Raw genomic sequence first — 109,164 nt, 5'->3', positions numbered from 1 at the left:
TAACAACAAAATTAGTCAATAGACTCTTCTTAAAAAATGAATATAATTCCATTGGGGGCCTTTTGTATAATACAGGTCTATTTTATACAGTCGAAAAACTTTAACCATATCTGAATATAAGGCAAATCTGTGACATCACTAATCAACTTACATATAATAAAACTGTGGAACCTGTTGACACAGGAAGTCATGGATATAAAAGGAGTCAGAAAAGGATTACAACAAATCCCCATAATACACAAAGATCCAGATGCAATTTCCAGTTGAAGAAGTCTTTAAATCAATTGCCAGCCTCTGGTAGGATGAATCAAGGGAAAGTTCCCTTTATACTTGACTCGACTCTTGTACTGCTTCCATAAGCATCTGCTATCAGCTGGAGATAAGATATTAGATCAAACAGACATTTCGTCAGCATGAGCACGGCTGTTCTGCATGCAAACACTGAGCAACATCAACCAGATCAAGATAAGTGAATCACAGTGATAACAAGAGAGGGTCTTTTCTAGTGAACAGACTGGAAGCAAGTTGCTACTAAATGAGGGGACAAATGCTCTAAGACTGGATCCCAAGGCACGACCGCATTTGGGGTGCAGTGGGTCTTGTACTGTTAAATTAGATGAAGTATGGCTAAGTGTAACATAAATTGTTTCACCTTTCCCAGATAAGAATTATAATCTATGGACTTCAGACATATTGAAAACAGTGCAGTAGTTCAATCTGTTTTAGGTAGAAGGTTCAAATCTTTTTCTAACAAGATTAATTTTTAAAGTGTGCATGTTTTTAGCCCATGAACCTATAAGACTGTAAGTAGTCTCAGTGATTTCAAAGTAAAACATGGGCCCCAATGCTCTAAGACTTTGTCTCATCCTTGCTTTTAAGATAAACTTTTTCTTATGAGCTGTGATTTATCTGTCATTGATTTGTATAGAGATTTTAGCTCATCTTTTGTTATCTGGAAGAGAGATTTCAAAATGAGAAAACTTTAGATGACAATACACGGGATATTCCTTAGAAAAAGGAAGAAGCTAGTTTGCACTCAAGACTGCACATTGCATCCTGATATATAGAACAGGTGAATAAACTGATTTCAGAAATGCTTTACAGCTTGATGATCCTTCAAGAAGTGATCAAATAGAATGGCATTTTTCAAAGGTGTTGGAATAAATTGGAGTTGTAAACTGGTTTAGGTGCAGCCTGCTTCTCGGAAATGTAGAGGGGGGTTTATGCCATATACACTGATCTTAATAAAGATTCCTGTTTCTATTAGGAGTGGAAAATTTCTGTTGGTATTAAAGGCTTTTTCATTATTAGTGGGCTTCATATTCTGTTCTGCATGATTGTTTTACAGCAGTGAATGGAAGAGAGAGACAACAATAAAAACACCAGTTGAAATTATTCTGAAGAACTTTCTGCTAGATCTATATGTTGTATTGATTTTCAAGAATAAATGTGTTCTCAGAATGCATCTGTATATGCACTGATGAGCATGCAATAACTAACACGAATAACAGTAGGACTAGATGTTGTGCATGTCCTGTGATCAGCATCAAACTGCTGTAACTGAAAATGAAATATTTATTCATATTCCTTGGTGCTTTTAAGTAAAGATCTTTTGGCACTGTGTTTCATGAGCCTGTGCCTCCTTAGTTCTGTTTAATTGTCTGCCATCCTACTGATAAAATAACAGGAATTTATCAGAGAAGATCTAATACTATAATATTAAATGTTCTATACTAAATGCACCTTTAAGAAAACCTGCTTTTTTCTTGGCAAAACTGGTTTCGGGATTGTTACAATAATTTTGCATGATCAGATTTCAACTCACATTTCCTTTCTGTATAGCCTTTTCCCTTTCCTTCTATATTTTGACTCTCTCAGTTCAAATCTTTTCTCTCTGCTTTCTTTAAAAAAAGTACCTCACGCAACCTCAATCCCTGTACCTACCCATCTATGCCTTTATTTAAGTCCTGAACAGTGCTGAACAAGTAACAAACAATCTTGACAGCAGGAATAATGCTTACTGTGATTCAGATCACGCCAGATGATCTTGCTTATAGAGACAGAATATATTTTGTTCTCAGCAGTGACACATGTATCATTTTCTTTCTTCTATGCTGTTGCCTAAGACCTGCAAATGGCGCTGGGAATGTCTCAGAGCCCTACTATCAAATTACTTTCAGTGAAATATGGGCTCAGTGCACCTTCCCACGTCCCATGGCTTCCTCTGCACAATTTACATGCTGTCTTCACAATATTTGGCTGAGCGTTTCATGTAATTTTCTGCATAATAAAGTGCATTTCACTATATTCGTGTACTGCCACAAAGGGGCCTTCAAAATATTTTGAAGTTCCTGCCAAAAATTCAATTTCACACTGATCTGTGAAAATTATAATTACTGAAAAATTATAGTTATTGCACATATCTCCCTTCTCCTATTCATCTTTTTTTCTGACGCTGAATTAAATACTTTTACTCAATGACAAAATCATACCCTGGGACTCCGAAATGCTCTCAGAAGGAGTGGAAGAGCAAGGATGAAAATAAAGTCAGGCCTTGACCAAAGGCCCAGAAACTGGGAGACAGGTCTTTTTATAACATATCTTTTTCAACACTATCTCCAGTGGTAGCCAGCAGCTGAAAATAACATGCATTCTGCAAGGAAATCCATGGAAATTTAGAAGAGCTGTGAAGCTGAAAGAGATTTAAATCCAAGGAATTATTTAATTACCTTACACTGGTAAACAAATCATAAAATGCTCACTGGAAAACTAGATGCAGTTTTTATCTGTGCTGAGTCCTTTGCTTCAGTTCCTAGCTCTCTGTGAAAAAAACGGGCTGTTAAAATTGTGGCTGGAGATTAACTCCCAAAGCAGGTAGCATCTGCTCTATGTCTGTCCTTTACTGAAGAACGAGGCTATGTGAGTTCACTCTGAGTTTGAACTGTCCGTGCCACATAACCTGTCTGTATTAATTCCTTGTAATCACTGAACAGTCAAAAAAAGGCTTATAAAAATACGGCGACACAAACAGTATTCCCTTACCTCCTGCAGAGAAGTTCATTACCATCTCATGTGCATCCATACCCACTGGTTATAAAAAACTATGAAAGATAATATTTCCCTAAATTAAAGAATGACCTGGAGGCCAGCAAGTACTTTTGGATAAAAGGCTCTATATGCTCTATATGAAGGTTACAGACCCTATTGGCCTCTTGTGAGCAAAAATGCGCCTTAGGTTAGGACATGGTTGTGCTGTATTTTGGTCTCAAAGTTCACCATGGAGTATTTGCTTGTAGTTACATTACTGGAAGATTTTAGGTTCTTGTAAAGTGTGGCGGTCTGATTCACGGACTCCAATGTGCTGGATCCGAATCCACTTTATTCAAGCAAGCAAGCCCTATATATAAGCTCTAGCCCGGATCGGTACTTTCCCACAGTGATTTACGGTACTTTCTATTCTCCTTGCAAGCGCCACGTTATACCTTCCCGAAGGTCATGTTCCCATCATCACTCCCTCATTCCGTGCGGTTACTCCCTATGTTCCCATACTGCTATCTATTCAGCCCATGGCCTTCGGCTCCTTAACTCTATCTTGTCCGATCCCTTGCTGTCTGCCCCTACAGTAAAGGGCTGAAAGATGTTTAGCTATGAGAATAATAATTCAAGACAGGAATAAATATCAGCCCTCTGCCTGTCTGGGGAACAACAGCATGTACCGATCCACACATCAGGGGTGGGAATCTTTTAGCCTGCTTAGCATGAAAATCTAAAGAGCAGAGCTCATCTGCCACATCAAAATTTATTTTCTTTCTCTTGAGATATAACATCTCAGCTGCAGTGCATAGTCATAGAAAGCTGCGAACCACATCTGCTGAAGTGTTAGCAAAATACTTAAAAAAAAACAGTATTACACACTTTATCTGATTTTTTTTTTTGTTCTTGGCATTTGGAAAATGTTTTGTGTATTTCTATGTACTATTCCATGTGGTTAATATCACAGGTGCTTACATTTAAAAAAAACACTGCCTATTTAATTTTGAACCTACACAAGAAAGGAGTGTAGGTTTCAAAAGTTGTGGTTGAATTTCTGTCTTAAATCCACTCTTACCATGTGTGGACTGCTGTCATACAATAACTAATGGGTTTGCATTAAGCTGTGATTATCAATTACCTTTTTGCTTCTTTCTTGTGCCCTGGCCTGTGATACATGACTGTGGGGAGAGCTTTTAACATTTCAGACTTTTAAACCATTGTGAAGAACCTCCATAAAAGTAGAACCAGAACGTTCTCTTCTGTCTCTTGGAATTAAATAAACAAAAAACCCCCAAATCCAATATCCAAGAACAACATCCAATAGTCTGTAATCAGGAAACAAAATATTTATACTACCGATATTTAAATTGCGTAATTCTTAGAGCAGTTTGCAGACAATGCTATTCACTAAAACTGTTTATTTAACACTTTGAACTTTCTGACTACAAAGGTCTACCTGTGCTCATCACAAGTGATTGGCTCCAGAAACGAAAAGCCATTTTTGCCTTTTGCCATAAGAGAGTCAAATGAATAATGGACAAATAAAACCATTTCTTCGCACTCTGATAAGGGAAGTGTCTCTGTTTTTCAACTAGATTAAAAAAAAACTGGAAAAATGAAGGGAAAACAGAAAAAAAAAATATAACAGTTATAGGAAAAAAAGCTGGTACTTTTCAGAGCTTCTCAAAGTATGAAGGCCAGATCTTCAGCAAGACACCAAAACCCACCAGTAAGATATATCTGTCTTACATAAAGTAACACTTCAGTCCTTAGAGCGTGCAAGTATGAAGCGCGATTTCATCATAATCAATATGGGGCTCTTCTCTTACCAGCTGGAGTTAAATGTGGTATTTCAAAACCTTTATCTTTCCTTCTCTCTCTCTTTTTGTAGGAAGGATGAAGCCAATGTACTCTTGGTGTTGTACTTTAGTTTTGAAGAACATTCCTTTCTGCTTCTTTAAAATGCACTGTGATGCATGCAGCACAGGCAGAGCCTCAGCTCCAGGTACCTTCCATAACAGATAATTTTAGAAAGTCTGCATGCTACATTCATTCGCTTGAAGGAATTGTATTTAAAACATTCAGGATATTTTTCAAAACAGTTCGTAAGTCTTCTTATTGCTTGTAAACAACTAATGCAGAAAGCCTCTAAAAACCTGTTACCCCACACTAAAGGCATATTCTTGTCCCCAGTTTATAGCAATAGTGTGGCACCTTCGGAGTATCTCTGGTGGCCACAAATACTGGTGGACCTTGAATCAGTTCCGGCTGCAAACAGATTAAAAATATGTTTTTTTTTTTTTTTTAAACAAGCAGTTTCTCTTTGTTGAGATCAGCCTCGCTCCCAGGCAGCATGCAAGCGCAGACTGATAGCTCTGCCTGTGCCACTGCTGCTCCCGTGTACTGGATTAGCGTCACGCAGATGGGTAGTCTCAGATCATAAGCTGTGTTTTCACTGATTTTGTCTGCTGAGGCAGGCTTCTTGGCACTTGGCATTTGCTGTCCCCAAACAACCTTTGCTGCGCAAGGGAAAGCAAATCTCCTGTCCTTCCCCCATGCGCAGGAGAGCGGCATAACATGCTTTTGAAGGAAGATACTCTGGGGGCATGGTGACACATTGCTGCAAATAGCAGTTTTCAGAGGAGCTGAGTGCCCACTGGCTGCCTGAATAACAGGATGTTGCTTTCATTACCAGGCAAAACTAAGGATAAAAAAAAAAAAAGAAAAAGATAAAAAGCTTTCTAACAGCATAGAGGGTTTCATGACAGCGCAGAAAATGGGACATCAGTTATAGCAAGGAAAACAAAGCCCGTTATGGATTAATCTCTGTTCCCCCCCCCCCCCACTTCAGGGGTCTCTCCCAGGGGTTTTCTATACTGTCTACATTTGAGGTTTGCTCTAGTGACAGCTTCCATCCCCCCGGCCATCCCCTCCCCATCAGAGCGTGATGCCAGCCCAGGCCCGGGTGCTGGCATGGGGGATCCCGCTCTCCGGCTCATCGTGCCTGCCCTCCAAACCCTGCCTCAAATCATCGACAGAACCTCATCTGAGGATTTACCAAATGGAGCATCAAAATGTACTCTCTTAGGAAATCGCTGTCCTCTGCCCTATTCACAGATGGATAACTGAAAGTAAGTGAGATAGAGGGAAGCCAAAAGGAACTTTCTGTTGTTTATATCAGGATTGCCTTCTGCCAGATCCATTTGGTGAAAAGAGAAACGCATCAATGTCAGTGCAGAGCTGCCTCTAGGCCTTGTTCAGGCATCCTTCACACCCGGCCTTGAGTGCAAATCTGGTGAGAGGACTCTTCCCTTTCTCTCCAGACCCAGGCACAGAGGAGGACAGATTGATACTAGCGTGAACAGGGAAGGGAAGGCACCTTCGTGCTTCCCTTCAGCTCACCCTATACATCCATGGGCCCTCTGTGACCAAACCATTTCCCCAGTCGTCTCTTCCTCGTGTTTCGTGTGGTTCAGGAAATCTTCCCTCCGGCAGAGGCTGCCTACGTAGGTGACACAGGATGCTGCCTCCAAGTATGATGCCCAAAGGCAGGGGACATCTCTCTCTGCAGAGGTGGTCCTGAGCCACTTCCAGATCTGCTGCTCTGCAGATCATTCCCCAAAAAGCCACTGGTTATATGTAGGGTTGTTTAGGCAGTGGGGACCAACTTCTGCATTTACCTATGCAACTCAGGCTGGATAGATTTTCTTGTACAGATTATATGCTGTCTCCAACATGACTGCAGTGTTTTCTTCAGGGCACTCAGTATCTCTTTGATAGCCTCTCTATTTACCAGACCTTTAGCCTCTGTATTTATCAGAAGATGCCTTAAAGCTAAATGAAATTATATTGATACAATCCCTTTTGTACTTCTGTATTCCAAAGTGTTTTACTTAGGAGATAATTTATCTCAGTAGGTCATTGGCTTTAACTCAACAAAGACAAATGTATCACATTTTTCTTCTCAGTATCTGAACTTAACGAAACTGTACCTCTGAGCTGTACCTTGTCTTTTTTTAAGTCTTCAGCCCTCTCCTGGAAATCCTGCTCTTTGCTTTTCTTCCTTGCTACCTCAGGACTTGGCTGACAGCTTAGCTTCTACCCTATCTGCTCTATCACTACAGACTGTAGCCACATAGCTCATTATCTAGCATTTAAGCATAAACTTAAGAAATAGGCAGTTTCACTGACTGCAGAGGCATCTCTTAGAGTTGCAAACCCACTTTAATAATGGATGAAAAAGTTAACCCATTAAAAAAAATCTACATTTTTATAACTACTGTCTTTACCTGCCTGTCTGCTTCCTTTTCAGCTATTTTTCCTTGTCAGACTTTCTGATTGCTTTTTGGAGTAGTGCAGCCTTTTTATCTGTCTGTGCGGCTCCCACTGTGGAACTGGTCCAAATCTGATGGGGATCTTTGAGAGTTACTAGTAAAGTGAGCATCTAGGTGTGTGAGTACTTAGCCAATAGCTTCACTTTGGTAAGTGTCATCAGATATGAATTAATCTGTCTATTATTCCAGTGCGTAAGAAGAAATACTTTTAAAGCTTACAGTAAAGTCCTGTTTTTTTCCTTTTCTCTTGTCTCAGAGAGGAAAAAAATAAAAAAGAAGAAAGCATGTGCCTTGATCTTTTCTCCAGCAGAGGTCACAACAACATAACATATTGCTGTCTGCCCATGTGAGTAGTTGCATTAGGAAAGGGGGGAAAAAAACCCCAGTACCATTTGATCTTTAAAAGCTGACTGAACTAAGGATGCTTGTAGGGCTTCAGCTCAATGGGAATTAATGGGAATGCCAGAAATTTGCTGGAATTTTGGAATAATACTGATAGTGCAAGCTTTGCTGTACTGTGAGAGGATGGAAATAAAGAATTCGAAAGGTTATGTGAAATATCTCATGGGAAAATTTGATGAAAAAAAGTCTTTCCAACATTTGCGTGTATCTCAGATATAATAGCTGGAAGTACAATCACTTGGGAGTAAGTTTGCTGGTCTCTATTTTCAAAAACAACATTGCTGAATTGTATAGTCTGACCCACAGGTATAGTGCAGGCCAAAATATTCCATTTATTCTCTCATTTCAAACGTGACAATGTAATGTTCATTGGAAAATCTAGCTTGAAGCACTACTGAAAAAAAACACAGAGAAGTCAAGCAGCAAGCTCATCAAAGTGAGTTTTCATGTCAGGAACCCGACTCTGTCTGGGAAGGCAAAATAATACCATCTGACCAAAGTGTCTTGTCTAAAGTAACTGACCAATGCAGCAGGGTTTTACATTTTGCAGGCTCAATCCATAGATTTGTGGCAGTATTCAGACAACGAATCATGTCCAGAATAATTCAATAGACAGTTTTGTGAAGCACAGTTTTTTGGACAAACTGTAAACTACTACTCTCTCATTGAAGATTATGAGTGGAGTGCTGCAAAGAATTCAGCAGTTTTCCATCTCATGGAGCATCTGTAATAGCCCAAATACGACAGGAAAGGGAGATCACATGCAGAGATTTGACTGAAGAGAAAGCCACATGTTTAAAAGCTATGACCAAACAGGGCAAAGGCAAAAACTGCTCTTTTCTGCAAAAACTGCCCACAGAGTTAAGTACAACACATGTTCAAAGTCTGAGAAATCCATCGCAGGAGGCTGCAGGTACATGCCAGCATTTCTCTACGCCATGCAGTCATGGTGTAGACCATACCATCAGACCATACCTTTCCTTTCCCTAATACAAAAGAGAAGTATTAAGGTGTGAGAAGAATCTTATTTTCAATGCAACGTAAGGCAGAGGTGCAGCCAGGTTCCAAGGAGAGCAATGGGGCATATATAATCCCCACTTTGTATTTCAGTTAACTACAGCAAATACTTATGCAGCGACAAATAATACTCCCTCTAGACAACCTCTAGCTTATTTCAGAGAAGACAAATATTGCCTTAACTCTAGCTGCCACTGTGCAATGCAGAATAAATGCTTTCTGGTCTCCTAAAAGTCACAGACTAAACTAAAATGCTATAGGAATCTTGCAGCAAGTAAACGAAGGAAGTTAATTCCTGGGAAGGATGAAAAGAATATTATAAGGACAATTTTCTTTACTGCATTCTTTGCTAGCAATAGTTTATTACTTATTGAGGCTACAGCTCTGTGGTGTTTTATGACGTGCCGAAGATATATAGCAGAATTCCTCATTCTATGTGTCAAGTGACTGTACCATCTCTGCACGTGGTGAACTTTGCTTACACCCCTTGTAAGGCTGCAGGAAGTTCTTCTGCTCAAAACTGTCCTTGTAGTTCTGCTTCTTTTGCTAGGGTAAGTCTAAACAAATACAGGGCCATCTGAAGTGATTTGGTTGAGACCTTTCAGCAGGATGGCCAAAGAATTAGTGAATAAATTTCCTGTATCAGCTACACTAGTGTCTGAGAGGTACAAAGCAGAGGAGCAGTAGATGAACCTGAAAAAGAGCACAGGCATTTAACTTCCACTTTCATTGCATGTATTCAAAATTTTAGAATTAAAAAAATTCACTTTCTTGCTGCCCTGCCTGATATTATCAAAAGTTTCTAAGAATATATCTTTCTACCACCAGAGATACCCTGGCACCTAGACATCTACTAGGACATGTGCAGACCTGCTTAAGACTTGACTGTACCAAGCACAAGGTCACCCAAGCTCTACTGGGAGTAACTCAGATTCAGGCTTAAATCCCACCTGGTTTAAGCATGTAAGCTTTGAAATGACTGACACCATATAGAAGGTCAGGCTGGTACTTACCTTTTTCTGTCCTAGGGCCCTGATGGCAGATGGATTTTGTTGTGCATGGCACCAGTTGCAAATCTCCGGTGTCTGAGCAGGCTCTCCCCAGCTTGTTTCCTCTCTGCAGGAAATGTGGATGCAGCAGAGGCTCTGGAGATGGCATTTTCTGCATTTCTCCAGTTCCACTTGCAGTCAGTGAGTCTTTGGGCCAGAGGGTGAGCCCAGTTGACTCTGGAGCCTGGTGATTATAGGGGCTATTCCCTGCGGATGGGGGAAACTGGCCTCTCATCTGTGCTGCATTTAGCTGCCACAACTCTCAACTATTTTGTAGTTGTTAGCAGTGAGGCTTGGTGCTCAGTATACAAGTTTTTGTGGATTTCTTTCCAAAGCACTTGATCATGCCTGCTCTACTATTGAGAGCTCAGGGCGCCTTACTGGGAATACCTGCAGGGAGCAGAGTGCCTTCAGATTAGAGACTACAGCCTAAACCAGTAGGATAACTTCTAGGGCATTTTGTCAATCTCCTAGAAGTTGGCAAGTGTGTTTGCAGAGGGATTTAAACGAAGAGTAAATGAAAACTTTGTTCACTATTTTAACTCAAGCCTACTGTAGCTCTACACCTAATTTGTATGAGATTGTGTCATAAAAAGCATGATTTTCTCCCAGACCGATAATTAAATAAAGAATATTTCAATCCTGGGTTAAAAACTAGGAGCCTTCCTACTGGCGGGAGCTGTAGAGCTATTTTCTGTTTGTGTGTTTCTCATTTCACTGACAGATAAGGTGAGTTTTAAGTAATATTGTGTTGTCACCTCTTAGAGGCTAGGAGGATCTCTTTTATATAAATCCTTCTGCAGATATTCTTTTGACAGATGGTATTTCTTCATGTATTGATATATTTTTGTTGAACAAGTGCTTGCATTGCATTATGGCAGAGGAAAAAAATGTATTTACTGGGGAAAACAAGGCCAATCTGTCACAAGTGTCACAGCTGTAGAATCATATTTCACAGATAAGCCGTTGTTCACTGCCTTCTTGAAATTCTCATTAATATCTACATCAATGATTGAGCTGAATGGCATACTGTCCACCAGCAGGTTAACTGTGGATGACTCCACTGTTACACAGCTATTTCGCAGGTACTAAGAAGGAGAAAAGAATGTAAAAAACTTAGATATGACTTAAAAATAAATAAATCAGTGACTCTAACCTAGCATCAGAGGGTCTAAAACAGCTTTTTCATAAGTTTTTGGTGACTACAGAGTATCACTGTAAAGATTACAGAAGTTTGTATGCCCCACTGTGGCTTTTATGCATTGTGTACTTGCATTTCTTTCAAGTCTAATCTTAACTGTGGAATCTCTGAATCTGTCCATACTGCTGAATTTGTTCCCTGTAATCTTTTTTCTTCATTCTAACTTATCAATATATATGTTGAACTATAGCCTCCCAGGATGGGTATTCTTTAAAGAAATATATAGGGATTTAGGGAAGACCTGTAAAGCTTAGGAACTGGACCTTCTAGAAGACAACTGACAAATTAGAAGAACAGGGTGGAATGTTTGACTTCGTGACGCTTTAAAATGATGCCATCAGAAATTCATTCTTACATATACAAAGCAATTATGAAATTGACTTATTTTCACATAATGAGTCATTTTCTTTGCTATTTCTGCTTCTGCAAAAGATTCTGTGTATTTTTCTGCATTGACTCCCTGTTGACTTTTACTTCTTTTCTGCTAGCATATATTTTCTCCCTTCCCAGTAAGGATTCATATTTACTTTATATCTTTGCTGCTTCTTATTTTTTCCAATTTTACTGTTAAAGCCCATAAATGTTTGGGGAGACAAAATGGGTAAATCTTGTTCATCTTGCTCAAGAAATCCCTCTTCCTTTATCTGATTATTATGAACAAGATTTGACCTTAGCACTATGTATTTTGCTAAGTGGTAGCGGTCCATGTGCACACACACACTGACATGCACACTCACAGATTTGTGCATCGATGAGCAGCAAGTTTTCTCACAGAGACCACAATGACTAAAAAGTAAACAGATATTTTGTGTTTAATCATGTAATGTCTTATTTATACAATGAGAATTTTAGTTTTAAATATTTAACTTGTTTCTGGATTCTCTCAACTGGTGCACTTTTTTTTCTGTCTTCACATTTGTTATACATTTCCCTGGTTGAATGCCATTATTAAAAGTCTCACCTTCAAAATAATTTATTCTATGGTATATTCGAGAGAAAGAGTAGTTTTAAAGATATCCATTTGGTTTGTTTAAAAATTAAAGAGCTAAAATGCACCTTTCAGATAAAACATGCTTTTGAAGGTAAAGCAGCAAAGTCACACAAGCAATTCTGGATAGTAAAGCACCAGAACATGGTGAATAACTGGTTCTTCTGTTGACAATGTAGCAAGGCTCACAGAAGATATATACCTGAATCACAAGGATATCTGGACCTGTCAAAATTAATGCTGGCAATAGATGACACAGATAGAAATCTTCAGTTTAAATAATCTCTATGTGGATAAAGCTGAAACTTTTGTAGAGTCTATAGAGCCTTCAGGCTGGTCTCTGTCATCCACAGGTCAGTGCCAGCATCGCCAGTGCAGGGTGCTTGATTTAACAGTCAAAAATGCTAGATGCTAGAAAACCCGTTTCTGCTCGATCTGGTGGTTATGGAACATTTCAGTCTGTCATGTGGGGATTGCTCTAAAGTAGAGGTGACTTCTCCCATGCAGCTCTTTATATGACATGAAGGAACTCTTTATGTCCTCTGTCCTCTCCAGCTGCAATACTTACATATCTCCCTCCTCAAAATGTCTGAGTCAAACTGGCTCACCCAGCTCCTCCTAGGCCACGGATTTCATGCCAGGGAAGCAGGCACAGAAGCACACAGTGAAGCTGTTGTGGCCTTGATTTGGACAGGCTTGGTGGTGTGGAGGAGAAGGCATGTATAAGACAGTTATTTTTCTTCCTAACTGTGCAGTATGCCAAGAGTTTTTAATTTTCATAATGCACTTCTATGAAATAAAATTCTGTCATCTTGTTCTGTTCTTGTAAATATACTCTATAATGCAATGGCTTATGTGTAAGCTCATGTTTGTATATCGCTTGCACAGGATTAGTATTTAAATGTAGTCTTTTGTAAGCAGAGTATTTATATGAAAAACAAGAATGAGACAAAGTAAAATAAGTGTTACTTATGCAACAAATACATCTCATAAAAATAAGTCACTTGGCTAAATGAGGTTAAAAAATTACCTCCAGCGTCCATAAAGCTACGTAGATCGGTAGGTCTATTCCTAGCAGTGAGTAAGGTGGTGGAGGTTAACAATTCAGACTATATTTACCAAAGCAAGGAAAAGTGACAGATAAAATATTAAAAGTTTTGCAAGGGCTCCCTTGCTTAGTGATGGCTGGTGTATGATATACAGAAAACAATTGCAGGCAGTTCCTGAGAAAACAACATATATAGTAAGACATGACTGGTCTTGTATCAGTGAATAGCCTAACGCATAGACATTTTTCCTTTGTTAAAGGTAATTAAGATGTTTCTGAAGAGGGGTACAGTGACACAACACAAGTTAAAGAAACATAGTGTGAATGAAACACACACCCTGAAGATAACTTGCTGTGTTGATTATAAGGTTTAGGTTCCTAAGATATTTCCTCATGGAGATTAATCTCTCCCTAGTGTTAATGGCTCCATTTGTTTGCTGAAGTCCAAAGAGAAATATAATGAAACCCAACCTCAGCAAAACACATGACACGAAACATACTGTTTATTAGATTCAATAGAGGTTTCTTTAAGCTCTGAAGAGAAGACTGCTTGTTTTACCCATTTTTATACTATTATGACTAGTTGTCCATGTAAATAACTTCATGCAGATATCTCCTCAATCATATCAAAATTATTTATGACGGAACTCAACATGGAAAGCTAATTTCATAGCAAGTCCTACGAAGGTGATAACAGAGAAGGAAGTATGCAGCACTGAGGAATATGTGTGTCAACGGAAGGAGGCTGAGGCAGCAGAAACCTTGACTGCTTTTCCCATTGCACAGTAGATGATACATAGGGAAGCTAATAAAGAAGCTTTTTTTTTTATGAGATGGAAATGGCTATATTTTGACTTTAATTGTTCACTCTCATTCATGACCACACTCTGACAACAGGCAGTCAGCAGGTGACATGAAGAAGGGATTTTGTGCCCAAAAGCTTCCAAAGCTGCCCAAAACAATTGTCCCTTTATTTCCATTGGTCAGATTTCATCTCATGGTGTTTTGTAAGTGTTCTTAGACCACTACAACTAGAACAGCATTGCAACTACAAAAGGTGAGTGCTTGTGTCTCCTTCCTTCAGGCTGAATCTCCCTCATGAGATATGGATACATGCAGGTGTAACTTCATATCCCTTTTGCTGCCTTTAGTTAGCCTATGCCCAAAGCCTCCCAGATTCAACTGAACCCTTTAATTTCCCAAGACTTTAAAAAATAAGTACTTACATTTAGTCTATTATATTCAAATATTCTTTTCTTTTTGAGAATTTTGACTCAGTACACATAGAAGATATAGATGCCCTATACTCCCCTGAAACTTCCTACTAGGAGAAAACACTAGGAGAGGAATATTGAGTAATAGTTAGTATATTAATACTGAGCAAATAATTTGCAAGAAATATTTACTATATGCATTCATCTCCCTCCTCTGTTGGAGAAATATCTGCAGACAGATTATGATTTTCTTGTGTCAATTCATCATCCAAATGTGTGCATTGGCGTTTTTTTCACTGTAGTTCGGCCATAACCAGTTTATAGTCTGAGGGCTGACACACAATGCTGAAAATACGTGCTCTGTGGATTAGTCATGAGGGTGTATATGAGATAACTTGAATGGAATCTCTTGCATGGACTCTCTTCCTTGAGGATTTCTGGAGCTGGAAAAGGCCATAGGATCTTAGGTCTCTTAGAGAATGTCATCAGCACAGTGGATAAGCAGAATCAAGGATCCTCTGCGCGACAGTCAGATTTCTAGTAGGTACCATGCTTAGAAAAATACTCTGTCTGTAATAAGCATTCTATGATATGTGTCTATGTGCCTATACTCTGGACACATTTATAGTCCAGAGGCAATGTTCACATGACACATTTCTTCCTTCACATTCACACAAAATTTTTCTCAGTTCTTCAATAGACTTAGTCATGGATGGTGTTGTCTGTTCTAACCGAGTTCACTTATTTGCTTGTCAGAGATTCCTCTTTTCCAAGGGCAATCAATCTCAAATCTTTCTCAAATCTTGTCAGTGTCATTCTTTCTGTTGCCACATAGTATGTTTCTTGGAGCTAAGCATGGTAAATACATATAATAAGAAGCTTTATTAGGTACAAATGCAGAATCCATGTCACTGGAGTCACTAGTCTCCTACCAGAAGCTAATAGGTAAGGCACTGACTGATGGTACCATTCTGCAAGGTATGATGATACAAAGGCAATATTCTGAGTCTGTCTGCCACAGCTGCATTTGTCCTGTATGTATAATGCTGTATTACATTATCAAAGTTTCTTAATTTTCCATGAAAGAGGTACCCATGGCTGACAGTGAAAGGATGGTGCCCAGTCTCAGCAGTTTGTTTAAAAACTCGTAATGCTTGTCAGCGGCTGTCAAATTGCTCTTCGAGCCTGGAGCCCTCTTAGATTGGGGTGTCTTGAGCATTCATAGCTATCAAGCAAACTTGCTATTATTTAGTCATAACCTTACACTTCATATTGAACAAAAAGCAATATGAGGAGTGAAAATTAAAATAATGAACAGCTCTCCTTGTGGCTTGCTTCTAAATTCCTCTCAGTACTAATGATTTTTCTCAGAAGAGTTTTCTTCTACTACTCTGTTCCTATCCATGACAACCTTCTTGAGTTTTGGTTTACACTTCTCCCCAGTCTTTGCGCAATGCCTGCTAGTAATGTTCAAAAACAGCTGTGGTCTCTTCTTGCTTGGCCAGTTTATTATATTCTGTGTGAATCACCTTCATCACTGCCCTTTTAGCACTGTTTCTCAAGTTGGCATTTCAACAGTCAACCCTCCCCATACTCAGTTCTGTTTCTTGAACCTTTATGCCTGTTCAATTTTTAATGCAACAAGTGATTTATGTCCTTCCTACAAGACTATGCAGCATTTTATCTGACTGAGTCAGTTTATGTTGTGCTCCCAGATCTTTAACTTTTGTTTCCAGAGCAGTATATTCATCAAGCCACTGTTTTTCTCTCTGCATAGCAAAGGTTATAATTCAGCCCTTGAGAAGAGTCTTTAGGGCCTCCCACTAAGTTCACAGGGAACTATTATTCCCAAATTTTTAGAGACTCTGCTTTTGCTTCTTTATTTTCAAGGGGGCTTTTTCTAATACGGAGCTATTTAAACATCAGTTTTCAGTAGATGGATAGATGGATGACAACCTTAACATCAAGAGAACTGAAGCATGACTTGAATGAGAAGAGGGTGAGGGAACCATTAGGCAGGACAAATACAACCTGACAGCGAACATGGGGGTGGGCGGGAGCGTCATCTATTAAATAATGTGAACTCAGAGATCTTATAGAGTGTCAAGGTGATCCTCAGCCTTGCTTTCATTCCTGGTCTCACTCCTTTCACTTCTGCTATTGCTCCCTTCCTTTCGCCCTCTTTCTCTTGCACTTGTCTTTTGTGTTATCTTTTGTGTCACAGATGGAATATCCCCCTCTCCTCCCCCTAACCCTTTCTGCCTGCCAAGATCTCACATCTTTCAAATTCCTCCCTAAAACCTACTTCATCAGGGAATTTTCACTCCTTATCCAAGCCAGATGCCTTTCTTGCTCTGAATATTTTTTCCATATCTTCTCTTGTCTGTCTTAAGACCTGGATATCTGGCAGCTTGGGATTATGAGTAATTTTCTTTCTTGAGAGAGAATGAGAATTCCTTACAGCTTCACTATTTTGCCGGAAATAGCCCGAGGGTTCCTCTTTCTTGCTATTGCCATTCAACAGCTTTCCCCTTCTTTTTATAAAGTAGTGTGCATGTGGGGGGGGGACACCTGGGTAATGGCAGGACATTGGTGTTAAGGGCTCCAAATTTCCAGGACTTGCTTTTCCACATGGTCTAAAATAGCCTTAAAAGAGAACTTTCCAAGAACTCTACAAAAACATCTCCTCAGCAATGCTTTTGTTCAAAATTGGAGGTATGCATTCAATAATATTAAAGAGGTAGAAAGGACATTGATAGATGCCTGGAGGAAAGGTCACATTCAATGCTGCTAGCATTTTATTATGTTGTAGATTGTTTATTAGGGCACATACTGCCTTGGAGAAGTATAGTTTAAAAAAAATCAGCATTTTAATCTAAACATAAAACATATATTCTGTAATTGCTGCTGACTATAGCAGTCAACTTTCAGGAGCTTTTAAAACAAGTGCAGCAAGTTCACTTTCCTTGTTGATTTTTATTCTCTGTGAAATGCTGAACACAACTTCACTAACGCTATGAGCAATGTTTACACAGAGCTCAAGTATTGCTCTTCTCATGTTTCATCCTAGTAAATAAATTTCAGTGGTGCTACTTTGGCATATAACAGGAGTAACATGACAGAGATTCAACCCCAGAAAGAAAGGGCCTCCTTAATTACCTCTGTAATATTTGCAGAGTGTAAGTCCTCATTTATACCTGCCCGGACTGAGTGATCACAAGCCACTGTACCCATCTGCAGATATAGCTGCAAAGATGTTACAAAGATGTTTCACCAGCAGATGAATGAAGTATTTAACAGTAACTTAAGAACACTCTTAATTGTGAAAGAACTCACTGGTAAAGCTCATTTCTGAGAATTTGCTTTATTCACAGAGAGATTGTATTAGTACCAACTCTGTGTGTACTGTGGAGAGAAATCCACCCTTGATGTTGACTCTGCCACACTGAGTTAGTAACCGAGCAGTTGAGGAAAAAATGGGGCTATATTCTGAAATTCTTCTGGGTTGGATGCTTTTGTCATACAGTGTGAACTGACTTGCTCTTGTTAGGTAAAATGTGCTGTTCAATTTATTGAGACTTTGGTGTGCCTCCTTCAAACTTATCTCAAATACTTTAGACAAACAGAGACATATTGAATTCTTTAAACCAAGCAGGAGCCAAAAGGTGTATCTCTTTACATTGGCATCTCTTGGGAACAACTTCAGTTTGTCATCAGTTTAACCCAAAGCTGTACTTGGCTCTGCTGAAATACCTGTGTGTTTCGCCTTGGCTGAATGGTAACCTTTGCCTTCTTTTGCTCTCTCTCTCTCTTGCTCATAGTACACACTGGCCACACTTCTCTGACTCAGAATTATTGCAAAGACGCGAACTTAAAGTCACTGATAGGTATTACCCTTTGATCAGATTGAAACATTTAAATTGACAAATCAAGAACATCACCAGGCTTCTTTTACAGTATAAAAATATTTTGGGCATTGCAAAGAAGAATACATACAAATACGCAAGGACAGAGTCAGTCCTTCCTGCATCCCCTTGCATTTACGCTTTTTTCGCCCTCTCATTCCTTGGGTTACATTTCAAAGACACTCTTTGCTTATGCTTATAGTAGCAGGTAGTGTCATCCAGCAGAGCTGGATTTGCAGTCCTATGCTGCAAAAGGACCCTGCTGGGTGGTGAGGACCCTCTGCCCGTGCTGTGCGCAGTCAGAGGGGTTTGCTTCAGGCTGGCCCTGGTCTGTCTCTGTGAGCCGAATGCTTGTGCCCCCCAGGATCACCCCCCAGGTGTGCACCAAAGTGTGGTAAGTGGGGGCCACGGGGAAAATCACTTCAAAGGTGCACTCCCAATCCAAACCACAATGCAAATGTAGACTTACCCTCATTTGACTTATTTCTCTTTTGACTCCAGCAAGAGCAGAATTTGGAGAAGAATGAGAGCTTTATGAAGCCCCATACCTGCTCTGCATACTGCCTTGCATTTCCTTTTAAATGTTTACTCTTTTATTGTATCCAGATTTCCTCTAATGCAGTCTCTTACTGCTTTTAAAGTCTTGCAAAGTGTTTTGTCTTTTTTTCCTTCTTTGCAGCTTATTTTTTTGGGAAGTTCTTTTTTTTATTTGTTTGGTATTTATTTTTATTTCTGTGCTTTCTTCTGCACACTTCCTTCCTTTGAATAAGCTCTGCTAAACATTACCACAGTGCACTTCTATTTTCCATTCAGTCTTCCTTCTTTTCTCTCTTTTATGACTTTATTGCATTTCTTGACATGGGACAAGGATTGGGTTTGTTTGCCAGCTATGGCTAGTGAAATTGTTTCGGAGGGCAAATGAGGGGGATTCGGAAGAGTCACCCTTCAAAGTCAGATGGTATGGATGCCTGTGAAGGCATGGACCTCTGCCCTAAGGCCTATGTCCAGCTCTTAATTTCCCCAAAGACAAAACTTGTTTGTATCCAGAGAAGAGGCACAGTGTGAAAACTTGATCAGGGTTTTGTTGTAACCCCCTTTTTAAAAAAAGTTCTGACAATTTACCCAAATGAACAAAATCTCCTTACTTTCAATACTATGCAACATTTGCTGCTTAAAAATTTACAGCGTGCCATACTTTTCCTAATGGGTAGAGTTTGTATATAAGGCTATATACATATATGTTTCCAAGAGATGAACTGTGGCTCTGGACTTTGGTGAGGTTTAGAGAAAATATGGCCCTGTCGGCAGTGGGTTACTTGGTGCCTGGAGACCACCACCCCAGAGTATCTGGTGGCTGCTGAAAACAAGCCACCTTTGGAGGGGAATAATGAAAACACCAAAGCTGCACAGATGGAGGGACCTTAAAGGGTTACCGTCATCTTGAGATGTGTATGTCTGGAGAGGGTCTTTGTGGGAGGAACTGTGCATAAAAGAGATGCCAAAGGAAGAGGCTGAAAGGAAACAGGTGGACTGGAAAGAGGAGGAGGGGGGGAAAGAGTGAGGAGTACATATGAGTGACATGCAGGCGTATGAGTATAGGGAAAATGGAGCCAATATAAATCAGAAAGGAGACTCCCTTCCACTTCCCTCCTTTTGCCGCCACACTTTTATTTCTCGTTTGTCATCTGTTTAAGACTTTATGATATACTTATCACTACAAAGCCCAGTGCTGGCTCTTGGCAAACTGGCTGGTGCTCTTTGTTTGGGTTCATATTTTTCCATTTATAATACTGTCAAAGAATTAGGGAGTTTAGTCTCCCTATAGCCAATATAATATACTTCTAATGACCTAAACACGCTACTGAGACAGTAGTGCCTCTTTAAGGGTATAAAATATGTGCTACACAGTGCCCAGCAGTAAACCAGTGCAATAGAAAAGACTAATAAAAGAAACAATATTAGTTTTTAAGTTAGATTTTAATATTGTTTAATATTATCCAGATTACATTGGTGTAGTACTTAATATGATGACTAAATTCAACATTCTAAGAAATACATCTAGAAGTCTATGATTTTCCAAAGAAAGACACAGAAAGGTATCTATCTGCTAGTTACTCATAAGTGCTTTTGTTAAGGCCACAAGAAAAGAAAATGCAAAGAGAAGCTTGCCATCTAACATTTAGAAGAGCACACAAATTCAAGCTGTACATGTATGGTGTACTGAAAAAGGAATATTTTTGTAGCACTACAGATAACTTCCAACGAAAATAAAAAAAAGTTCTTTCTTAATATGAATTTCAAAATGTTAGCTATGTTCCAGACATTGAAGTTTCCCTCTCTCAGTTAATCATATTTTAATTTTCTACAATATTGTTTATATTGTTAATGTAAGCAAGTATCTCTTATACAATCAGAAAGCAAAAGGGCTAATGTAATAATTTGGGATATAAAACTTCTCAGAATTCAAATGGCATTTGCAGAATCATTTAGCATTTGACGAAGCTAAATTCGACATCTCCAGCAGCATTATGAGTTTTTCTGTGGGATTTTGATTGTGACAGTCTTAACTTCTGTATATTCATGAAGGCCATATTCTCCCCTAGATAAAAGAGAAACAAAGGCAGTACTTAGACTAATGTTCTTTTATCTGAGTTATGTCCTGGATGGGATTTTCTGCGGTACTGTACAATTGGCCAGATGCATAGCAAGTACCCTAGGCATATTCTGAAGATGTCTCTGCAGCTAGATTGCTGCTGGATGCTTTTTGAAAAGGAACGGCAACGGTTTCCTGTGAAAAGTGGGAGAGGGAACAATTTCATTTCTGTGTAGAAGGATGCTGTTTAATCAGCTTAGTGCATTTCTAAATTGGGCTTCTGACCACCAGATCAGGGACCTCCTAAGTCTTCACAAGCACACTCAACAAGTCTTTTGCAAAAGTCTTCCTCAGCTGTCGGTTTTCTCCAGAGTCTGAGAACAGGTGCTTCGTCTCAGGTAAATGAGGGGACATAATTAATCCACTACAATATCTCTTAGACAGTGAAAAAGTCTTAACTCTTACTGACATGCAATTAGCATGATTCCACCTTTAAATTTTACATTATGAGATGAAATTGCTTGGGTGCCTAGATGTTTTGTATTTGAGGCAGTCACACAATTTAGATAAATGATTCTTTTATAGAACAAAAGTTGCTACAATATAATGCTATCCAGTTCCCACAGCCAGCTTACTAGGCACATAGGTATGCAAAACAGAAATCTATGCTCTGGACTGTGTGATGTGGGAAAATGTTAACTAATCTCCTTTTCATACTATTTTGAAGAGGCATCCTGTTAATATGTAACATTCAATAGTTTACTTCACAATGATATTATCATTCCAGGAATTATTTAGGGAGTTTTCTTCTGGGATTCAAGGAAGTTCTAGATATGCCTTGATACATTGACTTTCTGATTATTACAGTGTAATTGTTTCACACCCACTTCTTCCACTCCTAAAATTTTTTGTCACATGCTGTTTACAAAATTATTTGGCATTAAATTTCTTTTTTCCATGGCAACAATCTATCTAGTACTAATTCCTTCATTTCCCTATGGCAGAAGTACTTTTTTGTTGGTTCACTACTTGTGATTATGCACCAAACATCAGGAAAAAAATTCATATGCACAAAAGCTGAACTCCTTTAAAATGCATTGTTACAGACAATATTAATCCTTATGACATTATATTATTGTTTTCCTGTTATTTCCAGCAGATAAATCCCAAAAGTATTTCTGCAAAGGACAGTAATTCAGAATTGATGATCTCCCAATTTTTGGCATTCAGCAAATGCAAAACAGTCCTTGATAGTAATGGCCTAAATTATTATTATATATATATATTTTTCATTTTGACATTTTCTAAAGCTCTCAGCACTGGCATAACTCTGTTTCCTTTGAAGTCAGTGGGAACTTTGCCATCAGGAGCAGATTGAGTCCAGTGATGAGCAAGCATGAAAATCCTAGCCTTTCTCTCTCTTTAAAAAAAAAAGAAAGAATAAGAAGCTCTGATGCGTTACGCCTGCACACATATTATTGAATTACTTCCATAATTCAGGAAAGGTACTTTGCATTTGAACTAACAAAAGGGAAAACTTACATGTTTTGATATTTATTCTTTGCTGTAAAAATAATTTGGTTGGTATTCTCACTTATTTGGCATTCTTTAGCAAAAGGCTGCTTGTGATTTATGTTCCAAGAAAACCCAGAAGACATAATGCTATATAATATAACAAACAAATATGATCTCCAATGTTTCATGATATTGCACATTACATGATTTGTTTGCTAATATGAAGATCAGAATGAATGCAGATAAAACAAGACATGATTCAAATTGAAACTGGACTAAACCTTAGATGTTCAAAAGAATTTGGTTAGCTTTTCATTTGTGTATAATTCTGTGCTACTAACTTGGGAAAAGGCCAAAGGCTTAAGGACCTCAGAAGGCTATTTTTGTCATAACTTTTGACCAAGCTGGACACTACTGCAAAAACATTGTTGCCACAACACTGTCAACCTGAAAACTCTTTTCTAAATCAAAGATTTTGAAACTGGAGCAAGAAGGTATTATGATTTCAAAAACTGAGCACTTAAAGAGGATTTGACAAGCTATGCATGACTGTACATACACTTTCATGCAAATGACTATATATATGCAAAAACTGCACAGTGTAAACACAATGATCAGTTTTACATGTATATATGCAAGCTCCTACAAGCCATAATTTTGAAAAGACGTGTGTATGTAAATAATTTTCTTACTGCTTTTATAGAGGAAATCTTTGCTTGGCACTGTTCCTAATAGGGACAAAATCTCAAACTGGGCATCCTAGTCACGAATATTAATAGTGGGCTTCTGAATTTCATTTTGCAGTTCTTGTGAATCTACACTTAGAAAAGTATTTACTTACATTTCTCGTCCATTTCCTGACATCTTAAATCCTCCAAAAGGACACTGGGAAGACAGTGCACTATAGCAATTAACCCTGGAAGAACAGGCAAATGACTTTACACAGTGTGGTACAATTTTTCCACTTCTGAAAAATCAGCGTTGTTCCTTTGACTGTAATAAACCTATGGAGATATTCACAAACTACATATGACTATATATATTTCAAAAATCCATGTAGGTCAAGATTCAGAGAAACAAAATATCACCAGAAATTATACTACTAGATATGACCAGGTGTTACCATTGATCAAGGGTCTTCAAACAGAGTGACAGTCTAATCTTTCTGCTGGTAACTATGGTAAATCTTCTTCCTAGCTACTGCATGAGCTTTCAAACCAAAGAGTAGTCATGGTTAGTCTTCTGCAGGTATGCTTCCAATAGGTAAATTCAGGATCACTTCAGTCCCTATTTAGGGAATTTTATTTGATGCTGCTCAGTGGTTTGAATATTCTATATTGTTGTTGAGGTCAGGAATACATTAACAGGTAGGCTTGTCATTAAGAAAGGAATTTCACACTGGGAGTTTGTAGTATGAAGAGTTTTATTGGAACAAGCATTCTGCTCACTAGCTGAGAAGCTCTTTCTGTCTTGCAACATTGGCAAATAGAGATTCTCCATTTTCACATCTGACAACTTTTTCTACTCTCACTGCCAGCCTACTGGTTTCAGCAAAGAGGTTCTTCTTATAGCTGAAGATTTCTAGGCAGATCAGCTCTGACATAAGATTAAAAAATAAAGCTTTGATTTTCTTTTAAACCTTCTTCCTTTTAAAACAATGCCAACACATCAGTTAAAATATTAACTGAGTTTTAGAAAGTGTGTTTGCTTAGGTCACAGGACCTGGGCAGGAATTTGTGCTGGCTGCAAGTTCCTCGAGACCTAATATAAAAGGGAGACACGTTTTTGGGTTCAAGTAAAACCATCTGTTCTCTTTCTGATGCACTGTGATATCTGTAGGGAAATGCAGGTCTTCTTGCCAGTGATAGCCATGAGACTCAGTCTGCTCTTCCTCCAGGCTTTCACTCTTGCTTCTCCCAGCCTTTCTCTTCCCGGCTCCCTGCAGGAGAGGAGCCCCTGCTCCACCTCAGCTTGGCAGCTTCTTTGGCTCCTTCTCCTGCCTCATAGTACCTGCCCTGCATCTGCTCCAGCCTCCTTCTACCTGGTCTCCTCCCATTTCCAGTTCCACTCTTCTTGCAGCCATGTTTTATCAACCATTCTAATCGCAGGAGAACATTCTGCCCAGGCTAATGGCCCAGGGCCTTCAAATAATGGATTTCTTTATATGGGACAAAAAGTGATCCCTCCAAACTGAGTGTGTGTTGGGCTCTCTCAGCATCCTGAATGGGAAGGAAATTGGCATTCTCACTGGATTCCCTTTTCTCTCTTTTCCTTTTAAGCAAGTCTCTTTCATTTTTCGAAATGACTTTACAGGAGAATCATGTGACGACTTGCAAGAAATATTTATTTTATAGCACATTAAATGTGGAAAGGTGGATGGAAGAGAAGCAGAGGAGGATGGCATTAATCTACCTCTTTGAAGATGGCCAAGAATTGAAATACAGATGTCTACCCCCACCAATTATTGCCATTGGCACTTGCAGATCTGAAGGAGGAAGAATTAAATAAGTCATTACTTACCATACTGTTCCAGCCTGAAGAGCAGCTGTAAATGTCAGTGCTTTATCAACATCTTTGGTAAAAACTCCTGCTGCTAAGCCATAGGTAGTATTGTTTGCCCTCCTGATAACTTCATCTATAGTTTTAAACTGCAGGATTTGTTGAACAGGTCCAAATATCTGTTTCAGAAACACACACATACACATGAAGTCAATTAACATAGCTTTTGAATAGTTTATATTTTTAAAAGTTATTTCTTTCAGATGGGCCTTATTCCTACATTCATTTAGTCAAGATTATGCCTCTTAGAACAGAATAATAAGAAGTATTGTAATTTCATATAACCATAAGATTTGTATGCTATACCACATATCAAGATAGCCTATTGTAAAAGGATTAATAAAGCAATAAATAATAAATGAATTGAAAATAAATGATGAAAATAAATAACTTAAGAAGAAGAGACACCTAGCATAGAGGTACCTGGCATGAAATCACAAAACATTATAGATCTATACTGGATACCAGTAAACTCTTATTTTCTTCTCTAAACTCCAGTTAATTGAAAAAGACATTCAGCTTCTCCTTCTCCTGAACTTTTTATTAGAGTTTTCGTCACTGCAAGTAGCTGCACAACCAGACATATACATCAAGTAAAACAACTAATTACGGTCTCCTTCTGGGTGTTAAGTATTATACACAAGAATGCTTCTTCAGAGTCAGCTTTCCTGCTACCTCCTCACTCTGTGTTCTCAGCCAGAGATGTCAGTGCCACCACACGGTGCTAATGTCGGGCAGGGGAAGGGAGGCACTGACACATCAAACGAATTTTCTTCCCATGGAAATCCATGAGCTTTCCACGTGATTTTATGGGAAACAGGGTTTCGTGCTAAGTTTCTAACTATAGTTGCAGGATTTGATTTACATAAATCAGAAAGCTACTGAACATGGCTCCACAGTTCCACCTGTGATATTCAGAACCCGAATATTTTTAAATTGCCTTGGCTCACTGTGGCTTCATTATTCAATAGATTCGAAATAGCATGAGAAGAGCAGTTGTGATACTGCTGACCCACAGGAAACTAATAAATCCGTGAAGAAATATATCTCTGTGCAATTTCCCACCTGACTCCCAGACCAGCAAAAATAATCAAACTTACTTCTCAGACAGAGTTCTCCTATTTTTCTCCCATTTATAATGAACTCTAGATTCTCCATTAGCACTCCCGTGCTAATTTTAAGTCAGCCTGATGAATGCACTGGATACTTTTAGCAGAATGCAACTGCAGTATTGCTGGCTATGTAAAGTAATAACTAGGGTTGCACTGATTTCAAAGGAGCCATCTAGTATGCAGAAGCATAATGGGCACCAATTGCATGGCAACTGCAGATGTTAAAATCAAGGTGAATGTAAAAAAACAGAGAGAGAGGAAGCCAAGACTGTACTTTGAGGCTCTGTTTATGCAATTAATTTTCTCAAGCAAAGCAGCTCTGCACTCCTAACCCTCTCTCCTCCCTTCCAGCTGGCCACTGCTGCTTGGGCACTGTTTCCTTAGTGCAGGCTCCTTCAACACTGCGTGGGCACATCTCCAAACTGATCCAGGTTAAATAAACCCTGCAGAGGTACAACTGTGCTTTGTTGTCATTGCCACCAAGAAAAACACTTGTGGAGGCGCAGTTAAACTCTTTTCTCTTGTTGCAGAATAGCTCCTGGTTGCAGAGCTGTGTCAAAACCCCAAGTGGCTTGGATCCTCATGGGGGGCAACAAATTCGCAAGCTGTGCCTCCAAGGTTTGTTTCCCTGTTACAGGTTACCGTGACTCTGGTATGAGAGACACAGGAGCAATGTAATTAACAGTCCCAACCTTAACACTTCTTATGTCCTATCGGCTTAAGCCGGAGCCTTTGTTGGCAGGCCAGCCTCCTTCTCCTCTCCCTCACCTCCACGGAGTTGCTGAAACGGGTGCAAGAAACCAAGAAAAGGATTTTAAACTGCACCAGGCTAGAATGACATATTTACTAGGAACATTTTTATGTAGCCACTTGACCTTCTAAATGGATATTTTGTACAGACATTTAAACAGACAATCTCCAGCAAAAGTACAAACTGCCAGGAATTTATTTACCTCTTCTTTGGCGATGCGCATATCATCTGTAACATTAGAAAACACTGTGGGCTGGATGAAGTAACCTTTGTCTCCCCACGGACCTCCTCCACATTCCAGTTTGGCTCCTTCTTTTTTCCCACTCTCAATTAGCTCCAGGATTTTTTGATACTGCTCCTTATCAATCTAAAAGAAAAGATATTGCAGGGATGAAAACAGAGTACACTGATAACAATTCTTTTCTAACCCATTAGCTGCACTGTAACAATGTTCTAGCTTTGCTCAGTTGTACGGGCTGAAGTGAAACAGCTGGAGAGCCCTACAAGCATTCTGGTCATAACTTCTCAGAATTTCACAGGCTTTTCTCAAATGGATCAGTAATCAGAAATTTAGGCATAAGAGACTCAGCTCTATGGGGTCTGATATCCTGTTTTCCCAAAGGGAAGGGAAGGGAAGGGAAAAGAAAAATGCTCTATAAAATAAATGTGTTCTATACTTCTTTCAATACTCATGTCAACTACAAATTGCCTATTAAAATGAGAATTGCTGGGCTTGATTCTGCAGTCATAACAGAGAGCTTGGTGCAGCCAGTGGGATTCTTCCGCTCTTCACTAAGGCCAGCAGATTGGCCCTGCTGTTTTCCTAAACTATTTTAAAAAAAGTTAAAGAGCAGCAATGATACAATATAACTGAAATTTGTTTCTGTTTCCGGTTCATTCTGACATGTTAGTGGAATAAAGATTCGTACATTTGAGCCTGAGAAACACAGATGGCAGATTGCTTACTGGAGGAAGCCCACTCCTGTCCCTCGCACAAACCCACCAACAAGTACAACCTCTGCCATTTTCATTTTGGCTCTGTGGTATAGCAGAACATATGGTGTTTGCCTGGGAAAGGAGTTTACGATGGCAGTACAAAGAGGCTTGCCTTCCTCCAACCCCTTCCAGTTTTCAGTGGCAAAGAGGTAACTGGAAATAGGGCTATAGCCCCCCAGAAAGCTCTAAATGGAGTATAGAAATAGATCACTTACTTTTCCTCCCCTCTCCTCCCCTCTCCACATCAATGCTTCACTGCTTCATGCCCACAGGGAAATTTTGTACAAGGTAACATTTATTTCAAGAGAAAGTCAATGGTAAAGCTTGCTTGTTAGAGGCCATTTTCACAATTTCATTATTCTTTCCTTAATTTTTTCAAAGTTCAACCCTTCAAGCACTGGCTTATGGAGACACTGAGATTACTTCCAGAGGGACAGTTACCCTTGCACACAAGCTGCTTCTCTGTGGTCATACTACAACATTCAGCAACGGATCATGTGCATCTTACTCTCTTTTGCCATTTCAGCATAAGGAACAAGTATTACTGTGGTCATAAAATAAAACAATATTTTTAAAAGGTTTTGGTGAATCCTGGAGACATATTAGACTAAACAGTTACTCAACAAAAAATGTGATAGAAGCTTATTTTTATAAGAACATTTATTTATAAGGATATTTATAAGAATGTGATTTCTAGCTCCCTGCACTCCCTTTGTCATTATGCTTTCAAACAATTGCCTCATTGCACACTAAAGACATAAAATTTCTGCTACCCTGGTGACCTCTTGTGCATAAACATCATGAAGAGAAGAAAACATTCAGATGATACAGCTCATGTTGCTGTCAGTTGTCCCTTTGTCATTACTACCATCGTCATTATTTTTCTTAATAACACGTGAATTAGCATATATATGTTCCTGTGCATTCCAACATGGCCTTCGGCCCTTCTTTGGTGCCCACTGCACAAAGCGGTGCCAAGGCAGGTGCTGCCCTGCAGAGCCTGCACGCTGCAGGGGGGGCAAATACGGCTTTTGAGGGGGCTCTATGGCAAGAGGTCGTAGTGATATACCTGACTCAAGATACCCGAGAAGTAGGCAAAACACAGCACGGAAGTTAAAGACAGAGAGAGGCATTTAAAGGAATTACCACAGAAATGAATCTAAACTGCATGGTTACAATTTGCCATTAAAATTGGACTGGTAGAGTGGCACAGACAAAAGTAGACCACACAAGTTCTAGAAGGAGAAACTTTGCTAACCTGTGAAGAAGTTGTCTGCTAAAGCTTGCTAGGGAGAAAAAGTGGTCAAGAAAGGCAAATGCTGAGCCTGATGGAGAAAGAAGTTCTCACTTTCTTTCAAGTATTCTCAGCAACGCTATTTTCAAGTGTTTAACCTTTCATTTTGGTTAGTAAAATGTATTTTTCTCTATCATTTAAATTATTAATACAAAAATTGTTAGTACAGAAATAAAGAAACAATAAGGGTGGATTCCTCTTAGTTTGTTATTAACTATATACTAGGCTGAAAAGCAGATACTGAATTCCAAGAGTTTCCTTGTTACAGACTCCCTGATCTCTGGCATTTGAATTTATTCAGCTGAAGATATTATTTTATTAGCAAGACACACCTCAGGATATCAAAATAGCATCTTTAGTATTTTCAAATTCTCCAAAGCTTGTGTGGCTTGGAATGCAGTTTTCTAATTTGCTTGGTGTCTTTGATTACATAAAGTGACTACGCCAATAGAGAACATGTTATCATTATCAAACGTGTGGGAGTTTCTGTCACTCCAGCTTTTGCTTTCTCTCTGATACAGTTCCTTTATTCTGTAAGGATCAAATGAGTACATAACAACTCTGCCAAGAAAGTGTACATCTTGTAGTACAAACTGACATATGAATAAGACTCTAGATAAAAAAATAATTTAAAAATTCTCTGATGTAATCCACAGACCTGTGATAGCAATGCTTTCTAATGTTGCACATTAGCATTCATTTAATGAGGCAGCTGTTGGCATAATCTTTTAACACAAGCAGGAAAAAGTACAAAATGATGTGTTTAAATCGTGCAATACTCTAAAATTGACTCCCATAATGATATTAGCATCTTGGAAAAGGGGAAAAGACGCTATTTAATTTCCTCAAGTTGCTCACTTACAGTGGCACTATTTGAATACAGTGCTATTAGCAATCTTTGACATGGGTGACTGAACTTGCACTTTTTCACCTGCCACATCTGAGCTTTCTCGAGGTGTTTTAAGTTCTGTACACTTGTCCCCATTCCACAGTAAAGGGAGCTAGAAAAGAGGATCAAAGCTTACCTTTCAGCCTGTGGTGGTGGCAGTAATGACTAGAACTCAGGTTTCTTCTTCCTGGTCTTTCAGCCTAACCACTAGACAATTGTACTTAGCCATAACACTAATACAACAATAAATTTATAAGTATATTAAAATGTGATGTCCTATTCAAATTACATTAGAAACATGTAACATAACTTACTTGAGGGCCTTGCTGTACACCAGGCAACAGAGGATTCCCAAGGGTGTACTTCTTTGCTCGTTCAATGCTTCGGCGAACAAACTCATTATAAATAGGCTCTTCCACAAAAATCCTAGATGCTGCTATACAACACTGACCCTGGTGGTAGAACAGAGCAGTGTGTGCAAATTCCACAGCGGCGTCCACTGAAAAGAAATGCAGAGCTCATCAAACCATAAGCTTGAGTGTCACAGCACAAATTCTTTATTATCCTTTGTCATGCCACCTCATTTCCCTTTTTAGTATTTTCTATATTTTGGCCCTTTAAAACACAGATATTTATCTGTTTACTTATGTCTAAAGCTACTCTCATGAAGAATACCACAATATGCCTGGACAAACGCACATTTGACTATGCCATACGAAATGCTGATTTAACTTTATTTGCTCTATTAGCAGTACCAAGAGGAATATTCAGCTAGGAAGTTAGTATACCTATATAATATCCATCTAGTTGTTTTTTTTTTCCAGAATTCATGTTGAATTAGGATGATACTTAATTACAGTGAGGGTTGGGATGTTGTCAGAAGTTCCCATCCATCAATGGGCCATCAATTTCTGGTGGCAATCTAAATGAAAACTATGGCATGACTAGAAAAAATTGAAGAATTACCCCTCTTTTAGGGGGTAATTCCCCTCTTTACAAACCATTTTTCGACAAAGAAAAGAAAAAAAGTAGGACTTGCAAATGTATTAGGTTTATGTAATAAAAACATTACTAACGGTCTGCATCCGCAAATACAACGATAGGACTTTTCCCTCCAAGTTCCAACGTAACCCTCTTCAGATTACTCTTCCCTGCTGCCTCTTTGATCAGTTTGCCAACCTAAAAGGTAGGAAAAGAACAACTTCATCTCAACAAATTTATTATGACCTCAGTAACACTTTTCTGAGTTCCTCAAAAGTGAAAGTCACAGTTCACAGCTGTCCACTATCACAGTAACTGTAGAAACAAAACAAAACAAAACAAAACAGAACAAACAAACAAACAAATGAATAAAAGAGAGAGAAGACTTGGAAGGGAAGAGCCAGGATGCAGATGAATCACAAGCCAGGACTGCTTCCTAAAACAGCTTCTCCTTGGACTTTCTCATACTAAAAGTTATCTGGTGCTTGCTTGGTATTGCCACTCTACTTTCTCACATCTGCAATCTAAAGTAGACACTGATTTCTGCTCTGCCAATTCCTTCCATTAGGTTGAGATTTCTCTACTTTATACGTGGGAAAGCCCTTTGATGCACAAAGTATATGAGAGAAAATACAGATACCCATACTGGGTACATGGCCTACTCTTTCTCCCTCATCACTGAGAGAGAGGCCTGAGAGAACCAGAGGAAAGGGGCAGACCTGTGCAGCTCTCCTGTTTCTTTGCATTGATGGTATAATTAAAAGAACTTTTTCTATGAACTGTCCTGGAAAAAATACCATATGTACTTCCCTTGTGAGGGGAAAATATGCCTATAGCACTTGTGGCTGTGGCCAGTGTGCAAACTTCAAATAGTTTCTCACCTGTGCTTGCCTTCCGGCCTTTGGGAACACCTCGCCTTCCTTTCTTGCTGCTAAATTGCTCTGTCAGATGTCAACAGAGTCTGCAGATATTCCCTCTGCTCCACGTGCCCTTGGAGGGAATGAGGTTCCCTGGGAGCACTAGGGATTTTAGCTGTTGCTGTATGTAGGGAATGTCTATGGGATATTTCTCAGAGGTTGCACTTTTGGGTTGTTTTCTTTTCCCACTACTTTAGCACTGAGGGTTTCTGAGAATAAACATAACTCTTGCACTCTGTGTGTACTGACCCTTGACATGAGGCAATGGTATTTATCTTTGGAGTCTACATCCAAGAAGTTAAAAGACCAGTTGGCAGCTCTTCTACATAGCATGCATGCAGTATAGCATAATGCACTGTATTAAGTATATAGTTATATAATGTCTGCACTGAGAAATCTTTAATCCTATGAATCACTGTTCTTTAGAAAGAAGGCGAGGGAAAATTAACAGTGACCTTCTTTTCAATTATTATACTCATACATATTCAAATACACTTCCAAGGCCATGCAAATGATTGTCAGTATTATTCAGATATCAAAAGCCATAACCTAACCTAAGTCTTTTCAGGACCAGAAATGAGATTTCTGGAAGTACCTTCCTACCATCATGTTGTTATTAAAATTAAATAGAAGAAAGCACAGATTGTTTCACTTTTGCACTTGTAAAAATGACCATTCTTAAACAAGAAGAAAACTGAAAAAGTTATGAAAATATTTTCTTTTTTAAAGACAAGCCTTAAAATAGCATTGGTATACTAGAACCAATTGTATCTCATGGAGTGCCTTTGTTTGAAGGGCTTTCCTGCAATACAAATGTTGTTTAAATATGTTTGAAGTTAATAATAACCAACAAATCATTAAACAGACTTTGTTTAACAAACCAGCAGCCAAAAGAAAGAAAAAAGTTAAAATAGTTACACAGAACAAGTTAGACATTAAATCATTACTGGGAATCGGAGGGGCAGAGTTCCTGCTTACACTTTCTTGCATTCATTATAATACCTCAGTAGAGCCTGTGAAAGCCACTTTATCTACATCCATGTGGTGAGAAATTGCTGCTCCGGCAGTGGGTCCAAAGCCTGGCACAATGTTCACAACCCCAGGTGGAAATCCAGCCTGAATTGGAAGAGAGAAACCCATAAAGATGAGGAAGTGATAATGACTAGAAAAATATGTCTCATATTGTCTTATTTCCCTTTTCATTTCTCCAGCCACCTTGTCCCCAACATACAGATATTCTCAACTGTAGAGTCCGAAATGTGCATTATTTTTCACATTATTTTTTTCCCCACACTTATCTTTTAGGCCATTAAATTTGCTCTTTAAAAAGAAGAACTCTCTATTTTATTTTAGTTTTTTTTTCAGTGCCATTACCAACAAATACATTTAGTTTTTCTTTTCTTCCTCAGTCAGATGTGTAAAGAAAGACAGTTTCCTGTCTGCTTCATTAAAGCTGTTTGAATCATTCTGTTTGTCTGTTGACTTCTGCTCATTATTCCTCAAGTTAGATGATATTTAATTTGTTAGTAAGTGATTACTTAATTAATGATTATTAATTCTATTAATAATATGAATCTGAAATTCTATTATGAAAAATGATGGAAATAGTATTTCAAATTCAATGGCTTTGCTGCTTCTGGACATGGGTTGGAAACAGAGCAATGGACAACATGACAGTTTATGGTACAAAAGAAGGCAGATCTGGCTAACAGCTGGCTAACTGGCCTATCTGCAGTTCTAGTATCTTGCAAAGTTTCTTTTTAAAGATGCCCTTCCTATGGGCCAAATAAAACCCATTGTCTCCTACTAACTCTGTATTGGATATGCTCCATTCATAGACAAAATAAGTTATTTTTCTTCTAACAGCCCATCAGCCCAAATTCTCATGAATGTGTGAGGTGCAGCTGGATTTTCTTTCCACTTTTGAAGGAGCTATAGGATCTCCATGGCGCTTAGGAAGAGAGCAAGCATAGAGTTACAGGACCAAAAATACACATCTCCTTCACTTAAACCAGTCACTTTTAAGGGTTAAACCGGAATAACATGCCTAGATTCCATTTTCATTTATCTGCTGGTGAATTATAGCTCCTAGACCTCATATCCTGTATTATGAACACCAGACAAGTATTTCTGTTCTAGCAACTTCAGTTACTCATGGGATTACGCTCTGATTCACTCCATCAATCTTTTTATGCTCATTTAACAGTTCAGATCAATATTTACCCAGAACTGATGAGACAATGAGGTTCTTTGCATTTCCTTAGCAGTGTGCTTCAAAGCTAATCTGGACAAATAGTTTGTAGAGAAAAATAAGGAAGATATCCTTTACAGAGTGTGTGTGTGTGTATGGGGGGGGAGTAAATCATACCTTCTCACTTCAGGCATTTAATTTCTGTGTCTGTAGCAGAAGCTATTATCTATATCAGAGGAGCCTCACAAGGGCTATTAATAAGGATAGCAAGGATTACCAGCCATGACTATATTTCTTTTCTTATTCAGACACTTGAGAAATACAAAACTAAATTAGCTCACCAGTTAGTTTCGCCAGAACTCTAAAAACGCTACTGAAGTGATCACTGGGTTTTTGATCTCTAACAAGGATTTGGGCTCCCACTTTATTTGGGTAATTCAGATGTAAACAAAAACTCAGCTAGATTTTGGTGAATAAATCTTGAGTCATCTGATGAGATAAATATTTGCCTTTAATTAAAGTCCCACAGTGTCTGCCAGATAATCCACTAAAGACATTTAACACTGATGTATTTAAATTTCTCATTCAGCTGATCACTGAATAGGGAAAATGTGGATCATCTCTTGTCTTTTACTAAAAGTGCTGTAGGGTCATACCAGTCATTATCACTGTGTAAAAGTCCTGAGCTTGAATGCAATCACGACCACATTCCCAGTTATTAGCTCTCCTTTCAAGAAGTCGTATCAGAACAGATACTTTATTAGACTCAGGTCAGAACTGAGTTATTTTCCCTGTAAATTTGCTTTTCTACAGAAATAAACTTTTTGATACTTGTTAAAAAATAATAGAGAAGACACCTCTGAATAGGATTTGGCTTCTCCATGACACTCACTCATTGCACCCCCCTCGCCTGCCCCGCATATTGGGGTGCAGCCAGGCGGTGTGCCCTGCTGAATCACTGCTTCGGAGCATTTCGGCACGCTGAAATGTGCTAAGTCATTGCCATCAGCACTTTGGAAGGTCACCGGGCTGCCAGTTATTGACACCCGCGCCGACCCCTCAAACACGTGAGCTTACATTTGTTGACCTTGTTGGGAGGCAGGATAGCTAAACTGTTTCCCTGATATTCTCTGCGTGTTTGCTGGGCTGGGCACAATAATCAAGGTTGCTTTGGAGGCACTGGGGGAACTACCCTGCTCCCTGCACTCAGAAGCACAAGGTGTAGCCTTCTCCCAGTTTCTGTGTGAAGATTGCTCATGAGTTTGGCAGCAGCTAGGCAGTTAAGTTTTACAGCTCTCTGTTAATCATAAACCCATATGGATGAAATGTTTGTTCAGTTAATAATAAAAATAAGAATAATAATTAGCTGTACAAACAGCTCCCTTTCTGTGATAACTATGCTAATAAAGTCATTGCCACCCAGCTCTAAAAGCCCTGCTCCTGACTCCTTGTTTGCTTTTGACTTTGAAAGGTATGGTGCTTTTGTAATACACCTATGTGTGCCAAGGAATGGGGTTTAATATATTGCTATTGTGGGTTTTTTTGTGCCGGGACTAGGCGGAAAGATATTCATGCTTTTGCCCTGGTTTTGCTTCACTGCTTTACAGTAAGGCGAGTTCCATAGCACAAGGCTAGACATGCAATGAGGAGTACTTGCACAGGGCAGCCGGGCTTATATTACCTCCATGGCACTTCAGCTGAAGTATTCCCTTACATTTCCGAGAAGTGCAAAAACTCGGCTGTTACCGACTTACCTCTTTAATTAAGGATCCCATGTAAAGGGCACTCAGTGGAGTTTGTTCTGCTGGTTTGACAACCACCGTGTTTCCACAACAAAGGGCAGGGGCGATCTTCCAGACAAACATAATCAATGGGAAGTTCCACTGAAAGACAGATGAGAAGGTGTATCCTGTTTCTAATACACCACCAAATTGCCCTTGCTTTTTCTGCAATAATAACATGAATTGTCAACTGGGTGGCTGAACTCTTTGTTGAACTCTTTTCAGTGTGAAGATATTTTGAAAAAGCAACTAGCAAGTGCTGTTATACAAAGACCAGTGATTTTGGTATATGTGAGTCCAGGGAATCCAAAGGGTTAGTTAAAAGCTCGGGAGACAATAAAAGTATGCCTCTAACAAAGCTTGACAAAGAGTTCCTGGATTAGTGGTGAAGTTGGGAGTTTTGCTATCTTCTTTCTTAAACGACCACATCCGGCATCAGTTCAGCCTTCTAAGGGAGATAAGGTAATAATCTGCCACACTGCCCCTGCCCTCTTCCCTGGCTGTTTCACTGGCAGCTGTCTATCGCGGTGAGCCCAGCCAGGCTGCAGAACGGCTGACTGCTCGGCCCGCAGGCTCAGCCACGTGGGGCACAGTGTGGCTGGGGCACAAACGGGGCTGGTCATTTCTGCCCCTTTGAGAATCCTTCTAGTAGCTTTAGAAGTACGGAGCCCATGAGCCTCACCGCAGGAGACGGAGAGTGTCTTACATCTAAGAAAGGGGGGAAAAGGCTGTTAACCCTCACCTATTATGCCAGAAAAGCTTGGAGAAATGCCTATACAACTGCTCTCTCTCTCTCTTTCCTTAACTCATTCCAACCCTCCTCCCCCCCAATATAACAAAAGCACAAACTAGCACAAAGTAAGGGAGTACAGGGTTTCCTAGGTCGTCTTCAGTGAAGTAGAATTATGTGAGCAGAAGGGAAAAGCAGAGCTAGTTGAAGTGTTTTGCAACACTCACATAATCCTCCAAGATTTTGTTTATATAAAAATACTCCAATTTGATGGGTTCATGTTTCAATGAAGAGCAAAGAGAGATACGCTTAGAAGTCCTTGAATATTTTATAAGGGTGGCCAGTGTTTGCACTAACAGCCAACTGCCTATACTTGAAGGCTACAATTTTACTTAGAAGTCACCACATCTCATGTGTCTAGTTCATTAGCATGTCTTGGCTCAGAGCGCTTTACTTGAAATAGCTCGTGCCTGACTTACAAGGGGACCCAGAATAGCAGCTCTCCTGGAGGCTCCATCCAAATGTTTTATTGCAGTGATGACCTCAAAACCAATGCAGTGGTCTAAAGAGAGGCCAAACCTCCAAGCTCAACTGAAAGACCTTGGGAACATGCGTGGGACCCACAGGTCTGAGCAGATCTGGTGGACAAGCTGACTGTTTCAAAACCTGGTAGGCTGTCAAACAGGTTAGGTCAGGCTGCCCACACCCTACCATGTGCACAGAGGTGGGTGGATTGGGAGTGTGTAGTACAACTGCAACAAATAATAGCTATTCTCACAGCAACCCATCAAATCCGTCCAGACCTTACCAAAGAATCTCAGGGTCAAGTTGCTCAGGGTTTGGGGTGTTCAGACTGAGGCAGTCCTTTTGACTCCACTTAGTAACTTTAAAAAATGGAAATTTTGACACTCTGAACAGGAGCTTGGGAACATATGGCTCAGTATCACTGCGCTTATTGGACACATTCTTTGTGTTGCTATTTCTACCATCAACAGGGTGTATGTGTCTTAGTCATAAATAAAGATCCCAGTGGTCTAGGTCCTGTACAAAACAGAATTGGAGACATTCCATGTCCCCAAGAGCATATTGTTTATAGGCTGTAGATATTCACCTCTCCTACTAGTTTATTTTCACCTCTCCTACTAGTTTATTCCCAAGTTTTTCAGTTCCAACAGAACACATACCTGTCTTTCAAAGCAATCGATCAATCACTCTTTTGAGATTTGTTTATTCATTTTTTCCACACAGAGGGAAAAGAGAAGTGAGGGTGGACAGGTGAGCATTCTTCAAAATGCCACTTTACAGATTTTGAGGAATACTCAAGATGGATAGTCTCTACCTTATAGGACCAGAGAAGTTCTGACTGGTAATGTTTCACATATCCACTTGCACTGACAAAATTTCAAAAGCAAGTCCATCTACAGTAGGAACATTTGATTTGATAAATGGCTCCAACTTACAGGAATAATTTGGCCACACACACCAATGGGCTCGTGTCTTGTAAATGTAAAAAAGTTTCCATCTAGAGGAAGAAGAAATAAATCAGACATTCAGACAAAGCATTTGGAAGAAACAGTTAAATAAAAAAGAAGATAAACTTGGATACCAAACTTAGCTGCATACTATTTTACTTATAAGTGACATTTTCAAAATTTTAACTATGCAACAACAACCAAAAAGTACATCTGGATTCAATCTCATAGCTTCAAGGTTTGATTCTGCCAGTCTGACTGACTTGCTGCAATGGTAACCCTGCTTCTCAATATGGTATGCACAGAACACCAATGAGCATTCTTTGTTTCTTTTTTCTTCTATCACCTTTTTTTTTGAAAGTGCTTTTTTAAAAGCTACTTTCAATCTTACATACATATCAGACATTTTTTAATATTAGATCTTAGCTTAAATCAAATCCATTAAGTATAAAATTCTCTTTGTTTCAAATAAACATGTGTTCCATTAAGCCTAGTCTAGGGATCTGCGTGATGCAAAAAGTTGGAAGTATTTATCACTGCAGTTTTCCTTAATTCCTTCTTTATTACCATTCCTTTTTTTTTCCTCCTGAGAGAAGGCAGTTAGACAAAATGTTTTCACAGAGCTAGTTAATGGGAAGAGGGAACAGAACGGAATTTCAGCAAAATAAGGGAGTGTTTCCTCATTTCTATCTGTTGAACTCTTCCTAATACACTATCCAATAACTGAATCAAAGATTATTTGTGCTAATCTTAGCCTTAATGAGAAAATACCTGGCTTACATTATTATAGCATCATATAAGCTACAGTTTTCTATGTAAAAAGAACCTTTCAGAGTTTTTTGATGCACGTACAGGCTAACACCTTTCTAGTCAATAAGGAGTACCTATTAGTGGTGTATCTATCAAAGAAATAAATTTGAATAACTACATTAAATATGTAAAAAGAACACTATGATAAACCTCAATTAACCTATATTTAGATGTCAAAAATATTTTCCTTTTAAGATTTTTTTTGTATGGCACCACTTTTAGAAAGAGGTATTTTTTTCTTAAAAACAGATCATATGGATTCAGTCCCGTATTTTGGTTTTCTCAAAATTACTTACCCATTGGAATAGTACGACCATGGTTTTTATCGGCCCAGCCTGCACAGTACCGTAATGTTTTAACACAGGCACCTAAATCCATTAGGTAGGCATTGGAAAAGAGTTTCCCACCATCAATGGTTTCCATTGTCTGCAGACAACAACAGTTAAGAAGTTAATATCAAATATTGATAAGTATTCTTATATCAGTAATTTGTCACATAGCTTTCAGTTCAACTTTTCAGTTTTACTACAATCATCTAGAACATTAATTCTCCTGTGAGGGAGAGTTAACTTTTGAAAAAACCCAAGCGGGCAATTTACAAATAAGAAATTTTCATAAAGGTTTATTCTCAGCAATCTGTGCAGATAACTTGGTCATGGTACATTTGAAATGATAAGAGGTTGTGAAAACATTACATTTCTTCCAGCTGAATCAGGGAAACTTCTCTGATTTAATCTAAATATTCTACAAGTGTAGATGAAAAGATCTACAACTAGGAGTGTGTGGGTTAGCTGATGTAAATAAAATGATTGGTCACTGTCACTCTGTGTGCTTTTTGCACTGATATTCAAGGTAGGTAGTAGTTTCCTGGCAAAGACTGTCACACTTATTTAGGCTGCTGTGCTTTTTAATTACCAAGGGACATCTTTCTAGGTGCCTAATGGATGCATAAGTGGCAAATTACATGAGCAAGAAGACCCAAAGCATGCAATACTAGTCCCCAAATAAGCCTTGAGTTGCTGAATGAGCAAAGGAAAGACCTGAGCCCTCAAGAAACTTTAAGGGAGAGTAAGGTAGTACGAAAAATAAACATTTATACAGAAGAGACTCTTTTTATTGGCTAGCTAATAACTGAGTGAACTAACTAGTCAACATGAAGCCATCTTCCCATGCCTGGCAAATATATATCCAAAACCTTAACCTGTAGAATAATAATCAGCAAGTACTCATCTATAACTTTTCCATTGACTGATTCTGTTCCTCCCACAGTGCTCTAATGATCCCACAGAGATCCCAGCACTGAGTATGGTAGAATTCCAGCCAAATCTAATTTTTAATACCCCTAATTGTTGGGAAATTTAATTAAAGACCATATGCAATTCTTAAATAATGTCAACATCTTCTTGATACTCCTAGAAGTTTTGCCCCAAGTTTTCCAAGCACAGAGACACTAGGGACCTTCAGTTTTGTGGACAATCCTGTGAGGATTCTTGGCAGGAAAATCCCAACTTATATTTCCAAGGTCTAGTCAAATCTTGGAAATATTCTTTTCTTTTGAAATTTAGTATTTCATATAGCTAAAGTTTCTTTATGTTTCAGGATGAGTCTATAGTCTGATCTTGCAAAGATGTTGTTTCACCTAAATACTCCCTGTATGGTCCACAATTTTAGTTAAGTGAAAGGACTGCAGGAAGAGAACAGACCAAATGGAGAAGCCAGAAATGCTTGATGATTTTCAACAACAAGGAACTGATTAAATGAAATATACCCTTGCCACTCAAGGCAATAACCAGCCTTGTATTGTTTACATTCTCTTTGGCCATGGGAGAAAATTCTTCTCTGGCCCCAAATTTATGAACTCTGAACATCACAACAGACTGAAACTTTAGAAACAAAAATCTCTGTGGCTCTTTCAGTACTCTACTTAGACTTACTCTTCCAGTGGCCTACCTACAAGACTGTTCAGCCTCTGTGGCTTTTGGAGGAGGCATCTTATCATTATCTGAAATAACAAAATGCAGTAATTCTGATCCTGGCCAGATGCACAAACTTGAAATGTATTTACAATGAACTTGGGGGTCTAGTTTGGCCTCTAGTGGTTACAAGGCTGTTTTTTATTCTCTCTCTAGTGGCTCCGCAGCTCCTCAGATAAGCTGTGAGTGGAGAAAACCTCTTTGGCGAACTCACACTGTTCTGATGAAGTCTGGAAAGCACTTCATTCAAACACACCTTATCTAAAAGGGAAAAGCAGCCAATAATGTATTGAAGGTGTGGGAAATAAAAACAAAGTCAGTAAAACAGAAACAAGGGATAGGCCCCAGAGGGAAGGAGTACTTTGCTCCTATAAAAATGACAAATAAGAATGAAAACTGACTGCTCTGCTTCCTTGAGGAATTTTTAGGCTGTACGACAAAGAAGAAAATGCCACCTTATCCAATAGGATTAATTTAGAGAAAGAACTTAATTGAAGAAAAGTGTAAAGCTGACAGTTGCAAACTTTGAAGTTTTGAGGAAATAACCTCAGTTCCAGTGCAAGTATCTGCCTAGACCAGAGCCAGAAAGAAACCATGGACAACGGAATCCTTTTTGCAAATTTTATGTGTTTTGGAGATTAAAGTTTTACTAGTTTATTGTTGGTGCTGTTTGTAGCAAATGGCTAAATACTTTGAGTTGTGATTAAATCAGTCAAAGTGATGATCCTGAATGTTTGATGCTCCTTATGCTTTCTTAAATTTTTGACACTGTTCACAGAAAACAGAATTCCTCTTCAAGATAGTGCAGACAAGTATCCTGTCTAAAATTTAATTCCAGGAGGTGCTTGAAATAGTGAAGAGATCATCTTAATGACAGCATCAAAGTTGGGGCTTAAAATGTGTAGGGCAGAACAGTTTACCAAACAAGTAGTGCATTTCTACTTCAAACATTGTTTGTTGCATTTGTGCACAGATGGTAGGTGGTGGTGCTGCTGACAGGAGTAGTAAAATGGGTGTGCCAACAGACCGGAGCTGGCAAAGATAGGAAATCCTCCTCTCTCCGCCCCACTCCAATGTTCTTTCTACTAACAGATAATTAGTGTTGCCTTTGGTTCTGGTTAGTATTTTTCACTCATTGCCAGGTACAAGCTAGAATTAATGAAGGACCAGTGATTAAAAACAACAACAACAACAACAACAAATCGTACTCATGAATTCAAGGTTTCTCCTAGTTCTGACTTGTTTCTTCTGTAAGTATGGGAGCTTTGAGCCGAGCTGTGATTTAGGCCTTGAGTCAGGTCTTGATTTAGCCAAGCGTTAAGCACATGTTGGATGTTAGTGTGTCCTTAACAATCAACAATTAAAACTGCATTGACTGTAGCGGGCTTAAGCATTCTCTTAAAGCTGATCAAACATTTAAGTACTTTGTGGATCCAGGGCCTTAGGGGACCAGAGTGCAAGCGGGTTTAACGAGGTCCATTTGCAATACAGAGCAAAACCAAGTATTGAGATAGCCTGACTTTCCCAGGGGTTGTGCATGTTACCCTTGCTGATACCTCTTTCTTTAAAATTCAGGGCACAGACTTTTTTCTCCTTCTTTTTGTTCACATATTATACTTACTGCAAGAAGTACCCGGTCTCTTTCAACTAAATCAGCCAGTTTATACAAGAGCCTTCCTCGTTCTGAAGCATCCATCGTTCGCCAGGGTGAACCAAGCTCAAAAGCCTTTCTGGCTGCTTTAACAGCCTTGTCTACATCTGCCTGTAGGAAAAACAGGGAAACTTTTATCATCAATAATTGATTCTGTCACCCAGTTTTGTTGGTCGTTAAACATGCAAGGTGTTTTGCAGAATAACGAGACACTCATCCCATTAGAAAACTTAGAATTGAATCAAAATTAGTATAGTAACTTTGTAGTAGTAAACTAGATGCACGTTTTTCTTTTCCTTTCAAAGATTTTTGCTACCGTTTCAGCAATGTGAAGCCGTATGAGAAACAGATGGGTTCTCAAAGCTCCTAAAATAAAAACATATTAAGGAACTCTATTTTTAGGTTTATTTTTTCAAACCTGTCCACCTTTTAGCATCCATAATTGGGGATGTACCCATAAATTGTATTGCTCATGCAATTTAAACTCTTTCACATACAAAGAAATGCCCAAATCTGCAAGTTAAATTTTTAGGCATCCAACATAATCTAAAAATACCTGGTGGTGTGATGAAGACCAATTTAGAAAAATCTGTTCCTTAAAATGCTTTGTAAAATGAATACAAATGTATTATTGGGAGAAACAAATCATTGCATTTGTATTTGAAGATATTAAGGAACATAAGCATTTAAAATACTGTGAGTACTTGACTAGCTGACCAGGTTTAAAATGCTGAGCCTAAGCACTCTGAGCATTGTCTTTGCATTAAACGAGTTAACTTGTCAGACTGTGAATGTTTTTTATAGCATAATTTATTATTTATTATTTGGCTTTTGGTATAGCGAAGAAGCATACAATAAATTATATGAAACTCTTCTGTATGTGAGGGTGTGCCAGGATATAAAAAACTCAATTAAAAATCTCCTGAGAAATGGTTTTCAGTACTTGGAAATCTTCTGTATTTCATGAATCTTGTAAAAGTTTTCCTAGCAAAACAAAAAAAAGAGGTTTATTCTAGTCTTTTATTATAGATTAAAACAAATTTTTTTTAAAAAGGACAAATCTATCTCTGGCACATTTCCCTGAGAAATTTGCATGCATTCTTTAAAGGATTTCTTTTGAACTTTTTTTGTATTGCTGGTTGCTAGAGTTTCCTCTGGGTAAATCACTATCAAGGTGGACTAAGTCTGCAAAGTTGACTAAGTCAACACCAAAGTCAATTGTTTTTAAATGTGAACAAGCACTAGAACTTTTAACTGATGTTGATAACCAATAATTAATTCTCTTTAAGGGGAGAAAAAAGCCTCAAATCTTCCCTTGGAAAGCCCAGATATCCCCAAGCCAGCACAGATCTGCAAGGCAGGAGACCCTCCAGAACTTTTTCTACTTGTAAAGTCAGGAGATCTGAGAAAAGGATGGATCCGAAGGATCCATCACCTGATTCATCATTGTACAGTAGTTCTGACCAGTCACTTACATCAGGTAGATGAAAGCTACCAGGTTAAGAAGGATTGCTTCTCTTCTGAACTCTCATAATCTTATCAAATACCTCATCACTTATCTGTGGACCAGAAAACTACATTCAATGAATAATTAATTTATACTTTCATTTCTTTCTTATGTTTAACTATTGCAAACATTCTAAAGCTTTTCAATACAACAGCTTGGGATGTATGCCCTGGCCTGTAATATTTGGCATTTATAAGTACTGGAAAAGAAAGAACAAGATGAGAACTTCAGTCATACTTCCATGAATGATGTAAATTAAAACTAAATACAGTGTCACGTGTTCTTTCTACTGCAGGTAGAAATAAATAAAAAAATCAAGAAAAAATATTTAAAACTAATTAAATGCTGTGAATGTAAAGTAAGAAAAAAAAGATTTTCTTCAACTATATGAAATTAAATTTAGGCATATAAATCTACACTGAGAGAATCAAGATTGATAGTGCCGTGCAGAGCTAGTTGTTTTAATAGATTTTTATAGATTTTTTACTCTAGATGCCACTGACCATTTGTTAAGTAAATGTAGTCCTCCTTTATTATTAGCAGCGGCCTTTAGGATTAGTGAATGTAGCTTGAAAAAGCCATCAAACTGAAAGGAAAACAGTTCCCACCCACATATGTGTCTGTGCTTTGTAATCTCCACTTGTTTTTTTAAATACCACTGCAAGGCCGTGTACAGCCCTTTGTCAACTCTATTGTACACACAAATTAAATTCCTAAAATCTCTTGGCTCATTATCTAAAGACTAGGCTCTAGAATATTAGGTTCACAATGACTGTGCAATTTACTAGATTTGTACATTTCACTGGGCAATTCAGTTAATAGCAGTTGTCATTACACATTAGTTTGCAAAATTATTGGAGAGAAAGCAAACCTGTGTGTCGAACAGTATTATCTCTTCATTTAACGAGTTGTTAGGTTGCTTGTAAAGAATGAAAGCTACAAGAGTTCTGAATGCTAAGTGAACAGTTGCAGGTCATGAGTAATTTAATTTGAGGATGATCAAATATCAGGCCAACCTGATTTGCAATGTAATTTGATTTTCAAAGACTGAACAGAGAAGAGGTAGAAGGGGTAGCATTTTACATCAAAAGCACCTATGATGCTAGTGTGATGCAGTGCAGCATTTAACAGCATGCTCATGAAATTCTTTGGCTGAAGGCAGAAAGAGCCTGAAACAATCTCAGTGAGACTGAGCTCTAGACACAGATAACGAGAACTAAAGAAAGCAAGAATGAGACATTTCAAGACTCATGCTCAGATATTTGTGATTATGCAGACTTTTCTCAGCCATCTTTTGTATAACAAAAAATTAAAAAAAATGTCTTCACTATGACTTTCTTAATCCTGGCAGCATGCATGATCTCTGTTGACAGATAGCATCTGGGCCAAAGTTTATCAGGAGATCCGTGACAAAATTATAGAATCAAGTAATTGAGATTCAATGGGCACTGAAAGTTGAATTCCTCAAAAAGAGGATTTAATTTCAGGGAGAATCTCCATACAGTAAATTAAAATATTCTGAAAGAGACTGTTTGTTATATTGGCAATAAATTGCGTTGGTAAACCGGTAAGATAGATACAGTGCTTATAGGCTTCATAATAGTTCTCATGGATAAGAAGGGGTTTACCGTTAAACCATTTTGCTGCTAAATATAAAACAGATTCTTTAAACAAATCATTATAAGTATGCATACTTCTTGATCAAAAACGAGCCCAACTGAAAACAAATTGAATGTCAGATGTCATTTGTGAGAAATGTGAGCAAATTTTCTGGCATTTGGACATGAAAATTTGCCCTTGGTGGGAAAGTGTAGAAAAGCAAATAAATATTTGCATGAACCAAAGCATTAATTACAAAACCAGTGTTATTTTCAAGCCCAGCTAGCAGTTTTTTATAGCTGTCAACTAGAAAAAGAACATTCACTTCTCAGACTTACTTTCTCAGAGTTTATCCAAAAAATTTCTTTGGTCATCAGTTTTGAAACTGTTTAAGCTGCAGTGTCTGTTCTTTTTAAACAAGTAACCCCCTACTTGATAACATGCATTTAAACTATATAGTAACACTAAGCAAACTCTTTTCAAATGAAATTTACCTAAAATGATGAAAATATATAGCTGCTTATTTGAGTGCTTAGGTTTTCATTACAGCTTTGATTAAGCTGCATTTATCTGTAATTTTTCACTGAGAAATCTCATATATGCCAGAATGAACGTTTGTTTATAGCTGTTAACAATATTTTTAGACCTCTTCTTAAATTCATCAATTCAACATGCAAATCAGCTTTGGTGGCATTAGTATCTATTTGATAGGTAACCTACATCTTCAGAGTCTGTTTTAGTACTATGTTCCAATATGCTTTTTGGAAAACCACCTTGTTGGTGGGAGCAGTACTGAGAAGACAGAAATTCACAGCTGTAAATGTGGATAGCGATGACCCCATTAACATTTTCTCAGAGTTTGCCTATCATGGGAAAATACTAGTATTTGTCCACTTTTTTATGTTATTGGTAATGAAAAGCCTTATGTAGTATGTGCTATGAGCAGATTATATCACTGTGTAAGGATGACAGGTGAAAAAATAGCTAAAATGACAGTTAAATGACTAGATGCTACTAATCAAAAATAATAGATAAAAATTAGCAAAAAAATTTTCCTCATAATTTTCTTCAGATGAGTAAGGTCGTAAGTGTAAATCAGTTTTCCAGTGTCATTTTACACACAATAGTAAGTCTTAGTGAAAAAGCTAAGAATTATGTTTGCAGAATTTATATAGGAAGAAGTAGATGTATCTCCACCTGAGGTAGTATTTTACATGAACAAAGAAAAATGTTGCCTTCCTGCTTTTAAGGTACAGAATAATATTCAAAGCCAAGGTTAAAAACATGAAAGAAAACTCCACCTTGTCACCTTCTTCAATCTCACAGATTTTCTCTTCGGTTGCGGGGTTAAGGACCGCAAATTTTTTACCACTGACTGAGTCATGCCACTCATTGTTTATAAATATCTGCAAAAGAAAAAAAAATAATGCAACGTTATTAGTAACATCTTGTCTATTATCTATTTTAATGTCTAAATCTATTGTTCATAACCAAGAGCTGTCTGGTTGGCACCTGAATGCAAAATGGAATAGCTATTTCTACATTATTCTGAAGAAATGAGTGCTCATATAGGCCATTAACCAAGAATAGCTTTTTAAAATTAACTTCCTATGGAGACAAGCCACTTTCTCTCTCCACAAGATATTTTCACTTTTTCTCATATTATGAAAAGATATTGGTTTCTAGGGGTCCTTCTTCTGTCAAACCAAGGTCTGTGAAGTACAGGGGAGATACAGTCCTAAGTGACCTACCTAAAATTACCCATTTTTACTATGCTCACAGGTTTCTGCTCCTACAGAAATAAACATGTCCCTACAGAAATAAACCCAACAGTTGGGTTTAATACATGTAGTTCATGCAGTATCTTGGAGAATGCCATTTTATTCAGCTTTCCTTCAATTCTTTTCATTCTCTCTTGCCAAAAAAAGGGGGGGGGGGATCCTAACTGTAAATGGTAGCATGTTTCTCTGAAATGAAGTCAAGACTGAAAAAATCACAGCCCATTGAACGAAACAAAGAGAACCATTTAAACAAAGTACAAGGTCAAGCAAAGTTGTTTGTATACTTGTCTATTTCCATGTTACAGGAGAAAAATAATCAGAGATTAGGAGCCTGTTTTATTTTTCACCAAAATCCTTTGGGTTTGTGGATTGGTGCCTCATTGAATGGGATCATAATCAACATTTAAAAGCAGAAACATAATTCTATTAATCTTTTACAGGAGAAACAGGATCTGCTCCATTAAGCAAAGGGAGGAATCACAAATCAAGAGGAAATTATCAATGTGTTTGCCAAAAATGTACTGTTAGCATTCATGGAGAAATCCTACACTGTCCTTGCAATTGGTAGCAGGCACATTTTAGAGAGACACAGGCTTAAAAAAAAAAAGCTTAGCAGTGCATGCTGTGAAAAAAGTTCTCTCTCATATCCCATGGTCACATTGCAAAAAGTCGATTAAGTTGATTAAACCCCAGATACCTTTTTTTTAATTGCTGTCTTTTTTGGCCTGTCCTAGTCTCATATGGAAGAGAGTTCTTGCCTTCCATGCCATGGTCTTGCCTTCCAGACCATAACCGGCGCACATTAAATATTCATACTGGCCAAGCTAAAAAAGTCCAAGAGCTGATGAAAAGGGGACTTTCAAGGGTGGCTCTTGAGCAGAAGATGATAGTGGTGCCCAGCTACGCATGTAATCCAATAGACCTACAAACATCCTAGCCGAAAATGTATGAGAAACAGTGGGATCTCTGATCATAGCTTAAGATGCTATTTCCTACTCCTCTTTTTGGAAGAATACTAATAGGATCTTGACCTGAACATTTTCTTATCACAGAGGTTATATGATGGATGCCACATGTGGAGTTATAATCATATGACCATAATCCTTCACTCCGCATGTGGGGATACTCACATAAACATACAACGAATGTTGCTGCTGTTGCTGCTATATGTGCCCCCACTGCTGGGCAGGACTACAGCTGATGGTCACATTTATGGACAGCTCTTGTCTCTCCCCTCCCTACCTCAGCTTTTCTCTCCAACACATCAGGAATTCAAACCTCTCCCTCTTTGGTCTTCAGTGTGTGCAGCAATTCCTGCCTTTGAAAGATGAAGCTTCGACTTTTGATGAGCTGGTCTTTGGGTGACAGTTTTAGCTGTCATTACTGCATAACCAGTATGAGTATCTTCTTCTTAAGCCAGTCACAATCATTTGTTGCTATTCAGTGCTTATTTAATAATTTCCATCAATGTTCTGATTATCTCCAGTTTAATTGCCACAGGCTCTAAATCTTTTGTCTGCCTGGTATCAGTGCTGCTTTCCCATCTCCCATCCAGCGGATAGGGATAGAGTGCAAATATATCCCAGTTATTTTGACTGTCACTAGCGGCTGGAATATTTTTATTGGAACTGCAAGAGGCATCACAGCAAATTAATAATACTTGTGTCCAGCTTGACAGTCTTTCATACTTCATTCCAATTCTGAGGATCTCTGTTATGTCTCTGCACTGATTTTCCTTAGGAGGCACCACTTCATTTGAATTTCCTTTCTCTTTTCTGGCCCCTTTTTCTAAGCTGTTGCCATCAAGTTGAACATCCATATTCCAGGAACACCAGGCAACCATACTTTGCTCATTTAAGTGTTTTCTCATGACTTTTACATGACAGAGATGGGAGCAAGTCTAATAACATTAAACACAAGAAAATAAGCTAAAACTATGCTTTCCTCAATCTTGCTAGAGTATTCTGTCTTTTTGTTTAGTATTGTGCTATTTCAAGCTGTTAATAAAGGGCCAAACATGTAGTCAGCAATTAAGCATATAGAAGCAACGATTGCACAGTGGCTGGCCCACATCAAAGTTAATCATAACAGCTTACCCAGCAGCAATGAAACTGATATCCAAAGCTCATTTAATAACTGTTAGAACTGTGTCATTATTCAAAGACTAAGCTTTTATGCAGGCTGAAAGCACAGTGTGTACCAAAATTACTTTGCATGGCTGGAACAAACACCATCACATCTTGACTGAAACACTGCTGGCACACATATAATAAGAACAAAATAAGACAAGCTGGGAATTGCAGTTTCCCATATTGAACTTTTATGATCCATAACCTTTCATGGTATAATAGTACCAGAAATTCAAATCTAGACTCTTTTATATGGGGATAAGTAATTGGCAAATGGGCCATTACAGTAGAAGAAATAGTTAAATATTTGAATTCCTTATAAAGTCTAAATGAAATCAGTGTCAAACAAGAATACCTTCTCCAAAGACAGCACAAAATCCTTTCTGGTTTGCTTTTGCTCTTATTTTGTTATCTGTTTAGTATGGCTCTTTCCTGCTCCTCCAAGCTCTGGCATTCTTATTTCAGTTTTGCTATACATCCCTTAAAACTACACCAAAAGTGTGTTTCAGGAGTGAGAAGTTCTGCATCCATGTAGGTTTTTGATTACTGGTAAATCCTGTCTGGATAATATGACAGTTGATGTAATTTGTAGAAATTAATCCTTCCCCATTAGAAAGAGAAAAAGGAAATAAACCACAGAAATTATTACTGAAAAATCTTTTTTTTGATTCTGTAGGGGAAAATAGGACACCTTCCACACCACTGTAAAGATGGTGTCTTCTAAAACACTTACGCTATACCTTTATAAAAAGACTATAATGCTGTTGAAGTTACTCTTTCATCATATTGAAGATGATACAAAATGAGCTGATTCAGCAATTACTAGACAGCAGAGAAGGAATAGATCTATTAAAAATATTCCCTATCTTAGTTGCAATTACTGAGATATTATGTAATACAACAAAGTTGTGAAAATTTAGAAGACAATAGCAGGGTGAAGGCCAAGGTCTTCTGGGTGAAATTTGAGGTACTATCTCTATTTATAAATTCCAAGTGAAATCTGGGCCTGATTAGTAGGTGTGCTAGATCTGTGCTACCCTAAAGACTGCCGTCTTTGAACCACTACTGCTGAAATTATGAAAGAGTTAATTTTCTCTTTCTAATTCTGTAAGTTGTCTCGAAAGAGAAGGGAAAACTTCAATGGAAAGACCTAAAACATTGCACAGATGATAAAAAGAGGAGGCTGTGTTTCGTGCTGTGTAGGTTGCTCTTTAAAGTGGACACTATTATGTGTACAGTCTGATATTACCAGTAGCTATCACCTCTGTCGCATCCTCCCTACGCTCTCCAGGTCGAGGTCAGTGTTGGAATGGGATCACCTCTCTGAGCAACCCCAAACCCTGTGTTTGAGCCCATCTCCCTCCTCGCTGGTGGCTGGCATCCTCCTTTCCTGTGGGCTCCCAATGCCGTTGCACTGCCTGCCCCTGCACAGGGAAGGCATGAGCACAACTCACTCTCCTGGAGACGGCGGCGGGCTGTGACTGTGCCATCATTGCTACGAGGGTATTTTATTCTCACATCACGCCTATCTTTGGGATCATGGTTTGAAACTACCGTCTTGCCCCACTGATTAATAACCACGCCATCAAAGGAAGACCAACTAGCAGAAAAGGTACCATTCCCATTTCCTCTCCATCAAGATAAAACGCTACGGCTGCTCATAACAGCAGGATTTTCTACATTTACATAGAGAGCCAGGAAATACTTTGGGGCAGGCAAATCAAAGCAAATAATGCTTGATTCAGAGGAGGGCAGAAGCAAGGCACCATAACTGCAGGATAAATGCATTTTGTCACATGGAACTGCAATTTAAACACAACCACTACAACTCTGTATGTTATGAAAACAGGAAACCTTTCAGGGAATAGATTTTTTTGCATAATATTGAAATTGCTTACACTGACTCTCTGGGCAGTTATTAATAATTGGTGAATAATTTGGTAATAAACTGTCAAGGCCAATAAAAATATTTCTCTCTAAATGGAGATGGTAACAATTTGCTATTATTATATTCCTATATGTTTGAGTTTGTTTATATGTGGGCACAATATATACAGTGTCATTGCAAAGGAAAAAGTTGCCTTTAGCTATCAGGGCTGACCAGCAAACTCCTAACTTATCAAAAGCTATAAGGAAAATAAGGGAAATATGAGTGCCTGGAAATTTCAGGAATATCCACATAAAATTCTGATTGTTATGAAAGTGTAAAGACAGCAGTTAAATAGTTAATATGAAAAAAGCCATCTTTAGTAAGTAGTTACATTGCCAAGAAAAGAGACAAAGTAAAAGGTAAATATTAACATAACACTGCTATGATGTTACAGTATGCCAAATTCATATCTGTCTGTGAAAGGAATAATAGTAAAACATACCATTTTTGGAAATTCTGAAAGTATTTGTTTAAATACTACATTTATTGCACCAACCAATATCACCCATGATATTACTTTAGAGTATCTTTCTTATTAATGTTTCTAATATCATTCCCTTTTAAAAAACTAACTTTATTACATTAAATATGTACACAACATTGTATCATGACTGTATAAATCAAACTATCCAGATGTCTTCTCTAAGTTAGATGGCAGTCTTCCTTAAGCAGGTATGAAAGACAGAAAAGAGAAGGAAAAAGTCAAAACTTCCCACATAAGCAGTATTACATATACTGCAGGTAGCTGCACTCCCGGTCATGTGAGAAGCCCTGCTCATTTAGCACTGCGGAGCATATGCTGCAAACAAACAGGATGTGTATTTCTAAATCCAGAGAGCACTGATGTCCTAGCCAAAAGCAGTCTCTGGCTACTCCCCCGTCTTACTGAAAAAAGCATTTGGGATCATCTTGCAATAGGTTACAGTGTTTTTGCTGTCAGGCAGAACTTCTTTGGCAGCCAAAATCCAATTTTTTTTTTGTTTGTTTGTCAGACGTAAGTGCAAAAGACCCACTTCTCTCTTGCACATGCTGTCCAGGGGGTTGTCTATAATGACTGAATCCTGCCGATGGAGCTTAGGGACGCAAACTTATGCTGCAAGGACTGACATCTTAGAAATACTGTTGCATGCATTTTGTAACTGCTATTTCACTGGCATTTTTAGGAAACAACAAAGTTAAGAATGTATAACTTTTACCCTTGGCACTAGACATGGAAATCAGCTTTTGATATAGATGATGCTGGACACTACTAAAGCTTTGTATTTAAAATTAAGCCCAGGTAACAGGCTATTGCAGTCAAAATGCTTTTGACTGGTTTTATTTGTCGGTGTCAGAGTATAATAAAATCTTGGTTCTCTGAACTGATCGATTTCAATTCAGATAATCAGATATAGAGCTTCTGCCATTTGGGGCTTAAGTTATCTGCAAGACTGAAGTGTTTCTGTCTTTGTTTAGACAGTTGATTTGGTCGTTCAAGTGATGTGAGCAGAGAATTGGGAGAAAAGACCTGCTCTTTGCCTTTCTTTGTCATCCCAGTGGTTTTTTTTTCTTTTTTTTCCTCCCTCAGCCCTTGTGTATGTTGCAAAGACAATGGAATCATTTTGCACATTTTGCAAAGTATTTTTTAGCTAGAATTGCCATATTTGTGTCTTTGTTGCGTAAGGAAAGTGTTTGAGTCAGGACAGCTTTGTCTCAGGTGGAGCATGGCGTAGCTCTGCTGGGAAGGATTTCAGGGCTCTGCCCTAGGTGCCAGCCGTAGTAAAGCATAGCTCATGAGAGCATCTCCCAGAGATTAAAGATCCCCTTTTGTGGGCTCTCTATTGTGCAAAGTCTGTACAGGATTTTCAGGCCTCAGTGCTTCTGTAGAAGTAAATTAAAAGTTTTAGTCAGTTGTGCAGCTTGGAGAAAATATTTCATTTCTGATGCTGCAGAGATCCTATACATGCTCCTATATTCAGGATCTGTCTATAAATTTATTTTTCATTAGGGAAGAATTTTTATTATAATGTTACTATTATAATATATAAACCGTACTCCAGAGATCTAGTCAAGAAAAGTAAAAAAAACCCATCAAAAATGTGGACAATTCAAACTGACCTAAAGGTGGCTTTATAAATGTGCAAGGATATGTCTAATCTATCTTCTCTGTAGCTATTGGTAGCTTTTCCAAATGCATGTAGAAAATGCATAACCTCTTCCCCCTATGAATCTGCCAGCTGGTAACCTATAACTCCGGCTTGATAAAGCTTTCCTTTGCAATGCTCTTCAAATGTGTCCAGTTGCCTGTTATATGTAGAGCTAAACCTGATCACCCTGTTCCAACAGCTGTTCCACTGACTCTGCTCACAAGCTTTCTAGCACGGATGGTCAACCAGTAAGCTACCCTGCCAGTTTTTTTAAAGGCTAGGAATAGGAAGGGTGCACCAGGGCTTCGGCTGGGCTGTTGAATTCAGCATTGCTCAGGTGAGATGAAGCACAAAGCTGAAAAAAGTTGGTGCCTATTCACACCTGCTCTTATAGCCTGCAAGAAGTGTTCAGTTATTCTTGGGTTTGATGCTGCCAGTAAATCTTAGAGCTATATCCAAACCTGAAAGAGCTGTAGCCTGTGAGTAGACTTATTTCAAGTGCTGTAACCTCTGATTTACTTCTCCCAAAATGTTTCATTAAGTCTCAGTGTATTCTTTAAGGACTACCATTAAAATCAGTGCAATTACTTTAATAACTTCTCAAGGTAAGAAATCACAAGCTTAAATAAATATTTCCTATATATTAATATGGAATACCTACTGTGAAGTCTCTCTTTTTTTTTTCAAGTTTTTCCTTACAAGAAGTTGATGTTTGATTAATATTTCAGGTGACAATTTTTTGTTTCCCTAAGAACTGTATTTTATTATTGATGCAGGAATTACATTTTAATTCTGCAGTGAACTAGCAATCAGAGAGGCTATCCTTTCTATTTATTATTTATTTAAAATTTTAGTGTGTCAGTTAGTGGCTTGGTATTCACACAGCCAGCTGAATTAAAAAAAAAAGTTGGTTCCTATAGTAGCTTTATGGTTGATTACCTTTACTGCAGAGATTGTAATTAATTTTTTCCCTTTCTCCCCTTCTCTCATTTTTGTTTGTGATTACAACATACATGATACTTGGCTGCAACTTTTCTTCCCTCAAGATGGCTTACCATGCTCTCTGGTATCCTATAAGGAGCTTAGTAAGAAAATACTTGGCTGTTTTTCTCCTCCAAATGCAGTTTAACAACCTAATATTTAACTGATCTGAGTTTCCCTAATTAAAGGAGCATGATAGGGCTTACTATATTATATATATTATTATATATTGAAAGAATCATGACAGAAATAATTTGTCAAACAATCATTGTCTAATTCCTCAGAGTTGACTAAGTAAAATATTTACTGGTACGTTCGTAGCCAGCCACCAACACTGAAACACTCTTTGAGTTCATTGGCATATCTTTAAAGGAGATTCAGATAGGAAACCAATTCAAGATCGCACTATGGTTCAATATCCAAATCGATTTAACTTTCTAAAATTCATACAATTTAATTCTTGAAATTTTAGTTCTCTGAAGTGTGCTTAGTCTTATGCTCTACGTGAAAGGCATGCTCTGAAACGTAGTTATATCAACCTACATGCCCCCAGATGAAAAACTTAACCAAAATAACTTTATATAAGGCCAAGCTGATTCCTCTCATAGACAGCAAAATAGGGAGAGACTTCAACTAAGGGGACTTAACTAAGCACTCGGAACATCTCCTGTAGACTTTGCCTCAGATCCTCGTGTGATGGCAGTTGACATCATATCATTACATACAAGGAGAAGAGTGAATTCCAGGAGGTGAGGGGTCTGCTGACGCTCAGGGTGCTTCAGGTAGCAGGGTTAGTGCACCAGCACTAACACACACTTCTCTCGTCTTGATCTCACAATGGTCCAGCATAACTCGTCACGGCAAACCCACACACCGTGCACCAGCTCTGAGGGGGCACGAGAGGAACAGAGCAGATAAGAAGACTACTGGAAAGTCAGTCCAGCCATACGAAGGCCATATTAAACTGCTGGAGCATTGCTGCGTATGTTGCTGATGGGATGAAATTTCTATTATCCCTTCTCCCTGTCCCCCTGTTCACTTCTGTGGCTTTCAGACATTAAGAAGGAGGAAGAAAGAACTGCAAAAGGAAAGCATTTGCAAGGGTATGTTTGATTTGATCAGTTGTAGGTATATAATTCTGCAAATGCCTTGCAATTTTGCAGAGCAATGCATTATATGCAGTTTTTAAGGAACTACTATCTATTGTCAAGGCAAAAAAAAAAAAAAAGTATTTGCTAGATGACACTCTCCTTAATGCAAAATATAGAAACTTCCACCACGCTGCCTATCTCGTGGTTGCCTTTGGTATCTCTGATATTAATGAAATAAGCTTTTCTCTACTGAATATTTTGGAAGAATAGAAATGTTTATTGGAATTTGTTTGTCATGTTCAGTGACAGCAGATTTCTGAGTTGGCAACTAGCTCTTATTAGCTGTTTCCTGTTGGAAAATTTAGAAATTGAACAAATATCACTGTAGTTTCTGGAACACCATTGTCCACTAGGAACTAAAGTATCTTCTCAGAATTGAGTGCCCCCCTCCCTTTTTTTTTTGAGACAGGAAGAGCACTAGTGAACTATCACATGGCAGAACTACACTGCTTTCCTAGCCTGTTAAATATTTACAAACTAAGGTCCTGCATGCTTTATTCAGGAAAAGTATGAATTGAAATTTGGCATATTTGGCATAATTGTTTAAATCTGCTTATAATACATTGCGATAACCATAACATTTTAATTTGGTCTTGCTGTTCTGAAAAATAATATAAACTTTTCCTTCTTTGCTCCATTTATACTTTCTAGGAAATTTATCACTTCAGAAACTTGGGGGGGGGGCTAGGGGGAATAGCCCCCCTTACCAAGAAAGCATGAAATATTTCTATCACACACGTTTCCTGACATGCTTACACACTTCCTGACATTCTTAGGTAAAAGGATCACAGAACATTAATTACTAACAAGTACAGTATCAGAAACAATCTGAATAAACACTTTAAACACACCCCTGACTTAATTTTGCTTCCATGGCTCAAATAAAATTAAATTAGCACATCTTACACTCTGAACTGCCTGCATAAGAAAAGTTAACAAATGCAAATGCTACTAACCTTGGTGTACTTAATCTTTAAATCTTTGAGTGGTTCTGGCAATGCTGGGTTAACCGGAGCGGGATTGCTGTCCGAGCCTTGTTTCTTCATATTTTCGGTTGAGAAGTTTGGGGAAGCTCCTGAAACGCAGGTGAAATGAGGTATCAGGGAAGTGCAGGGATTTTTGTCCTGACTGAGCCTTTAGCTTTATTTGTGCTTTTTTATCTGTACCAGCTATAGTATATTTGCATACAGGAATGTGATTGGATGAAAGAATTCATTGCAAAGAGAAAATGACACTACTTATTTTTAAGACCAAGAGCAACAGTGTTTTCGCCAAGCCGAGACCTCGACAAAGCAAATTCTGCTGTACCAATCTGCCTACCCAGACACAACACATTTCTTGCTGGGAAACATAGTCTTACCAGTAAAATTGCTTGCTTTCAGTAGGCGGGTCCGCAGATTTTAAGTGGAGTTCTTCGCTTTCTTGAAGGCGGTTCTGGAGGTAAAGACAGACTTGCTATCTCTGGGTACAAACTAAGCCCTCGCTGTAGAGCTAGCAAAAATAATTCGCAGAGCTGCAAAGCATTCACTAAAAAAACAGCCACTCTAGGTTGTGCTATAGTATGTTCAGAGTAAATTATAATTCCTGTAATTAATACCTGCTGTGTAGATCACAGAGATAAGGGATGACTATGGTAATACAAAGGTCCTCCTGTGCTTTTCAAGTAATGTGAAGGTGGGACAAAATTGATTGATCCAGAAAAGCCTTTGTGAGTAAAACCAAGCAAAGGCTTATTATTTTTTTTTCCAGATAGCACTGCTGATTGTAAGGACAGAATTTTTATTGTAGTTCCCCTTGAAAAATCTGGGTTTGTGCCCTTCAAATGAATTATTTAATAGACAGAACCTTTCTACCAAAGGTGGAATTCACTGGTGCACGTATGGCTGGTTCTGACTATTCACTGAGAAGCATACCTTTGGTACAGGCAGGTCTCTTTATAAAGCATAGGAAACTCCTTTCTTCATGAAGTTCTACCTTTTCTGAAAAATGATATCACAGAACAAACTGGGATATTTTTTCCTGAATTAACACTTATTTTTGTATGCTGAGATTTTTATATATGCACAAAGGATTTGAGCCATAGAAATAAAGAGAAATGGTGTTATTGCTTTCATTGAGGCTACACAGATGCTTGAAGAACTCACTGAGATCAGTTAATTCTTGTATCAGGACTCATCTAAACCATCTGGCAATGGAGGCTTTGTTGCTTTTAACTAATGGATGATATAAGACGTATCATGAGATTAATCTTACAATGCATTAGCTATATGTAACATACTTTCTGAATTAAAGAGCATGCTATAATTCTCATCAATGATTTTTGTGTTTGGACAGATGATTGTAGCAAGAGTTTCTGGCCCTGAGAAAACTCAGAGTAATTTCTGGAAAAGAGATGGTTCTATTCTCAGAATAACTTTCTCCCAGTGAGATGTAAAGGGCTTTGGGGACCTGAACAAGTTTCATCCATCCACTCTTTCATGCGAACAAAGGGCTCCAGTTCTCATCTCTGTAATGCCATGATTTCTAAGGCTACCAGCTCAGTAACTTCCTTCTGGATGCATCCTTCATCTTCATCAACTGGCTGGCTCAAGACATCGTAAAGTAGAATGATACATTCAAAAGTGCTGTATTGATCTCTTGCTGATCTTAACATTTTGCGTTACAGTGTCTGCCTGCCTTAAAGAATGTCCTTGAGCCTCAAGAAAAAACAGTGTCTAAATAGGATTTGTTCAATAAAGATGTGTAAGCATTTTCATTGTATGATCACACTTTCATCTGCAAAATAGCTTTTCAGTGCTATTTTTATTAAGCACTTCTGGGGCCTTTTTGTTATTTCCATGCAAATTTCTGATTTAGATACTAAACTCTAATCTTTATAATAGTCTTCCTGTTACTTATTTCTCCATTAACCCACAAAGATTTGGTCTCCAGTTAGATCACCTGCTAATCGCTCAGATTTGCATGACTTAAACTGAATTTAACTGGAACTATAACACAGGGATCAGTGGAATTGCCTGGTTTCAAGCTTTCAAACAAACAAAAAATTCTTTCTCCCAAGTGAGATCCTCCTAAATGCATTCTCATTTTTTTAGGCACTACTACATTCCTGATTTTTTTTTTTTAATGATTGAACCACAAGTGAATTAAGATAACTTCTCTGAGAAACAATGGCATTTATCCCCTTTCCATGTCGGTGAGGAGAGCCTGAAATCTCATCAGACAGGCTTTAGAGATACTACCCTGGGTGAAAAGTTTCAACTTTTCCAAACATTCTGGTAAACATTGCTTTATTTTCCACACCATTCATTCATTTAACACTTATTTTACCCTCTTTTTTCTCCTTTTTGTTTCCTTCTTTCACTCTTGGATTGCATGAATCACCTTCACTAGTACACTTCCAGTGACTCCTTTCTTTTTTCTCTAGACCTTGTACATTGTTAAAAAGTCTCATCTCTTAAAAAGATTAGTTGCTATCTTGACCTCTTTGCTTGTCCTATTGTCTGACATTATCTGCTGAAACTTGTTCCTTGCATTACCATTAATGTCAATAATTCCTTTAACTTCTCTGTCTTCTCACATCTATGAATGCCTGACTCCCCTCCCTTTTCCAGGAAATTCTGTTACTAAGAGTAGTTGTTCATGATCATCCCATTCTCATCCAACAACTTTCCTATTCACTTTCAGCCTAGCATTGTTTCTGGCCCAGTGTAGATATGATTTCCCTTTCCTCACTTCCTGTCTGCCTGTTTATTACAGCTTCCTTTGGTTTCATTCTCTGAGGTTTTTTCCCCCATTCTGCAACATTACTGTCACGCATTTCACCAAAATAAAGATGTGAGCTTCAATTTAGCAGCCTCTACTCTTCTTTTCAGCTGGTGGATTAAACAACACTCAGATATTACAGATATTATTATATATGGAAGTTTACATAGTTTTGTTGACAATATTTTCTATCTAACATTGAAGACTTTAGATTCCATCTGATTTTTTCTCTTCTTTTGGTTATTGTCTTGATTGATACTTATTGTTATCTTTTCATTGTTAAGGTAAGAGCCATTTTCTTTGCCACTCTACACCTTGAAGAAATACACGATATCATATGTAACTGTGTGATAGTGCTTTCTACTCTTTAATGCATAACTTTACTCCTGGTTTAAACCTACTGATTTCCTCTATTTAATACATGATCAAGGAAGAACAAAGAAAAGTAGATGATTCTTCATACAAGTTGTAATTAAGTAATGAACCTCCCTGCTGCAGGACACTGGAGGTGCTAAAACAACTGATCTGGACTGGATGAACTTTACCTTTCTCCTCAGATGTGGCAATACAGTGAGATATTACCAATGTTGTTAGCAGTTGCTTTTTGATCGAAATCTAGATGGGCGAGTTATTTGGCTTGAAGCAGATTTGGCCTATACTCTTGTGATTCATTGTACTAGCATGGTCTGCACATGAGATATCACTTAATAGCCAGTAGCACACAGGCTAAGGCAAAGTTTTCAGTTGGGTCAGCCAGAAATCTTCAACTAATGAAATCAGTGTGTCAGCTAATGATATCACCCAGAGGCAACCTGTCACTGGATTCACTTCCCTAAATGCAATACTAGTACTATCTGAAATGCCTTACCTACCCCAGGATGTCAGTTCAGGAGAGTCCTGTAGGTCCTGTGTCATCTCTGCCAGGCTTCTGCACCAGAAGCCATGAGCTAAGGTTTAGGGTTCTGCTTGGTATTTTCGCATTAGTTTATGTCAGGCAGGACACAGTGTGAAAGCTATATAATTGTTACAGAACTCCCCCTTCCAGCATTTGATATAGAAATATTTACTTTTGAATTATGTCATGTTATTTGAAAAGATCTATTTCACAGGTATTCATTTAAAAGCTGTTATGGGAATAGACACAAACTTGTCTCTTTTCAAAACAGTCTATTTCTTTTTGGTTTTTTTTCTTTTCTATTTTTTTTCTTGAATCAGTGCCAATCGTCTTCCCAGTTCCCACAGTCTGTGTGCCTCCGTTCTCCAGCATAGGGGACAGGTGACTTACTCTTTGTGTAATGCTGAGATTGTGATCACAGCAGTAAGACATTCTGGCCATAGTTTCTATAGAAAGGAGTGTATGCCCTTCAGAATGCATATATTTGATCATTAAAGACATCTAACTATTATCTTCTACTAGACATGCTAAAATCTAGGTAGATCAGATAAGACTGCATATATTTAGCTTGCACTACCTTTAATGTAGGACAGTGTAAGGATTTTATTGCAGGGAAACAGACAGTAGATGTTCTCTACTTTCAGTTGTTGTCATGTTCTGGGAATGGTCCTAATTGCATGTTTTTGACATCTGATGATCTACCAAAATTACTCCTTGAGCTGCATAACTCTTATGCCTTCTAGAAAGTGGTATAATGGTCTAAGCAACTTCCAAAAAGTTGTAATTGTTATAATTCAAAACATTTCAGGTGAACAGCCTAACGTAGTGGCTTTAAGTGCTGTTGTCAAATGTCCCCTGGAATAGGAAATGAACTGAATCATCTGATGCACTCCACAGTTTGGTAGCAGTGTTGTATCATCTGTGCTGCATTTAGACAAGTCTCTAATGTTTAAAGCACATTTTTACCTTGCAAAATTTTATCATGAAAAATCACTTGAAAAATCTCCATTGAGACAATATCAATGTTATTCAAAATCATAATTAGCCGAACCACTTCTTCCAAACTTATGTTACCCAGGGAGTCAAGAACGGAAATGATTTGGTGATTCATATAGATCCTCTTGTAGAACTGACAAAAAGGGTGGAAGAAACAAATTTCAAAAGCACCAAAATATGTTTTAAAAAAAGTGGTAATCAATGATATTCATGAAATCACTGGACCTTCACTCTAAAATCTTTTATTCACTTTGTTAATCTTTCTTCTGATATCCCATCAAAGACTATTGAACAGAAAGAGTGGTCACTATTTAGATTGCTGTGGAAAGGCAGCCATATTAGAAACTGGTCAGAACTGATGTGAATTTTGTAGTTTAAACTGAAAGGCCAAAGGACATTGGGATTTAAAAGCTCTGATAACTCTAATTTTGAGATTGAAGTATTCAAGTGAAAATGACCAAATTTTCAAGGCAATTGAGCAAATTCCTTTGACTTTTGCAGCATACTAGGTATGCTGCATTTCTGAAAATCCAAGCATTCCTGTTATATAAATATTGATATCTCTGCGTACAACTGTTCTTTATTCATTATAAAATGTCCATAAGGTACAAACTCCTGGAGTGCAGCAGCTGACAGATGAATAAGTATATATTTGAGTTTTAACATATTTTATTTATTTAGTGAAAAATCTTTCCCTGTTGCTACATAGAAGATAACAGCGTATGAAGAAATGTGCCGGAAGATATTTCTTGATAATGCCTCCACAAACAAGTCGGAGCACATAGCATGCTAGCTATTGTTTGGCTGAGTCATGCAAACACCTTTGCTCCAGTAATGGCCAGGGTTAACTTGCATTGGCTCTCTAAAACAAGGGCAGAGGCAGAGTAAGAAGTAGAAAAACTAGTGCTACTTATTTTGTAATCTTGGTATCAAAAGATATTGAATAACTTTTTGCCATCTGTGCTTGGGATGCTTGTGCAGAAGCCATAGTGAGGCTTATTCTCTGCTGAATCCAGTATTGACACTTTTGGCCCAAGACACTTTCTGCAAAGAGGGACAATGTGTCCCCTCTGTTCCTATATAGAAGGTGATAGGTAACCACAATATAATACTTTCTCATTCAGAAAGAGACCCATCTACTAGCAGAACAATATTGTTTCTTCTAATTTCATTCACAGATCAGAAACTCCCTTCTCGACTCTGTATTCTGTATGCAGAATGCAGACCTTTAAACAGACATAGCAACAAATATTTCAGCTTTTCACTGTATATCCTTTCACAACAGGCAGGAAAGTATAGACAGAGCAAGAGAGAACAAAGTACCTAGAAGGAAACTTGGGTCTCAGTATGCAAAGTCCACAATCCATATTTATAGTGTGGGCAGCAGTGCAGATACCCAGTAACCCCCAAGCACAGGGACAGCAAGGTTACCTGGTGGACTGGAGACTCTGCAAATCATATAGGCTGCAGTAGAACCAGTCAAAAACTACCTTTAGAAAACTAGCCGTAGTCCCAATCCTTCTAGTTTTGCTGAGCTGAGTTGACATGATTCGTCATGATTAGCCCATCCGCATGGGGCTCGCTTGAGCAAATGTAGGTAACTCAAACACAGCTGTCCACATCTGTGCTAAGCATGCAGCATTCCTCCATAATCAGTGGTGAGAAACGGGCCCCTTCAGAGCACAATTCCTTACACTGTGAGGGAGGCACCTCGTTTAGATCAGCCAAATACAATCCTAGGGGTGCCTAATTGTTGCTGGTGACTGTAAAGGGAGTCTAGACAACTAATTCAGATACAAACATCTTATTGGAGATATCTAGAGTGAGGTGAGACAGGTCTCACTTTTTGTTTTTTTTCCCCCAAACTTAGGGAGATGACTTCCTGTTTACCTTTTATGAACTTTTATATTGCTTCCGGAGCTGTAATAATCTCTGAATAAAGCTTAACAACATTAGAGACAAACAGTATCCCTTCCATGGATATAGCCCCTTCCTGGCCCTCAGGAGAAGATAAACGTATCCTCTGTGCAGGAGAGCCTTTGCTCTTTAAAAGATTGACTGGGAGTCCAGGACTAGTTATTTAAAATCTAGTTTAAAATCTAGGGTTTAGTTAGGGCAAAATACTTTCCTGGAAGCACATAGATCCATCTAAACAACCACATGTTTTCAGAATGCTCATCCCCCTTCCTATCACCTGGACACTGATTCTTCCTGATCTCTAGTTCATACATTTCTTAACGTGTATTAATTTTGAGGACAGACACCATATCTCCATATGTAGGACAATTTCAGTATAAAATAATGATTTTAGGACCATCACAAAAACAACACCAAGGAAAAAAACAAAAGGAGAATGTTAAAATGAACTAGAAATATTGTGGGACAATGAGAGAGAATAGAGTAATAATTCCAGGAAATTTTAACACCATTTTTTTAAAAAGGTTAGCTGCAGAACCTGTTTCAGCCATAGGAAGCAATTTCCTTTATAAAACAAATTAGATGGTTAGGTACTAACTACTTCAGCATTACAGCACTTCCTAAAAGTTGCAGGAATATTTAGTAACATTTAATGTATTAAGTTCCCTTAGATTGAAATGACATGTGATTGTTTTTCTCCCTTTTTGAATTTATCATCAAAGAACTGACAGAAAAATAAAACAGATCATTGTGTCTGTGAAGAGAGCAACAAATGCAAATAACACTATAGTCTGATGCCTCAGAAATGTACATACAAAGGTCAATTTTCACGAGAGAGAGATAAACCATACCTATGAAAAATGTAACTGTGAATCTTAATGGTCTGCTTCTGCATGTGTTTACCCTAAAATATGGAACATACAGTTCTAAACAGTGTCTTTTATATCAATAGAATTTTTCCTGCTCTGCTCATTCCTCCTTATCTTCTATCATGGCATCAAATATTTGCAAAATTAAGGTCATAGAAACCGTCCATTCATAAATTAGCAACTGACAAAAGTATGTGTTTTTCACTCAGGCTAAACTAGTTTTCATGTCAACAGGATATTATTCAATTAAAAAATTATTACTGGTCTGTTGCTTTTTTTAACTATTTTCTGAAATTTAATTGAAATTTATATCTCTTTCGCAATAGTGCTTTGAGAAAACTGTGGAAAGAATATTGCATGTGGGCTGTAATAAATGAGAACTAATAAAAGAACAGTATCACCACAGCAACATCTTACCAGCAAATAAATATGAGCGCAGTTTTTGCCATTATAATTTCAGAGACTTCATGCCTGTCTTGGAAGCAAAGAATGTTTTTGACATTTAGAATATTTTTCTGGAATACTGTTATATTTGTCCTTAATTTATGCTGTAGAAGCGTAACGTTAAGTGGAGGTAATTTGCCTGAGTCATGATGACAAATTTATTCCTGCCTTTCTGTTAAATATTAAACCAGATACATTTATTCATTTATTTTTTTGAAAATATGTAATGAAATAGTCTAAAGTTTCCTCAAATAGTTGCTTGTGAATAAGGAGGCAGATTTATGCCACAGGTTACAGATAAAAGCTCTTATCAGTGAATGTCATGAATAACTTGCTACAAATCAATGGACTTCATAGAAGTGCAAAACTAGCCTGAGTTAGATCAGAATCAGGCCCAATGCTAATTATTAACCTGCATTGTTAGCAGCAATCGCTGCCAAGTAGTTTTCAGCATCTCCTCCATGAACCTTTGTTTCAAAGCCAAGATTTAGACAGCCTCAACTGATTTTACATAATTGCTACGTGTGCTTTATAAGTCTGTGTGTAGTGATTGTGTTCTTCAGTTATGAGCCTCACATGTGAAAATAACCCTCTTTCTACTTCTGAAGTTTTAAAGAGCACCTAAAAACCATTTAATGTACAACTAAAAAAAATGTCAGAGGGATATTTAATCTACCTCTTTTTTGATTTAAAAAAAGTTTTCCAAATACATATTCCATAATTTGCTTGTACCAATTTTTATTATTTTTAATGTTTGTATTTGACATTAATATGCAGCATTATTATAACTTGCAGTATTTTTTCAAGATTTATTTTTTTGTGTAGGATATATAGGGCCATAGGATCTGCACAGTGGATGTGAGAACAGCCTTCTCACTTGAGAGGGAGTGCACTTTCCCCTTACAGCTGGGGTATGATTTGAAACTTGCTTGTGGTAGGAGAAATCAAAAGGATCTCTACTGAACTTAGAATAAAAGCTAATGTGGAGTCAATAACAGGACTTCTATCTCTTCCTGGACTTGATTTTAGCATGATTATTCCCAGAAAGTTCCTACAGAGTTTGCTGGAAGCTACTCACATGGGTAAGAAATATTTGGATCAGAGCTCACCGTTAAAAAATTTGAAGTGAAATAAGGAATGCCAGGAAAGTACCATGCTTGTATATAAGTTATCAGAAACAAAAAATAACTTGGCAGAGTGATTCATCTTATGGTTATTTCCAAATTAGCTGCGACATTCAAGTATTTTCCTAGTATTATAATGCCAAAGGAAGATTTTGATGGATTTCCAGCTCCCTTATTTCCCAGTGATTTGGTTTAACTTAAACAAACAAACATCTAACACTAGGCAAGATCTCTCTGTTTACTGAGTTCAGGGAGGCTTTCGTGGATGCTGTCACCATCTGGTGATGTTCATAATGAAAAGTGGACTTTAACCAAGTTGTGGAGCTGAGCATACACGTGCTATGGGGGATAGGACTCAGAATCCAAGTCCCAGTATAGCATAAAACTTTTGCAACAAATCATAAACTGTCTCTGTTTCCCTGTTGGTAGAATCTACTCTCCTTTTATTAAGGTAATTAGTAAGATTGATATTATCCCTGTCTTGTTGTTCACATCTTAATTTCAAGTTTAGATATAGTGAGTTGACCGCATTAGCTTGTCATTTGTAATTCCCATTCTTCACGTACTTTGTCATGGTTATAATCCAATTCTCATGTGTTTGTTGATAGGAGTATTGTACTAATGTACATATGCTACTCATTAGCATCGCTGGTAAGTGAGAATTAACAACTAAAATGCTCGACTATGATTTTAAGAAAGATGATGTGATTAGTCTAGCTCCCACTGAATGCCATTGAGAACTTTCCCATTGTCTTGAGAAGGAGTAGTTTTAAGTCCTGTGTACCATTTAGCTAAATAATAACATTTAAAAAGGAATATCTGTTGTGGCAAATTTGAAGTGTATTAGTCATTTCTGTAAGATCCCTTCAACTCAGGAATGAAAAAGATAATAACTTCCTCATACAAGAAATCAGATAAATAGAATACATTTGGGGAACTAATTTCCTGCTTTGTTACAGAAAAATGTTATCCACTGGATTTACAAATGCAAGACCAGCTACAGTAAATCTTGGAAGGAGCCATGCTTACAGTGAAAACCACATCCCTGCATGTGGTGTGTGACATTATTAACTTGTTCATCTAAAATTAGAACTACTGTGAACAAACATGTTTTGTGGATGTGTGAGGTGTGTGCATTTGCACATACATGTAGAGTATAGCAGAGATGGACAGAACTACACCCACTTTTTTTTTGATTGATTGATTCAATACCTTTGTTTCACCTCCCTTCTAAGAGGATAATTGGACAAAGGAAAAAAAATCCTTTCTCTAAAGAATGAGAATATTTAACCCAGAAATTGTATAGCCCCCCAAAATGTAATTATGAGAAAAAAAATGGCTGCAAATATTTTCTGATTACCAAACAATTTATAAGAAAATTAGAGCAACAAAACCATTTTTCTCCTTGTGATTCTAATCTTTATTTTTGATTTGATTTTTTTTTGATTGCTGTTTTTCTTTTCACAAACACATTAAACAGTGAAAGTACCTTTCAATCTCACATTGTATATTTCATCCTATTCTGATTATATTTCAGGCAACTTTAAGTAGGCTAATGCTGCAAAGCTTGTTCTGATCATCAGTGGATTTGGGCCACTGGTAATCTATATAATTAAGAGTGTAAATAAACCCCATTTTATCGCCATTTGTGTGTAACATATTCTGGCTGCTGCTGCCTCAGTGTTCCAAGAAAAGAAATAAATTCAGACCTTTATAACAAATGTTTGAGGAGCTTAATATTTTTTTAAGCTTTAAAATAAAATGAGATTTATTTTGGTTTGGCTGCTGCAATTATTAGCTGGCATAGTAATTCAAAAAACTTCTTGGTTCTGTCGCTTTGCGTAAGGAAGAATATGAGAACAGAGAACATCAAGGTTTCTTATTCTTAGGAAAAATCGGTGTATGCTTACAAGATTTCAATGCGTTTTTCAAGATCCTGCTGAGGCTTGTCAAATACATAAGCTGCCTCATACTTCTGACTTGTTGCTTTGGTGGTGAGTGACAACGTTATGCCTTATGCACAATAATCATGCTTATACTAAACTCACAAAAAATTCTAAGAATTATGCATTATCTGGATGATAACCAAGGTTGTATTCTGGAGTGATGTTAATGATAGTAATAAAATAAAATTCACCTGAACAATCAGCAGATTCTGGAGAAGGCAGAGAAGCAAAAATGAGCCAGAGGCAGGGGACAGCTATAGAAGGTAGAAGTTTCTATTGATTCCTTACAGTTTTTCCCTGAAAAACAGGTTGCATACAGCTAAAGTTATAAGTTGGGCTAGAAAAATTAAAATATTGCTACCCTTCCTTGTTTAGTTAGCTTGCCAAACTCCACTGACACAGAAGTTTTGCAGGCTGTGGCAGACAGAATTTAGTCTTTCATAACCAATATAAGTTCATAGCTGTTTTGCTCAGGATGAGGGTTGCATGAAACCACTCCTTTCCCATCATTGCCAAGAAAAAATTACCATTTCATCTCAAAACTAAGCAAAATGCTGGTTACATCTGAGTTCCACCTGGAGTTTTGTATTAATTCAGCATATTGTAAGTATAAACACTTTTACCAAACCATAAGGCAAAAAAGAAACCGGTCAAGGGGAGGAGCAGGGGGGAAAGGAGTGAGTTTCTTGAAAATACATGCAATCTAAAACTTACAATGTTAATAAAGATAAGGAAAGGTTTAAGGTGAAGATTCCACTACTGTGGACTCAGATACAGATTAGAATCAAAGAGAATTGTGTATATCTAACTACTGAAAGAAGCTAAAAAGACATAAAAAATGTTAGAAAGGACTGCAGTAGGAAATTTAGGATTCTTTGTTTACACACTGAATATTTTCCCATTATAGGTTAAGTATAGCCAGATCCGCTTCTCATTACCTCAGTGAGAGCACAAACAGACAGCTTTGCATTCCCTTTCAGTGCATATGCATCTGTAACTCTGCGCTGTGACTTTTGAAGAGAAATATTCCCAAAGCCGCTGTAAAACTTGGCAGTTGCTGGGAGCTGGGGCTCGAACTGCAGCAAATGCATTTTAAGAATCCGTTTTCTTCCATTTTACTCTAATCTGTTAATTACCTCTTTGAGGGCCATACAGAAGCTCCCAATCTTCTTTCTTAAGTTGAAACTTATCACTGTCTCCTTCATGGATCCCTTAATAAATCTGCTTTTGCCTCTGGCTTATTAATCGTTTCTCTGACCGTGACTCACAAGTAGTAAAGCTGGCACGCTAGACTATGTTGTGCACTGGGAGATACTCCTTTTTGTTCCTCTCTCACAAGTAATCCTAAGCTTCTGAGCACTGAGACAACTAGAACATCAGGCTAGAGTCTGCTCTTTGTGCACCTCTACACTTTTTGGTCTGTTTTTCACAAGACTCCCTTCCATTTTTCAACCTTTCTTCACTACCAGCTCTTTTGGCCTTCAGTTCTTCAGCAAAATAAATGTACCTGATTTCTTGTTAGAAATCAAAATAAAAAAAATACTTAAAAAGATACCTGACATTAAGCATATCTGCCCAGCCACAGTAACTCTTCCTCCTTGTACACATCCGTAATTTGCAACTTTTCACTGTGTAGTGTCATCCCAAGGTTATAAGGTCTTAGAAGCAGAAACCTATCTGTTCATTTGTTTGTTTGTAGTGTCCTGCATTGCCAGGGGAACTTAATAGTGGAACAAAATATTGTTATATTTCTGCAAAAAGCAGAGAAAGATCTGTTTCTAGTCAGGATCATTCTTAGAAGAGCTACAAAATATCTGTTCTCTGAGGGGAAATTACATGAGATTCGAGTGCTGCAATTTGCAATGAAGAGGAAGAACAGTTGTAAGATGAGAGCAGGGTCATCTATCTGGAAAAGTCATGCAAGTTCATATTAAGTCAAGGGGGGGCTATTAAGATGTCACTTAGTAGCTAAACAAATGTATAGATACATTTAGTACTCACAGTTTAGAAATGTTCAGTGTTTGGAGAATTGCATTTTCAGTTCACCTGATGCAATTAAAAATATTTCAGCATAGACAGCAGTTTTTGAATGGAAGGATAATCAGCATAAGAAGCTCTGAAAGACAAAGTGCACAAGACATTTAACAATATTAATCTCAGAATTTATTCTCCCATTTCTTCAGTTTGTGACAGCACATAAAAAGAAATAATATGAATGTTGTATTAGATTGGACTACAGTGTTTTGTGTGTTTTTAGTGTAGCTATAGCTGTATAAGTAATGCATTTAAGTTCAAGTCAGCAACAAGTCTACCTAATTTTTATACGTTTGTTTATAAAGATAGAGGACTAGCTGTCTGGCCATGCTACATGGAAACATTAATAGTGAACCTAAAAGTAATGAAGTTTGGATAAGACAATTCAAATCCATTCCATCAGCATAATATCCAGTCCCTAATTTTGTCATGAACTGAAGTGTAGAGTTAGTTAAATATTCTACACGGATGACATGCTCTTAAGGCTATGTATATTTGTGCATTTCATTGTTCAATTTATGCATAGTCCACAAAGAATATTTCTTAAAATTACTCATGGCAATTTGTTTTGGAAAAAGTTGTAAAATTCTAAACACATGAGAATGTCGTAACTTCACAAAAATTTCCAAATAAAAATCTCTAAGCTCTTTTTCATTCTCTCACAGATCTGACCACAAAATAAGAAAAGCTGCTTGCTTTGATCTAAAAAGACAGTACTTCCTAGGTCTCTAAACTCTATTAAATAGTTTTAAAATAATGATTAATGCTAACATAAGTTAGAAAACAAGAAAAATTAAATTCATTTACCCCAATTCAGGCTTAAATTATATGCTAACAATCAAGAAAAGATACTAACCTCAGTATTATTTACAGATATTTTGTCAAGCAGATTCGTGGCTGGAATTGGACAGTCAATACAGGGAATTTCAGCATGAGTATTCACAGCAGAAATTGCTTTGCCCAGTGGTGAGCATTTGCAGAAGCAGGGACTCTATGTAATGCTATGCAGTGGGCTAAAAAGGGAGTGTTTGTGAGAAGGGATGGACAGGGTTCAAAAAAGGAAAGGACATTTTGGATAGGGTACTCTGTTACAGGAAGAATTTGTCTGCTTCTCGTCCTACAAATTACGTAATTTCAGATATTTCCCTACATAATCAACATATAAAAGTAATCATATACCTCTGGAAAAAATACTCAATTTCAATGAGAATTTTTACTTGGAAACCCCTATTTTTTTCAGTCAAAAAAATGTACCCAACTAACAAGCTTTAAAATAATGGCATTAGATTCTATCAGATTTAGAACTAGAGATGCGTCAGTATGATTTTACACAGTCCTCCCATTAGCAAAGTCCTAAAATTGACATTCTATGAAATACCAGTTTGCTTTACAGAAGCAGAGCTTCTCTCAGAAGGCAGGACCAGCCAGTGCCAGCGAGCGGAAAGCATCTACAGCGGCAGAGTCGGTGCACCTGGCTGGTTCAGAGCAGCTTCTCTGCTGAAGGAAGGGCGTGGGTGTTTGCCATCTATGCCTGGACCTTGCAGTCCTTTCTCTGTGCTTTGAGCCACTGCTTCATTTGTGAAGTTAGAGAATGACATCTGTATACCCAACTCTCTTATTCCCACCACATACTGAAAATAATCCGCTCAGATATGAGGCCCAAGAAGTCTCTTTCTTAATTAAAAGTGTGAAGCTAATGCCAAAGTTTTATGAGAACATGTTAGACCTAATATGGGAGAGAGAATATGGAGCCTCATTATCCAATATATTATACTGTTTTAACATCAGTCTCACAAAATGAACCGCCAAGGCAATTGCATTTAAAGGTGCAGTTCTATTTTACCTCCAAATTTCTTGCAAAAGACAATACTAAGCAGCATGGAATATCTACTACTGAAAGGCGCATACTCCAAAACTGGTGCATATTTCTGCATACAGTAAACTGTCCTGAATATCTAAATCCCTTGTCAGTGCCCATATTAATAAATTAAGTTTACCAATGTCATCAAAATTTTTCACTGTATGTCTGACTTCTCAGGAAATTAGCATGCTGGTTAATATTCTGCATGTTCCTGAGACAGCTCATAAGAAGAATCTGTTTGATTATTTTTAATATTCTGTACAGTTAACTTGAGCAGATTCACTAAAGTCAGGAAATGTAATGTTACAACTTCAACAGTTTGAGATTTGTTATTCAGTACCTCTTTTCTGCTTCTTGGATTTGTTTCTGTAGGTGCCAGTATTATTTTTTTTTAATTTTTTACAATCTGCCTAAGTATATATGCAATCTATGTTTTAAATATTTGTTAGCCTGAATTTTAGTTCTGACGTGAATTTTAGCAGAATGTCAAGTGTATGTGTATACTTATCCTTCTGGACATATATATGTACATATATGTAGATATTTCTATATCTACATGTCTGAAGAACAGCGTAAAATCAACTACAATATAAATATAAGCACTGAGAATATAGCAGCACACCAAAATGATTTCCAGTAGTTTCTAGTTAATAATCCACTAGAAGGAGTGTTTCTTAAAGGATAAATTTCAAAACCACTGGCTTTATACATTACAATATTTCCAGTTAGGAAACCACACATGTGAATGTCTGTGTGCCATTAACTCCCGCAGGACAGAGCCACCCCTGCATTATCTGTACATTTTCAGGGTTACTTTGCTCGTAGTTCTGTAACTGGTTATTAGACATTTATTATACGATCCTGCATCCTGCAGCTCTGACAAAGTTTCATAGCCCGTGCAGCTGGAGCTGTATGTGCTGAGAAAACTGTGTCCTACTTAATTTCATAGATAGCAACGTATTGGAAACAGCCTTTTTTGTGGATTTTTCCCTGAGTCACATAACAGTCTTCTAGGGTAACTCCACTTGCTACAAATATCTGTAGTATTTGTGGCATTGCATACTAAAGCGGTTCTCCCCAGACCGTAGCACTATCCTTCACCTACTCTCGCCACGCCAGTGTATGTTGATGGGAGCCAGGGGGGTTGTGTGCGCTAGGCTGAGAAGCGTGCTGTTCTAGGCACGGTGCATTTGTAGGGGCTTGCATGTCGGTCTTAAAGGGGGAAAGCAATGCATAATGACAGAAACTGTGGTTCTGATCTGCTGCGTTCGGGGGGATAAATATGTTTACTCCTATAGACCACCAGTACATTTGCTGTGTATGTGATAGACTGGCAATGGCATGTATTTTCTGACTTTCTAAAGATATGCACTTGCTGGATAGCTGTTGGATAGATGCTAGATTAATTTAGTTTTACTGTTTTTCCTGTTATTTTAGTTTCTGACTAAGCAATGGATTTATGTGTGAGTTTATATGTGTTTTATGACTTTTCAAAGATGTTTCAGCCTACATATATAACTGTAATTGATATAACCTCAGGTATTAAAACTGCATAAAATCCTTAAAATCATCTACTATAGAGTTTAAACACGTCCTGGATTGTTATTAAACAAAAATTTTATGCCTTTGTCTTATGCAACTCTCCCACTGTGATCTACGATACTTAGAGAAGGAAAAGGATTATGTAAATACAACAGATTTTTTTATTATTGATACTGAAACAGGAGGTATCACTGTAAGTTATTTTAATTTCACAGAGGAATAAAAGTATTTTTCACTTGTGGTGTAAAATAGACCAACCCATGTCACTGCATTTTTGCTTTACTGTATAAAGCAAAAACAAAACACAGGGTTGTCATAAGGGACAAATCTGTGTCTCCTCGTGAATCTAATACAGTTTGAACATAAATGCACTAATACCTGGGGAAATAAATAACCATTTTTTTCATCAGAAGCTGTGGGAAAAGTAAACTTACTGCAACATCTCCCTGCTTGGTCTCATTAAGGTTCTATCCAGCTAGAAACTCACTCCCACACCCTCAAAAAAAAAGTACCAAGGATGCCTTTTAGAAGGAACACTAGCTTTTCCAACACTTTAACGCTCTTATATTTTCCGATAATCAAGCTTATACTTTGTTTTTCATTATACACCCCTTTTGTACCCCTTTAGTCTGATGTTCTCCCTGTCATAAAGAAATTTGGGAGGGAGAAAGGCAGATTATTTTTATTAAAATATATAATGATATTTTGATTGCAGTACCTCTGAAGTCTCCCTTTCTTCCCTGTTTCAGACTGTTTTTTTATTCTGTTTCCTGGATACCAGATATCAAAAAGACTTCTGAAATTCTTTTAACTTCAAAGCATATTTTCAAAAACATTACTAATTAATGGATAAATTATTAACACTAATTACTACCACCTTCGTGTGCACACGCATACAAAATTAACAATTTTATGTAGCCATTGTCATAAATTTGACTGTTGATAGACTGTGAATCTCACACAACTTTCTTCAAAGGCTTAAACATTATATATATTTATGCATACATACAAGCACACACAGACATATATAAATATAATACACACATGTATCTTTGTATTGTCTGTACAGTTCTACCTACCTTTCCTGAGCATGCATTTCATCAAACCCAAACAGTATCATATGCAGTCAATCAAAAATGCAAGGCCTTACCTTTACAATCAAGGCTTGATTTCCTAGATCTGTTATATTTCACTTCCACAGCACACTCTGCCCTAAGGTCTATGTTCAGCACTACAGTCACAGCACCAGGCATGACCTCTATATATACACAATGCAGTAACAGCAACAAGTGAACACTTAGATTCTTACTTCAGTTCCACATTTATCAAGTGATATTACTCATAGAAAGAGGTCCTTCAAGCAAACACTTGATCTGCATTGAATTGGGAGTGATCTTGATGATACACTTGGAAAAAAAAGGAGCTTATTGTACGGCAGCAGATGAAAATAACAGCAGCCATTGCACGTACCACTCATTCTGTTAACCATGTAATATACATTGTCATTTTGACGTGCAGACTATTTCTCTTCCTCTATCACCTCCATGTCAATCCGATTCACTCATTCTTGCCAATGATGAAATGGAAAAAAAAAAAGAAGAAGAAAAAAAAGAAAGGAAACACGGAAAGATTGTTATCCTAGATCTCCATTTGCGGAACATTTTAAAGCCAGTTAGATTAACCATTGGGAAGATGTTAGTCTTGATAAGAGAATCCCCACTGGTTTTCTGTCTCCCTTAGACAATGAAATCACATAGTTGTGTCTGCGCTTCTCTGTTTTGGATTGTTCTATTTTAACACATAACGGATTGAGGGCTGCCTACTATTCCTAATTAACTCAAGTTAAACTAATGAGAGAGAGAGGGTGGAGGGAGCGCCAAAAAGAGAAAAGAGATCATGAGTTGGAAGAGATTGAATTACAACTTAAAGGGGATGGAGAAAGGGAAAGAAAACGGGGGGAGGGGGAGGTGGTGCAGATACAGTTAGGCTGCAAACTGGGGGAGTGGAAGGGCCTTTGAATAGTTTTGCCCTTCATTTCCAAGAAGAGGCAAAGATGGTAAAAGCATCAAAGAAATATATGCAGTCCAGCACTGTACTGAACGCAGATTCTTGCTTCTCGTTAGGAAATACTTCAGCACCCACTAGAGAACAGCTCAGACTCCAAAATCTCCCTCTTGCTATGCTATCAACAGCTTTCTCCAGCATGTGCCCGCAATTTATTGATGCAGTTCCCTTTGCCAACTAAATACCATGTCGGCTACTCATGGAAGAAAGTGGTTTCTGTTTGTTCTTTCCAAGCCCCACAAAAAAAATGCCAGGAAAATGTCAGGTTTTGTTATATTGTACTGAACAAATTTAAACGTAGTTTTTCTTGTGATAGGAGTTGTTAGAAATGTGCACACATGCATACAGAAGGTAGAACTGAATCATTCCAGTGCAAAAGTAGTACACTGCTTTCTGAGCTATGCATAGACTCGTTTGGAGATTGTATGTTTGTGCACAAGAGGTTTTCACGCCTGACTTTTGTTGATGTATAATCTACTTTATATGTAGACAGGTTTATATAGAAAATGTTACAACACATTCTTTGATAGTGGTCCTTTGGAAGACTCACTATTTAAAAACACACATCTGAACCTCTCGTGATCCTGAACACCAGAGGTCTGGGTAGGTTAGTTATGTCTGATGGTGCAGCTTATAGCAATGGCTAACTTCACTGCAGAGCAAGCGTGAAGCAAGAGCCAGGTTTCACGTGTGCATATGCTGTGGGTAATGCAGTGTTTCGAAGGGCATGTTTTTGCCCAAACCCAGGGAGAAGACCCTGGCTAATGGTCCCACATTTCCGCTTCTGCAATCTGCTTTCTCGCACGTCTGAAGCCCTGCGGGAAGCAGAGGAGGAGGGCAGCGGTGGAGGTGTCTCTGGTGGGGCTGCGTGGCACATGGGACGGGAGCACCCACCTCACAGCACGCTCCCCGTGCCGAGGCCAGGCGGGGGAAGGAGGACCAGCCTGGGGGGTCGGGGACAAGCGCGGTGCAGAGGGGTGGAAAGCCGAGCGAGGAGGGGTTTCTGCAGGCGGCGGCATGGGGAGGGCAGAGCCACAGCGAGGACGGAGGGCGGCGGGGAGGCGGCCGCCGGCGGGGGAGCCCACGGGCTGGGCCTGGGGCTTGGGGGGTGACAGCCCCCCGCACCCGAACCCAGCCAGACCCCAGCACCTGCGTGTGTACCGCGGCCTGGACGGGGGTTGATAAAAGCAGCGTCTGGCCGAAGGACGGCCTGGGGGTCGTGGCGGGGAGCGGGGCAGGAGCGAGCAGGCTCCCTCGGGCTGGCGGCGGCGGCCTGCGCCTAACGAGGCCAGCTTGCCGCCGGCCTCTGTGCGGGTGAAATGAAGCGATGGGCTGCAGCAGGCAAAGGAGGCGCCATGCCCTGACAGGCCGAGGTGTGACCTGACGAATCCTAACCATCCCGGACATCTGCGGGAGGGCGCGGGACCCGCCGCCGAGGCCGAGGCCTGCAGGGAGGGAGAGGGCAGCCACACGGCGCCCTGAGGGCAAGCGCTCGAGCACGGCCCCGCCGGCATGCCGAGCTGCCCGAAGGAGACGGCTTTCCCTCGGTTGCTGCGCTGTTTTTCCAAGGAAATTTTCATCTCCCCCTCTTTATTTAGCTAAAAACAGCTTTAAAAATCCTCACATCTTCATATCATTATCAACAGAGGGTTGTTTTTGTGTGTGGGGGGGAATATGTGGTGTGTGTATATATATATGTGTGTGTGTATATATATATAAATATATATATATATATATATATAAAAACAAACATTTTCTTTCAAAATGTTTTCAGAAACAGCCAAAAGATAAGCAGCCTGACCTTCAGGACCTAAACACACAGGCCCTTGTGTATTTGCCATCGCTTAGTGACTCCGGGCATCCAAAAAGCACTAAGTTAGGCCCCTGACAGACGGGTGTCAATGCAATAGGTGATAAATGGAGCAGGCTGTTTAGCTGGGGGTTTGCACCTTCACGGGAATGCTCTTTCTGTGTGCGCACGTGTGCATGCCTGGCTCTGCGTGAACCGGGGGTTTTGGCTGTGCACAAATGTATCTTGCCGAAGGGCTTTTGCAGGACGACTGGGGACGTTCTGTTTTAACTTGCACATAGGTCCGGTTGTCTGACAGAGGAAATTAAAGACATAGCCTGTGGATTGTAATTTCAGATCAGGAGTAGTGGAAGGGAATATTCTGATTCTCGTTAAGCTGTTCTCCTCCTGGGAAGCACAAAGCAACTGTTGTTAAGGTTTAGAAGCAAGCAAAGACAGATCTGGATGAACATTTATGCAGCGATATGCCAGTTGCATTTCTGATCCCCTGCTACTATTATTTCCTAAAATAAAAGGAAGTAATAAGATAAAATGAAGACTGAAAAAAAAAGAATAAGATAAATACTACAGTCTATTGTCCTTGGTAGTGCAATATTGTTAGAATATACTTTTGTTCTGAGTAGGTTGGATTTGCTTTCATCTTATGGAGATGTTTCACACATATAAGGTATTAAGTTGTAACACTAGGTAGGCTTAGGCTGTGTAAAACACAGTAGGAATTAATATGTTACAGGAACCATGCTATGGTTAACATACTGTGCTGCCTGGAGTCAAAGGCAGTCAAATTGGTGCAGGATGCCAAAAAGTCAACTGTTTTACCATTTTTATACTCGATTATCTAGAACATAATGCATCTGTGCTCACACCAGCATTCTTTCTCTTTGCACTGGAAAACATACAAATAATAAATCTTTGTTTTCCAATAATTGTCAAGAACACAGAGAGATGCCTAAAGACAAAAAATGCAGCTAGCCTCTATTTTTGCCATTTCAATTGAAGGACACTTCTGTATTGCACCTGTGTGCACATGTATGTAAATGAGAAATGCCAAATTTACAGAAGTATAAAGTAACTTATCTCTGTGAATTATGCCTTTTCCTGTGCATAAGCACTTTTTCCCTTATCAGAGAGACCTTTACACTAGTCCATAAATCCAAATAAATATTGTATGTATGTCACCTGAAAATTTGTATTCATGAAAAAAAAATAAGAAAAAGGAAAAAAATGCTAACAATTCAGCTGCAGTCCCAGCAGAAATAGGCCAAAACTCTATAAGGATCTGACAGATATCTATGTTACCTACACACATTACATTACATTTACACACATAGGTCTAATGTAGAGCTAGACTGCATATCACTCTTATTGATTAAACAAGACTGTAAGAGACCTCTCAGGAGACTGATATCCTGGCACAAAAGGCTGCTGGAAATATAGGCTTACAAGTCCTATGAGACTCTTTGGAGACTTGACAGCCCTGGAGCTCAGCAACCTCCGGGCAAGGGTAGAGAGGATGCAGGGCTGAGAGTATAAGGAGAGGGGATGGCCCCAGCTTTGCCCCTTCTGTTGGTCTGATTGCTAGAATAGCTTGCTAAAGATGAAGGTCAGAATAATCTGTCCCTTCCCAACCCACAGTTACTGGCACAGTAATGGAAATAGTTGCAGAAAAACAAAAATCAGCTACTTGCAGAACAAAAGGTTTTCAAACATGTACAAAGGCAATAGTCCAAATATCAATTTACACAGACTTTTTTTTGCGAAAAGAGGGAAAAAAAGACAGAAAAATGTGCACTTCTGGCACCACACAAGCTAATCTTAATGTAAAAAAAGGGAAAGGCCTCTTACATCATCCAGTGTAAATAACAAGAAACTGTATTCAGATTATCATTGTGTGTTGGACTCAGTGAAGCTATATTAACTAAAAAGTCTCTAGCACAGTTAATATCACACCTGCCTGTAGTAGTCTTCTTTCATTACAGCTTGAATTCCACTGAATAATACAGAATTACTCATTCTTCTCCTGTGTATCAAAGTAGATTTTTTTTTAATGGTGTAATTATCTTCAAGTTACTCCAACAAAATCTGTGTCTTGAGAATGGTGCAATGCCAAACCATTAATAATATCTTCTGTATAATACCTGTCACAGACTTATTGTGCAAATTACTTAAGAATTATATTTTGCTTTAAAAAGACAATATATATTCTTTTGCTATTAAAAGTTTCTCTAGAAAGCTATTTATCAAAAAGACAAATCATGACAAAAACCCATTTCCAACATGTACCCTACTGCTGGATAAACAAAGTACTGTAGATACTGTGACTCCTCAGCTATCAAAATCAGGCTGGATTTTACATTTTAACCTTTGCTGAAGATAGCTGTTAAGAGATGTGCCCTGTCCAGTTTTATTTTTTATGACTGCTGAGGCAATGTGGTTAGCCAATTAAATTTAATCTTTCTTTTAACCAATTTAATCTTTCTTCCTCACCTGAAGATGCCATGGAATTCAGGATCTTCAATTTTGGACTGATTATTGGATCACAAAGGTTTCCATTTTGCTATAGCAGGTAACATTTTTTTCTATCACTATGTGCTGGCAGGAGTTTCCTAAAGCTTTTGCTAGTCTCCAGCTTTTCACGTGAGAGGGAATAGATTGCCGTGCATGTGGGAAGAAGGCTTTTGAGCCAGATGTCCAGGCTGCTCTATAGCAGCCAGCACACTGGGAGCAGACCCAAGGGAACTGGTGAGTATAGGCTGCCCGCCTGAACTTCAAAACCATCCCTTCTGAAATCATGACGAATTTTCATCACAGGATGTCGAGCATAGGCATCGACAGCCAGGTGGATGGGAACAAACCAGAGCGATCAGCCACCTTAGCAGGCCACTTTTACCAAGCTTGTAAATGCAGGGTAAATTAGGCCAGTGCTCCTCTGTACAGCCACTACTCATCTGCATATGCCTTGGTCACCTACAGGAAGCTGCATTGCCCAGCATTTGGCAATGGAGCCCCAGGCTTTAGGTCTGCTCATGGTACATAAGCCCTTTCTACATCTTTCTTTTTCTAGCCTTGGGGCATGGAAGGCTCTAAAAAGTTATCAGCACTCAACATAGACTCATGCCTGAAGCTAATGTCACACTAGCTTTACATCAGCATAACTTCATTGAGTTTAGTCACATCACTGTTAACCTAACCCAGCAGGAGAACAAGGTCAGGTCTTTATAATAAAAGGTGATTTACATTTTAGGCATGTTTTTAGGTATTTGGATTGCATGTGTTTTCACAGTTTGCAAATATTTTAACACCTTTTGTGTCTCTATTAGTTCAACCATGGATTCCTGAGAAACATAAATGTGGTGTAATATTATGCTCACAAAACCTGAATAACTCCCTGTGGATGGTAATGCACTATGCAGTGGAGAAGCTGTATGTTAACATATGGAGAAATCTTCATATTACTCATCACCTTTTTCTCAATCATTTGCAGATCAGTGGAGGATGAAGGACTGTTTGGCACTTGTCCATCAATTCCTGTCTTCATTCTTCTGTAAAACTTATTAACAATAGCCAAATCAAGCTAGCAGGAGCTTAGTGGCTTTGGACAAGTCCACCCTCTAAATGATGTCTGGCATGACCAAACCTACATCTGTGTCATTTATAATGGGTTTGTTTCAGGCATATCTACACCTGAGGCAGTGAAACAAATGTCTTTTACTCTGGAGGAGATGATAAAAGAGTGGAATATAGTATAATATTGTTATTAAACTTCTTGCAGGATGAATCAGCCTCTTGAAGCAATCTATGTATGTGTTGCAACTCAGTGATAAAATGCACATTTTATCATAACATACAGCATAAAATATCCAGTTTATTTTAACTTGATATATGTTGGAAAAAAGTTAAGCAGCAAGTATCAGTCAAGTATTTCTGCCACTCTAAAGGAAAAAGTTTTTAGTATGGTCACTAAGCTAAGAAATAATGCAAACATTTAGCACATGCTCCACGTTAACTGTAAGCTGGGTTTTTGTTGAGGGAGAGAAAATGTTTAAATGTTCAGTTTGGTATGACACGCTTGCATATCTGAATCTGGGAATATGTACTCTAGGAAGATTCTAGGCATGATGCTACTAAATTTGTTGCCAAGCAACAAATCTCTATCTCCAAAGTTCATAATCTTGTTCCTGCAAAAATTTCAACTAGAAAAGTGTCCCCCAAAACAAAAGTAAGGGATGAGTCTCTGCCAGTTGTAAAATAATACAGCAGACAATTTAACAGGAAATGCTTTAGTCATTGTGTTACCTTTTACAACATATGCTCTTGCAGCTGAAAAGAACAGCTCCAGAGCAGTCAGAAAAATACCTGAGTTTTATGAGGTGTCAGATATGGAAGATATGGGATGAAGCTCCTGGAATGCAACATCATTCAGACCACAGAGCTCTGTGGAGAGGACTGGCTGCCTCTGCGGCAGGTTCACCACAAGGGCCTGAATGGGACTGTCAGGATGGCCAAGGACAGGTGGGCAACTATCTGTGCCTCTACCTTACCTTCTTAGAGTTGCCTTGGAGTTTGTTGTGTCTGACTTTCTTTTAACAAAAAGATGGAGTTGACTGTGAGGGAATCTATTTGCACCTCATGGTGAGCTTGAATCACAGCTGACTGAGCTGTGAAACAAACCTGTCACATAAAGAGCTATTTTCTATTTTTCCATACAAATGAAGCCTGTTTTTTCTCAAGGGCTCCCTTTCTAATAGTTCCTGTCTTTGAAGACAGCAATATGTCTGAATAAAAGAGAACTTCTTCTGATGTTTTCCTCTGTGGATGACTACCTATAATGAACCTGAAGAAGAGCTTTTACTGCACAAAGACATGCATTTAGCTCACTGTGTACTTATTGTTTGGGGTGGGTTTTTACCCACCCACCCAACTCTGTTGTTTCAGTGGGTCTGAGACTTTTCCAAAGACACCTGCTTTACCAGAAAAGTGTTGCTCAAGTTGACTGCTCAAATCAGCTATTTTTCTGTAGTAGGGGAACTTCTGCCCTGAAAGAAGTTTTGGTGCTTTCAGGTGGGCAAGGACACTGAATTAATATTGACTAAATCCAAGAGCTTTAAGACTGTGCAGTCAGCTGACATGCATGGCTACCTGATTTGCATTTTAACATGCCGTTCTTTGTAATTAACTGTTATTGTCAAAAGTATTATAGAGATTCCATTACATTGCTTCACTGATAATTAAAACAATCAACAGCTTAAATGTTGCTGTAGGACTTTTCGTATATACATGACTGATCCCCAGCACTTCTTGTATTATATTTTCTTTCAAATGGCATTAATAAATGCCTTCAAAATTAGACTTACCAAATGAGTTAACTTAAATGAGTTATTTTGCAGCCTTTTTTTAAATATAAATGCATTTATTTCCTGCCAACATGGTAAATGAATGTAGTACCTATTATAACCATATATAACAGACTATTACAAAATGCATAGTAAAAGTTCAACTCTTTGACTTAAACATCCACTCTTTCCATTTATAAAAATTTGTTGAATTCAAAACCCAACTTTCATGGCTGAATTCCTTTGAATCTCTTTATGTTACTTGAAAGAGTACTTTAGTTAATAATATATTGCTGGTTCTGATTCATTACTGTCCATAGAGTACTTTGAACATGTGAAATGCTGTGCAAGCAGCATTTGCCAGGACAGTATTTGCCAGGACAGTATTTGTAAATATTCTCCCTTTGAATAAAGGAAAACAAAGCAATTTAGGGGACAGTTCTGACTTAATTTACATCCATACTTATCAAAGCCAGAATAACAGTGGAACCATTTAAATTTATAGTATACATAATCAGGATTAGGCACTTAGGCTTTGTGGTAGCGAAAGCAGATGTCGTTGGAGTTTTATGTTACATTATCAAAAGTGGTTTGGTCAGACTCCCAAACTTTAATAGTCAAATAGATTTTTTTCCATTATCTGAGAAATTTCTTGCAGTTTAGTTTTCAGTTAATAGTTATTGGTATCGCTTTTCAGATGATATCTGAAACTATATCTCAATCCCATGGAGATAATCACTATTTTACAAAGAGCTATGCTCAATAATTGCAACTGTTTTTCTTTTGAGGCTACTGCTATCTTTTTGAAAGTCCTTTTATTTTCCCACTTCAAGTATTGTTACTTTAATGAACACTCCTGATGTTCTAACAGTAGCTCAAACAAAGCTCAGCAATTATTCCTCTGGTTATCTTTTGTTTTATCTAAGAGAAAAAAATACAGTGGGGGTTGTGGCAAAAAAGGGAGTAAAGAGTGTCCTTTGTTTCTTTGGACAGTGTTTTAAACTGGGTCTGTTCCAGCTGTGAATCTGGTGTGACAAGACAGTCAGTACCAAAATGTGGGAGATGTAAGGTATTAATGCCTGAGCTAAGACATATTTACTGAAGAAAAGGCCAGATTCCAGCTCCAGTTTTGTTGTTGGCATCGTTACAGGATGCAGCGAAGAGCTGTTGGCCAATATGTGTGCCTCTGCTACTGGAGGCTGACCAAGAAGTTTTCAAACTTTCACTAGGATTTAAAAAAAAGAAAATCAGAATAGCAAAAGAAGAAATTCATACAGTTGTTTTAGAAATGTTAATATGAATTAGAAATTAAAAAAAAATGTGGCAATGAATTCAATATATTTAAGCAAATTAGTTAACATCTACATAGCATGGCCAAAGACAAGTTCTTCTGTTTTACATCCACTACCAGGACTGAGTGGTTAGTTTCCAGTTTTGCAGAATGCATTTTAGAATAAAGATTTATTGCAGAAAAAATTGAGAATGATTGATGATTGACTTGCTATAGGGCTTGAAAAAGTACTTAAAACTAGCCTTCCAAAATCCTCCGCAGTAAATATTGCTTAAGCAAGGCTTGCACATAGCTTCGTTAACTATGAAGACACCAGGGAAGATTGGATAACAGTTGCCTATCATTTTAATATAAAAATTGAGTTCTGTTTTTTCAATGTAGTCATAATCTTAACAAGAACATCTACCTTGCGTGATTTTTCTTGCTTGTTTTTCTGCTCCCACTGTTCAACGGAAGTTGGGATCACTTTCTGGAAAACACGTTTTTCTGGAAGTCTAAATATGTCCTGTAACTATTTATCACTTTAATGGGGAGCTGGCACCACCAGAGTTCTATTCTTCTCTTTCTTCCCACTGTAACACTCACATCTAATAAGCAATTTCAGACTGTAACTGCTTCATCAGAAAGACTTCCTTTATTCTCAATGTCTGTTATTAGAAACTCACATCTTTTTTTTTCATCATCATTTCTTCTTCCTTACAGTTGGGGCTATTTCTATACATATAAAAATCTCTATTCATTATAATTTCATTTCATTCTATTGAATTTGTACATATAAATGAGCTTATGAATGAGCTACCTCATTTTTTGTTTCACTGTGGGTGTTGAAATTAATGAGGTTTGTGTATCTTGATATTCTTTTCTCTACTGAGTGTACTTGAGACCTGCTGTCTTAAGGTAGAATTACATTTTGAAATGTCTTTTGCCTCCTTCCTATGCAAATTTTATACTCATCTTCACATAAAAAATTAATAGATGGGATATTTGGAATAAAAATACATTCCCTGGATTGTTAAATTTTGAAAAAGCTGTGAGCCAAGAAATTCATAAATGCTACTGATCTTTGACTTCCTTATCCTTTCCAAACTATTTTGGATTCTCTACAAGACTGAATGAAAGTACTTTGCTTATTCTCGTCAAGGTAGTTCTGAAATCAGTTTAATTATTGCTGATTAGTTGTGGAATATTGCAAACAGAATTTGATTTATTATATACTGATTAGCTTGCTTGGATTATTTGGTGTATTAAAATAGCTGATTGATTAGGTAGGTTTTGATTTACAGGTTCTAATAAGTTATTTCATTAGATTTCATTGTCAGTATTTGCCTTTCATTCTTTTACTGCATACTTTTCTAAAGTTGCTTACTTTGAAAATATACACTGATATTCATTAAATTAATCAAATTAGTGTAGCAGGTGGGCATGCAAACCTCCTCTAATACGAACAATCTAATGTCTGCAAATTTATTTCTTCAGTCATACAAGAAGTAGGTGAATCCTGAGTGAGCACTGGTTTAATAAAACATTCCACAGTACTTTACAAAACACTGTAACCAGAGACGAAGGGCAGACCATTGCAAATAGAAAAGAAGCAGGCTGCTAAAACTGAATTCTTGCATATGTTTTCAAGTATATGCACGCGTATGAAACAAAAGTTGGGATCTCAGGGAAACAAGGAGTGTCTCTTAATGCATCATTGCAGCTTAAATAGGTAATACCCATTTGCTCTGCTTAACTGGAAGATTTCAAAATGCACAACAACCATTTGGCTGATGGAGACCTCTAAAGAATAGAATACTAAATTGTATTCAGTAAATTGCCTTTGTCTTAAAGCATGTAATAAAGTATAACCCATGCACTTTTGATCTCAATAACACTAAAGGTAAAATTCATTCAGTTTTAAAGTCCAGGTTCTCAGAGTATATGTAAATAGAAAGGTGATATTGGCTTACCTGACTGAACAAGGGCCAAGTCTTCTTATGGAAGATCCTCCACAAAATCCTGAAGGCCATTTTAACCCAGAACATGCACTACTGCAGTACTTACCAAAGAGCAAACCTTATAGCTAATCTTCTATATTTTTCTTGCAGTTCTAAGCACCAAACCTTCAGATTTGTGCATTTCCTTATAGTCTTATTCACTTCAATATGACATTCAGTACTGCTGAATTGTATTCAGATCTCCAGAGGACATGGCAAGAAGACAACAGGAAAGAAAGAAGTAAAATACAGATAATTAGCTCATTGCATGAGATTTACAATGCACAGTAGCAAAGATTTTGAAATGTTATAAATCTGATTGCTGTTCATACAACTGAGAAATAATGACAGCATCACAAAAGCTTTCTGAAAGAAGCAATTTTTATTTAAGAATTCCTTTTGAATGGAGAACTTCAGCCAATCCTTTAACTTCCTTAGCATCCAATCTCTACTCACATGGAAGATGAAAGTTAAATGAGAAAAATAATATCTGTCATCAAACAGGAGATAAAAAATAAATGGTAAATTAGACATGACAAGTTACATTTGTTAATGCCATTTGCTCTTCTTCCAGTCTAAAATGCTCCTATCATTCTTTATTTTACTGCTTGCAGCAGTGCTGCAAAATACTGCCTGCTCCTGCAATTCACTAATGCAGAAAAGGAGGAAGGGGGGCACAGGTGGGAAGGTTCATGCATGAAGACTGTCCTGTCACCAACAAAATTTCATATACAGCTCTTCATCAGATCAGAATGGCTCTTATACCCGTGTCTCTGTGTATGATTTTGCTTAAAACTACTAGTTTTTCATCATGAGGAGCTCCTCACTTTTTTAAGGAATCAAATGGTATGGAAGAAGAGAGCCTGAAGGGGGCAAATGAAGAGCCACTGCTTTTAAGGAAAAGTTCAGTGAATTCTGAATTCGTGGGGTCTAGATCCAGTGTACTCTAGAAAAATAGGCCTGACTGAGGAGTCTTCATCAGCTTCATCTTGCTCAGCCCTTTTAAGGACCTTCTTGCATTTCTGGGCTTTTGGAACATTCTTTGCCAGAAATTCAGGGCGGAAGATGAACCATGCTATTCAAAACATTTTTTATCTGTTTTTGTAAGAGTCTTGATTGTACATTATATGCCTTGAAATTTCATCTGAATGTTATTCTTCACTCTTTCACAGTTGCTTACTGTGGTTGTCTTTATTGTATCTATTTGAGAAATGTCTAGAACCCTATACAAGACTATACAGACACAGCACAACTGTAAAGCTACCTCTGTGTGTTGATATGTAGCTTAAACACTGCCTATATTTAGGAGAGATATCTGGAAACCATGCTCTTAGCCAGATCTTTACATAAATAATACATCAGTGAAGTGATACTGATGTAGTGGTGATGTGATGATTTTTACTGCAATTTAAGCTCAGGTGATAATATAAATAAAAATGAACTTTGTTCTCTATCTGCTAAGAGTAAAACTGTATCAGTATTTTATCTGAACAATATCCGGGAGTTTCTTAATCTTCTCATAAAGCAATTTCATGTTCACAGACTGTTAATGATTTACTTTCCCTGCTCGACTGTCTTCTGCATCTGCTTTTCGTTATGCCATTAAGGGCTGTAAAGTTTTGCACTGATTTCAGCTCACAATGTGATACGTTTCCAGGCCCAAACCCTTGTTTGGGCACATATGAAGTGTAAGTCTTGTCTGTGTATCTTTATTGCATGTTTGCTAAATGAGTTGAATAATGGTATTATTCAAACTTTTAAAAATTAAAACTTCATAAAAAATACAATAACACCACTGTGTTACTCCATTTTTCTAAGAATAGTAGTGGATTTAGTATAAAATTAGTATAACTGTATGTTGAATTAGAAACCTTACAGGAGATCTGTGACAGAACAAAGTAAATAAGAAACTAAGATAATGAGATACCTAGAGGTCAATAGAAACTTGTACTCCTGCAACACCAGCTTTTTGAAGACATTACCAGTGATTTAAAGTAATCTGTGCTTAGTTGCTGAAGTTAAATATTCACCACTGCTTAATTTGCAGCCATGCAACCTTGGGCTCTACTCTTTCAAGATCGCAAAACCTGAGCAGCCTCAGGGATAACGAGACCTTGAACGGAAGATTTCAAAGGGAAGAAACTGGCTGCTGAAGTATTTCTTCTCTGAGTGCCTGGCTAGATATCATTTCTCCAGGAACGATGAAAAGTAGACTATAAGGAATCTCTTTCTTTCTTGCATAGTGGCTAAGAGTAAGCAAAATGTAAGGGCATGTACTTTATTTCAAAACTCTGTGTTTCACTTTACTCAGGAATACTTACAGTATGACTGGGCATATTTGAGCTAGGCAAAGGATAAAAACGCCTTGGATGGCAACCAATGAGGATGAGACTTCAGGAGAGGCTAGGAGGCACAGCTAGCACCACAGTGGGCTTTTACCAGCACGACTGCAGAACTAGCAAAAGTTTACCTGCACATGTCTACTTATGTTTCCAGCATGTATTTTCAGTACAGTATGGGACTATTTTAAGGTACACAGTAGGGACTCAAGGGATCACAATGGGCAAGGAGCTGGCTGGATACCCAGGAAGAGGTATGTTGTATCTTTGGAAGCATTAGAGCTGCATTTCTAGATTGTGGGGGAAAATTAGCCTGAGGCAGAATTCCTCCTGGAGAGCTCTCCACACATACCGCAGTGGTCTAATTAGGAACTTTTTGGCAAAAATAAAAAGAATGTCAGTCAAAATGCTGTTTTATCTAGAGAGAAGAAAAAAAAAAAGAAAAATCCTGCCTCAACTCCTGACTGATGGCTTGCAGGAGAGCTCAGACTTCCATGAATTGTACCTCCAAAGCCCCTGTAAAAAGGCATTAAATAAGGCTTTCTGAAAGCCCTAGCTCTTGAGATTTCAGCCCAAGACTTCAGGAAGGGGGCTCAGTATTTCTTTTAACTACCTCCAGTGTGGAGAATTTGAAGGACAGGTAGTTCCTTCTCCTTCCTCTATTTTCCCCATCATACTTCATTCCTATCCCACAGCTTATTCTGACTGAGCACAGAATGGAATGATTCACGGTTTATTTCGGAATGATACAGTTTGCTAAACCCCAAACTTCCTTTTTATAACCACCAGGCTATGTCACCACTCCTGAAGACATCTACCACAGAGCAGCCATTCCCTTGGCCCCTAGGCTTAAATGATACAGAGTGGTTTCTGGCCCCACTACTTAAGACTAGTCTTTGAAGTGCAGAGGGGCTCAGTCCACACTGTGTAGCACTAGAATGGCTCTCCCATGCCCCTAGGGTGCAATTTTCTATGTATTTGGTCTCAGTCCATACTTTACGAAATAATGTGAAGCTGTTTTTCAGTTCTTCAAGAGTGTTTGTGGCAGGAGAGATGTCAGGAAGGAACAAAGCCCACTGGAATACTGCTGAAGGTGGGGTTTCTTCAGAATTTTTATATGGATTTTTCCTGGAAAGATGTATTCCTGATCCCACCTGGATTTTGTGTCAGAGGAAGTTTGGTGGTTTGCTTCAAAAGAGAGGCTAGAAGCAAACTAACAAGTGCAGTGGACCAGATTCTCCCGGTAAATTAAAGAGCTCTCTGGCAGTGTAGATGTACCTAAAGAGGATGCTTCTGAACCACTGACATTTTCAAGTTGAACTTACTTTGGTATGGACTCTAGATGTTTTTTACCTCACCATACATTTATTTCTCTACGCAGCTTTCTCATATGATATTAAAATACTTATTTCAGAATATTAAACCCTTGCCTCACAAATATTTAACCTTGGGGATTGTTAATGAAATGATTAAACTATCTGGTTTCTCATTGTCAGTAGTCTTTTAATGAACTAATTGCCGTTCACTCATTTAACCTTCAATGAGAAGCCAGCAAAACTTAGCCCATATTTGAACAGACTCAAAAATGATCATGAGGCAACCACAAAGACTATTCAATAATTAAAACTACCAGTTAGTTCCCAAACCCTTTAGCTGAATGTCAGCATCAGGAACGATGGGAGCCACCAGCAGCAGAAGGGGCACCACTGCTGGTAATTGCAGCTCCCAGCTCTGTGCTGGAACAAGTATCACTGGAGTGGCTGGGAACACCATTCCTCAGGTAAGTTAGTCTGCCGGAGGTAATACACGTCTCGCTCAGTGTGATGCTTTCAGTTTTCATTTTTGCATAGGGGAATTGCAAGCAGACTCCCGACAGAAAATGGAAGGAGTTCTTTCGGTTTGTTTTGGTGATCCAATTGTTTTGAAGTTCACATGTGAAACACAAGCACAAAGTCATCTCTAGCTCTTCAGAACATGCTATTTTCATTTGAGGTAGCAAATTCATACTAGCATGAAGCTGTTTAGGAGGCTTTTCTCTGCAAAATTATCACTGCAGCTGTTATTAAAGTTTGTCAGTGTCAGGGGGAGTCAAGGCTTGCGTGGACTTTTAAGATGGATTCATCAGGGCAAAGTTGTGGTACAACAAGAGCAGGGAATGAAGATGGGTCCAGTATTACTGCTTAGATATAAAGATAAATAGATGGTGCCTATATAGATATCTGTAGAATGGCAGTTTTCATGGAGTGAGAGGGAGCAAGATGCTGTATCTACAAGGAGTTAGGAGTTCAGATCTTGTCCTGTCTTTACTAGAGAAATGATGAATATTTTGGTATGTTCAGGTTCATTACCTTCTCCTTGAAAATATGAATAAGCATTCATTCATTCAGCATACATTCTAAATACGTTATTCTATTTCGAGGGTAAGAAAATGAAAAGATTTTTTCTTAAAAAATTTTTTTTTTAGTTTGCCTATTTGGAGAATTTTAGCATAGTCTATTAAGAGAAAAGTTTTAAATGAACTTCTGAAGAAACAGAGATAGAATAGCACGTGTATAAACCGAAATTAAAAGAAAAAACACATAAATTAATGCATTTTCATTTCTATGAGTCTAATCTAGTTTTTCTTCTCAAAGCCTTCAGGAAAAAAAAAAGTTTTGTGTACTCACCAGCATTTGGAATATAGTTTTTAAAACAGCAAGATAATTTATACACAACAGAATACTGTAACATTTATCCTGTCAGGAGAGGATGAGTTAGCAGATTCTATTAAACTCAGGCAGGTTAGGAATAAGCAAGTTATGACAGATGCAAGAAACAAAAGGGAATATAGCTTTATTGTATAGAGAGAGTGAGTGAAAAGTCACAGGGCAACATAATCATGATTTATCACACAGAGTAAATAGAGGAAAAAATAAAGCTCAGTTGTGAGAACAGATAGCTGAAACAATAAAAGCCACCACAATTAAAATATGTGGAGAGGTGTGAGTGGAAACTGAGTGATGTGGCCTAAACACTCATATATAAATGCAATAGCAAAGGTACTGCTTAATGGAGTTTTGTGGTAGAAGTATTCCCATCTCAGCCAAATTAGTCTTATTGGTAAGTCTTTCAAAGAAAGAGCTAAGAAAGATTCAGGACAAAATGCTGACCAAAAGAAGCAAGGAATTGTGAGCAAATGCACAATTACCTGCTTAAATGCTAAAGGGAACAGCACATATCTGCAGCTTTTGTAGATATTCATAATGGCTTTGAAGAAATTGCTGCTTCTGTCTTCAGGTTTTCCACCCAAAGGAAAACATAAACAAAACAAAAACATTGCTGAATTCTGAGAACTGGATAACTGTTCAGATTTGCAAGAGGCAACAGTATTGCAGGAGAAAAAAAATAAAAGGTGAGGGTAACAATAGAGATTCTTGGAAGTCAGCGCAAGGGAATCTAAATAAGAAATGGCCACTGTGCATCAATATGAAAAGTCATCTGTTAGTTGTTACTAACACAGTGCACAATGTTCAGACCTCATCTAAGAATATTTTATCTACTTGTCATCAACACTTCATCAACACTGCTATCAGCAACAGCTATTTCAGAACATTATATTTTGGCCTTGTATTTTCCATATTCACAAAATCATGAATGTTAGATAAAATTCAGAAAATGAAGGAAATTTATTTTTATTCCTACCACAGAAGACACATTGTAGAAATACAGTGATATATAATCTGGAATCACTGAAATACAGTGAGATATAAGTATGACTGGTTTTGCCTAGAGGGCTACAACAATGTTTTGATATATAAACACTGTTTAATCTTGTTAAATCAGAATAATAGTTGATTGTATCCGTGTAAAGTAGATGATAAACACTACCACTACATTATCTATCATGAATCAATCTGTCTATTTATCTATCTATCTTTACTCAAAATACTGACACTTCTACATTTGAAGGTATTTACTACAAGCAAATAAATCTCACTATCATGACGATGATTTGGGGACTTTCTCATGGCCCTTTTTTTTTCCTGCATCAGCAGCGCATGGGATATGAGGTTAACAAGGAAACTGAAACACCGATGAGAAAAAAACACAGATGAGAAAAAAAAACATAGCTGTGCTGTCTAGAGAGGAGATCAGTTACATTAGCTAGGAGTCAAAGAAATGGAAAGTTTACTACTTTCTTTTTTCATCTAACACCAAAAAAGAAATGTCAAAGAAAACCATCAAAATTCACAGAACAATAATTGGCATTAAAAGTGTGGCAGGCCAAAAAAAAAAAAAAAAAAAGAAAAACAACAGTTAGTTGCTTGAAAAGATCAATTGCACCTCCTTGTGGTATACCAAAAATGTGTTCACTCTTTGACTCATGGCTGGTTTTTACCAAGTTGAGACAATGAAGGTAATTCTATTTGCATATACTCTGGAGACTGCATAAGGAGAAAAAGCATCAAATGCATCTATTTAGAAGTGTTTCTTATACTGCGTCTATGTACAAGGCCCTGAAGGAGATGACTGCAAAAATGGCATTAAATAAGGGTCTGTAATTACTGGCCATAGGAATCTGGTTACTGGAAGATCTACATGACTTTTGACCAGTACCAGTGCATCAAAATCGACAGTGAAATATTATAACTGTTACATAAAATTATGACCCAAAGTTGGTCACATTCCTAGTCTGGGTGCTGCTGACCCAATTTAAGTGTTAGTTTTTTCTGCTCTCAGATATCCACTAGTAGACTCTTTTGCTACAGGGAGTTTCCAATATACTCACAGCCACAGAGGACCTTGTAGCACTTGAGGTTACCTTTGGGCTGCATGTGCATCAACCAGGTGTTCAATTAGTGATCGTACCTTGCCCACCTTTCCATCCAGTCATGATTTTGGTAGTGTCTTACCCTCCACACTGTGGGCAAAATAAAGATGTATTGTTATTCTCCAGCTGTCTCGTTTCCCCTGGGGTGCAGATCCTGAGCAACTAAGTATGTATTTCCCTGGAGTTATGTAGCGAGCATTGTTTTATTGACAGTCACTTTGAGAAGCTAAACATCAAAGCTCTATAGTTCTACCAAAAAAACCCCACAAACCAACCCAATCAATGAAACAAAACAACCCAAAGCTAAGAAATCCCAAATGCTCAAAAGATAGATCAAATAAAAAGAAGTTTTGAAGCTCAGCTCTGATGTCTCCAGAGGCCGGGAGCTGCTTGTATAACCACAGCAAATTTATCTGCGTGTTTCCATTCACTTGTTCCACCCAAGCCTGTACCGCTCGCTTCATGTCTCAGATGCCTCTTTAATAGGTTTATCTCCATTAGAGATGATATGTGCACATAAATATACAGATAATATATTTCATATATTCTTCGTTTGAGTAATGTTCTTATTGTCTGTTTTTATTGCAGAACAGGTATGAGACAGGTGAAATCTGCACCCCTAACAGAATTCAGTAAGATTTTCCAGAGTTAAGTGCAGCATTTATATAATTTTTGTTGTGTGGAAGTGATTTCTATAGACTGAGAAATAAATAAGAAAATCAGAAACTGGTACTAGGCAGATTATTGTTCCTTTGTTATTGGTGAATTGTATTTGGGAAAATAACTTGCAAATGCTGAGATACTAGTGCATTGTAACTCTACAAACCTTGGGGAAATAACAGTTCAGGTACACTGTTGTATGTGTTATGAGATTTCAGTGGCTTTGCACCAGACTTCTGGTGTTTATTTTCTTACTCCTGGCCATTTTTTGTTATGGGGAAAGGTGCAATCCAAAGTGGTCACTTGCTGAAGAATGGACTGGTGTAAATATAATGAGTGTTGGTTACAGTGGTGGAAACTGAACATTCAAAAGTTTTGCTAGATATGAACTTCAGCTTCTCATGTTTGAAATTAAACTAATGTTGGAGATACAAAACAGTCTTAAATAACATTTATTTTTGCTTTTCTGAACACTCATCTTGTTTAAAAATACTGTAAATATATATTACATGCATGTGATTCAGAAGGTTTTTTTTCACTAGAAGTGAATAATACAATTCCCTTTGTAGGAAAAATGCTTGGACACCCTCAATATTCTCTTTAGTCTGGGGTGCCTGCATTGAAATGATCTTTTCTGTCATTTTTCAGTGAATAAGCAGAGAAGTTGGAGAAAGGTTAACTTCCACAAATAGTACGTACAGAGCCCGTTGAGAACATGGCAGAGCATGGTTTGCTTAACGTTAATGTAATATTGGAGAAGCGTTTGAACTTCCCCGAACTACCAACCACTATACGTGTCCAAAGTGGGAATGAAATGGCGAGATGTTAAGAAACCTGGAAATAATGCTTGACGCTTATAGCCGCAGCTTCACTATGAAATCACAGCTAGACGATGCCAGTTTCTGCCATTATCAACAAGGAGATGGAAAGAATGGCTCATTCTATGAAGGGGGAAATACACGTTCTTGTAGGTGAAGCTGTTCAGATCCCTTTGTACCCTCTGGTTGTTATTATCCTCAAACCTTGCCTTTGCACTAGTCACACAGTGTGACAATAATGATTGAAAATGATGACTGAAACAACTTTATTTTTCCTTCTAGTGTTCCAGTGAACACTGTCCCAGTCATACTGTCTCAGATGTCTTTTGGATGCACTCATTCAGCAGACACAACTTGGCTTTTGTCCATGCTTCAAGTAAGAGGAAAAGAGTTGGAAGATTACAACAATGATGGACAGATCTTCCTGCAATCTGGTCAAAATTTGTTCCTATTGACCCAGCAGTGATTTTTTTTTCCTGGAAGACCCTTTTTTATTCATGAACATCTGCACAACTGAAAGCAAATGAAGGATGAAAAATAGGAGAGCCTGGAGTCCTCCTGTCAAGACGTGCATTTGCTATACAGAGTCGCTCCTCAGGGGGACTCTTTGGATCATCTGCAGCAGTCTAGTCTATTTTGAAGCCCTTTTCAGAAAACACACTGATATTTTAGAAGCAGCTGCGTGAATTACAGCCTCTGTCCTCTGTAATTTAGTGCTGGATTCTTTGGTCTCATGAGCTCCTCCTCTCCCTGAAAACTGTGAGCACAAGAGTGTTTGATACATAATGGCTATAAATATACGTGCCCATGGTGGCACTCCATGCCTAAGAGAACTTTCAAATCTGCAATAGCTTTCTTCAAATTAAAGAGCCTGAACAGCACCTTTTTTACTGGGTCAAAGGAGCATCATCCTTCAAAGACTTTTGCCGCAAGTGCAGGATTGAGGTGGACTAACGTGCCATTCTTGTTTTTTTAAAAAAAGAGGTTTTGTTGCTTAGCGGAATATGTGCTTATGGGCACTGCATGAGTGGGCTTAGTTTGAAACTCAAGTAGTTAAAATTTGAACATAAAAATTTCTCAATGAAGTTCAAAAAAAACAACATCAGAGGGAGCCATAGCCTTTCCGAATGTAGATATTACTGTGGCTGGATGCACATGGGATGTTCCCAGCTGGAATAGGCAATGGTTTAATCTGGTGTCAGGCACATATTGAAATTCACCTTATAGCATGAAAGGTTTTTTTGGTTTTATACTTATTCTGCTGTAAAGATCACAAAATTTACTTGTGCTCAGTTTTAAAATCCCCCCAAATTCAGTGCTAGGAGGTTAAAATGTCCATTCAGGCAAACCTGTATGCAGATCCAGGGACTGTTTAGACACTCTAGGTTAGGCAATTCTCCTGCCTCCTTTATTTTCTGGCCCATTGATCTTAGCTCACATACTTCATATATGGCTCTGTTGCTGCAAAGAATATATGCGTCTTTGTGGGTCTTCTGGCATGCTCTATTTTTGTGTATGATCTATGTCACTACATTGTTTGTTAAGTATTTAGAATAGGGATTCTTGAAAATCAATATTCTCTTAAAGACAGAGAAGAAAAAGTGAGCAATCTAAGCAGGGCAATACGTTAGTCTATATTTTTATCTTTGCTTTCAAGGAAGGTGAGTTTAATACAGATCTCTACTCTAGAATAATTTTTGCAAGGCAGTAAGGCAGTATGTTGGTTGGACATGCATCCAGTGGAGCTGAACATGGCTGTCACCACTCAGGGAACACTTATGCTGAATACCTTTAGTAAAGAGAGACAAAATTCCCCCAGCTGTGGTGTTATGTCCCCAAAATTTGGTAGCTCGGTTGCTGTGGTCCCTCACTAAGATACTCAGATACTCAAATCTCAGATGATACTGAGATTTTTTTGAAGAAAAGCAACAAGGTTTTACACCTTTATGCCACAATGTTTCTAGCGCATCCAGTATGTTTTCTGTTTCCATGATATATATACAAGTTGCCTTTACTCTGAGAGTCAGGATGTAGCACTGATCATGCTGCTATTTCTGGATTGCTGGAAGTTCTCATCTAGCTATCATGGAAATATAATGAATTTGATAATGATAATGAATGAGATGTGGGGAAAGGGGAGAGAGAGGGCCAAGTTTGATGCAAGCAAAACTCGCTCATTGCTCCTCAGAAAACAAAGGTATATAAAAGAAATGAAGCACACAAGACATTCTAATCGCTGTCCATTTAGTGCACGATGAGATGTCACTATACTGCAGTGGTGTGTGTGGTGAGAGAACCTGCCTAAAACAGAACTGAGCCAACCACGTAACGAAATAATGAGACAGAAGCAGAATTTAGAAAGGAAATCGAAGCCCAGCGACCCCTGTGACAATATGCATTTACCCAGCCGATGTGACTCCTGCGAGGAGAACTCTTTTGTGTTTTGGCAGCAGTTTAAAATGTTCTTTGGAACTATTTTTTGCAAAGCACATTGATATTTTGCAAATAGCCATCTGAGTTACCGTCTTCATCCTCTGTAATTTGCTGATGTCTTCTATGTCTTCTGTGGCATCACCAGCTCCTCCCTTTTTCTCCTCCCCTAAAATTTGGGAGGAGTATTTAAAAGTTTTTCATTGTAGCCTCAAACAGCTGCAGGAGCTAAAAGGGAACTGGCTGGAAATATCAAGGTAGTACCGATTTCCATCAATATAATGAGCCAAAACCCCTCCTACAGTCAAGTCCTGAAAAAGAGTTATTTCGAAAATAAAAGGAGCAGAACAGTATCAGGAGTGACACATTTCCTCTCTTAAAAAAAATAAGTATAAAAAATGAGAATACAGTTTGTACTTAAAATACTGAATTTCTTCAGAGATTAAACTGGGTAAGAAAAAATTGTTCATGTAAAGAATTGTGTATATATGCATAATCTTCTCATAATTATACAAGTATTTGTTTTTAATATCTTTTTTCTCACTGGATAAACTATTGATCATATTTCTTCAGTGCTGTATAGTTATATAATTTTATGCTGCATGAATAGTATGCAAATTAAGAAATATTTGGAGAAAAAATTAATTCATTTAGAAAAGAGGTTTTGATGTGCTTGTGTTTATTACATATTACTATAACTTACATTAATAGCAGCATGTTATTTAAAAGGGTCTATGGTTTTCTTACTAAACTGCTTTTTAAAGACAACAAAAGGCTATATATCTAGCATATGCTGCATGTATTTTCAATAAGCACATGATGAAAAAGCAAGATAGTGTGATGCTAATGAAAAGCAAATTCAACAGCAGTGAATGGAGGAATAATTTAACTTAAAAGAAACAGGAGAAAAAGCAAAGATATGTAACTATCTATAGATGGTAACTATCTATAGGAATGGAAGTATGTTTCTAATATGAGTTTGAGAGTTATAGTAGAAAAACATTTAAACTAATTGTTTCTTATTCAGTGAATATGAAGTGTTATCATCAACATCTTTAAATGTGAGGCTAGCTAAAGATTTTTATAAATGTGTTACTGACTGAGGATCTCTTTTCTCTGCTTTGGTGCTGGTATAATAATGCAGCTGTTCATCTGATAAAAATGAAAGGGGCAGACAACATCTGCAAGTTCAACTCTTAGTCTGTATCTGCAATATGTTAATGGTAAATTCTGCTACATTTCCTCTTCCAAAACTCAAAAGTTTTTATTCATATGCAATACTACCCTTCCCTTTTGACAGCTTTTTTGATTATGTAGTCTAAAAATAATATAAAAATCATAAAAGTAGCTACATTTTATTTAAGGCTGAAAGAAAAAGGTAGATCACATTTTCGTTTTGACAGCAATATAGAAAGTAGAAGAGATTTCAAGGGCTTCATGCAGTGCATCAGTCACCCTCTCTTAATACAGGACGAGTTTTATCAAGTATGAGCTATAAGCAGAATTATAATTCATACTAGTGGTAGTTAGGTTTTCCTTTTACTTGTCATAGAAATATGCATGCTTCTTAACTGGTTTGTATGTGCCGTTACACACACTGTGTTGAACCCTTTTTTCTTTCAGAATCTATCATCTATGGAAATGTTCATTTCTCTTCTGAGCAGTTATTAGATGATAGGGCTGCTTGCATTTGCAGATATCCTTGTTGCTATCAAGTGGAAGAAAAGAGGCAACAAAAGGATGAAGGCACCTCCAGGTCCAACTCCTCAGCTGTTTTTTGGAAGCTTGTCCCAACTCAGAGAAGACCCTCACATAACCCTAACACAATTAAGAGAAAAATACAGAGACATATTTTAAATAAGGCTGAGATTGTGCCAGTGGTAGTTCTGAGGGGCGTCCACACAATTAAGCAGACATTAGTCAGACTAGGAGAAAACTTTGCTGGCAGACTATGTTTTTATACTTTTTCACTGACCGAAAATGGGTGAACTATGACTTTCAATGAGAAATATGGAGAAGGCTGGAATCTCCACAAGAAGATTGCAAGAAATGCCCTGAGAAAGCTGCCATCAAGGGAGGCCAAACACTTCACATGCTCTTGTCTGCTAGAAGAACAGATATGCTTTGAAGCTTTGGAGCCCGTGAGAGCATTTCTGGACTTCTTAGGCAAAGAGGGCAACTCTAGTCCTGTTAGCTCCTTCACTGGATGTGTAGCAAACGTCATCTGTACCCTCTGCTTTGGAAAAAGGTACAACCGAAATGTCAGGGATTTCCTCACAGTTGTTCAAGTTAATCCTGTGGTCATGAGGATCTTTAGCTCTGGCAATGCTGCAGATCTGTTCCTGATTTTTCGTTATCTTCCTGACCATAAACTGAGAAGTGTCTTTGCCTATGGTGAAAGGTTTAATGAATGAAAATATTCAGGAACACAATATCTCCTGCCATCAGGTGAGAAGGTCTACTTTCCTTATTTTGAACTGCTCATAAGAATCCCTTGAGTTCAAATAACCAATATCACAATTTGTTGCTTTTTTTGCCCTTCATCTTTATCAAGGGGTTGCAGGGACAGTGTACTGAAAAATCTATGATGTCTATATTTAAAATACACTTTTTATACCTCCTGCCTATGCTAAATTCTAAAGAACAAATGAATCATTCACATACTACTCTGTAGAACTACATTGAAGATATTACTGGTGCTCTGATTGCACCATGTCAATGCTGAAAAAATCAAGGTGATTAAGCTATGCTGACAAATAAGCAGATCATTTCTATTGTGAATGACATGTTTGGGGCAAGTATGCTTACATTTCATAAAAGTACGATTTTCTTTAATGGCTTTTTAGTCCTTGATTCTTCATTTTTCACCCCTAGTCCTCTTGCCCTCACTATTAGAAAGCATAAGAAAGCATAGTGGGAGCATTTTAATGTTTTAGTATACTCCAGTATACTCAAAGTAGAGGACAAACAAAAAGCTCATAAAAGGAAAGGACAAACAGTTGTGCTAATATATCCTAAATAGCACTATTCTTTTATGAGTGTTGGTAACAATGAATTATTTTAAATCCTTTCTTATCTTTAAAAATCAGTCAAAAATAATTTTAAGCACTTATGTTGAAGAGGCAGACAAAAGAGATAATGGGCTGAGGAAATAGCAATCCTGGGACTGTGAAGGGATCCTAAAAGAGAAAAAAGTTTCAAGCCAAGAAAAAACTGTTGTTCCAAGTATATTGATATTTTTAATGTGAACATTAAAAAGTCTGCTTATTTACAACATTTTCTTCCATAATCCAAATATCTTCTAATTTTATCTTTCTGTTAAATTCTAAGTATTTGTTGAAATAGTTCCAAAGCTGGAAGTTGTTAGCTTTTTAAGATAGGGAACATATCTTTATTTTACCTTTAAGAAAGCAATAATCACCTGAATCAAATTCAGAGGCCAAATACAAAATTCTCTCTTCTTTGTCAAGAAGTTGCCCACAATTCAGTATGATAGTCACAGCAGCAAAAATTAACATGCTTTATCTGCAGGCCAGAAAAAGAAATGCAGCCTGTGTTTGGTTCTGAATATCTGGTTCTGATTATACAGCTTGGGAAAGGTTTGGGATGGGCAGAGCTTTCGCCCTTTTAATCCTGTTGATGCAAAACAAGGTGACAGTAGTGCAGATTCCAATCCTTGGGTTTGAAGACATTGTCTTGCAAAGAGATGCTTACTAATTTCAAAAAGCTTGGTTTATAAATCTTACTGTGCAAAGAGAAAAGGGGAAGGGCACTTTGGGAAATAGGGGATACCTACAACCATGGAGAGTTGCATGGTCCTGGGCTAGAAGTAATAATACCATAGAATGAAAGAGAGTATGTTTCATAGAAAACTGAACTGTTTTCTTTTTTAAGTATCACAGATAAGTTTTGCTCTTGTTTTAGACCTCGGCAGGTACAAATTTTATGACTGTGGCATTAGGAGCCAAAATCAATGATAGCCTGAAATTCAAAGTTTGTAGGTGCAGTTTTCAGTTTGGACCCATTTGCACACAGAAGGCTGGCAAAAAGCCCTGGCTGCCGCACACCATGCATGAAATGCATTATCCTGCCTACACTCCCACCTAATGACGTACACTTGTGGGCTCCCATTCATAGCAGTAGGAGTTTCATACGAATTTTAGAAGAGAACACATTAAATCTGAAAAATGCACATAATTTGAAAGCTTTTGAAAGGCCCTCACAGGGTTGTTTGGGTTCCTACATCCTTATTACACTGCTAGACCTCAGAACTCCTCAGTTTACAGTCCAATTACTGTCTTATCCGATCAAAATTAAAGGTATTCTAGGAGATGTTAATTTACCTTCTGGCTGACACAGGGAAAGTGGAAGGATTCAAGCACCTCCTAGGAGGTCTGGATCCTTCCTACATTGACACCAACGGCATAATTCCCATCTGTGCTAATGAGAGTGCGGCTTTTTGTGCTAATAGTTGTTTCTGTGAGATTTTCTCTTGATTCGTAGCTCAAAGAAGTTCAGAGAGGGCTGGGAGGAGTGTGAATTCCTGCTGCCTTAACCATTAAGGAGCTAACCCTGCACTGTTCAGCATCTGATTTTCACTTGTCTCCACTTAAGAGTTATCTTCAATGTAAATTGGGAATTTAAAGATTTCAAATTTGTGTGTTTCAGTTTTTCAAACACGGAAACTATATGACAACTAAATTATGGCAATCCACACGAAATGCCCAGCAAAGTTTGTCATGAGTGTGGACTGCAGTACCACTATGTTTTATTATCAGCCACTGCTCTTTTACAGATTGCACGTAGTTTGATTCTCTAGTAAATTAGTAATATTATGTGTAGTGATACTGAGAACCTGGAATGTAAGAAACTGTGAAACAAAAGTGTTATGCCCTCTCTAGTGTTGATTAGTGGAAACTGCAGATTTCTACTGTCATGGTAGCATACTTTATTCCTGAAATCTGGTATAAGCTTTGTTTTAATCTTTCCTTGACTTCTCAGTATATTTCTCATTACTAATTCATAAAATTATAATGGTTACAAAATGTAAAGCAGGCATTACAATCCCTTTTAGAATTACAAATAAAAATAAATTTATTAGAATTTAGTTACCATAACCTTGCCATCATATTTCTTAAAATATAAGTTGCCTGCTTTTTATATAATATCCATGTTTATTTTTAAACTGAAGAAAAACTCAATCACAATCCTCTAAAATCAAGCATGATTTTAAACCACAAGGAATATTAAAGACTAACTTCTTCATTCATTTATATTAACATAAATCAAGTATAACTTCATTTTAATTGGGCTTTCTGTACTATGAAATGCATTTAAAAAATAATCTTCTGTTTCAACATATAGCCTATTACATTGTTTCTATGTGCTCTAATACATTATTTTTATAGCCTTTGAAATGTCATTTTTTTCACAAAATAAATGTTAAAATTGTTGTTTAGTAGCTATTTCCATAAGTTGTTTTTAATAGAGATATTCTGCTGTTTTTCACTGAAAGTTAATGTTTTGGGCCATTTTAATTCGTCACCAAAAGCATGCAAACACCATTGTCTGGTGTGGGGTAAAATGTGTTTATATAGGTGTCCTTCTGGTTTTCTGCATAGTGATAAATTTAACACAATTGTTTGCAGGTAAACATACATACAGAGTTCCCATACAAGCTATTTATTCAATTATTTTTTGACCTTTTGAATTGCCACCAACTGCTCAGTTATGTTGTTAGTTACTAAAATTGCAGCTGTTGTAACACAAAATACTAATCCCTACTGTATAAGATACTTTGTAGGTAAGTAGAACACTACATTCCCGGTCTTGACATTGCTTATAATCTAATAAGCTTGTTTACTGGTTAAATATATAGATTACTTATTTTAGTTGCATCACCAATTTCAAATTTTAAGTAGCAAAGCTAGCACATAAATTTATTTGAAATGAGAAATCTTTCTCCCTCTGCATCTTCCTTTCCCTCTCCCATTCACTCTCCCTCTCTCCTTGTCCCTCCCTTCTTCTCTCCTCTCCCCCTTTCTCACTCTCTCTCCTTCTGTCCCTCTCTCCCTCCTTATTTTCCTTTCTTGCTCTCTCTCTCACAGAAGGGGGAAATTTTTTCTTTTCTATTATAGTTGGCTGTACTTTAAATAGGTTATTCCTTTGGTCTCCAGTTAACCAGTCTGACCTCAGTAAAAATTACCTATTCCTCAAGCCTAGGCTGAAAAGCTTCTGCAGGTGACATATATAGGGTGTCCAAGAAATCCTTAGTAATTATTCCAGAACAAGGGGGACATTAAAATGATTTTAATGACCAAGGCAAGAATTTACAAGGCAAATAACTGCTGAAGATTGAAGCTAACAGTAGCACCAGAAAGAATACCTCCAAAAATAGGAAAATACTTCTGATTTCTGTCATAGTGAGGCCTGACCAGGCACCTCTTGTTCTATGGGGAATATCTTCTGCTCCATTTGGGCCCCGAGGAGAAACCTCTCAGTTCAGCAACATCTGCAGATGATATTGTAGCTCATTCCAGTTTAGCAAAAAATAGGTATGTATGAAAAAACAAAATAAAAGAAAAATTTTAAAATAAGTTTTTTTCCAGAAGGATTTGTTTATCTATTTATTTATTTCTCTCTCATTAGGCCAAAGGCAGGCACTATTGCAATCAAAATTTTTTTACAGAAACAGTAACTGTATTGACACATCCTAAGGTAAATTATAATGTTTAATTTTATAGGCTTTGATACAGCTACAACTGGATTGCTCTGATGTTTAATCTATCTAATTTACTTTCCCAGCACCCAGAAAACTATACAACAGAAAATTGGTAATCATTTTGAAAATGGTTTAAACATTTGACTTTATGAAAGTGCTGTATGCATAGGTGAGATATAATCTATCTGTTTAATTTCAACATTTCACTAGGGTCTGAGATTTAGCTATTGAGGAAACCAGTCCTTCTGAAGGATGTGCCTCATTTTTCAGTATAGTCAATGGAGAAAAGCTGGTGCTTTTATAGGATGACTCCAGAGGAAGGTCTAGCCCATCTAAATGAGCTTGTGTGTCTGGGTGGATCCCATCTACAGTTACAAAACTCTGCTTCCCTTTTTCCTGTTTGTTACATAGGTAGATCTAAAGAGATGCTTCCTAGAGAACTTCATTATGCAACATCAATGAAGATATTAGGCTATGGCTCAGTATGCTAGCTGGACCAGAATGAGGAATCTGATCCATTCCTGCTCCCATCTACAGTTTCCTTCTGTTTTGGTCACCACAGGAATCACAGATAAATTGGGATTGTAAAATAGAACATATATTTTGTCTCATTTGCATGTACTTTAAATGAATTTGTATGTTTTAAAACTGGATGCCTAGTGCCAAATGCAGAAACAGTCATAATACAGTCTTTGTATGCATGGGAAAAATCCACAGAGAAACATTCAGATTTTTGTGGAGCTTTAACATTTTTCATATACTCTGAGTTTTAGACATTTTGTGAGTGCTACAATTCTGCAGTAGCTGTACTAGATGCTTTCCATTTGCAGTGCAGAATGTCATACACATTTATGACTCTTTCAGTACCCTTAATCTTTTCTTCTGCATGACTAGGTGAGACCATCAGGCCAAGTCAGCTGTCCAGATTCAAAGACAGGTCTTCAATGCCTTACAGAGAAGTTTCATTTATGAAGTGTTCAGGTATTCACCATACGTGCCTTTTACACATCCTCATTTGTAAGTGCTTAGCCAAAGCTTTTCATGCCTTACTCTAATGAAAATGGGAATTTCTGAATATACTATAACCTATTCAGATTTAATGAGGGCATGATTTTAGAAGCTGAAGGCTTTGGTCGTCCTATGTTCCTCATCATGAGACTAATTTCAGAAGTGCAGGCATCTATCTTATAACTCACTACTTATTGTTCAGGTATTTTATTTACTATTTCTAGTTGCAACTGTTCTTTACGAAGCATGTTATTTAAGAAGGCACTATAATAATAGTTTTTATTCTAAAGGAGCTTCAGGGAAAGAAAGAAATAGATTATTCCAGCTTTTTCAATTTCCTCTTTATTAGGAAACTACACTGCGTACTTTGACATACTAGTCACTTTTTTATATTCTGAAAACACTCAGGTACAAATTGGAATAAAAGAAATAAAAAAACCAGTTTTAATGACAATTATTTTTATTTACTTTGAAATTAAACTTGTATAATTTGAGAATTGAAAAGGACACAAATTAATGTTAGATCAAGTTGAACATGAGCACCTCTTTCTGTAGTTTCTATGTTTCCTCAGCACTAGTGAAGATGCTATACTAAATGTATATTTTATTCCCAAAGACACCTGTGTTTTCATCAGTCAGTATCAAGCCAATCCTGATGGGTAAATTGGATTTTGTTGGATATCATCGTTAATCATTGTAGGCTTTGGATATTGTTAGCATTGAATACTCAGAACCTCTGTTGTTATTCCATTGTATGCAGTAACACCATTCATCTTTTAGTCAAAGCTGAACAAATAATAGCACTATTACCAGTTGCTAGGCATATGTTTTATTAATATAATTTGCAAGTAATCTAAAACCAAATCATCGTGATGTTCCATTAAAAATAACAAAAATAGGTAAACTATATCCTGTTGCCACTCATCCTCAAAATGTCAGCATCAGGTATGTCACAGTTATTTGTGTCTATCTATCTGTCTGTGCTGGTGTATTTGAAAACTTTCCTGTATTAAATAAATGAAATTAGCAAAATTTTGTTTTTCTCTTCTTAAAAAAAATTGTATTAAGATATTCCGCCTCATCACACAGGTTCACCCATCACTCACAGATCCTGTTAAAGTTACTAAGTCTGATTTTTCTTAAAAGCCATACTGAAGAAAAAAATTATTCATGGCTTAATTTTAGGCTTCACTATAAATGTGTTCTAGCATAAGTGTAAGTACTTTCTAGATAGGAAAACAATTTTTTCTGAACTTACAGAATAAGAGCCTACCAAAGGATTGGAAAATAGGCAAATACACAGTGGTATGGTGTTTATTTTTAGAACCCCATAAGAAGAACACCTGGGAAGCAGCCAGGCCTATTCAACCCTGAAAGATTTCTAAGTGACAATCGTCAAATAAAATAGGAACAAGCTGAAAAAGTAATGATCTTTGGGCTTGGGAAAAAAGATGTTTGGGAGACAGTTTGCTCAGATGGAAATCATCTGCTTAACAATGTTGCTACATCGACTAAATATCAAGAGTTTGGAAGGCCAGAATTTATTTCTCTGAATGTTGGACTAACAATGAAACCTAACCAGTTTAAAATCTCAGTCTCACTGCAATAATAAATTTTAGTACAATTTGGCCCCAGTTTTTTTGAAGGCACATGTCTCTGGAAATCTGTGAGAAACAAGAAGCATTCAATCTTTGGATCAAAAAAATTGTGGTTAATGACTTTTTTTCTGAACAAGACTGTTTTAGTTGCACTTTTAGCTTGGTTTTATATTTTAAGAATAATTTGGTAATTCAAATTCTTCCTAAAGAATGCTATACTTGTCCTGATATTTTTCCAGTTTATTTTTTATGAAGTGCATAGGAACTCACATTTTGCAGCATAAATAGTAGTCTATAAATGAATGTGTAAAAATAATCTCAAATCTAATCTTACATTTTAAGTAATCACACAAAAGATTGTCAAGCCACCTCCTCAGAACTTGCCCATAGTTTGTTTTCAATGAAGTAGGAATCCAGCACTTTTCTGAAGGTCTTAGTTAAAATAAGTTCATATCAACAGAGGAAAAATGTGGAATGAAATGCATATCCTGTATATGATACTAGGAACTTGGTCAAATTGTTATCTATTACATAAGCACTAAAGGATATAGCAAAAAAAAACCCCTCCATTTGGTGAAATTGCATATCTAGGAGAGGCAGTCAAAGTTACTTAAAAGGAGACAAAGATGGTAAAAGTCAGTAAAAAATGCAATTCACAGACAAATAAATTACTTGTTTTTGCTGAAGACACATTACACCATCATTCTCATGGCTAGGTAAATATGTTCATTTGTCTGTCATTTGCGCATTTTTTCAGTTAGGTAGGAAAAACATCTGACGAGGACATACCATTTTCTTTGTATACTGAGCGGTCAAGTGAACAGATGTAACTAGCAATAACATCTAACAAATTATTTCGAGAATAATAGATTTCTAACTTATAAAACAATTTTAGTTCAATAAACTTTGTTATTAGCAGATATCTATGACATTTCAGAGTATCCTCTGCACAGAAAGAATAAGAACATATTGCACTTTGCTGTTCTCAGTACATGGCTGTGCTTAAGAGCATGTTTTGCAAAGGTTAAGTATTGTTATTTCACTTGCATAAAGTTCTGGAATTTGAGTCTAAATGTTAGATGAGTAGTTGATATTTCATTTTCTGGCTTATAAGACAACAGAGGAAGCCTGAGCTCTGCCCCTAAAAACACGGGCGACACAACTGGCTGCTCAGGTCTGTAAGCCTGAGCATGAAACCAGGGGCACCGTAGAAGTAGCCAGTGTCTGCCTAATCAGGACCATCACTGCTTGTAGACATAAAGTGAGGCCAAAATTCCCACTCATTTCAGGCTTACATTTTTAATAAGGCAAATATAATGCATGCATCATTCACACAAAATTACCTGTCCGACATTCATTTTCCTACATCAGCAGTTATTATTATGAGTGTGGATAGAAAAATAGTGAGGCGTGCCTATAGCATTACCTGATACTACTGAGAGACAGGACTTGTGAACTGGTTTGCTTTGAGATTTAGTGGGAGGCAATAGATCTGGCTATGCTGAACAGAGTGAGGCAGCTATGGTTTCTCATGTAGGAGGAGTTCTGGGTATCAATATTTATTTCATATCATAATTGAATAAGTCTAATAATGTATCTCTTTTTCTACCACATTTATCTCTTTTTCTACCATAAAAACATGGATTTGTTAATGTATCCTGCTTAGACCATACCACCTCAGGAGCAGGAAAGGTCTAGAGTAGAAATGAAAAGCAGGCACATGAGCAGAAATAAAGACTAGGACTAGGTTATGTAGAAAATATATTAGTAAGAACATGCAGTATGAAGTTATTTAAAACAAAATATCTTTATCCTTTCCTATACTGCAGGAATTTTGTGTCATCTGACTAAATGGAAGGATGTACATCTGAATAGTTTTGAAATACTTGTCTTCCAATCTGACTCGTTAATGTCTGAAGCAAAATATTACTGAAGTAACAAGTTCAATTAAAAAAAAATATATCTGAAACATCCATTACCAGAACAGTTCTGTTCATTACTGATGTAGAGATATACATCTGTAAAATATTTTAGCAATCATATTTCAGGAAATAAGCCAATCATGTAAAAATCACTATACTAGAATCAGGTGAAAGCATTTTTATTTAAGACATTTTCCAAAAAGGTAAAAAAATGTGGAGAAATTAAAAAAGAGAAGAAAAGCAAAGAAAAATGAAGAGAAAAGAGGAGAAAATCGACGCTGTGAGGTGGACACAGCCCGGGAGGCGGTGCACAGCTGGTGTTCTCCATCGGACGCTGAACCCAAAGGCCCCACAGGGCTGTCAGCTTCCGTAGCATCTGAAACTGCTTTACTTTAACCCAGATCTGCTTCAGCTCAGGAAAGGTGAGTTCTTCAGAGTTTCCTCTAAAGAGTTACATTTCAGAGCAATTACTCTGAGGACTTTCTTTGTCTTTGAGCTCCAGCTTCCTGGTGGGAGCTGATCTATTCCATTCCCAAGAGGCACCCACGCACCCCACAGCGCTTTCCTGGGTGGACAAGGGAGCTAGTGTCACTTGGTTGTTCACAACTTCATTTCTTGTGGCTATTCATCAGCCGAAAAGATGAGGCTGCCAATTCTCACCCTTCAGAGAGAGAGACACTACTCCTGCTCCACCACCATGCAAACACGCAACCGTCCCAGGTCCCGCGGGAGAGTAAATCTAAAGCAGACTTTAAACTTATTTATTCCTGCTTGAAATAAACTAGTTTGTAGTCTGTCTGAGGAGAGAAATTTAGAATCTCACACAGGGTGAAAAATTCTTACACATTAAAATAGGCAACTCCATTAAGTTAACAATAAGTTTTCATGCTAAATAAGCAGTGAGCATATTCCTTTCTGATCACCCAGTTACCAACATGCGGGACATGTGCCAAGACTTTGCTGAGGAATTGCAAAGCAAAGGAAAACTTCTCCTAAACTGCTACTTTTGTGGGGAAATGAACAGTACAAACCTAGGGCTGGGTAATTTGTTAAAACATGCACTGTCTGAATCTGCAGTCATTAAAATATTTAAGTAAATAAACAAGAAAACTAGATTCATAACCAGGCAGATTAGACTGCACTGTTAAAGGATACTTTTTAAGGACACTGCTCTTAAACAAGTCTTTAAGCAGCAACAACAAAAAAAAATTAATGTGCGATTGGCTTTATTTGCATTTCAAACCAGTGATTTCTGTTTACTAAACTGTGAGGCCCAATTAGAAAAAACAGACAACTATGAACAAAGTGCACGCTACAACAGGTTATCATTGATGCCTTTACACTTGATAGAAAAAGATCATCATTATTAATGATCCTGAAT

General features: G+C 37.8%; 1 protein-coding gene and 1 long non-coding RNA gene across 2 annotated transcripts; both read right to left on the bottom strand.

Moving 5' to 3' along the window:
- Nucleotides 1-20,149: 20,149 nt before the first annotated feature.
- LOC135323467 (aldehyde dehydrogenase 1A1) lies at nucleotides 20,150-56,747 on the bottom strand. The gene is made up of 13 exons (XM_064499981.1): nucleotides 56,567-56,747; nucleotides 46,814-46,918; nucleotides 42,377-42,517; nucleotides 39,079-39,208; nucleotides 37,961-38,022; nucleotides 35,744-35,872; nucleotides 32,801-32,914; nucleotides 30,977-31,079; nucleotides 30,215-30,399; nucleotides 26,924-27,088; nucleotides 24,820-24,977; nucleotides 23,141-23,215; nucleotides 20,150-20,790 (listed from the first exon to the last, which is right to left on the bottom strand). The coding sequence occupies exons 1-13, from the start codon at nucleotides 56,654-56,656 to the stop codon at nucleotides 20,718-20,720; spliced, it is 1,530 nt and encodes a 509-aa protein (XP_064356051.1). The 5' UTR covers nucleotides 56,657-56,747; the 3' UTR covers nucleotides 20,150-20,717.
- Nucleotides 56,748-67,759: 11,012 nt separating this feature from the next.
- LOC135324214 (uncharacterized) lies at nucleotides 67,760-70,516 on the bottom strand. Its single transcript, XR_010385571.1, has 3 exons — nucleotides 70,454-70,516; nucleotides 69,565-69,679; nucleotides 67,760-67,860 (listed from the first exon to the last, which is right to left on the bottom strand). It is a non-coding gene; the product is annotated as an uncharacterized LOC135324214 (long non-coding RNA).
- Between the last annotated feature and the right edge of the window lie 38,648 nt (nucleotides 70,517-109,164).

Source organism: Dromaius novaehollandiae, chromosome W (genome assembly GCF_036370855.1).
Source record: "Dromaius novaehollandiae isolate bDroNov1 chromosome W, bDroNov1.hap1, whole genome shotgun sequence".
Lineage (NCBI taxonomy): Eukaryota > Metazoa > Chordata > Aves > Casuariiformes > Dromaiidae > Dromaius > Dromaius novaehollandiae.
Note: the sequence above shows the minus strand (reverse complement) of the source record. Positions and strands in the feature narration are given on the sequence as shown.

Excerpts from the sequence above, each read along its gene's own strand:
- LOC135323467 (XM_064499981.1), bottom strand. The coding sequence starts at position 56,656 with ATGAAGAAACAAGGCTCGGACAGCAATCCCGCTCCGGTTAACCCAGCA. Across the intron at positions 38,023-39,078 it reads TGGTCGTACTATTCCAATGG|ATGGAAACTTTTTTACATTT; the intron begins GTAAGTAATTTT and ends TTCTTCCTCTAG. Across the intron at positions 30,400-30,976 it reads TGTATTTGCGGATGCAGACC|TGGACGCCGCTGTGGAATTT; the intron begins GTTAGTAATGTT and ends ATTTCTTTTCAG.